The sequence below is a fragment of the Coenobita brevimanus genome, chromosome 55, assembly GCF_032717465.1.
Source record: "Coenobita brevimanus isolate Jiangsu-jjx chromosome 55, ASM3271746v2, whole genome shotgun sequence".
NCBI classification, from domain to species: Eukaryota; Metazoa; Arthropoda; class Malacostraca; order Decapoda; family Coenobitidae; genus Coenobita; species Coenobita brevimanus.
The window spans coordinates 61,413,501-61,557,679 of NC_137008.1; the positions used below are offsets into that span (position 1 = coordinate 61,413,501).

At 42.3% G+C, this 144,179-nt stretch overlaps 2 protein-coding genes across 2 annotated transcripts in view; one reads left to right on the plus strand and one right to left on the minus strand.

Moving 5' to 3' along the window:
• Window positions 1-1,643, minus strand: part of LOC145401346 (uncharacterized) — a 123,494-nt gene extending 121,851 nt beyond the window's left edge. Inside the window, exon 1 of the mRNA XM_080273671.1 lies at window positions 1,624-1,643. Coding sequence (XP_080129797.1) covers window positions 1,624-1,643 — 20 coding nt within the window. The remainder of the gene's footprint in view (window positions 1-1,623) is intronic.
• Window positions 1,644-31,147: 29,504 nt separating this feature from the next.
• On the plus strand, window positions 31,148-103,685 carry LOC145401416 (uncharacterized). Its single transcript, XM_080273755.1, has 3 exons — window positions 31,148-31,595; window positions 75,475-76,852; window positions 102,699-103,685. Exons 1-3 carry the CDS (start codon window positions 31,148-31,150, stop codon window positions 102,979-102,981), a joined length of 2,109 nt encoding a protein of 702 aa, XP_080129881.1. The 3' UTR covers window positions 102,982-103,685.
• The last annotated feature ends 40,494 nt before the right edge of the window (window positions 103,686-144,179 follow it).

Sequence of the window (144,179 nt, forward strand, 5' to 3'; positions counted from 1 at the left end):
GCAGGGCTCTTATCTTTGCGTAACCAGAGATAAGCGAAGCCAGAGATAAGCACTATGTTCTCGTTTCCCTACGCTTACTATAGTCCTTTTACCCTAACCTGGCTCAGATTTTCGTCTTTTTGTTACTTACTCCACGTACCTTAGTGAAAAAAAACAAAATCAGTGGTACAAAAGAGCCTGTATTATCGACATAAAAGGCTGTCTATACTCTGTTCACTTTATCGTGGCCTAAAATTGCCATCTCTCCGTCGTGAATACTGAGATGTAGCAAAGATTAACACTAGAATACGCTGGTGGTCCCTAAGCAGTGCAACGGGAATGATGTATAGCCGTAGCACTTTCTTCTTCTGCCACTGAAGCCGCATGAAATAAGCTGCAAAATATCGAAAATCTGGACGAAATGCGTGAATGCGTGTTTATGTGTGTGTGTGGGGGGCATGTGGGTGCGTGTGTGGATGGGTATGTGGGTGTATGGGTTTGTGTGTGGGTGGTAACAATTTCACACGGGAAAATTTTACTCTTTGCTTTCTTTTTTTATTTTCTTCCCCCTCCCCATCCTATCCACGCCATTTTTACTGGGAGTGATGATGATGATGATGATGATGATGATTAATAGTTTGTCGTTTGCTGTTTTATTTAGTATGATTATTAACTAGTTTTACATGCCATACCCTTCTCCTGCCTACATGGAAATAATGTGATATTTGTTTTATTTTCCTGGTGTAGGGCGTTTTTAGGTGTAATGTTGCAGTGGAAAAATCAGCCAGCCTGTTTATTTAAGTATTCATTTTCACAGTTTATTTTGTGTTTATTTATTTATTTACAGATATATGGGGAACAGTCCAGTGTTGTCCAGCTGACTATCAGGTAAGTCCTTTGTTTATTTTCCTCTGATTTTTTTTTACAGTATGATGAGCACCATTATTCGTAAAAGATATTAGAAGAAATTTCCTTTTAAGTATACCAAGAAATAATGCTTTATCTCCAACGGTAGAACAGAAAGGTAAGTAATGCGAGTGATTATTTTTTTCTGTTCTTACATAGCGATCTGGCACTGTATCTATGAATCATTCTAACTTTTTTTTTTTCCATTAATAACAGGTCTTCATGACAGTTACCTAAAATCACACATCGTTTAGCGTTTCATACTTTTGTCATCGTAATATTCATTCTGATTCGGTTAAGAAGGGTTTGGTAGTCGCGTGAGTGAAGGTAATGCAATGATCAAGTGAAGTTATGCAGAACTTAAGCCTAGGAGACTTTATGAATGCAAGTCCTGCTCCATAATGATACCTAGTGTAAATACTTCCTTGCGTAATAAAAGCAGGGAGCGAGCGGACAGACAAGTGGCCAATTACTGACAGTCATTAGCTAAACCCACGATCGAGCAAGAGGTGATTGGCTTCTCTGCCCGGCTGCTAAATATCCCCCATAATTTGGCATGCAGGTTAATGATTCACACCTGATCAATAAATAGCCCTCAGCAATTGGTATATCATTTTTTTTAAGTGCACGCTCAAGGGTTTAAATAGACGTCCATTAAAAGATCGTGTAGGGAACTCATTCACCACAGGGGCGAAGTTAGGATTGCTTATGGAGGAGGGTAGTGGGGAGTGATCTAACCTGATGTAGGAGTATCCCATTACTTCTGTTAAGTTTGGCCGGTGGGGGATAAGAGTGAGGGGGAGAGGGGGACGGAGGGAGGGGGAGTGACTGAACGCTGAAGATAAGAGCATGGCGATAAGGCAGGGAGTCTGACTATAAAGAAGTGCAGTATGAGTTTCACCAAATGGGTAAGAGATGGTTTCCTGGGCACAGAATTCTCATCAATATTTCAGATCGTGTTTAAAAGAGCTTTAGCATAATTTAAGTCACCTCTTTTGCAAGCAAACCCTGTTAACGTGTAAAATATGATACTGTTTTAACACTACTTTGGGCCAGATTTTTGTCCTTTTGCAGCTTATTTTATGTAGCTTAGTGGCAAAATATGTAAATACTATGACCTCACGTACCTTTCATAGCACTTCGTAACTGACATCATATTCTAGTGTTGACTTCTTGTAACAACTCAGTAATCAAGGTGAAAAAATTCCAGTTTTAGGCCAGGTTAGAGGAAAAGGGGTATACGAAAAAAAAAATGGCCTCCATGATATCAGTGATTAATGGGGGAAAATGATGGTATGAGGCTGAGGTGTGATATAAGTAGCCTTTATGAAACTAATAGGAAAATAATGCACAGATCTGATTATCTTTTTGGTTCGAGGCGGTCTTGGCCCCACAACAGTCCTCCCACAGCCCCTCTCCCCCTCCGCTTCCTTTCCTCCTTGGGCCTCGGCTACGCCCATGATCCACCTTCAGGAGTCAATATCAGAGCCAGAAGCCGGGAATCCAATGAACATAAAAGCTATCCATAACATAAAGCCACACTTTGTATTCACCTTTAACAGAAAACGCGCAATGTTGCTGAATATTTTAAGGACGACTAAAAGAAGCTTCTGGGTTTAAAACAGTCCATTCGATACAAACTGTTTTCTTTTAAGTTTCAGATTAGCCAGTGAATGGATACCTACCGCATACTGAGAGTCTTTCATATTACTATACAGGCCCGTAGCCAGACTTGAGGGCGGGGGGTCTTTTCTGCTGAATCTAGACCTGCATAGCAGCCGGCTGGTCAAAGTCTCTGCTGCATGCTTCGATAGGGGTCTGGGTGTATGCTTAAGCGACGTTGAGATGCAGCACAAAACTCCTGAACTATGGAGAGTGACTTTTTCCACTGATATTAAAGAGACAGACCGTGAGAAATCGAACCTTTAGGTAGGTGAGGGGGCCGTCCCTGCCTCTCAATCTCCCCTGGCAACGGGCCTACTATACTGTATAAGGTAGTTGCTTATGGTCTAACTTATGGCTTGATAAGATAAAATGTGACGTCTAGGCTAGAAAAAGCATTATGAGTATTAATTTGACGCGTATATACCGTACAGAAGATATTATTATAACGGATATATCGCTGATGTCGATTCAGATGATAAGAAATGCGTCGCTTGTAAATTACTGGCGACGTTAACCTCAGACATCCTTTTCCTCACAACTTAGCACTACTTCTGCGTCTCCAGCATCCCTAATATCTGGCAACATACTGTGCACATTAATGCAGTGGGAAAAGATGAACAGAACGAAGAATAGGCCTACTTTTTCACACCACTGGCATCAAGTTCCGTCTTATTATACTCTACTGTCAATACACAAGACAGTACGTTCATCTGTATTACCGACTGGAGCGGCAGAGGTCACTAAAGCCACAGGAATATATAAAAAATCCAATATTAAGTTATGACTCCTATTAACGTTATTTAATTGACACTGACGGACAAATTAGAAAAATTAATGGGTCTTTGTTGTTTTTCTCTTTGGGATTTCACTCGATTGATGTTCTTTGACATTATCCAGAAATAGATACCAAAAGTTTCTGTATTAACGAAAAGGTTAGTGGATGACAAAGATAACGTTACCCAAAACAGTTTAATTATCTGTTTCATAGTTCCGTTTTTTCCTTGTCTTTCTATCTGTCTGTATCTATTTGTCTATCTGTCTGTCTGTCTGCCTGCCTTCCTACCTGCCTACCTATCTGTCTGTCTATCTCTCTTAATCTGTCTCTTGCACTTGCCTTCCTGTCTACTTATATATCTATCTGTTTTCGGGAGTGTTGTCACTGTTTATGTCTCAGAGTTTATGCCAGTTCGAGTAAAAAGCCATATGTGCTTCAGAATAAGCTCCCTTGATCGTAATTTAAGTACTGCAGATATTACGTTCTTAGCATGTACTACTGTGCTACTTTACCTCACATACCACAACGACGACCCTCACCACCATTATGCCTACTGCTTCCACAATTCCACCCTCCACCTCAACCATCACACCTCCACCGCTCATTACCTCCACCGCAACCTTCCACCCAGCCACCCTCCCTGGCCGGCCACTGTGGGTGACTCATTATGTACTGAGAGGGACCTCCACTGTGGGTTCCATGATAGGGCGAAATTCCTCGTTGCCCCCGCTTGAGATGTGTGTGTGTGTGTGTGTGTGTGTGTGTGTGTGTGTGTGTATCTGTGTGTGTGTGTTTTATCCTCACAATTTTTTTCTGTCAGTAAATCAAGGTGTCTCGGAGTTGTCAATTCATTTATGTTTCGTTCCCTTTAACTTGAAGATTTTTTTTCTTTTGTGGCTTATTTCCCGTAGAGCAAAACTACGGCTACACATCCCTTCCGTAGCACTTCTTCGTTACTAGCGCAGTGTTCTCGTGTTAAATTCTTGCTACAGCTCAGCATGTAAGGCGGAGGCGCGGCCATTTTAGACCAGTTTGAAGTTAACAGAGTATAGCAGTTACTTATATCGATAACTGATGGCCGGATTGAGAAGCCATTATGTCGCTTTTACTTTAACTTGGTCTAAAATTGCCATCTCCATCTAGAGTGCTAAGCTATAACACTAGATGAATACTAGAATGTGATGCTAGTTATGAAGGAGTGATATGGAAAGAATGTAGAGCTATAGCGCTGTCTTTTTCTGCCAATGAACCATGTGAAATATGCCAAAAAAAGGACAAAAATCTGAGCCAAGTTAATGTAAACGACCTATAGTAACATGAAAGAAACCGAAGGACATGATACCTGAGATTGTGAAGGGATGGCAGACCCCTCCATTTTTTAGACCATTATTTAAAGTTCTTTATGGAAAATACCTCCTGTCTGATTGCGTACTTTAAAACAGAAGGGAATCTTACAATCTCTTATCCCGGCAGTTGTTTCAGATTTTATTAGTGTTTTACGAGCTTGTTTACAGCGCGTGCCCAGTTTTTATATATATTGGCCTCAGTTTTGATCGCATACTTAAACTTCAGGATTGTTGTTCTTCCAGACGGCATAGAACCTTTTGATATTCAGTTCTGACCTAGCGTGGTGCAGGACACGGGGTTGAATTGTAAGTAGCTTTGGAGTTCTCGTAATGCCTCTTTCTTGGCGATTTATAATGCTCATTCCACTTCAGTATCATTTTGCGTGTTATCGATGCAAACCATGTCGATAGTAAACAGGTATAATTAACATGATTAGCAGGTGAGAGAAGGTGTGGTACGCAGAATAAATCGCAGAGGAAGAGGTGCTACGGAATCTTCAATGCCACTCAGAATACGAACCACACACACACACACACAGACACACACACTCTCCAATGCCACTTAGAATACGAACCACACACACACACACACACACACACACACACACACACACACACACACACACACACACACACACACACACACACACACACAGCATTGTAAAATTAGATCGTCCTTCTCCGAGCCTCCCCTTTTTTTCTTTCTTTTTTCTTTTTTTTTTCCTATTATTTTTTTTTTGTGTGAGGGTGTGTGGCCAAGCATGTTTCTTAACCTTTGACTTTCTGTTGCCTTATTTTTATTTTATTTTATTTTTGCAGTGCTGGCTTTCTTGAACAAAAACAACTTCAACTTTTTGCATCAGGTAAAATTTAGCATATATATAAAAAACCAAGATTATCCAAGAAGAATTTCCGGAGAAAATAACAAAAATGAAAGGAAATACTTGAGGTGTTTGGAACTGGTAGCTAGACTCTACCTCTGTTATCAGGAACATTGTGATTTCGAACACAAATAAGAGAGTTACAAGTTTGAAGAAGGAAAATGCTCTTCGTAATGTCTTTTCATGCCTGCCTACCTAGCTTCCTGTGTGTGTGTGTGTGTGTGTGTGTGTGTGTGTGTGTGTGTGTGTGTGTTTTAGTGTCTCCATATATTACTTACTTCTCTCTGTCCTACAGCGGCATTATCTTTACTCTGGCAATATTGGCAAAATAAATTCAAGGTTAGAAAGTGTTTGGTGTTTGGCTTTGTTATATAAGCTTCAGTGTTTTGCCTCCATTGTTTCTCAAGATGATATGCTAATAGGTTTCATTTTTCCAGCTAATAATGTAACCACCTCACCGACATTGTTTATAAATCTGTTGGCATTCACGCTTTCACTATTTATTTTCTTATCATCTGTGTATGTTTACTTCACCTGTGTGGTAGAGGGCAGTGGGGTTGGAAGGTATGAGAGTGAATTAGCGTCAAATTGAATAGGTGGGAAATGGTTTTAGGATATCATCTTGTCATACACCATCACTATCACCACCATCATAATCATTAGTCATCATCATCATCATCATCATCATTAGACCGTATTCCCCACCATCTTTGAGTGGGTAAGCTTCTGATCTTATTTCCCACGTAATATATCCTAATTCCAATTCTCACTAATACGTCCCAACTTTATTCTAGCAGAGAATTGATGGAAAATAAGGTTAGGATCTGACAGTGAGAAATAGGGCTTGGATGCATCAATATTAGAGAATCCAGTCCTGTAGAAGATAATACAGTGATGATGATGATGATGGTGATGATGATGATGGTGCATGTTCTCCGCCTACTGTGTGCACGCAGGGTGGGTTGGGGTGGATAAGAGGGTATGGGGGGTAGAGGGGGGCCTGGGGTAGGGGGTGGTGGACGGAGGTAGTGAAAGTGTTGGGTTGAAGGTCGTGCCAATGGGGTTTCACGGCCAGGAAGCGACTCTCACACAATTATGGCAAATGTGGTAATGTGGATGGTGGGTGGTGTTGAGACGCATCCTTTGTGGGTTTTCCTCTCTCTCTCTCTCTCTCTCTCTCTCTCTATCTATCTATCTATCTCAAAAGCAGAAATCTTGCATCATTCCTTCCTCCCGATGAACTTCAGACAAAAGAGAGCCAACATCAACACTTGCTTCCATTTCCTTCATCTTCCCGGTGGCCCTCTTCACATCCTCCTATTAATTTCGCTTCAGTACACTCGCTTTGTTTACCTTCAGTCTAAATATGCTCCTTGCCTAACCCACCTCAGTAAATAGCCTGCCTCTTATCTACACATATCTACCCACAGTTCTCTTTCACTGAATCATCGTAGTTAGCTTCTTTCCACTGCGGCTTTCCCACTGCCTATGACCTCCAGTCTTTTAAACGCAGTGTGTCCAGTCACCTCAAATTGAACGGATCATGAATCTGACCTTCTTTTTGTTCAACTTTCTTAAGAAGGGACAGATTTTGCGGGGCTTAACCTTGTGTTCTTTCTTTCTTGCATTAAAGAAGTCTTGCCTTACCTTTTAGTAATGTCTGCGTCTTACTCCCATAAGTTAACATTGGCGTCAAAATAATGCCATGCAGGAATATTTTCTCATGTTTTCAGTCCTTCTATAGTTGATATTCCTTTCACCCGAGGGAACTGGACCAATACCACGTCTTTGCTAATAAGCTGTAGTTGCATGAAATTTGATGAGCCGAAGCTGTAAGGTAATAATGAGTCTCCATTAGGTCAGATAGGCTGTCCAATAAACCAAGCTGAATGGGTTTATGGATCTTCGTCAGGTTACAAAATACAGGCTATAGTATTTTACAGTTCTACTTCCCGTCATTCTCTCAGTGCACCTGCCACGTCTATTCCCAGCGCAGCCCAACTTCCTCATCCATTCTGACATCACAGCTAGGCTCTTCAGTACGATAATCTCTGTCTGTCTGTCTATCTGTCTAGGCGATTTCTATTTAGCTTCGGATAAACCTTACCAAGTGGAGGGGTTTAAATATAGGTTCATTAATCCCTCTCCTAAACTGAAGAAGGTAGTCTGGGTAGAACAAAATTAAGAAAATAATCCTAGGAATAAATGGCTTAAAAACACTTCCTAGATTTTCAGAACAGCTTACTCACTCCATCACCTGATAATAACTCTAACGTGCAGGTCTTCAGTGCCGGTGCCTCTATCAAATACCATGACTTATATTTCTCCCCAGCTTCAGTGTATGGTTCGTTGCACACACACACACACACACACACACACACACACACACACACACACACACACACACACACACACACACACACACACACACACACACACACACACACACACACACACACACACAATTTCACTAACGAATCATTGCACTTTCGTTCCCACATTTACCAGCAGGAAGGCATCAGTCTGTGCAAAGGAAAGTAATCACATCCTATTTTCCTCCCTCCAGGTAATCCTCCTCACCTGCCCATTTCAACTCTCCTGTTACTATTTTCGGAAAGTAATGGTTATAAAGTGTAGACTGAAATTTGACCTTCTTTTAATCTTATCAGTTCCGGAAATCTTTAAATCGTCGACTCCGGGATCGTGTACAATTACTTTAATAACCCCAATCGTTTCTTATTTTTATTTTTTATCGATTTAGTTATTATTTTTTTTTTTTTAGAAATATTCACGGACTTGGGGATCTTGGTTAATGATTTGTTGAATTTTTAGAACACTGTCTTTCGTCTTGCATTTAATTCCTCCTGTTATCTCCTTGAATCAGTTTTTTTTTTTTTTAGGTTTGTTTTGCTGTATTGATTTTTGTAAGTTTCTGAGAGACTTTTTGAACTGGAGGGGTCGGATGTAGCCTTAATTAATCCCTTCATTATGAGAGGGTTTCCTTAAGGCGAAAGAAATCGTCTGGATATAGCTAGAATCACTAATTGTCTGCTATAAAAAGGCGTTATCGAGCTGAAGAGACCAACCATTCATTTCCCAACGGCTTTACACTAAAACACCAGACGACAATTCACAAAGTACTTCGATGCGTAACTGTGGCTCGGTCAGTCTTGTAGTAACAGCAGCAATTGTTCGCATTCTCTTTCGAGACATAACCCCTGGCTGGCTGTCTTCACACGAATCCACCCTTCCTTCACACTAACACACCCCTCCCTCAATCTAACCTATCCTTTTTTCACACAGAGGTATCTCTCTTTGTTATCCTTCACACACACACACACACACACACACACACACACACACACACACACACACACACACACACACACACACACACACACACACACACACACACACACACACACACACACACAAAGGACAAGTTCATGGCACACTGCTTTTTATTACTTTCCCTGTACTTGCCCCAGTAGTACTGAAACCAAACTTCATCATTAACCCACTATATCTCTCCCTCTCAGTATCCCATCCCACCCTCACAGTACCCATTCCTCTCACACCAGCCCTATTCTTCCTTACAATAGCCATCCATCCATCACACTGACCCATCCCATTTCAACGGTACTCCATCCTACCTTCGCACCAACCCATCCCTCTCTCATACTACCCGGCCCGTCCACACACTGACCCATCTCTCCCTTACAGTACACCCTCATACTACCTATCCTGCCCTCATCATACCCATTCCTCCCACACACGAACACATCCCCACATCCTTACACTAACAACAGACGAGTTCGTGGCTAACCATTTTATATTACTTTCCCTACACTCACTCCAGTCTTTACGCCACCCCACCTCGGCCGTGTGTGCGAGTCATGGCGTGAAAGGACTCCCACCTAACGCGTGTGGGGGTGATGGGAGAGAGGCTGACGTAAGGAAAGAGCTTTGTACTTTAGCTGCAGGGGGCGTCCTAGAAACCTATTGTGCCTGACGCAAGCTACGAGGCGTCGAAACTGTGAGCGTGTGTGTGGGTGTGTGCTTGGTACTGGTAACTGCATAAAGGGACTGGCGTCTTCGTTGATGTTGATGCAGTTAGAGTTTTTTAAATTGATGACTCCAGGAACGTGTGTGTGTGTGTGTGTGTGTGTGTGTGTGTGTGTGTGTGTGTGTGTGTGTGTGTGTGTGTGTGAGCACTCGGCATTATGGTGGGCTTGATACTGGTGCATCGGGACAAAAAATAATCAACCTCTTTTTTTTGCTAACGGTTGGTGATATTATTCAGGTGAAAGAAAAAGCAGTCAGAGGGTAAGAAAACTAGCAGATATGATTGCATTGTGGTAACCTCTGTACTGGTGCATTTGTATAAAGAATTGTCCACGTTCATTGCATTGTGATAACCTCTGTACTGGTGCATTTGTATAAAGAATTGTCCACGTTCATTGCAGAAGGAAATGATCAAGAGCCTCCCAAGCCCACAAGAATTAAACTCCTGGACAAGCGTCATTAAAACGGAGACCTTGTAATTAATGTTGAAGGCAAAGTACCCGTGACAGGAGCGCTCACCCACAAACAGCCACTGCCGCAGGAATGTGACAAAATTAGAGGTTAGACTTTGGCGCTTCTCATAATGCACTGCAACAAACACCGCCCATTAGCATACTAGTGTGGTGGACGGGCGGGTTGGGGTGGGGGAAGTCCTTGCCATAAAACACACCGCCTACCAACACCCCCACCACCACCCTCTTCTCCTCTTCCTCCTCTCCTTCCAGTCCCTTGCAGCCGCCTCAGGTTATACGGATGTATTGTTAAACACGACATTGTAAAGTGGAAATGCAAACCCTTATATTTTGACTTTCTGACATCATTACTGAATCACTTGATGAAAAATAAATGACGTTTAATTTCTCCGCCTCGTTGTTGTCTGCGTTCTGTGAAGTGAAATGCAGTCTAACCATTTTCTATTCACGTAGATGTTTTAAAATTGATTGTCATAGATTCGGGGTCTGCCTGCAACTCAGGTTTAATTATTTGGCCGATACTTTCGTTGGCATAGGGCTCCGTAATTGCCTCTTCCTTTGTGGCTTATTCTGCAGTCCACATGGTTCACTTGTAGCTGACCACAATAGTAACAACATGCACGAGTACTTTTTTTCTTATGATTTTTGGTGGTAACTTTGATTATAACTTTCACACTTCCTATACCAGCCGACCCACAATACCCTGTTCCCATGGTGTAACACTCCCTCACCTCACTCTGCCCAGACACGCATCATCCCATCCCTTCCTGCTTACTCCTGTCTTTCTCAGCTCATCCTTTTCTCATCTCTCCCTCCCATCCCACTAAGCTCACTTGTGAAGACTTCAACGAGGCCACTAGAAGCGATTACATTGTTATTATTATTGCTATTATTATTGTTCTTATTTTGCTTTTCTTTTCACCAAATTTTGCACATAGTTTCATAGGCCTGTTTTTATAATTCTTGATCATAAAACCTGTGAAGGCAACTGGCAATAACATTAATTTTTAGCCGTTATCATATACTTGTCTCAAAACTGAAAGACAAAAAAAGTTACATCCAGCTAAAGAAATAACAATAGTCTAAAAAACATGGTGATATCAACACCGAGTACACGAAGGAGATGTCCTATGATGGAGAAAATCGCAAGGAGAAGGCCAGGATAAAAAATAAAGTTCTCAGGCTGTAATATTTAGTTAGAGTCGTACTTTACTTTATTGCGGTGTTATTGAAGTGTGCTGTACTGGCGAGGGAGTGGGTGGACGCGGCACCAATTTACTGCGATGAAGGAGCGATGGTGAAGCAAGAGAGGGGGTGAAAGTGTGCGAGGGGTTAATGTGGGAGCCGCAGTGAAATAGCCTGTGGAGGTGTCATAGCAGTGCCTGGAGAGAGAGAAGGCTGGACACATGTACTCACAACACACACACACACACACACACACACACACACACACACACACACACACACACAACCCCCCCTTCCTCTCCCACATGCCTGAAATGAGGACAGGTTTCACAAATTGGCTGTGTGGAAAGAGATGCAATGCCGACACAGAGACAACAATTCTGTTTATTTCGTCTCTTCGGCTTTGTATACCTGGCTAACACCCTTCTCCCGGAGGACAATTTTTAGCCTAGAGTCAGACACATAAAAAAATAAATCTAAAAATAAGACTACAAGGATACATAAATCCGTAATAAGGAATCAGTCAAGGCCTTTTATTACGTATTATTTCGTCATTTCAGTTTTGATAATCTGGGCCCTCCCTCTCCTGTTGCTGTAGTACATTTATTCTAACCTGACAAAAGATCCTTAATCTCCTTCAGCTCGGTTGATGGCCAGGTGTAGTTTTAGACTGGAGAATCGATTTGACAAGTAACCAAGGAGACTCATTCCTACCTCACAAGTAAAGCTCATCACATTTCATGCAACCACGTCTCAGTAATAAAGTTGTAGGGATTGTCCAGTTCCGTCAGGCGAAAATAGATGAACGAAAGTGTCAAGAGTCTGTGTTCTATACCCTTGCTGTGTCAGGCGGTTTGTTGATTACGAAGAGTGTATCATAGACCTAATATTTACAGTGTGACCTTTAAGACTTGCAGTTTTTGTCCTAATTTTGTCTTCACCAGTTTTCTCTGTTTTTCATTCTTCCTCTTCCGTTTTTTTTCCCCTATTTTGTCTTTCTCTTCCTCTTTCTGGCTTACCACCTCATTTTTATAATAGTGGGAACAGGTCTGAAATTGCTATAATGAGCAGACTATTTTGCTTGTCCATGATTTGCTTTGCAGGTAAAGTTTTGGTTTAGTCCGTCTGCTAAGGTGTTCACTCCTGCTTTTTCCAATCAAAGGTGCATCCCATTTATTTTATTTTATTTTATTGAAGCAGAGTTATATTAAAGTTAAAATTGCCATTATTTTTTGGTACCTTTTATTTGTGTTAGCTGGCTTGCAATTCCTCTTTACTCACGGTACATCTGCGCTGGCCATAACAGGAAATCTGCAATCTTAGAGAAAACGTATGATTGCAGTTCACGTGAAAAGCAAGGGAATTTAACAACCAGCATGTGTGAAGCCCCAGCTGCACGATGATGGGCTGGGGTGCGGGGGGACAGCTGGATAACAGGAAAGGGCTTCTTAACTCGTGTCCAGATTCAAGTGGTCAAAATAACAGTGTGTGTGTGTGGAAGATAATTATGTGAAAGTTAAATTCACAGAAAAGCGTGTTATTCTGACATTTCCAGTGTTTTCCCTCCTCTCTCTCTCTCTCTCTCTCTCTCTCTCTCTCTCTCTCAAGAGGGTGAGGGAGAAGGCCTAAGAACTAATCACTGGGAAAACTCAGTCGCTTCTTTCCTGAGTCCACCATAAATCATAGGGAACAAGGAGAGTGCAGCCCCTCACCATAGGCAAGGCGAGGATGCGTTGCTGTAATCCTGCTGTATTGTTTTAGTAAGGGGCTAAGACGTGCTGTAATCTCTCTATATATTTAAATACAGCGTTGAGAGGCGTTGACTAATAATTCCGGCTGCTTTGGAATCTTTGTAATTGTTTGTATATCGATCTAAAGGTCGTGGAGAACAGTGCTTATCTTCCTGTCATCGTACTGAGGGAGTTGAGGTGAAATAAAATACCTGACAGTGAAGTCGACGTTATGATATTCCCAGAGAGAGAGAGAGAGAGAGAGAGAGAGAGAGAGAGAGAGAGAGGGAGGGAGGGAGGGAGGGAGGAACATTAAGAACACATTCACTCGTCATCAGCCAGTAGAGATAAACGCAGCTTGATTCCCCCGCAAACATTTCCTGTGACCCTCTCTCTAACATTCACCAGTTTCCCTGAACTCCTATTTTTTTTATTTATTTATTTTTTTAAATCTCGTCTTCCCTTTCTCTTTTTGTCCCCACATTTCAGCATTTCTTTTATTTTCCCTGTTGGCTGTTCTCATCTCATATGATTTTTTTGTGTTTGCCTTTTTTCTGTGTGTGTGTGTGTGTGTGTGTGTGTGTGTGTGTGTGTGTGTGTGTGTTTTTCAGGAGTTTTGTATTTACATCTGGCTTCCTCAGTCTTCAGGTTGTTCTTTTTCCCCCTCACTTTCCCTACTCTACCCTACGCAACTATACAGTACTCTGCTCTACTCGTCTCTCTCTCTCTCTCTCTCTCTCTCTCTCTCTCTCTCTCTCTCTCTCAGTTCCACATCAGTTCCCCCGGCCGCCTTCTCGCCCCACCACCCCACGAAGGTTATTCCTAATCAACATAATCTGTTCACTTTCACAGGGTCTTCTTGTGTGGTGAGTCGGCCCTGTAATTTGTGAGTCCCTGCCCTCGAGTCACTGAGTACTGACCGGAGGGGAGGCTTGGATAGGCTTGAACTGAGGTTAGGGAGATGATGATGATGATGGAGGTTAATCAAATGGCGGGTGTTAATTATATTTTTGTGTTTATCATCTGTTTTCAGTTCTGTATGACCGACTATTTAAATGAGGATCTATCTGTTTATTTACCCATCTGTCTGTCTGTCTGTTTATTTCTGTATTTAATTATATATCCACATAACTTTATATATACTGTACCTGTATTTTTCTTGTTTCGTAATCAACTCACAGCTAACAATACATTACTACATTTCCCTTTCGTTATTCTCTTGTTTTCCTTGCTCCGGGACCAACTCAAAATTGACCATACAGTTCCTAGCCTCCATTCCATTATTCTCTTCTTTTCCTCACCCAAATTCCTCTCTCCCCCAATCATCTTTCATTAATGCTCGGTATTTGCCCTCGCTTCCGACATTCTCACATTTTCCTGGTTATGTTTTTCCCCATTAGCCCGGTTGAAATTAAGGATATTTTTCAACATCCATTCCGGCATTGCTGTCCTTTTGTCATATTAATTTTCTCTTTTTATGTAATTGACTGTAAATCACATTCTCTTTACTTCCTTCATTCAAGGAATCTCACACTTGCTAAATTCATCTCTCGTGTACAGGCTGTTTTTAATCACATAATCTACCTATCCTTTATTCTAAATTCTCCTTTTTCTTGCTATATTTTTCTCCCCTGCAACCAGGTCACAGTCACATACACTTCCTAATTATTCCAGCATGTTTTCTTTCCCCTTGCTCAGTTCCTATCCTTTAACAAACTCTAAATCATATAACCAGTCCAACCTCCTTTCTAGTGTTCTCTGCTTTTCCCTGTTAAACTCCTCTGCGCCGTAACCTACTCAGCATTAATTTCCTTGTCTTTCCTGCATTCCTTCTCTGCCGCCTTGAAAATAGGCTCTGGGGTGCCATCTTAAGCTGCCGCCTCATCACCACAATTTGCCCCTCAACTACCGCAAGGAAATGATGATCTCCAGGGCTAATGAATCTACTTGGACCTCGACGGGGGAGGAGAGGAGGAAGGGAGAGAGGGAGGGAGGAGGGAGTGGAGGGTTAGATGGGAGCAGAGGAAATAAGGGAGAGAGGGAAGAAGGAAGTAATGGCGGTTGCGTAGGGAGATTGGAAGGAAGGAAGAGAAGAAAAGAAGAAAGGAAGGGAATAAGGGAGGGGGAGAGGAAAGAGAGGAAGGATGGGAGCAAGGAATGGAAGGAAGGGAGGGAAGAGAGGAGGAAAAAGGGAAGAAAGGAAGGAGCTGAGTGAAGGGAGGATGGAGAGAAGGGTAAGAGTGAGGATGGAAGGAGTGGACGGACTGGAGAGAGGGAAATAACAGTGCAAAGAGAGAAGAAATAAGACGAGAAGAGAGAACAGAGAGGGCAGGTAAGGAAGAGGGGAGGAAAGAAGGACAGAGGCAGAAACTGAAGGAGGATGAGATGTAGGAAGAAAAGAAGGGAATGAGGAAGAAAGGAAAGACAGATAGGGAGGAATGAAAAGACAGGTAAACACGAAACTAGGTAAACAGGAAGGACGACACTTAGAAAAAGAAACAGCGAGAAAGGAAAGTAGGAAGAGAGGCAAGGAAGGCGAAATGCGGTGTGGGAGTCTGTCACGTAGCCTAATGCTGTTGTTCGTCAGGCGTGTAATTATGCTGCAGGAGGGAGGACACAGATTCGCCGCGGCTGTGTTGGCATGTTGTTCTCGGCCCTGCATTCTCGTCAGTCCGTTATTTCCAGCACCTCTTATTAGCGACTTATTAGGCACTTTACACCTTGTTATTCCATCGTATGTTAACCCTCTCATAGTCGGAACACCTCTAGTATTCTGTTCCAGTTGACACATGATTTTTCTCAGCTGAGGGTAAGTCATAGGAGTTTGAACGCGAATACTTATGGCCATAATAACTCTACTATTCTATTAAACCTGAAGCCAGACGATTTTGTTCAAGTAAGAGTGAGTTACGGGTGCCTGAGAGTGTTCCTTGTAGCATTTATTTTTCTAAGATCAACACAGACTGGAAATATAACATGGAAAGGAATATCAAAACGCCAAATACAGGAAAATACTGGCAAGGACGAGGTGTGAAAAAGCCTACCTCAAAAACCCACGAAAAACGGCTCTTTATATATCTCCGGGTCATGCCGCCTAAATCCTCGGTCAAACACAGACACAGACACAGGCACACAGAGTTACGCAAAACCCTCGAGCACTCAGATGCAAAACCATGGCCATTCAAGCATCTCACAGCCACATTTAAGCAACACATTATTTTTTTACGCTAGTCTATCCCAACACTGACACCAAAAATATCCTTCCTTCGCTTTACCTCTCTCTATGCCAGATCTTTCAGCCAAACAAAACCGTTTAGTGATAGGAAGCATAAATACATAAGAAACTGTAATGCTGAAAAAATTGATACTATAGCCAGTTTCCTTTCATCTGATGGGACTGGGTCATTCTCACAGCTTGAATAATGAGTCGTGGTTGTGTGATATTAAATGAGCCATTGTTGTGAGGTAGGAATGAGTCTTCTTGGTTACTAGACAAATTTATCCACCAGTCTGACTCTACTTGGCCACCAATTGAGCTGAAAGAGAGTTTGGGATCTTCGTCATTTCATACAAACTGACTGTAGGCTGTCCAACACACACACACACACACACACACACACACACACACACACACACACACACACACACACACACACACACACACACACACACACACACACACACATCCATACATCGAGTCACACTACACTAGATACAGCCCAGTAATCCGTTGTACCAGAACCACAAACACCACATCCAAGGGTCATAGTGTTAGGCATCTCCACAGTACTGAAGTTTGGAGGGACCCTAGTTACAGAAAAGAATAGTAGGACGCTCCAGTATTCCCTATCAGTATAACGTGTGTGTGTGTGTGTGTGTGTGTGTGTGTGTGTGTGTGTGTGTTTTACCTAAGGGGATGCCTCTCGCGGTGAAAAGGTTAACCAAAACATAATTCTTTATTACGTATATTAAAAGCCTCCATGCGTGACTAATTGATAACTTACACCTCAGTTATAATTCACCTCCTGTTTCCATCACATACCCAGATAACCAGATCCCAGACACAACACACTATATTCTCATTTATCAGTTCATTTCTCTGTCTGCTACGTTAAAGTTATTAATATTAAATCCCTCACATTTTCATCCAGACAGAAGCACCAGTTTTTTAGCTGCAAGTGACCTCTATTTTTCACCAGTCTTAACCACAGTCACCAACACAGTCAATCTCAGTCTGCCACAGTCATAATAAACTATTCATTCTTATACATTCATCACCATCATCCTTAACCACAACTACCACCAGCCTCAGGGGGAGTATACAGCATGCTCAGTCACAGTTCTATACAGTCACCGCCCCTTTTAACCACAGTCTTCATCAGTCTCAACTACAGTCAGTCAGTCAGCAGGGGTACGGTGGTGCCGAAGTACAACAATCAGACACTAAGCCACCTCCATCCATCCTAGAGATTTGTCTTTGATGTAAGCTTAGAACACACCCACACACACACACACATCCACCCACACCCACTCACTCACCCACACCAAAACCGACACCCACACACCCACAGCCATCCAGCGGCGGGAGACCAAGAGTGACGGTCAACTGTGGAGGGATGGAAAGGGGAGGGGGGCAGGAAGGTCGAGCAAGCCTCGCTATTCTTCTGGCGCTGGAAGTAAAGAGAAGGTGAACTAATATTGACCCAGACTCGTCCGGCCTCACGCAGCCAGAATACTTAATCTCCCTTTTTGTATTTTCCTCAGGGAGTCCTTGGTGGGGGTAGGGGGTGGGGAAAATTGCCGGGGGGAGGGGGGAAGGAAGGGGGTTACCTGAACTGGAGAGCTTCCTGTCTAGAGAAGAATGGAGTGGACAGGAAAGCAAGATGGCTGGCTAATCCCTTTACCCTGATAATGTCTTTTTTTTTTTTTTCTGCCTTTAGATGATTTATATAAACTTAGGAGAGGCCTCTAGTATAACACGGGTTGTTGAAAGCTGTATTTAACCCATCCATTTCGAGAAACTTTATGTGATGGATGGTCGTTAAGTGAATGACTGTGCTGAAAAGGAAACTACGAAATGATAAGGTCGCTACCGGTGCCGCTTGCAGTGATTTTAACCATTTCCTATTTTGCTGCGTGTATTTCCCATCAAACATTCTTCCGGATCCAAGGCTACATTTTGCAGGAAGAACAAGGGCATGGGAGTATTCAGTAGTATTCTTTCCCTCTCCTTCCTGCATTAAAAAAATCTTGGTTATGACAGAGAGCTGTTTGTTGTTCGTGAATCGTGGTTCAGGCATGTAATTTAAGTTGTTCATTAGGGTTACGTTTAATTATTTTTATTTTTTTCTAATGGGTGCCTGTTAATCGCCAAAATATTATACTTCGTTTGTGGGAGATCCTAGTACATAATTGGTCAGGTATACTCTCCATTAACCCCTTCAGTACGATCACATCTTTTCAACCTGTTCACTACGATGCTTTATTTTGCGTTACCATTGCTACCGACACCGTATTTTGCCCGTTTTCTCGCGGATGAAGGAAGCTCCCTAACACCTGTTTCGAAGCGATTTATTTTGCTTATCATACCTTGCAATCCTCTTCTGTATTACTTAAACCATTCTAATATCACCATACTCTTCATGAATAACCTACAAAGCGATATTAGCCAGTCATATCCAAAAAATAAATCGCTAAGGAAGAGGTGTTAGGGAGCTTCCGTAAGCCACGAGAAAACAGGCCTGGGACACGCATCTCAGTAAAATCGTCTGGTAGCAACAAGAACACAGCATAAACTACGTCCTCGGGCTGAAGGGGTAAAGATTATTTCTTTCCCCCCCCCCAGGTGATGATAGTGTGCCCAAACGAGGTCATGCATAGTGAGCAGGTTAAGTATATACCAGGAGCCTGTTATGGTGGGTGATTGTGTGTGTGTAAGAGAGAGAGAGAGAGAGAGAGAGAGAGATCCTGAACAAGAGAGATTGAGAGTGAGAGGTCGAGTGAGAGAGACTGCCTTAGACTGAGAGGGAGAGTGATAATGAGAGTGAGAGCGCTTACGTAACGCTGATCTAAGCTCTCCCTGCCATCACACGCTCCACCAAGCTTCTCGCGTGTTTGCTGTCTGATTTTACTTTACTTTGACTTTATATTTTCTTAGTTATATCTCAGGTTTGTCAGGTCATGATTTTGCCTTATGATCTGACAGAGGTAAAAATGTAACACCTTTTCACTCCGATGACTCTTTCTGTCTCTGTCTCTGTCTGTCTCTCTCTCTCTCTCTCTCTCTCTCTCTCTCTCACACACACACACACACACACACACACACACACACACACACACACACACACACACACACACACACACACACACACACACACACACACACACACACACACACACACACACACACACACACACACACACACACACATCGAGGCCGCAGTCAACCAACACACTTGACCCCTGACCTCAGCTCTCTCATTCTCGTCAGGTCCCATCCAGTGATATATTTTGCTTGTTGCACCATGATGTCCTCTGGTATCATATCTCTCTCTCTCTCTCTGCAACCACAGGGGCGGCCAAATCCAGTGTCTATCCCTAACTGTGCCACTCACCCACTCACTCACTCATTCACTTACCCATTGAATCTTTATAAAGGATGTGGGTCCAAGTCTTACAGGGTGTGTGTTGAGGGGTGTAGGGTGCAGGTGGGATGTATGGTGTACTGGGTGGTTGTATTGCCTTTTCATGTGTGTGTGTTGAGGAGTGTACCTGGGCGAAGAGGCACCTGGGCACTAATTTAACATGATGGTGGACGTTGCTGGGATGGGTTCGGTTATCAAGGGCGTCCCTCGTCTTGCCAGTGTCGATATATATTGCACCGATAAAGTAAAATCAAAATATTAACGTAGCACGAACAAAAGCGTACGAGAAAACTTGCCATATTTCTGCCATCCTTAATACAGATTTTTGTCTTTTGGCTGCTTGTTTCACGTAGCTCAGTGGCAGAAAAAGACAATACTACCAAGCTGCATCGTTTCCAGAGCACTTCTTCGTGACTACTGCCGTATTCTAGTTTAAGTTTCTTATTAGAACTTAGTGTTCAAAGTGAAGAGATGGCAATTTTAGGCCAAGTTAAAGTGAAAAGAGTATAGAACACGGCTCCATGTGTCTCGATTGTGTGGAAAGTCGCTTAACCTCCCTCCTGTCTACGCCTTGCTCTCTTTTTCGTTTTCAGGGTTGCGTGTCTTGGAAAATCAGGTGACCGATAAAAATGTACGAATGGGGGCGCATTCTCTGGCGACATGACGGTGCAAGGGTGAAGGTGGGGAAGGAGGCAGCAGGGAAAGGGTGTGGTATGTAGGAGGACTGCTGGGCCTGAGGGAACGGACTGTCTTGCCTATTCCCACAGCCAGAGACATAAAATGAAAGAACAGCTGATGGATACTGCAGGATGTCTGTTTTATATATGATTTCCGTTATAGCCAGAAGATATATATTTTTTTTTTTAGCTTTGGACAGGCTTTTCGGAAGGGAGGAGTTTAGATTAGAGTCCCCATTAACCCCTTCTATACCAGGTGACCCTCTTAAGCTGAATAAAATCGTCTGAGAGCAGCTAAAAGAAACTACAAAGAAGATTTCATTGTATGGACGGTGTAGTGTGACTAGGTTGGAACTCATAAAATAACTCGAGGTAATGCTCTTCTTGTACGTGGAGTTTGTTTTTGTGGCAAGAAAATGAGACAGAGGAAGATTCTTCACACCAGTCTTGTTGTTCATTCGGCGTAAATATTGTATCTTAGTTACGACCTAGAATTGATCGTAAGTTTGTTTAAGAATCGATCGACGTCTATCCTGGTTCATGATGACAGGAATATGAACTGGAGGGAGAGGATCCTATACTCCTGCCCTGTGATTTTTCTTACTCGTAAATGGTGTAGTTGTGGAAATTTTCAAAGAAGGGAAAGATCAGGATGGTGAGTGATGGATGATGGTAAAGATACGGACTTTGGTGGTGGTGGTGCTTGTGGTGATTTGGGGGAGAGTAATGGTGGTGGTGGTGGTGGTGCTGACGGTGGTTTTGAGGGAGGCTGGTGGTGGTGGTGATTATGGTAGTGGTGTTATGTGTGGTTGTGGTAGTGGTTTGGGTGGAAGTCTTACAGGGTATTATGGGGAAAGTGACTGTGGTGGAGGTGGTGTGGGGGAGAGTGGTTGTGGTGGTGGTGGCTGTGATGATGGTTTTAGTAGTAGTAGGGTAGTAGTAATAGATGGTTTAGTAGATGGTTTTAGTAGTAGATGGTTTTTATCGTAAAAGTCACGGCAACGAGAAGGGCGTACTCCCAGTCACAACACAGGGCGTACTCCCAACCACAACACTACAAAACGATATGAATTACTTCCTTCCTTTCTATAATTCTCATGTGACCACGCCTGCTGCACAGATTTTTCTCTTGTTTACACACTCCTGAACCTTCATCCACATTCAAGTTTTCCTTCTGTTTGTATTGCCTGTACTCTTGAGGCGTAGTACTTAACCTCCAGGGTAGCGAAGGTGGCGTTGATGGTGGTGGTGAAGGTGACACTGATGATGATGGTGATGGTGGCATTGGTGGTGTTGGTGCACGTATGGCGTCAAGAGGCAGGGCGAAGGACTTTGAAGAGTGTCGTTTGTATCCTCTTTAAGATAAGGACGCATTTATTTATTTTTGCTTTTTTCCTGCGACCTAATTCAGTTTAGAACCCTCTAGTATCCCTCTAGTATAGAAAGAGTTACTGAAGGCTACATTTAATCCATCCAGCTTTGAAATATTGTAAGTCGAATTAAACAGTCTGAAGATAGCGAGAATATAGCAGAAACAAAAAAAAAGTCATCGTTGTGTAGGGCTTAAGATTATAAATAGCTTTTTCAAGCGAAATCACATTCTTTAAGACCTCTTAGCACGAGTTTCGGCAAGGTATTATTCTGTTTAAGCTTGTAATCTGTGTATGTACTGGCTAAGTAGTATCCGCGCTTTATAATTTACTTAAAATTGGAAAGTTATATACCGTATCTGTTCTCAGACTATAGGGAGACCCAGTACATCTCTCTTTTGTTGAATGTATGCAATAATTCGTCAGTTTTTCTTTTTACATTATTTAATAGCCTCCTTACCTGCCTGTTTACAGCACAGGTGTTGGACAATCATCACATCTCTAGGCCAGTACGAGGAAAAGTTACAGCAGTTTCCAGCCATCTCGAAAAGACAGTATCTTGGTTTTGGCTCTCCTGTGTTCACGTTCGTTCTAGAGATAGCAGCTTTTTGGTAAGATTCCATGGTTTGTTTCTCTCTCATTATATAAAAAAAGGTGCCTACCACCCCTGTTGCCATAATAGGAACGAAACCCACCCTCACCTGCTTAAGGAGTCCAGGTAATGGCCGTGTTGAAGGAGCTTTTGTTTTCCCCCAACCATGCGTGGCCGGCCTCACCTTCAAGGGTCCCACCGTCTCTTCAGTTCGATACATTTTTTTCTTGACTCAGTCTCTTAAAAAATGATGCAGGAAAAAAAAAATGTAAGAGGAACTGGACTAAAACGAGGAGAGGATTTTTTTTTTCCTTTTTTTTCTTCTTTTTTTTTTTTTACTTCACTTTTACGTACATACTTTTCAGTGTTGTCATAATATTTGGTTGCATTATTATCTCTCTCACTCTGATAGCGATGATGTATAATTCACTCTAATCACCCTACCACCGGATGCTTTATTAGACGTAGAGGGGTGTTTCTAAGTAGTAATGGGATTAATCAAGGCTAGCTGTGTTAACCTCCTCTAGTTCAAAAAAATCTCTCTTGGGTGGATTTTGAGCGTCTGGAGAGAACAAGAATTAAATCAGAAATACGTCCAGGGGTTAAAGAAGTTGATCTGTCGTTTTTTTTTTTTTTTCCCAAGAGATGGAGGAAAAAAATCTTGGTGGAAAGGGGGAGCTGTGTTTTGGAGTCGAACGTGTGTAGTCGTGAGGGTTGTGGTTCTGTCATTAATAGCCATTTTCCTGTCACACACACACACACACACACACACACACACACACACACACACACACACACACACACACACACACACACACACACACACACACACACACACACACACACACACACTCAAAAATAGAAATATACCTTAAATCCCATGTTTCATCTAACCACACATATTAAAAAAGAATCATGTAATCTCCCTTCATCTAGCCACCAATAAATCCTACGTCTGTGGATGTTAAAATAAATACGTGGAGGATTATTTACAAGGTCCATTCCAGTCATACCAAAGCAAGACCCTGAGTATTGACAAGCCAACCACCAGATGCTCCTCGTCCTTGCCTATATTTGAAGGGTAAACAGCATGGCATTTCGATACACACAGACAGGCAGAGGGTGAAAGGGGGACGCTGTGTGTGTGTGTGTGTGTGTGTGTGTGTGTGTGTGTGTGTGTGTGTGTGTGTGTAAGGTAAAGGTTGAAATTTATTTATGTATTTATTTTTGCCTCTACAGACCGCCCAGCCCAGGAGAAAACCCGATTTCATTTTTGTTTTAGCCCTTTCAGATAGAAGTTTTATTTATTTATTTATTTACTTATTTATTGATGTATTTTTGTTTTGTTCAGGTCACGTAACGCCCTTCGAAGCGTAAGGGTGAAATCTACGAAAGTCTTCCAAGAAATGCGCGAGTCTGAAGGGAGGTGAATGGTTCTGTCGTTAGCTAGACATTTTCTTTTTTTCTTTTTAGGTATTCTGTTTTAGTCAGGTCAAGTTAGGTTAAGTTAGGTTAGATTAGGTTAAGGTGGGTTAGGTTGTATGAAATTAGGTTTGGAAAAGTTAGATTAGGTTTTAAGTTACGTTAGGTCAGCTTAGAATTGGTTAAGTTGGGTTAGGTTATATTAGGTTAAGTTAGGATAGGTGAAAATGGGGTTAGGTTTATTTAGGCAAGTTAGGTTAAGTTATATTATGTTAGGTTTCACTATTACTCAGACATTTCGACGGCTTTTTTCCGGTGTTTTGTTTTGGGTCGTGGCGCAATACACTCGTGCGATTTATTCCGGTGGCTGATGATAAGTTTTTCGCTCCAGGTATCACATTTCAAATTGTTGCCATTGTTGCAGAGGCGGAAATCCTTGTTCTAGGCGAATAAATAATAACAGTAATCTCTTGCAACCAAAATCCGAGCAAAATATGAGCAACGCGATGATTTAGAATGAAGGTGAAACGAGAAAATAACTCCCATGTATTTCTGTAGCCTCTTCTTTACGATGATGTTTTGATATTATTATTATTATTATTATTATTATTATTCGTCCTCGTTCTCGTCTTCCTCCTCCTCTTCTTCTTTTTCATCTTTTTAATCTTTTCCTTCCTCATTTTCTTCGTTTTTTCTTCCTCTTCTTTGGCTTTTTCCAAACTATATAATTCTACTCGGAAAATACCTCTCGCATTGTCTCGTAAGCAAGACAAATCGGTCTGGAGGTAGCAAGAATACACACACACACACACACACACACACACACACACACACACACACACACACACACACACACACACACACACACACAAATAAATCTTAGGAGTGAATTGACCAACATCTTCGCTACCAGGGATCTCTTAGGAGCTGAATAAAATCGTCTGGCGGTAATAGGAACAAGCTGGATTGACGTGCTGTTAACAAAGGGGTTGATGAAGACAGTTCCTATCCATTTACTACAAAAATCTTTCTTTGACGGTGCAAATAAAATAAAATATAAAGAAGCTCGAGCAAGTAAGTGGTCAATAAAGACTACAAAAACAGTCTCCAGCTAAATAAAGTCGTCTATATCTGTCTATTGCCAGACGCCTTAAGGGGTGGCCACAAACAAATCGCCTCCATGTCGCCCTGCCCCCCGCCATTACGCTGCAGTATCAGTAACCCAAATAAGTCGACTCGGTAATGGAGTTCTTATCGCAAAAGGTGAAATAAGTAAAATAATAATGTAATACTTCCAAATAAGTCCCTCAATTTCTCAGACAAAGGATCTTAAATTCATCAGCAGGCGTGATATTTCTTACATTAAGATTTTCGATGTCAACCTGTTCATCCTTGAGACACCTTTTCGCGTCTTCGTTTTTATCTAAGGAAGCGGGGAACACCTGTCATAGTGAAGGGGTTAATTATATCGTTTATTTTTATAGTTGTAACGCCTATCATCATCATCATCATCATCATCATTCCGACCCCCATCCCCTTCAGTTCTCCCGAAGAATTTTTCACCTCTACGCTATGTACGGTATAATATGCTAGTTGTATATCTATCCTTCTATGTATGTATGTATGTATCTATCTATCTGTCTATCTATCTGTCCCTACCGACGTACTGTGATAGATGGCCTTGATATGAGGATCCCCACGCATCCCTATTCAGAAACATCCGCTCCCTCCATATCACGCCACCCTCCCTCATGGACCCATTATCTCTCCATATTCTTCTTCCTCTTCCTCTGCTTCCCTTTCCAATCACACCAGACTTCCTGTTATTGGCATCATTCAGAATAGGGGGGGGGAATTTTAACACAACCACATCTCCTATTTCCTTATGTAACTGTTCGATAGCTTAATCTCTTCACTCCCAGGTTGTATTTCTTCTTTAACTCTATCTGGTGAATGGATGGCTATACCGTACGCAACTTAGGAAACACCTGTAGTACTGAAGGGGTTAATGAAGGCTATATATAACCCCTTCACGTCGAATAATCTCCCTTAAGATGAATAAAATCGTCAGTAGTCAGAATAATATTAAACTCTTGTACTCGGTCAGAAGGGGTTAGTGATGAATGGATGGATTTACGGTCCATTTCGGTGGCATACCTGATATTTTGTTTTCTGTACCTTTGTGTGTGTGTGTGTGTGTGTGTGTGTGTGTGTGTGTGTGTGTGTGTGTGTGTGTGTGTGTGTGTGTGTGTGTGTGTGTGTGTGTGTGTGTGTGTGTGTGTGTGTGTGTGTGTGTGTGTGTGTGTGTGTGTGTGTGTGTGTGTCCTCTTCCTGTTTCCGGGTCCTGCCTACCTAGGTGAGATAAACTTGACAGTCGAAAGATGTAAGTTGTTTGTATAACCTTTGTCATTTGTTTAATTATTTGTTATTTACCTTCGATTCTTCTGCTTCACCTTCACCGTTGCCCTCCCCCCCTCTCTCTCTCTCTCTCTCTCTCTCTCTCAAAAAGGTAATCCCGTGTGACATTTAACTGTTACCTTGGCCGCCCCCTGACGTGCCGAGCTGAGGACAACTTCAGGTGAGCATGGAGGCAGGTGAGATAGAGGCAGGTGTGGCAATGGGGTCAAGGTGGAAGGTAATTTAGGCCAGGTGTGCAGACAATGCATTCAGGGTTTCAAAAGCATTTCTTGTTTATATTGCAGGCATTGTGAGCTGGTGATTTGGATATTTATGTATTATGAAGTTATATGATGCGGTAATATTAACGCGCGTACACACACACACACACACACACACACACACACACACACACACACACACACACACACACACACACACACACACACACACACACACACACACACACACACACACACACACACATTAAACTTTGCCCTTACCCGCGCAAATAGTTATATGATGGTGTGTGTGTGTGTGTGTGTGTGTGTGTGTGTGTGTGTGTGTGTGCATATAACCTCTCATCTTTGCTTGGTAGGCGCTAAGATTCCTGGAAGCCTCATTATAACTTCAACATAACTACCGAGTGTGTGATGATTTGCAAAGAACTTCCTAATGGCAGTGACTAGCCAGAAAATTGCTCTTACTTAAAAAAAAAGAAAAATACTCCTCTATTAATTTTCGCTAACCTCTTCAGTCCACCATCACAGTTTTATTTTATTCTGTTTTTTTTTTTCACACTATTTAATTTCACCTTAGGATCTTCTTCATGAACTAGGGAGGTTAAATATAGCCTTTAAAAACATTACTAGTACAAGCCGTCCTTCCAATGATGAGCGAAATCGTCTGGAGGTAGCGAGAAGTAATTATAAAAGACGTCCTCGAACTGAAGAGATTAATTGAGCTGATCCTGCGTATTGGCCACCACGGTTATTGAATCTTTTTGGAATATCATCACAAATAAGTGAACCTTGGCATATTATTCACCTCTCTTTTTTCTTTTTTCTTTTTTTTTTTCCGGAGATCATACTTCCGACTAGGTGTTTCTTACTTGCTCCAATTTTACGCATGGATTTCGACATACATTTAACGTACGGTCCATGTCGCTTGAATTTTAGGCATATTTTTGACATGGCCACACTTGCTTCCTTCTCTTTGCCTTCGCCCCGTTAACCACTGCTGTTTATAGAGCCCACTGTCAGCTCTATAAGGGAGAAGAGGTACAGTGGAGCCTTGATCTTTTTCTCTTACTGTATCTTGTTGCACCATAGAGGAGTGTGTGTGTGTGTGTGTGTGTGTGTGTGTGTGTGGCAAACATGCATGGCGCTGAGGTGGCGAAAATGCATATAGGGGGTGAAGAGAAAAACTGTTTGCCTAATTTAAGTCACAGTGAAGGTCGGCCATTTGTGTCACATATTTACCTTCTCACGGTCGAAACATTTTTTTTTTCTTTTTAATTCCATTCCTGATAACGCCAGACGATTTTCCTTTAGCTGAGAGGAAGTTATAGGAACATGAGCATAGAGACTAATCTTTTTTTTACTCTACCATGCAAATGCTGGGAAGAATGTCTTGGGATGATGGGGCAAAAAACTTTCACCCGAATTCTTGTGTTGAAGTGACTGTACAAATTTCAGAAATATGTGAGAATGTTGATGCCTGCTTTATATTTCATGAGGATTAGTAGTCTTTTGCACTGTACTGTATTCTGTCTAATTTACTCTGATTTAAAACTAATAACTGACCGTTTTGATTTCTGAGATGTAACTAGAGACTATTAACTTCATGGTAGTCACAAAGAAGCGCAATGGAAACGACGTGGAGTCAAAGTATGATCTATCCTGCCACTGGACAACAGGATATAAGCTGAAACATTATGAAAAATTACGCCTAGTTTTGGTAGACGAACTAAAGCACTGAGAATTGCCTGCATTTTTGGCGTACAAGATATACCACGATACTTACCTAGATTTAGAACTCTGTGGGTAATTTTGGGGACTATTTTTTTTTTTTACCTGTTCGTATATCCTCATTACGCCAAGGCTACACCTGTGCGACTCATCTTCCTTTATTACTATTGTTGGCGAAGGTTGGAGCAGCGGGGAGATTATGTTTGCCAGAGCCGGCATTGTGGTCAGCCTCGTGGGAAAGCTTTATTGTTTTGTGTTAGTGTAGGCTGCAGGAGGGGAGGGGGAGGGTAATGAGGAAGCGGTAGGGTGATGGGGAGGAGGAAGGGTGATGGGGAACGGGTAGGGTGGTGGGGAAAGGATAAAGCGATGGGGAGGGGGAGGGGTGATGAGAAGGGGGAGGGGACGATGGAAAGGTGAGTTGGGTGAAGAAACGGGGATAGGGTGATGGAAGTGGGAGTTGGGTGAGGGATAGGGCGTGAATGAAGTGGGTGGAGTGAAGGAAGGGGTGAAGGAAGAGGGTGAAGTGAAGGATGGGAACGAATGAAGGGAAATGGAGTGAAGGAAGAGGAGTGAATGAAGGAGGGAGGAATGAAGGAAGAGGGGTGAATGAAGGAGGGAGGAGTGAAGGATGGGGGTAGAGTGAAGGAAGGGACGTGAATGAAAGTAGAAGAGATGAGAGTGCAGGAAGGGGTATGAATGAAAGGATTAGAGATGAAGGAAGAAGATGGTAAGTAATGAAAGCCGGAGGAAGGTGGGGGTCCTGGCTGTCACTGAGTCTGTGGGAGGAGGGATGTCCACAAGGTAACGTGTCCGCAATAATCAAATAACTAAAGCTACACCATATCACTGCCTTCTACTACCACTACAGCAATACTACTACTGTTACTACTACTACTATCTTCCATTTCCCCGTCTGTGTCTCATGTTTATCCTTCCCTCTCCTAACTCACCTGTGACTTTATCCTATCAAAAATAGATTTAATTCCCGGTTGAGTAACGGTAAACATCCCAGCACCCGAGAGGTTCCGGTTTCGATCCCCGGACCGGCTACGGAACCTGTAGGCAAGGTCCCTTCATCCCAACCTGTCTGCACCTAGAACCCCCACCCTCCCCCACAAAAAAAAGGAACCGGTAATATCAATTAGACGGTTGCATGTTGTTGTCTAGGGGGGAATATCTGGGTGTTCTCCAAGTAACTCGCTAGGAAATCCCCAGTCTATTCCAGCAACATCAGATACTTGAAGATAATGTAAATCGTCTCCCTAAATGTTACAGGTTATTGCGTTAGTTATCACCATTTTAAGCTGTCCATATTGAGGCCAGAAATTTTAAGATCTAAGTGATATCAGGGCCTTGCTAGCACCTCATCCTAAGCGATTTATTTTCCATACTACACCAGAACCTTCTCCTGTATGCTGTTCATATCGTTTTAATATTGACAATTTGCATTCATAACATACAAAAAATACTGAGCTGTAATCTGCAGAATAAATCGCAACGAATAATTTGTTGCGATATCTCCAAAACTGAGAACGCAGAGGTGTGAACAAGCCCTCCTCCCCTCCACTATTTTTTTTACGATAATTTCTGAAGCATGCGATGATGGAAAATACGTCTGACCTTTTTGTATCGTTGCTGATTGCGCTCTATAATTTGGTATGCAGGCTAATTACACCATATAATTACAGGTATTTACAGGTATTCCATAGGTGAATTGCTTACACCTTGGCACACTGTTTTAATTAATACGGCCATGAATCTTTAGGCATATTCAGGACGCTATCACTTTCTCTTCACACTATCGTTCTTCCACGCAACTTTTCATGCTACCAGCTACCATTCGCTCTGACGCCACCATTCTTCCATTCTACCATCCACTCAGCTATTCCCACATACTACAGTCCAATATCCACAGTAATATTCACCAAACCATTCTTCCATACTAGCCATTAACAATACCCCTAACTTTAATACTGCCAATATTATACAATTCTTCCATACTGCCTCCAGTTATTCATCCATACTACTAAGCCATTCTTTCATACTACCATTCAGACTCCCCGCAACCATTCATCTATGCTACCATTTAGGCTCCACATAACCATTCACTCTCCACACTGTCATACACATCACCAGCTACTTTAGACAACCATTCACGGTCCACACACTGTAACTCGTTTCTCACCATTCTTATTCTTCCCCTCCAGTCACTCACTCTCCCCCATCACCCTACTAACACACAGACACGGTGACAGTAGCTAGTCCTCCTTAACGCGGCGCCAAGGAAACTCCACCGCGGTACGACAACTGCGAGCGGGACTAGTGTGTGTGCGTATGTGTGTGTGTAGCGCTGTGTGTCTGTCAGAGCACACACACACATGGCCGGGTTAGTCGGCTGGAGGTGGCTGGAGGAGGCCGGGAGTTGAGGCGGGAGGTGGAGTAGTAAACACGCCTCAGACGACTCCTTCATTCACGTGGATCTGCTGAAGCCTGAGAGTTGTGCTGATGGTGGAAACAGACTTGTGGATTGAGCGGTGGTGGGTGTGTGCTTCTCGCGTTACTCCTTGAAGGACAGAGGTGCCTAAGCGGTGATTTAGAAAATGTCAGATAGGCGCACCAGAGAATGAACTCTGAAATTTTGAATGACTATGCAGTAGTTGTGAGGATATAAGAAGCCGAACGCGAACGTACGATGACAACTGACTTGAAGGTTCTCATATGCCATTTCGTAGCGAATTTATTTTTTTGAATAATGAGCAAGAGATTGTGGGAATTGGAATGTTACTGATTGGCCTGGACGCCCCAAAGAGTGTGAACCAGAGGTGAGCAGTGAAACATAACAGCATTTTATGACCACCAGTGACAATGCACAGTGACTGAGCCAGGATTTATGTTCTCGTGGCTGCAGTAAAGACCGACAAAGTCTGTGGCTTTTTTAGCTTAAGGAAGTGATCAAATGCAAGCAAATTGAATTACGTATCCGTGACAGCAGCACTGGTAGTGAAGACTATAGGAAATTAATGACTCCTTGAGCCTAAGGAGATGATACAAGTGCAAGTGAACTGAGATCATGTCTGCCACCCCTCCCGCCCGTCGCCGTGTGAACCCTGCGGTCACTGTCCGTCGAGCCCAGAGTGAGCGTCGTCAGCCGAATCCCTGGCATCTGCCGTGGCCACTGGGCCCTCCAGGACACATACCGGGTACCGAGCCTGCTTGGACTGGGGTAGTAGACCACCACCACACCCCCCGCACAGCCCTCATCCCCCCAGCCGTCCCGCGCATGGTTGGACATTCGCAAACTGTGCTGCGCGGTGGAGAGAGTCCAACAGGATCAGTGAGACACCTGCCTCTGGCGCCGGTGTCAGGTCTGCAGCTGCCTCCCATGGCGCTCGGCACACCCCCCATGTTGCTGCTGCCCCCACAGACCCTCGAGGACAGGCTGGCGCAGGACAGACTCTCGGCCTTCCTAGTTGGAGAGTCTCTACCCCATCAGCCTCGATCCATCTTGTCCTGCCCCGGTGAGTCAACCATTGTTCCCTCTTGCCTCACCGCCTCATTGTGTGGTAATGTATGTACGTCAGTCACCCCGAGAAAGCTAAGGCTGACCCTAGAGGCCCACACAGGCAGGCTGACAAACAGGTGAAAATACTTAAGTTCGTATTGTGCGAAGGTGAGGCATCGGAGAGTTTCATTGCAAAATCAGTGTGGTCAAGGGAGACTAGTGGATGTGGTGTGCATTTACCTTCGTGGGCTGCTAGAGTATGTAATTATGTGTCACAGAGTTCAGTGGTATTTGATGAACTTTGTAGCCTCAGTTAATAGCGTTATCAAATTTGTGTGTAGATGGTCAGGACTGAGATGGAGACAGGATTCCGAGATTTGAAAGATGTGTGAATGTTTGTCACACTCGTTTCACTTGACGCACTCTTATAATCCTGCCATTTTTATGCATCCTCTTTTCTTGTTTCTGGATACTACCTCACTCAATGCTTTGGTATGAGAAAAAAGTCATGATGGCGAGGATGACCGTCCTTATATCTTAGCTCTTCACGACGATATAGTTTTGTATTTTATTCTTGTTATCTGTAGACAGTGCTATTCGGCTTATACTTTTCTAACATGAAGGGTTAGACGTAGCCTTCATTCACCCATTCAGTACTAGGGGTCTCTCCTAAAATGAATAAAGTCGCAGGAGATATCAAGAATAAAACCAAAATTACGTCCTCGGGCTGATGGTAAAAATTATCATCATCATCAATCATCATCATCATCATCATCGTCGTCGTCGTCATCATCATCATCATCATCATCATCATCATCATCATCCTGACCTTTTTTCCCACCCAATGTTGGGATGAAGTTGGTGGTATTCATCGTGCTGATCTGGCTGATTATAACATTCTTTTTTCCCTCCTCCATCTTTCTTCCCCTCTCCATCTTTCTTGTCTTCTCCATCTCTCTTCATTTTTTTCTCTCTCTCTTCTTCATCTCTAATTTCCACTTTCCTCCCTTCTTCTTTGTCCATTCCTCCTCTTCATCTTTTTACTTCTTTCCCTTTTTCCTTTGCCATCCTTCCTCCTTCCCCCTTTGTCATCCTTCCTCCCTTCTTGTCCCTCTTTGTTCCTTCCTTCTGCACTCTTCCTCCCTCTCTTCTTCATTCTCCCCTATCATCCCTCCTCCCTTCTCTCCTCCACATCGATTTCCTTCATTTATTATTTCTCGGTTCCTTCTTCTTTATTCTTATTTCTTCTCAATCCTCCCTTCTTCACCCTTCCACCCTCTCTTCTCCATACGTCCTTCCTCCTTCTTCACATCGCTTGCTTTCCCTTACCCTTTATCACTTTCATCTTATCTTTTTCACTCTTTCATCTTCTGCATCCTCCCGTCTTCACATTTCCTCCGTCTCTCCTCCAGTCTTTATCATTTCTCCATTTTCTCTCCACTTCTCATCCTCCACATCCACCTCTTTGTACGAAATTGCATCGGGTCTCGAGTTGCACATCATCTCACGTAGCAGATCTGACCACGTTGCTCTAATATTAACTATCATCATGCATCTTTATAGACTCAGCCACGTACTTTCTTCTTTTTTTTCATTCTAGTATATATTGCATTTTTTTTTTTTTGCCTGACAGAACTAGGCCACAACCATGACGAGAATAATAAGTCGTAGGTGTTCAAAATTCGTCGTGCCCTAGTTATGAGGCAGGCATGAGTCTCCTTGGTTACTAGTCAGATCAACCCACCAGTCTGACTACATCTGGCCAACTGGGATGGAGGGGGTTAGGGATCTTCGTCAGGCTAAAACAAACGTTCTGTAGAAGTGTAGAAAGATTTGGCTAACCCTTTCAGGACGAGGATTAATTTTATATATTCCATTCTTGCTACTGTCAGATGATGTAATTCAACCTGAGTAGGATCTCCAGTCAAGCAAGTCTCTCCTAAGCTGAGTGAAATTGCTTAGAGGAGACAGAAATCTAGTAATGGGTGCAGTGAGGCTTTCTGGTAGATACTCCCTTCAGTACGTGGACGTCTCATGTTACTGGATTCTTGTTACCACCGTACAATTTTTTGCAGCTTAGGGAAGACGTTAGATACAGGCTTCATCATCCCCTTCAGTATTTTAACCTCTTTTTATATCTGTTTTATTATCTCCAAACATTCTCAGAACTAAAAAAAAAAAGGAAAAAAAAAAAAGAGAGAAAAAAAGACCCCACGCAATGAAGAGAGCATAATAAAATCCACTCTTTCGTCATCTTGTGAGACCTGGAATGTCAATTTTTCACTCTCTGGTGAGTATTGCATGAGCTTCTTGCGTTGGATCAGCTAATAAGAGCCGTGGGTGGGAAGGAACACTCACTCAGGCGTCAGACGTAGCCATCGCGGTGAATGCAGAGGAGGAAGAACTTGGTGTTGCATTTATGAAAGATTCTAAACCAGTCTCAGCGATAAAGAGGACCCCATAATAGTTAACTTTTATGTATCTATATTCAGACACCTTAATTCCGAAAGGGCTGACCCGACTCACAACCCTCTCTCTATCTCGTATACTGTCCCACCCAGTCTCCCCCATCCCATCCTTCCTCTCCTTCTTCCCCTCTCCCCTTCCTCACTCACATGTACCCTTCTAGTCACTCTCTCACTCTTGATGCTATCCACATGGACAATTTTTTTTTTTTTCACTCTTTTTTCATATTTTCTTACTGTAATATTATTGACTTCAGTTTCGTCGTAGGAGTGTCTGGTAGCTGTACGAGTGACTGAAAACGTATAGACATGCATCTTAAATTCAGTTGAAGGTTAAGAGAGTTTATGAAAAGGGTCCCTGCCCCATATTTTAGCCTTCCACTAACACGAGAGCTTCAAATAGTTCACACTGCATGCACATAGGCGCAATCGAGGAACGTAAAAATTGCCAATCTCATTTATTATTTCGAAGCATAGGGGTCCAAGGCTAACCTAGTGTAATTAAGGTGTAGATGACCAGCTTACTTCCCTTGATGGCATTATGTGATAGGAAAAAAATTACTAACTCCATATTACCATCTTTGAGGCGTAGGGTCCGTGGCTAGGTTACCGTAATCCAGAGTACTTAAGGGCAGGTTTCGAACTACCCCCCTGCTCGCTACACTATTACCGTTATTAAACAGCACTACATTAATCCTCACAACACTACTACCATTACTTTACGTGATCGAAAAGCCTCCAGTCACCTCTTGGAAACTGAGACTTTGCACATGACTAGACCGAAACTCCGACTGGGCAATAGAACCACTGGACCAACAGGAGCATCCGAACCGTACTATGTGAAAGATTGCGATTTGTGCAAGTTCACGGCATTACCTGTGGCCGGAGTGCACGTCACCTGCCTGCTGATGGGGTGTGCATGAGAAACAGAAAGGGGGAGGGGTGGCGTGAGAGCAAAAATGAAAGCGAAGATGGTGAGGAAAGTGAGTTGTCTCCTCAACTTAATTACGTGCGATGTGTGAGTCATTCGTAGGCTTCCTGTATAACTTTCCTGTATCTTCACCCTCCTCCGAGCTGTAAATGAGGAATAGAGATAAGAGGGAGGGAGTGAGAGTGAATGGAAGTGAAGATAATGATGATAGTTGTCTCATCCAGTCTCTCCTTGTCACCATTATCTTCATGTCACCCGTGGTCCTTCCATTTCTTTGTATTTCTTTTCCACCCTCCACCAAGGTGTAAATGGGATATGGAGGAAGGATGGGAGAGCGTGCGAAAACGAACTTGATGTGGGTTCTCTCGTGTCCCTGCGTCATCCGTGGGCTTCCTTGTTATTTCTGCTAATTTTTCGCTTCGTTCTCCTGTAAATGGTAGATGGAAAATAGAGGGACGGGGGGCGTGAGAGGGGGGTTTGAAGGCAGATATTGTGATGTGAGTTTCATCTTGTCCACCCACCCACCCATTCCTCGTTTCCCCTATCCTTGCGTCATCGTGTAGTCTTCGTGTATTACCACTAGTGATTTCGCTTCGCCTTTCTGCACACCGTGACAGTTAAAATAGAGAGAGGCGTGGGAGCGAACGAAAGCGATGATGGTGATGCAGGTGGATTGACTCTTTCACTTTCTCATCTTCCTGTTGTACCTCTCGTAATTTTTTTTTTCTCAGCACCCCTACTTACTATAGATGATACTGGAGACGGATGCCTTTATGTAGCGGTACTGATATAACTGGGTTGATCCACACACTTTATGTAAGCATCCCTCAGTTACTTCCCCGTCTCCTGAACGATGGATGGTGGATTGCAGGAGAAGGGCAGTTTAAGCCTGCAGCTTATCGGGTTCACGTGGAAATCAGTGTGAGGTTTCAAGTGTTCCTGGTCTTATTCGTTATATGTGAAAACTAGATAGTTGGGGAGGCTGTACGAGAGAGAATATGAGAGCCAAGGTAGTGATGAGGATGCATTGCTTCGTCCGCTCACCTTTTCACCTCTGCTGTCCTTGTATCAAATCATCTGTAACGTTTCTGTGCTCCTTCTACTGATTTTTTTTTTCATAAGTGCTGTAAATGGGAAATATAAAGGAAGATGGGGGTCGGGGCGAGAGAGTGTGAAAGCAAGAATTGTTATTAAAGTGGGCTGTTTCATCCACTCAATAGTCTGCGATGTCCTTGCGTCATCTGTAGGTTTCCTGTATTTGCTTAGGCTGTTTATTTTTTCTTTGCCCCTGTGCACACTAATAATGATGGGTTCCTGTGTGCTACTGACTGTCAAAGAGTCTGGGCCATAATCGAAGTGAGGAATGTAGCAGAAATTGAAGACCTGTATGCATTTCTTAACACAATCGAAGAAGCCGTCTAGAGAGGGGGGGGGGAAAAAAAGCCACCCATCACATTCTTCTTCTCTAGTCCCACCTGCCCTCCCTCATGTACTCTTCCACTTCATCCTTCATTACATTATATTTTTTTCATGTCCATATTCTCCAGTCGACTTGCTGTTATACATTTTTCTTGGTTTCCTTTTGTTTTCCACTGTCTCCCTGTTTTTCTGCTCAAAATTACTTGCTAGTCGAGATACATCCACATAAGCTCAAAAGTTGCATCAATTAACACTCTTAGGTTACTCCGACTCACCTTCAGCTGAACTAGAACTGTCTTGTATTGGCTGGATTATAACACTAGAGTTGTCTCGACCATGAGAAAGTCAATATAATATAAGCTCTTGCGTCAATATTTAGCCTCTTAAGGCAGGCTACAAAAAGTGGGCGTCTTTATATCGCACCTCATGCTCCCATCATCTTTGCTTCGGTAAAATTACCCGTCCCCGCCCCGGAGGAGCTCGGAGACGAGTATTGTTTTCACTCGGTTTGTCTGTCTGTTTGTTTGTCTGTCTGTCTGTCTGTCTGTTAACAACTTTACGCGAAGACTGCTGGTGCGATTTTGACTAAAATAACAAGGATGATGGGCTGTGACCTTCTGATCACCTGATTAAGTTTTGGGCCAATTTGGGCCAAGACCCAGGCTGTAGGCGCTCCAAAAATGTTTTTTTTTTTTTTAATCGTTTTTCCGGCATAACTCCTTGCAATTTCGTCATATTGAGATGAAACCAAAACCTAAATGTGCATCTTTCAAATTTGCTTCCTGTAAGTTGCCTGGTTACATCAGGGGGGTCACCCCCCAGTTAGCGGTGGGGGGGTCACTGCCAGGTGAGTCGGGCCTAAAATTTCAAATGGGCATAAATTCGTAAATTTTCACCTGATATACTCCATATTTGATATGCGATATCTTTGTCTAGATATCCTGTTGTGCTTATACGTCAGCACTAAAGTGACTGCCGGGGACGGGTTTGCTGTGCCTTGGCACCGCTTCTTGTTTCTTTAAGCTTTCAATTGTCATTTGTTATCATATTTTGCTGAATGATATGTAGCTCCTTCATTACGATTACGTCCTTTTGAGTTTATTCTTATTACTACCAGACGGTTTTATCCAGCTTGGGAAAGCCCGCTAGTGCTGAAGGGTTTAAGGAAGGCTGTAATTATCTCCTTCAGTGTGGAAAACCACTCATTAAAAAAAAAATCCACAGAGATCAGTGGAATTATTAAAAAAAAAAAAAGCATCATCGTAGTGAAGAGGTGAAATTTGGATGAAAAAGTTGCTAGAAACACTCTGAAGTACCGTTCTGTCTGTCTGGTTTCTTCGTCAGTATTTTCCTGTGCACAAAAAGTGGTCACCAGCACACCCAGGGAATCTGTGTTTGCTTACAGTTTTGTGCGCTCGCCTTAACGGACGTATACATTAAGAAATTAGAGCCGCTCATTTATTTTCTTGATTAGGTTCTTAATTAGGGCTGAGGGGTTGGTGGCCGGGGTGATTAGCGAGGATGGTGCTGGTGCCGGAAGGATGAATATTTGCATGGTCATGGGTAATTAATGAAACCCTACAAGACCCCACACCGCACACTTAGATAATAATGATGATGATGATGATGATGGGGAGGGAAGAGTGTTGCCTGTGACGATGCTGAAGCTCCTTGACTCACTGCCACGACGGATATGAATGGTCTTCATTTAGGGGCCGTGTTTTGTTAGTCTTAGTAGGGCATTAGGCAGTTTCTCACCAGTTAATTTTCTGCACCTGACGCGTTGTTATTTCTTTAGATACTGCATATGTAGATTACGTTTGCTCTACTAGACGACGCTCATCTGTAAATTTAAAAACACAATAGGAGATATATAGAAAATTTGCCGTTGGTGCTTAATTATATGTTTCGTGGCCAAAATAGGTAATTGTTAACTTCATGTACAGTAAATAGAATCTGGAATTGTTGCTTCCTTGTTCGGGTTAGCCAGGTTATGGGTATTTTCTAGGGGGTAGGGGTCGGGGACATTGCCTCTGACCCCACCTTTCACGCTCCGTTCCTATGTTGCCCATGATTTATTTGAACCTGTATCTTTACACGTACAAAATTTCCTTCCTCTGTCTTGAAAATCGTGGATATTGTCTTTCGAGATTGAGGATGGAGGTTGCATTTTACCTTCCCCCCTAACCCCATGTGCAGTTCTTCGTTGCTTTCCAAATATATGATCTTGTAAGTGTGCCGTACAAAATCCAATTCCTTGATCTTGAAACTGTAGGTGCTTTCTTGCTGACTTGGAAATAGGAACCTGAGGCTGTATCCCTTTACCCAAAGAAAACAAGTAATAAACAAGTAATGATGGTGAAGGATCGATAATCAAGGATCCCGGATTGATTACACAGTGAGCGACAGTCAGCCTTCCGTTGCCTCCCATAGTTTGTCATGTTCAGGTGGCGTGTGTGGCAGGACTCAAGGACAGGAGGCACCATACACCCGCCCTAATGCAGGAAATTGATAATGGCCGCCGATATATCACTCCTCGTCAAGGACCACCACAAAATCAGCGGTTAAACGAAGGGGGATTGTGTTGGGATCATTTGTGATTTAGAGCGAGGAAGATTGATATTGTTAAGGGAGAATAAGGCGCTGTTCATAATTTGTAACCCTCTGGAGTCTGTTTTTCGTATTATGTTGTTTTACCCCTTCAGTATCAGGAGTGGTGATGGAAAGGGACGCCTTCTCGCGGTGGGACAGATAAAACTGGTTGACTCTTCTTCTCGGATATACAAACGTCCCTGAACTCCATTCCTATCCCCCCAAAGGAGGATGGAGGACTGCAGGAGGAGGACAGTCTACCGGGTTCACGTTTCAGATGAATCTAGTCTAGTATAATGAGTCTCGTAAAGACAATGTGCAAGTAAACCCCCAGTGAATAAGATTTATTGTGTCGTATTTTCTTCGGCTTGATTGGCTTTGTAGCGCCTCTTCCTTATCAGATATTCACTTTTATGTTGTCTGTGCAAACTATAACATTATTTGAATGATCCTATAATGCACAAGAGACTATTAAGCTCTAACATGTAAAATATCTCGCTTTGCACCGAGCACTGTATTAATAAACTTCTCTGAGCCAAGGCTGTGTAAAAAAAAAAAAAAAAAAAAAAACAGGAAAGAAGGAAAGAAAGAGATAAGCAAAGCTATTGTTAAGAAGGTTAAGTAACTCAAGAGAGGCAAACAGAAAATGCATTTGTTCAGACACTAGACTTTTTTCGTAATAACATTAATGATTTATAGCCTCGTAAAGTGAAGGGCTTTGCGAACTTCTGTCAAGCCACCTTCCCTGAGTGTTTGTGGCTCTTGCAGCAGTGTGAGTAGAGGCGGCAGTGCGAAGTAGTGGGGAATGGTAGGGGGCAGCCTGAGATGGCGATAGGGGCAGTGTGAGGTGATGTTGATGCAGTGAAAAATGTGACAGTGTGAGGTGGTAATGCGGTGTAAGATGGTTGCAGGACAGTGTGGGGTAGCCAGACACTGATCCTTCCCCCCAGCGCGGCCGGATCCAGACATTCCCACGATTATTGCCTCCTGATGTGTTTACGTCCACCCGCTGCCTTTCACACTTACACCACCATCAATCACCGCCAAACAAGCTAAACTCCGCGATTTACCGTCTTTAAGGGGGAAATAGTTTCACATACCGCGTGATTTATTTACTGTGGGTGCGATAGTCGAATGAATGAGATACTATATACACGAGAAGCATTGGTTTGCTGAGGACTAAAAAACTATATTCGTAACAAAATTACTATGTTTAGATTTTTTTTTACTTCAAAAGATCACCGAGATGAATTATTTAGCTAAGAAAAAAAAGTACATTCGTAATAAAGTTATTGTTAAGTATCTGGAGGCCAAGCGATTACTTAGCTAAGGATCAAACTAAAATTGTTAGAGAATTATTGTGGCTAAATTTCTGGAGCTCAGAGATAACCTGATGAGATATTTTATGTGCTAGTGTTATACATGTAACATATTAAGACACCTGAAGGCAACTTAAGCAACAGATCCCATACCTGTCTACCTCAGTGAAAACAACTACCTTCGGTGCACTAAAACTTACAAATTACAGGTAGGCAGTGTGAATCAAGTTTATTTTCCCAGCGTTGGCCAGCTTAAGTAATGGTTTCCCTTCGTCCGAGGCCGCAGCTCCTCTCCCCCTCCTGCTGTTCCACTCAAGGTCATTCTCAGGACTCAAGGTTGGTTTGGGGGGCTTTGGTGTGTTGAAGGAACCCCTCTGTTCTAACACCACGCTTGTCACAGCTCAACCAGGGGACGTATTCTCGTAAATTTAGGAGGTTTTCCGTGCAGCTCTTCCTCACCACATTACTCCTGCATTTAGTGTGTTTACAGTCCCATTTACGCTACTCATGGAATCTATATGCTTGGTAGATATAGATATAAATACCATGTGACAAAATAGCAAGGTGTAATATGGACAAAAATATCGCTTCGGAAGAATTGCGGGAAAACCTGCTAACTCAGAGGCAATATAGGCTCAGGGGACGTACCTATAAACTTTCCTAAGCTCAAGTGGTGTGTATAAGATTGTCTGTGTGTGCATTGGCGTCCCCTCATACAGCTACCACACACTTCAAAACCAAAGAAGTGTAAATACTGAAGCGAAATAGTACGAGCAAAGAAAATGGCTCCCGATAACAATGAACTGCAGCGGAGACTTGTTTATGGTAAAATATTGCTTAGTATCCTTTATAAATACTTCTCTTGCCTTGTCCACTGGTGTGTGTCGTGATGAATTTGGTGTCACTTTACCTCGTGTGAGAGATCATGCCATGGGACTCAGCAGGTGTGTGTCCAGGTGAATAATTGTATAGGTTGGAAAGCGGCGTCAGCATTATTCAGAGTTGGTGTTACCTTTACTTAGACTCCTAATTAGAACAAAATGATTCAGGTGTGTTCATACCTGAATATGCACTGTTTTTTTGTTTAAGGGAAATTTTAGACAGCATCATGATTTTCTTTAAGTAATTTAAATCTCTTGTTAAAACGCAATTTCTCTCTCTCTCTCTCTCTCTCTCTCTCATTCAAGAATCTTGCAGGGATGTCGTAAGTTAAGAAATAACTAGACTCCCCAAAACCTCAATAATTCTTCCAAGAAATCAAAGGCGAAAGCAGTTTAAAAATTACGTAAATCTCTCGGTGAAATTTCTCAAGGAATATTTTTTCCTGTCCGAGCATAGTGCAGGGGATGTATTAAAAAAAATATATATATCCCCAAGAACTCGTAATATTCTTGCACGTAATCAGAGTCATGAAAATATGCGTCTGACTGAAATCTGCTTCTCAGTGAGGAAATGCGAGTGAAAGGTTGGGACGATCAGTTAGTGACGTGTCTGTTGCGTGGAGACAGCGTGGGAGAAAAAAGGAGGAAGATTAAGATGTTGTAATTGTGAGGATGATGATGACGGAGATCAAGATGAAGATGAAGCAGTCGTGAGGAGGAAGGACATAAAGATTAAGATTAAGATTAAGTAATTGCGAATTGGAGGAGGAGGAGGAGGAAGAGAAGGACGAGGAAGTGTAGGAGGAGGAAGAGGAGGAGGATTAATTTGATGTGTGGAGAGGAGGAGAAGGTGGATGCAGAGGAGGAATAGGAGGGATAGAAGAAAGGTTAGCGGGAGGAGAAGGGCCACAGGGAGGAAGGTTTAGAGGGAGTAATGATGACGGAGGACGACTGAAGGGAAGAGAGATATATTTTACTCTCACGACGTCAGGCTCATTAAGACAACACCTCATCTCTGTCTGTGTGTGGGAAGGGCTTTGTGTGGCACTGTTTTGGTCGCGTCATTCTGTTACCTAGATAAATCAGAATGCAGGAAAGTGAGACTGTTTTTTTTTTCTCTCTCTTTCTTTCTCTCTGCCTTGTGTCTCTGGGAAATATTACTTGAGCTTCCTGTCTCCACACGTGCCGCTCTCACATATCTGCGGTCATGCGACAAAGGAGAAAAATGAACCAAATAACTGGAATATCGGAAACCCCATTAGCCATAATTATGATTCCTTTGTCCACTCCATGGCTGTGCATTTGAGAAACCGGTTATTTTCATTCGTTTATTGTAGTGAAGAAAGAGCTAACATTGTTCAAGAGAGCTATAGACGATTTTCTCAAGAGGCTGAAAGTGGTGAGGCCAGACATAGATTACTCCGTGAATAAGGCAAAGTATATACACATCTTGTCTGTTAGCTGTTGGTGTTGCAGAATAAACTGTCAGGAAAAAAAAAAACATTACTAGTTCGAAATATCATTAGCTCTCGGTTGTGGCTGGACTTACGTGAGAATTATGGCTTTTTCACGCACGCCTACTCAGACATCTGCTCATTTGGTTAACCCCTGATGTACACTGGCTTTTTTTTTTTTGTTTGTTTGTTTCTTGCCTTTGCTACACCAGACTATATTTTAAAGCTGAGGATAGATACATCAGACTGAAGAGATTAAACAGTTTTAGTTAGACCGTAAAGCACGAAGCATGACGTCTATTTCCTCTGGCTTGCTCCAATCTATACTCATATCCTCTCCGAAACATGCCGAGGTCTTCGTACTTAAACCCTTTTATACGACAGCATCTTGTTCATTTGATTCTTGCAAACGCTTGAAGAGATTATTCGGCTTAGGAGAGACGACTAAGACTGAAGATACTTGGATGGTGTGAGGATTATTGAGAATTAAGATAAAGTTACTGCATCTTAATTCACGCGCGTGCAAGCAAGACACGTAATAATTTGTGCTTAGCTTTCCCACACTTAGATTTACCTCTCCCAAGCTCACTGGTGACTGAGCCCGTCTCCCACGTCTCCCTCCTTTCACTGGCACGAGACTCCCTTAGCTTATTAGGCTCCGTGGTCACTTTCAGCTGTTAGGGAGAGAGCGAGTCGTAAATCTTGTCTTCCTGTTTAACTCCTCCTCCTCCTCCTCAATGAATGTTATTGCTCGTCATGCTGCTGGGTAATTACGGTTTAGTGAAATGCTTTGCCAATTCGTCATGGGTCTCTTCCGTAATTTTCACCTTCGCCCTTAACCACTTCAACCCGAGGACATATTATGACCATTTTTCCAGACGATTTTGCCCACCAACTTATCGTGATGAAAATCGAAAAATAATGTTGTGGAAAGAAACTTATCACACTGAAGAAAGGAGTCGATTCTTCCATTGTTTTGTAAATCATGGAACCTCTGCCGTCTGGAAGCAATGGATTTTTACTTTTTGGGAGAGAGAGAGAGAGAGAGAGGGAACGGCAATATTGGTGTCATGGTGGGCTTACGTCAGATTTCAATGCTTAACCTTTCAGTCCGAGAACGTAATTTAGATTTTCACTCCAACTATCTCTAGACGATTTTATTGATCTTGGAAGGAACTTTTCGAACTGGGGGGGGGGTTGGATACAGCCTTCATTAACCCCTTCAGTACGTTGCCTCTTCTCGTAGTCGAATAAATCAGTTTGAAATAAGCAAGAATAATACGGAATAAGTTGCTATCGTAGAGTAATGGCTGTAAAAATACCAAGGAGCCTCTGCCCGGGTGAGTGCGATGGGTGTTTTATGAGGGGGAATTGTAATGTTTGTGTCACGGTGTTTGGGGTGTGGGACAAGGCGGTATGTCGGATCTCAGCCCCCAACACCAATGCTCCAGATGCTCAGTGGATCAGAGGAGAGACACGCCTTCTCAATACAACACCTGAAACGCACACAATAGATGTCTGTCTTAACACACTTATGCACCTGTGACTCACCCTCGGCCAAACAAAACAATCTTGCATTAGTTGGAACGGAATGAAAGAGTTGTCCCGCCCATGAGAGGGTTACTATACTCCTTTTACTCTAACCCGGCCTAAAATTCCCATCCCTCCATCTTCACTTGTAACAAAAAATTAATACTAGAATATGATGCTAGTCACGAGGTTCTGTTATGGAAGGGATGTAGAGCCAGTTGTAAATACTTGATGTCAGGAGGAGAACCACTTAGTTTAACTTTTTGTTTTGACTAGACACTGTTTGTACCAGTATAAACACACACACACACACACACACACACACACACACACACACACACACACACACACACACACACACACACACACACACCAAACATAAGGCTGCGGCTCCGTATTAGCACTTTTCGGTAATTTTCCTGATCGCAGTCTTGGTCGTGCATTTCCAGTTGTGTTGTGATTGCCATAGTGATTGCAGGAGGCGGGGCAGGCGGATTGGAGCGGGGCGGGGCGGATCAGAGGTCAGGGTGTCGAGGTCGCCGGTCAGGGTCACGCTTGCTTACTGGTTTGCTTTTAGGCCCAGCTATTAGAAAACCACATTCTAAAGTCTTACTGGCATCTTTTAATATTCTGAGATAGTGTGAGGAGTGTTCGTAAATCAAATGTAATTTTTCATTTACGAAAATTTGCGGGCATATTTTCATCTTCATCTTCATATTCTTCGGCAGGAGAAAGGTAGCATTTTGCACTTACAGTAGAGGCTCTCAGGTATACTGTATATATATATATATATATATATATATATATATATATATATATATATATATATATATATATATATATATATATAATATGTACAGCCACGCTTTCACACCCATTGCACATACTGCAACAGCCTTCACACAGTGGTTAATGCACTCTTCACTCATATGGATGCACGTTCACACCGTTTCCCATACACGTAATCATTTGCACACACACACACACACACACACACACACACACACACACACACACACACACACACACACACACACACACACACTCTCTCTCTCTCTCTCTCTCTCTCTCTCTCTCTCATATATATATATATATGAACTGTCTCCAGTGAGTGAAAGCTGCCTTGCAACTTTTATCGCAATCAGTCACGGTACCCGTATAATTATTTCTGTCACATGAAATTACACCCAACAATAGACGCGACTGTGTTTCCCGTGTACTTCCCTTCGAACAGCAGACCACTCCTCTAACCACCTGACCACCACCACCTCCCCCACCTGCACCACAAAACGTACAAATCTGCTACTTTATGGGCAGGTGGTGGACGTTTGTGGCAGCGGCAGGTAGAGTGGAAAGATCGGTGTTGGGTGGTGCACTGTGTTTTGTTGTGTGTGTGTGTGTGTGTGTGTGTGTGTGTGTGTGTGTGTGTGTGTGTGTGTGTGTGTGTTCGTGTGGAGATAGTCAAGATGAACGTGAAATTTCAGATCTTGCAAAAATGTAACTTTGGTTAGGTTACGTATGGTACAGATTAAGAATTGCCAAATTACTCATGATTGGATTTGGTAAAGAAAGACAAGTTTGAAGTAAGTTGAATCTATGTATCTATTTATCAATCTCAAGATTTTTAATGTTGAATACCAGTGTATTGTGCATAATGAAGTAGTTAAAAACAACGGAAATGAGATGATGAAAATAACAGAATAATTTTATGTACACGTAAAATGTTCATTTACGATACAGCATAGCAAATTACATGGATATTAATAGACTAAAAAATATACATGAGAGAAATAATAATGGTACAGTGTAATATGCATTTAAATGGATAAGAAATGGGTGTCAGAAAAGCTTCGAACTCCACAAGACTACGACCCTAATTTACGAAACTCATCGTGATCGGGGAAAAAAAAAAAACTACCTTGAAGCTCTTTTGCCACCGTACTCATCTACCCTCCTTTTTAGATCGCACTTCAGTTTCACATGTGCTTCCCTACCTCATTTTTTTCATTTCTATCTCTTCTTCATCACCTCATTCTCCCAGCAACTTCCCTCCAATTAACTTCCTTTGGACGATTAATCTTTAGTTTTCCTTCGTTTCATTTATCCAGACCAACTCCGGGCATTCCTTCAAATTCTTCACTACTACGATATTGTTCAGTTTAATCACGCTGTTACCAGACGATTTTATTCTGGGGGCATCCCTTGTGCGGAAGAAATTAATGAAGACTATAAATCCCACAACCCTTCCCTCTCAGATAGCAAAGTCTTCCCTGTCCTGGAGAATATCGTATGTTAACTGAAGGAATAAGATAAAAAAACAAACAAACATCAGAATTGCCTGTTAAAAGCAAGAATACGATTAAAAGAACGTCGTCGAATTGAAGTGGATGAATTATTACACCAAATCATCCACCCGCACTCCACTTTCCCTGTACAGTTATTTGTCCACCTATCTCTCCTAAATTACGTCTGCTTTCAAAATTCTGACTTCTGAAGCCATCTCGTCTGTGTCCACATTCCAAGGCTTAATCACTGCTTTCAATGCACCTGTCACTGTTCTACTCCGTTGCGCCCTTTCTTCGTCACTGAACCATTCATCCTTACACAACACCTACTCTATTATCAGTGCAGTTCTCAAGTACTATAATTTTGTTCTTCCCAACCTTCACTCTATAATTTGGTCCCTAATATGTGTCCAAATTCTTTAACCAAACTCGATAACCATTCTACCTCATTTCCAAGTTGTACATCATTGTTGGTCTACCTCTCAGTTCTACCTTCTGGCATCAATATGTAATGGCCCGATAGTGTTTATTTATCCCTGGTTTCACGTGTATGATCTGTGCAAAATACATATTGATTTAGGACGTTACTTCAGTTCGTTAGTTTAGGATGGTATGCGTTTGGTTTGGAAAGTAAAGGTTATGTTAGTTGAGGTGAAGCTAGACAAAGTTATTTTAATACATGCAGCGTAATACTAGCTGGGTTGAACATGAGCGAGGAAGGAAAAAGTTACGCCAAAGTATGTTCTGCTGTGTTTTATATCATACTTGACAAACGACACACACACTGATATGAAAGGACTTTTTTTCAGGGCAGCTTTCCCTTTCACTAAGACAAAAGAATAAAAGATACACATCATAAACATAGCAACTGTAAGACACAAAAAGTATTATTTAAAGCGTGACAGACTATTTTTTTTTTTTATTCATCACTTATTTCTTGGGATATTAGAGAAAAAGGAAAGATTTCATTATCTCAAGGAATATATCAAGGTCCAAAGGATCTTGGAATATATAACCACGTATTTCCTGCGTGTCGTAGGAAGATTTTGAAACCCTAGATAGATGAAGAGCAGACTGAAAAATCCTCTTAACAGATGTTATAGAAATCGAAGATTTTTTAGCCGAGTAAAAAGACAAGATGATGATGAGAAATAGGATCTGGAAATTTTCTTTATTATGGAACGCTACCCAACCAGAACAGAAAGAGCAAGCCTGAAATAACCTATAATAAAGAACCATTTACGTCCGTCTTTGTGTTACGCTCCTCACTTTAACACTTCACGCCCTTGATAATGCTTGAGCGTCCTTGTCGCTCTTGTGGCTGAGTGTGGTTTGAAGTTTGCTTGATCCTAAACACTCCTCCTCCTTGCGTGGAATTGAACACACTCCCTCCCACCTTCCTTGCGTACAACTGAACCCTCCCCCTTCCTTTTCCCTTATTCCCTCTCTCGGTATCGCTTCTCCCTTCTCCTGTTTTCCCTTCTCTCCACTCCTCATTTCCACTCTTGTTCCTCTAGATTCCTCTCTCATTTTTTTATTATCCTCCTTTCTTTCACTTCCCTTTCTATAACCCAGCCTCCCCGAGCCTCAGCTTTCTCCTCCTCTCTTCTCTTAACCCCCTCCCTATCCCATTTTTTCCATCCTCCCTTTCAACTTTCCTATTTAGTATCCTGTCCTTTCTGTTCCAATCCTCATCTCCCCTTCCTTTTAGCTACTTTTTGTATAGCTATAAATAAAAGCAGCTAAGGTTTATTCAAGAAGGTATAGTGAGTGAAACAAACTAAAAATTACTTGATGTTTTAATGCTTTTTTTTTTTATATATATATAACTTGTTTATCCCCGTCATACTTGTGTGTGTGTGTGTGTGTGTGTGTGTGTGTGTGTGTGTGTGTGTGTGTGTGTGTGTGTGTGTGCATATTCGTCTTTGAGTTAGGGAAAACTATCAGCTAAACTAAAAATTATGACTTCTCTCATTCCCTTATCCTCCTCTACCCCCCACCCGTACACCAGGGGGGGAGGGGGAGACAGGTGGACAATTTTACCTGCCAGTGCCTCGTGAAGGTCAGGCTGGCGTCACGTCCTGCCAGTAGCCGCGACGAATCACACCTTAACGCCCCCTCCTCCCTCAGTAGTCCCGTCACCCTCCCCTCCTTTCTCGGTAGCCTCGTTACCTCCTCACTGCAGTAGCCCACGACAAATCACCCCTCCTTTATCTCTCTCAGTAACCCGTATCACCTCCTTTCTCAGCATTGTCACCTTCCTCAGTAGCTTCGTCACCCCCTTCCGTATTACCGTAGCCCTTTTTCACAGTAGCCTGCCAGTAGCCGTCACGATTCACACCCCCTTCCTCAATTGTCTTGTCACGTTCTCCCTGCAGTAGGCCCCATCCCCTCTTCATTATATTTATGGCAGCCACACTCCCCTCTGCACGGGACTTTGATGTAGCCCGTGTGGCAATGATTTTAGAGAACCTATTATGGATTTTTATATATCAGTCCCTGTACCTAGACGTCTAAGCTCGGTTCAGAATACAATTACCGAATATTGAACAAAAGGGATTCCAGTATCTAATAAACTATCTCTAATAACACAAACTCTACTGTGTGCTTTCTTTGCCCATTCCAGGATTCAGGGAAGGATTACATGGGATTGAAAACAAGTACTCATTAATCCCATCTCTACTGTATAATCCTTTGACCACAGTCCTAGAAATCTATCCTGACTCTCTGCCACGATTCACGAGTGGATTTCAGAGGACTTAAGAAGGACAGATAAATCCCGTCCTTACTGTATACCCTCTGACCAATCGTAGTAATCTCTCCCAGCCCCTTCACCTCCAGGATTCAGTAGAGGATTACATGGGGCTGAAAAGAATAATATACAGTACGTAAATCCCGCCATTACTGTACCCTTTGACCATGGAAGCTATAGGTGGCTTGTCCCGTAATGCCAAGGACAAAACCACTGCACCGGAGAATAAAGGGGAGCTGATGAAGGCTACAAGTAATCCCTCTAGCTCAAAAAATCGTCCTGAGATACTGAAGAAAACAGTAATTAAGCAGAGTATGGCGATATGACAATGATATATGTAACGCGACGAAGGAAAGGTGTAATAAGTCGCTCAAGAAAAGGTGTCAGGGAGCTTTCTTAACCGACGGGAATGTGGACTCAAGGCGCAACAAAGCTATAGGTAGCCTGTCCTCTAATGCCAAGGCCACTACCACGGGATGAGGGTAAAAATAATAAAAAAATTAGTGAGTCACCGCTGCAGGGATGGGAAGTTTTTCATGGGGGACTCTGATTTACGTGCTCACGGTTGTTGCAACCTTGGTGTGTGTGTGTGTGTGTGTGTGTGTGTGTGTGTGTGAGAGAGAGAGAGAGAGAGAGAGAGAGAGAGGGAGAGAGGCAGGGAAAAGTTATATATGCCGCTAAAATAGTAAATATTTCCATATTATTACAGAAAAATAATTGAGAAACACACACAAAAAAGCACCATTATACACCATGACATCACAAAGGGGAAATCAAGAGGTAAGTGAGCTCAACACTTCTCCTCTTGATTTTAAGAGGATAATAACACAGTTGGTCGCCTCGTCATGCATTGCCAGTGACATTCGCGTGTTGCATAAATCATTGCATTGTCACCTATTCCCCCCCCCCACCCCTCTCTCTGTCTGTCTGTCTCTCTCTCTCAGGAAATTTGCTATAATCTGCAGCACGCATGCTCATGAGAGACTGCAGTCATCTACTTACTTGAAGCTGTCATTAATTCACGCCAGCCTCTCTCTCTCTCTCTCTCTCTCTCTCTCTCTCTCACTTACGGCAAGACTGAACACTTTCCCCACCCCTAAATATTGTTCCCACGGAGGATTGGGTGTTGCGAGTCTAAGAAGGGGAACTTAACAATTAGGAGACACTATAATATTTTCTGAGGCGAATCTGAGTAATGCATATTGTGTGATTTTTTTTTTTTTCCTCTGCGTGATATAATTTTCTTTTTTCTCATTCTTCTTTTTTTTTTTTCTGTGTCTGAGCAGCATATTTTCTTTCTTTTGTCTGCATATCTGGCGTGTATTCTTTTTATTTATATATTTATTTATTTTTGCTGTGGAGTGTGAGAAAGCAGATCTGATTTGCTGATATATATATATACTGCTAATCTCTCGACTGTGGGAATTTGATATACATTTAAGCTGCAGATTAAGGGTTGACGCTAATCCATTTCGGCACCGGGATTTATTTAAGCTGAATTAATCCTCTTTTTTTTCCGCGAGGGAGGGGGTTGAGCGAATCTGGGTAAAATATAGTGCATAGTTTTTTGCTTATCTCTGTACCGTGAGAAAGTAATTTACACTTCGCTCTAAACTGTGGGTACATACTGAACCGTCAACTAGCAAGGACTTATTTAGAGCTGTAATATATTCTAGAGTGTTGTTTCATATATACATTATTTATTTATTCATCCATCTGTCTATCAATCTATCTGTCTATCTATGTATTTATCTATCTGTCTATCTGTCTGTCTATCTATTTTTAAATTATTCCACTTTGTTTACTTTTTACTGAAGCATATTCATCATTTACAGCCTCATATCAAAGAGCTTCTTACGTGGCCAGAGAAACATACTAAGCCTCTCTCAACTTAGAAATATTCGCCAGCAGATGAAACCGACAAGTAAATTTTGTGAAATACTGTGTGAACTTTTGTCCCTGACTGTACTGTACGTATTTTTTTTCTTTTCTTTTTTTTTTTTTTCCTGGACTGTGAGAGATTAATACACACCCAGCGGTAAATCGTGGGTGTATACTTAACCCCGTGACTTTTGGGATTTCACTCAACTGGTGAAAAGCGTCCGGCATATTTTTGCTTATTTTGTGAACTGAGTAATGCTGTGCAGTATAGTTTTCTTTCCCTGTGGATTGTGAGAAAGTAATACATAATAAAATATAAATTGTGGGTTTAGACGTACCTCTCGCTGCAATATTTTATTATTTTTTTTAAGTATGCAATCTTCTGGCTAAATTTATTCAGCTTAGGAAAGCTTTCTTGTATTAAAGGAACTCATGAAGGCCACAACTAATCTTTCCTTTTAGAAATCTACATCCTGAGCTGAACAATATTGGCTGCAGTCATGAATAATAATGACTAAGATAATAAGAGCAGGTTTTTACAGAAGCCATCATCTCACCCCTAAGTTTAACCCACAAACAAAAGAGATCAGAGCTGACTAAAAAGGAAAAATAGTCTGGAGGAAACAACAGTGAGATAGTAAAAATTTCATCGTCATCAGATAGTTAATACATCAGAGGCGATAGGAAGTTGATTTTTTCCCCAGAAATTTTGTGTCAAGAGAAGACGTGTGTTTGGAAAGGAAACTACTTTATAGATTTTTGCTGCGTGGACCTTTCAGAACGAGCTACATCAAAATACACTTTAACAGTCATAAAATGCATAGTGTACAGTATATATAAGATCTGACCATTTTTTTTATTCACCTAAAGCAAAAGGATATACCTGGCCCCTCAAATATTCTTCCTTAGAGAGTCTGATATATGATAGTCTATGTGTATTTTCCCTTTATCCATATTGTTTTTTTTTTTTTTTGTTTTTTTTATAGAAGGGTAGCAGTTCGAGCTTGTGCAATCACTGTCACGTAAATCACAGAGCACGACAAGCTTAAGAATGCTCATTAATATCAAGGCAATCACGCGGTTTTCTTGCCTCGGGGAAGCTTGATAAATGACTCCTTGAATAGTCGCTGCAATAAAATGTATGAAATATTCGTGACAACAATAAATCCCATGCCGGCTGTCGGGGCTCAGGTGTCTGTCTCATTCATCATCTGATTTTCCCACGTTATTCACCTGGGATGATGATAATAGGTGGTAGGCTGACCGCAGTGTTGGCTGACGGCCTGCCATCGATGGAAAGTAAGGCGTCATTAATCATTTTTATTCCCGTTCCTTATTTTCCGTTTCTCTCCTCTGTGATACCGGACTTTTCTTTTTCTGTTTTTAGCACGCCGGTATTTGCTTCAACTCTGTCACCGCCGCTATAGCCGAGTTTCTCAGCAGTGCAGCGGCCATGGTCTTTCCTGATATCGTACTTATGGGAGGTATTTTTGTCCCTCATCTACCTAAGGCTCAGTGTGGATAGAACTGCCACTGCACCCAGCTCCCCAGCACCTCAATTCGTAGGCCTCGTCAGCTTGGTGAAAGTTCCAAGGCTGGCTTATAATAATAGTCAGGCGTATTATTATTTTATCGCATAATGACAGAGGTGTTGGCTTCTGTCTATAGTATCTTCTCCTTGACATGTCAGTTACAAAGTTGCTTCAGTCAAATAATAACTTTTGTTGAGGAGCTGCATAGTTTCCCCAGGATTACCTCTTAATCTTGGTGGCCCAAGGACGTCTTTTTTTAATATGTTATTGCTACGACTGGACGATTTTAACTAGCTTCTGGGAGGCTTCGAATTTGAGCTAGATGCAGTCCCATTTATTCGACCTTCAGTACTACAGGTGAATAATAGGGTTTCATAAAACAGTCTGATGATAGTGTAATTTATTCTTCCAACCTGAGAATTTATTGCTCTGAAAATTTATTTATGCCGTATTCATGCTTAGGTAGATATTTCGAAATGGAGGGGTTAGGTGTAGTTTCCATTAATCTTGACATTACAAAGGCACTCTTAAGATGAGTCATAGGCGCTAAATCCGGTGACATATGATAAGAGGAGGACAGATTGGGATGCTTAGTGCGTCTGATGACCGCAGTGTGTCAGTGTGCCTATGACCGGGTGTGACCGCAAGCTTACCACCACCGCTCTGGCAATCCACGATTCTTTCCACCTCGGCTGTTCCATCTTCTTCGGATGAGGGAGCCGGTGGTGCAGTGGTAGCATATCCAGTTCGCAAATGGTAGACCTCAAGTTAGAGTCTCAGTCCGGTCAGACCGTTGGACAAAGTCTGTGTCCGCCTCTCGTCCCTGTTTACCCAGAAGTAGAATGAGGGACCTGAATATAACGTCGGTTGTTGTGTATTGTATTCTGAGGGAGGATTGGGACTTTGAATATCTGCCTTAATGACCCCCTTGCAGACGATAGGCGTTAATCTTAAGCCTCATTCCTTTTCATTATTATTATTATTATTATTACATTATTTTACTCCCGTTATTGATATCAGCTTATTCCCGGGTTCGCGTGTTCGTAATGGGACGAAAAGAGTTTTATGGTAAATAAATTTGAGCAAACAACAGTGAACCCAAAACTGAGACCTTGCTAAATCCCTCCCCCCAAAAAAAATAATCGTTGATATAAAAGGATAGCAAAATTCAAATTCCATTCAGATTAATGCCTTCACTACAATGATAACTTAATCGGTTTTTGTTGTATTCAGATCACTTTTTTAAATATTTGATAACGACTTTTCTTGCACAGCTGCTTTATTACTTTTTTTTTTTTTTTTATATCAAAACATTTTTGCTTTAAACTTCCGCACACGAGTCCACCATAACTCACCTGTGTCATCATACATTGCAAAATTCTTATTCATAAAGATCACTAAATTCTTTTTGAAATATTACTAAAATCTGAGCATCGAAAATCTCAATAACATGACTGAGCAAAATCTAAAATACTTGTAAAATAAAGACATAAATCTAGCATAAAGCCACGTGCAGCTTCATAGTCCACAGCCAACTTGTACTGACATCCTTACCTTTGGCGATGGCTTCTTTTTCTTTTTTTTTTTCACAATTGTTCGCGCGAATATTACGTATATTGTTTCATGTATAATGGAGTTAAATGCAGGATTAATAACTGAATCATTCATTGGATAGATATGAAAACGATCATTCAGGTGCCACATTATTTTATTCATCTTTCACAAGTCTGGAGAAACGCTGTGTTCTAGAAAACGAGCAAGGTGGAGAAAGAACTCTCAGGAGCCCCACCTTGCACTAGATGTATTTAAATGACAGCTGAAGAATTTAAACAGAGTTACCAGCTAATATTAGTGTTTTTTTTTTTTTTATCAAGAGCAATAATGAAACTTGTATAAGAAAACTGTAATTTACACAGTGTTATGGTCACGTTCATGAATTGTGTACAACATTTAGAGCAGGCCATAGAAAGTGTACATGATCTCTTCCCGTTTGACATTTTGAGCTGAGATAGCGGGTGTGCGATGGCCTACGTCTAATGGTAATGTCGTACTTGTCACTCTGAGTCTAAATAGGCACACAGAATCCTTTTCTTAGCATATTACTGTTGTGAATATAAGCAATAAACGTTTTGGATTAGATGAATTTTTATTAGCACTTGCTACTAATGCCGTGTAATTTAAATGTCCTAAAACCTTTTATTGAAGTAGCTTGGCATGTAGTGTGACAGGATAATGAGAATTTTATGGAGCAAGGCCTAAACATTGGTCGACGGAGATTATCGGGCCTCCGAAAAGTGAATAGTTGGCAGTGGAACTAAGTCTGAACCTGACTATTGAAAACGTTGCGTAGCCTTGTTCGCGCGATACACCATCTTACACACAAGACTGCCAGCCGTTACTAAGCGGATACACAGACTATGATTTCACGCTCCAGGCAAAGTATACAAAAATAATAATAGTATTCAAGCATATACAGCGAACTGGAAACTTTATGCCGTGATACAAAGGCATAAATCTGACATCGTATTTCTGAAAATTGGAAAGGCAGAATAGTAAAAAAGGATTAGGTGAAATTTGGTTTTAAAAAATAGGATGAAGTGACTGTAGCAGCTGCGTGGCCTAGATGTCAGAGTACACACCTGGTAATCACTAGTTCTGGTGTCAGTTTCTCCAGGTAACCCAGTTTAGAGACGCAGGTATTCTCTCGTAAACGTCAGCTTCTTGCCAGCCCGTCGTTAACCCGCGTACTGAGGCATTGCTTGTAACTTCCTAGTGGAGAGATCCGGCCCTGTGGCTATGAAGTGATCCTGACTGACTGAATGTATGATAGGGCTGTCTCATTTTGGGCTGATGTGATGGTATTAACTGGGGTGATTTATGGTGGGGTGGTATTAACTGGGGTGACTTTATGGTGTGCTGGAATTAGCTGGAGTGATTTTATGGTATTAGTTGCGATGATTTGTGGTGTGATGGTATTAGTTGGGGTGATTTTCTAACATGATAGTGGTTGTTGTAAAAGATCAGTTACTGCTGCTTTACAGTGATCAAATCCACATACTGTTCCCTGCCAGCGCCTCGAGTCGGTCTCGCGTCCTTCTGACAACGATCCCGTGCTCTATCCACTCCACCACCGCCTCCCCCGCCACGACACAGGCCGCGTTTATGACGTAGGTGCGAATGAGCAAGCAAGACGTGCCGAGGTGGGTGTGAGGTAATGGAAGGTCATAACCCTGAGGTGAGGCAGATGGAGCTGAGGTGCTGGCTACCGCAGGAGGGGTGACGGAGGGAAGGCCTGTTCCGTTTAGCATAGCCTCTGCCCTCTGCTGTCCAGGCGTCCGAAGCAGGGAGGGGAGAGAGGGAAGGGGAAGGGAGCCTGAGGAAGAGGATAGGGAGGAAAAAGGGAAGGGAGGCTGGAGGGGAAGGCGAGGGGACAAGGAGGCAAGGAGAAGGAAAGCTGGGGGAAAGTAGATAGGGGGATAGGAAGGCAGGGGGAAAGGAGGCGGGGGTAAAGGGAGACAGGGGTAGGAAGAATGAGAAGTAGTGGGATAGGGAAGGGAAGAAAAGGGGGACGGGAAGTTGGGGTCGGGATGGGGGAGTCACACATCGCTGGGCTAAGTGACGGGCTACTTCCCTTCTTCCTCTCAGCTTGTTTGTTTGCTTGCTTGCTTGAGTACGTTTGGTAAATACAAAGCCTTAAACACTGGCAGAAGTGAAAAAAAAAAAAAAATGGCGTATTAGGGACAGAACTTAACGCTATAATGTTAACCACGAAAAAAATCTTCGGTATAATAACTAAGGATTTGAGTTCTTGAATGAGTGTAGCGAAGTGACAATTATTTCTAAATTAAGTAACAATTCATAAGGTGAGCGTTGTTTATAAGCCTGTTTGTATGTCTACTTGTTTATGTCCTTACTTTATTGCTTATTCTCCCTGTCTCTGTGTTTCTGTCCATACTCATTACTTCCGTCTGACTGCTCATCTCCCTGTCTGTTTGTCTATCCTTGTCTTTAATTCCTCCTTACCTAATCGCTTACCTTGGTGTGTGTGTGTGTGTGTGTGTGTGTGTGTGTGTGTGTGTGTGTGTGTCCTTGTCTGTGTATGGGTTCATGTTTGCTTGTTAATTATAACTAACAGCATCCCCCCCTCTGTCTGTCTGTCTGTCTGTCTGTCTCTCTCTCTCTCTCTCTCTCTCTCTCTCTCTCTCTCTCTCTCTCTCTCTCTCTCTCTCTCGCAACCTCTACCTCTGCTGATATTGAACTGCATTTCTGTATTTGCCTTCTTGTGACTTTCTTCCTTTATCTGCCTTCTTCTTAGTCGTGCCTGCCTTTCCATGCCTTCCTTCTTGCCTGTCTGTCAGCTTTTCTCTCCCTGTCACTGGAGGGAGGGGGTGAGTGCTGGTGGTATTAATGGAACAATCGCTGGTTCGATTTTTGTGAATCCATGAGATCTTTGTGCCAAGTCTTTTATACCCTTGCACCTTTGTACCTAGAACTGAAATAGGGACGTGGATTGTGAATTTGACGGTTGCATGTTGTGGTATAGGCAAGGACTGAGGGGAAGCAAAAACCGGAGGGCTGTCTGGTTCCCCATGTGGTCGATAAGCAATAATATAAACCTACTTGTTCTGTCAGCGGCTGCCTTGAGTCCCGCCTCTTGTTGTCCTCCTATCTCTCGGTTAGTTCCAGTCTAACGGCATCTTATTTTCCTTTCCTCTCGAGGTGGTGGTTCATATTTCATTCATACTCTCTCCGGAAGATTTTATTGCGGTTTCGTTAGATTTTTCGAACTGGAAGGGTTAAATACAGGCTTCCATAACCCTTCCATTACTACGGACCTCTCACAAGCTGAATAAAATCTGGTCGTGGCAACAAGATTTAATTGTACAAGACGGACTCAAACTTATAAAGGATTAATCCGTGGAATATGAAACAAAAGACAATCTCCCTTTCTTTCATTATTAAAACACATGAAAGGAGAATAAAGGAAGCTTGGCCTGTCTGCCTTGTACTTAAATGCGTTAGGCACCAAGAAATGCTGTTTAACCATTGCCTGTCCTTTGTAGTGTTTAAAAATTGACATTCGTAATTAGTGGCTGCCTCTTACGTACTCAGTTTTACTAATACGGCAGTAAGGGTATGACTACATGACGACAATAACACAAGGACAGCATATATGGTCTCTATCTCTTCGTACCTCATCTGGCTTTCTGTCTGTCCTTGTATGGTGTTATCCGTTTCTGTTTCTTCGTGTTTCTTTTTCTTTCTTTTTCTCTCTCATTCTTTCTTTCTTTATATGTCCGTGTCGAATGGAAGAGTGAATGGTTCTGGACCCAGACTTGACAGATCCTTTCATGAGGTTCAGCAGTCCTTACACTTGCCACAGACTCTCACATGTCATCACTTCAGCGCTGATACCCACCGTCCACAATGAATAAAAGCCAGGACTATCTCATTCAGGACTGTCGTGGCATGTTGTTGGATCTTGTGCAATATCAGTGATTTTTGTTTGGTTGAATATCTAATCAGACTATTCTTAGCCCCAGCCTGGGACTGAACTCGCGTCTTTTTGTACAGCAGACCAATTACCTAACCACTTGATCACCATCCTGAGTGCTTGACATTATTCTGTGTGTGTCTAGCTGCTACTAACACTCACGCTGTCTATGCCTGTTTCTGTCTTACTTCCTGTCTATGTCTAACTGATCCTTCATGTCTCTTACAGCCTCGTAGTCTATTTTTCTTTGCCTCATTGCCTACTCTGCCTGGTTCCTGCCTGACTGCCTACCTCTTCTGGCTCCTTGCTTACCTCTGCATGTTTCATCTTGACTCTTTGCTTATGTCTGTTAGTTTCTTCTTACCTCCTTGCTTACCTCTCTTTGACTCTTTTTGTTGCCTTGCCTACCTCTGCCTGCTTATCAGCCCTCTCTGCTTGACTGATTCTTCCTCTTTCCTTGCCTGCCTCTACATATCTCTGTATATACCTAACCTCCTTCTTTCAGACTCTATTTCAATTTTATCTGGTTCACTGCCTGCACTGCCTACCTCAACCCTTCGCCCTATCTGCCTTCCTGCCAACCTCTACTTGCCTCTACCTACCTTCCTGCCAACACCTATCTGCCTCTCTACCTATTGGCGTATCTTTACCTGCCTTCCTGCCTACTTCTACCTGCTTCTACCTACCTGCCATCCTACCTGAACCTACCTTCCAGCCAACCTCTACCTGCCTCCCTACCTGCCTACCCCTCCTGCCTCTCCTTCAACCGTTCCTGCTTCCTTCCCTTCAGGCACAGTAGTGGAGGCACACAAAGGACAAGTAAACAAACCCCAGCGACCTCCCCAGCGAAGGACAGATTCCGTGGAGATTCAACTCCCTTGTTTACAGTTTATTTTACCAGTCACACCACGTCATTCTCGCGAGGATAATGGCGTGTACAGATGTGTTTTCCCAGGTAAATATATGTGATGGAAGAGAAACGTATGTAATGAAGGAAAAAATTTGTGTGATGAAGGGAAAAAATGTATGGAATGAAGGGGAACATGTATGGAATGAAAGGAAAATGTATGGAATGAAGGAATGTCTGAGAGTATGAACAAACTCAGCTCCTCTGCATTATCAGTGATTTTCACATCATTTGCGTGATGATGATATGCTTGGCGAAAAATATGCGTCTATAATGAAGGGAAAATCTACAGTACATTCCCTGCGTTACATAAATTTTCCATACAGATTCAGCTCTTTTGTTTACATTGTATTACCAGTCATTTTCACTCTGTTTGCAGATTATTTGCGTGTATAAATATGCTTGGCTAGAAAAATATATGTACCGTACAGGGAAAACTTCTATAATCACACTATATGTTGTCTGAGAGTATGGTAACCTTGCAGACTGAATTCTTCTCTTTACAGTGCTTTACTAGATATTTTTACGTAATTTTGGCGAAGGTGATGGTGTATATAGATATGCTTGTCGTGGAGAATGTATGTTATGAAGGACAATTTTCTAATTACATGGCAAGTCTGAGAGAACAGTTGACGCACATATTCAATTCCTATGTTTATATTTTACCAATTTTTTTCACGCTGTTTTGGCTAAGATAATGCCACCTATGGATGTGTCTGGCTCGACTAATGTACGTAATAAGGAGCAAATTTCTAGTTACGGCACGTGTTTGAGGGAGAGAATGTCTGTCCGTGTGTAAGGGGGTGATTGCACTAGCCACAGTGAATCGCATGGGGGATGAGAAAATTGGTGAGGATTTTAATGCTTGTTCTTAACGATAAATTGTTATATTAAATCTGTTTTCTGTTTCTAGAGCGTACCCGACATATAACTTACTGGAGATATGGTTGTGGTGAATGGTGGTGATAAATGCTAGTGATGATAATGATGTTAGTAATGATTGTAATGATGATAATAGTGTTCGTAATGATTGTAATGATGATAATAATGATTGTTATGATGATAATAATGGTTCTTTATTCTTGGTTCAAAACAGTCATGTGTGATAGTGGGATAAGAATTAGGATGATAAATATGATGAGTGTGTGAGTGATGAGAGGAATGATGATGATGGTGGCGATGATGACGCTAATGATGATGATTCAGCTCAGAAAAATTGCTGATTAATGCCTGAAATATGCATGACTTCCGGTTTGGGATCTACAGAACTGGTCATTTATGTGTTCTGTTTAAAATTTGTAGTCCATTATATAAACAATTTCAAGTAGGTAGGAACGCTAGAAAAATAAGTAGACAATAATATGTTTTTCATCATACAGGCGTCTAAAATGTTAAAGAATAAATAAATAAATCATCCAAAGTAAATAAATCACTGGGCAGGTACTTTATTTATAGTTCAAGATCATTATCATTTGTATTTCTAGAACATTATTCACGAGGAAAAAATTGCTGCCAACAGAAGGAAGTGCATACCAATTAACTTGCTGATAAACTAAAAGGTCAAAGGTGTTAGCTCCCGTTTCTAGCACATACATTAATATATAAATATATAAATATATTCGTTTCTCTCTCTCTCTCTCTCTCTCTCTCTTTCCTTATATATATATATATATATATATATATATATATTCGACATAGATTTAGTAAACAGCCAAAATTCTCAGCTTAATGTTCAGCACAGTCACTTCATCAGAGGTCACCCTGTATAATTCCTGGCCACACTTGTTCTGGCACATAATCGTCGTCCATGGTACCGCTATCTTCATTTGCATTTACATTGTCGCAAAGCATCCATGGACCCAGCCATTGTATTGCCACCACGTAACTTACCACTGCACTGCCTCGGCATAACTTACGACGCTGAAGTTACGTTCGCTTAACTCGGTGAATGGATAGTTTTACCTCGTTCATTTCGTAGTTAATTCATTTTGTCCGTTCCTTCTTTACTGAGTTAAGGAAATCTATATTAACTGATAGAACTATATGAACTTAGTAGCTTGATGTCGCTAATGCAAAGTTTTTGCTGCAGCACGTAGCTGTTACCGTACCATGTATATTGTGTGTTACTACTACTACTACTACTACTACTACTAATTTTATTATTATTATTATTGTTGTTGCTGTTATTATTATTATTATTATTATCTGATTGTTCTTTTTCTTCATGTTCCTGTTTTTGCCGTCCTAGATCGCCTATTGAACTGCACTGCTTTCGGCGACTATTCAGGCAGTATTAGTCTGCAGTAATGTGTAATTTCTTCAGCCTTACTGTTTTCAGAATACTATTAAACACACACCTTATCACCAGTCATTTACCAAAACTCCTTGAAACGATAACCAAGCCATAGAAAACCCAGGGATTCGGTGTTACGAAAGTGTTCGAAGAAACACAACATGCGAAAATTGCCCTCAAGGAAGATATTATGACGAAAATTATTTGTAGTAACCACAGATAAATTCCTTCTGTTTCGTGCGGATGTTTCATAGTCAAGTGTCACTGATGTTTCGTTGGCCAGCTCTGTAGACAAGCTTCGCAGGCAAAATTCGTAAAGTTTCCTAGATGTGATTTGTAGACAAGAGAGAGAGAGAGAGAGAGAGAGAGAGAGAGAGAGAGAGAGAGAGTTTTAGAGGTAGTTGCTCAAGTGATGGAGATAAACAGAGGAAATAAAAGTGAATTATGAACGAAGTAAACGGTAAGGGAGAAAAAACGAACTGTGAAGAGCAAGGGAAAAAATAACACGGCGAAAAGGAACAAGAGAACACAGGCATTAGTACAGAAGAACGAGTGAAATACAAGAGATTGAAAAAACGCATGAAGAATAAAAAAAAGGGGAGGGGGATGAAAAGGGATATATGACGAGAAGAAAAGAAGGAAAAGAAAATGGAAGATGCGGGAATTAACAAGAAAGGAAAAGGAGAGCAAGTTACGGAGAGGAAAGGAGGGAAGGAGGGAGACAACCGCAGTAGAAGGAGCTGCAGTAAGTGGTATGTACATGCCCTGTTGACTACAAAGAAGAGAGGCAAGAGAAAAGGATGAAGAGAGAAGGAGAGAGGAAAAGAGAGCGAACGGAAGAAGGGAGAGGGAGGAAAGGAGGGACAAGCGGTAGAGGGAGGAAAAAGAGTGACAGGGAGCTAGAAAGAGGGAGGGAGAGGGAGATAACGAGGCAAGTTAGGTGCAATAAACAGTATACCGGTGCTGAACACAAGGCCACACGGGACAACATCCGGCCGTATCAACAACACGCGTCGCTTCGTTGACTCTACACCCACCCTAAAAAAAAAAAAAAAAAAAAAAGAGAGAGAGAGACAGGAAAAAGTTACCTGAGTTGCTACGAATATAAAATTGGGAGTTGGCCACGTGCTTTGTAGAAGAATGGATTGTTTTTTACCTTCGAATAATCTCTCTCTCTCTCTCTCTCTCTCTCTCTCTCTTTCTCTCGTCGTCGGTCATCACTCAGCCATCATCCTAACTTTTTCCCACTTGAGAATTGGGTAAGGCTGGGTTCAGAACTCAAGGACGGAGGCAACTTGATAGGAGAAAATTTGTGCATAAATAATAATGGTTACTGCAGAAATAAAGTACTCATTTTGTAGCAGAAATTGATTAAAATAGAATATAAACCATTCCCCATTAAAAATAAGATTCAACATATATATTTTTCATAGTTTTGGTTGTACTTTACCGTAGCAGTTGATTATGATTTTTTTCTTCTCATTCTTTTTGCTCACTTTTTGTCCTCGCTTCTCCGACACGGCTGTAAGGGAGGGTAATGGGCCGTTGCATCCTGTGTACCGCAGCCTCCTCTGAATAGCAGTGCCATGTATACTGCCGTCATCGTGTACTTTTGTGATTGTACCATGAAGGCTTAGTGTACCGTAGTGTCATGTGCTGTGTAGTTACATGCGCAGTGTAGTCTTATGCGCAGTGTGGTGTCTTGTGTTGTGCAGTGTCAAGTGCAGTGTAGTCATGTGTACTGTATTGCCAGATGTGCTGTTGTTCACACACACACACACACACACACACACACACACACACACACACACACAATGATGAACACAATAGGTGGGATGGTAGGGGGGGGGGAAACTTCACTGTCTCTTCCCTCAACTCTTTACCCTACACCTCGTCTGTCTCTTGAAGTCCACCTCTTTGTATTTCCACTAGTCTTTCTTGTGTGTGTGTGTGTGTGTGTGTGTGTGTGTGTGTGTGTGTGTGTGTGTGTGTGTGTTTTTGGCTGTCTCTTTTTCAATTGATCTTTTTTTTTTTTCTGAGTCTGTGTTTATGTCTGTCTTTGTCTCCTGTCTGTGTCTGTTTGGGCCTGTGTATTTGTTTGGGTGCCTGTTTTGGTGTATCTGCTTGTGTCTGTTTGTTTTTAAGCCTGCTGGTTTGTCTGTGTCTGTTTGTGTGTGTCTTTCTGTGTGTACGTTTCTACCTGTATGTATTCTCTCTCTCTCTCTCTCTCTCTCTCTCTCTTTTCTCTTTCACACACACCCACAGCTCTCTCACGTATATCACCATCCGGCCAATTATCTTGTAAGGAGCACCCACAAAAACAGGTTCCTTGTTCCTTAAGAAGCCTTGACTCCGGTGTTCTGAATGGGTGTGTTTATGTTTCCGTGCTCCAGCCTCGAGTAAACATTTCCCACCACAAAAGGCTTCGAGATTTACAAGCCTTATTGTTAACCCTTAGACGACGGGGAACTTAAACTGGATAATATTTTTTTTGGCGGTAAGAAGGTCGGTTAGACTACAATATTGCTGCCCGTGTATGGTGGGCGATCGTGTGTTACCCTTCGCTCCCTGTTTGTTATATTAGCTATACTCCATTTTCTCATACTTGGCTTAACATTACCATCTCCCCATCTTGATTACTGAGTGGCAGCGTGATATTGACACTAGAAAATAATGTTAGTCATGAAGAAGTGCTAGGGAGAGTATGCAGAGCTAGATTATTGTCTTATTCTGTTAATGAGCGAAGCGAAATAAGCTGCAAGAGGACGAAAATTTGGGCCAGGATATGGTAAAACGACTGTAGCAATTATTTAACTGTAGATGTTCTGTGGAGAATATTATAACTCTTTTGTTGATATGGTAAGAGAGGTAATTTTTTAATCATTCATGTTCTGTGAAAAATACAGTTGGCCTTGTCTCTCTAGCTTCAGTGACGTTCGTGATTACTTCCGTTTACTCTTTTTTATGATAATGTCGAACGATCTTTAAGTAATTTGAAGAGCACTCTATTAATACAGGCGCTAATGAGGGATATTTTTAACCCCACCGTTGGTAAAGTTTCTAAAGCTGAATAAAATCGTAATGGAGGTAGGAAGAACAAAATATAATAGACGTTATCAGCATTCTTCGTTAGACACAATTATCTGGGGCATTGGTTTCTTCAGCTTTCTAATTCAGTATAATTCCCTTCACTAACATCAAGCTATAATGCAAGTCACTGCTAATTGCTAATAATATAATCGTGATTAGTGATTCATAATTACGTCCGTAGAAAGTTGAGGGGAATTATGTAGGAATGATGATTAGCGAAAGTGGATCATAATACACTGTCTAAACCAGATCCTGAGACCTGTCTTTAACCACCTACAAATCCTGTGTAGTGTAGTGTAGTGTCATGTGTACTGTATTTTCATATTTACTGTCGTGATTTTGGGCTGCTGTGTATCTGTACCGTAGTAACTTGTGTACCGTAATGTTCTGTGTACTGTAGTCTCATTTCGAGGCTTCATCTCATAGGCCAAGTGAGCCACATAAAGCAGTGGTTCAATCCTTGTCATGTGCATCCACACACACACACACACACACACACACACACACACACACACACACACACACACACACACACACACACACACACACACACACACACACACACACACACACACACACACTGTCGGAAGAAAAATTCACCGACTCTATTCAGCGTTAACGGGAAGGAGTGTGCGAGCGTTGCGTGTACTGTATGCGATGTAAACAATGAATCGACGCTTTTGTGGCAGGCTGGGTGACTATACTCTTTTTACAGCAACTTGGCCTAAAATTCCCGTCTTCCCATCTTGAATACTGAGCTGTAAGAAGAGACTGACACTAAATTATGATGCTTGTCACAAAGAAGTGCAATGGGAAGTATGTAGTGGGGTAGCATTGTCTCTTTCTACCGCGGAGCTACGTGAAAGAAGCTGCAAAAGGGCGAAAATCTTGGCCAAGTTAGAGTAAAAACAGTATCGATTGACCTTCATGGCGTTCCTTTGGGGTTGATAAAAGGAAGGGTGAGGAGCAAAATTTCGCTTTCAGATTAGCAGGTAGAGTTCTAAGCTATGGTGAGGCTGAATTAAGTAATATAGTTAGATCCACATTTGTATTAGGTTAAAAGGCTTTCTAGCTGGTGTTCTTTACCTATTTATTTATTTATTTATTTATTTATTCATACATATATTCATTCACTTATTTGTTTATGTACCTACCATTCCACCTACCTACCTACCTTCCCACCTACCTATCGACCTTCCTACCTACCTGCCTGCCTGCCCACATACCTACCCTCCCGCCTATCTGTATATCTGTTTACCTACCTGTCTATCTATCTATTTATTAATCTATTTATTTGTTTCTGACCCTGGGCATAGGCTTGGCAACCCTTTCCCTGAAGCCCTACAGTCCTTATACCTGCCACACACCTTCACGTCACCTTAACATTTACGTATGTGATATGTCATTTAATTATCGACGTACAAGATTGCTCATTAACCTAAAACTATTAACTGACCTCATACCGTGTCTCAATATGCCATGAAATTTTTGTCTGCGAACTACGTGCTTTGTATGTTATTCCTGGTTAACGTCAGAGATTCTTTTTTGAAGGGAAGCTTACTAAAAACTAATCTGTCTTCATGTCCTTTGTGACCAAGAATTATCTACGTTTATTTATTATTCCAAAAGACGCCAGATGACCTCATTCAGTATATGTTAATGTGCAATCAGATATAAATGCCTCAATACCAGACCTCAGGATACAGGTAGACAGAAGTACAACCTCTAATCATTAATGCAGTACCTTCACTCTGATGGGTCTCTTCTTAGCTAAATAAAGTAGTCTGTGGGTAAGAATGAAAATATAAATGGTATAGTTGGGGTTAAGTAAATACGCTGTTGAGGGAACTGGATAGTCACGAAACGGCATTAAAAAAAAAAAAAGAAAAAAAAAAGAAAAGGGCTGAAATGAAGTAGCTGTATACCGTGGGAAAATGAAAAAAAAAAAATACAAAAATAAAACAAATAATAAATGTAAGCCTAAAAAATGCGTTACAGAATTATACTCACTTTTCCTGCAATTCAGAGATAAGTTACGAGGAATATAACGATATAGGATTCTAATGAAGATCGTACACTTGGCTTATATTATCCTCCTCACTACAACAACGAGCTTTATGTAGATGATCCATTGCGACAAGTGGAAGTGTTAGGTGGGAGAGAGACAGGTTAGAGCTTGAACCCTTTATTTTCTCTGTAATTTTGGGCTACACAGAACCCAAACTCTTTGATGGTGGGTTCTGTGTCGCCCGAAAAGTTACGGATAATAAAGAATTCAGTCTCCAACCTGTGCCTCTCTCCCACCCAGCATCGTCTTTTAGGTTCCGTCTCGCCATCGACTGAGGATTTTAGTCAGCTTTTTGGGCGAGAATTTTGGGCAGTGGAGGGGTTAATGAAGGCTATATCAACCCCTCCACCTTAGATCTAAAGCCTGTCCTGGGTGAATTAAATCGTCTGAAATTAGCAAAAATGAGAGAAAATACGTCATTGGATTGAAGTGGTTAAGACTGGCAGCTGAGGAGAACCCTTTGTTGTCTGAAGTCGTGATTCCTCGTTATTAACTGGAAGAAAAACTAACCCCTTCACGGTCGGGGCAGTTCTGGTATTCTATTCCAATTGACACCAGACGATCTTATTCAGGTGAGGTTAAGCATAAGAGTCCGAGAGTGTTAATACAATCCGCATTAGCCCTTTCATGATCGAGGATACTCTGCTGTTCTATTCCAGGTAACGCCAGAAGGTTTATTTACATGAGAGTGAGTCATAGGAGCCTGAGACTGCAAGCACATAGGTTTCGAAAAATAAGAAAATATTTTGGATGAAGTGCGAAAATGTAGAAATGAAAATAAAAAGAATGCGAGACAATGTAAGGAATAAAAATCAAGAGTGCTAACAAATGGAAAGGATAAAAAAAGAATTGGAGAGACTAGAAAAACTGATGTGTGGGGTGACGAGAATAGAGCGGTGGTGAGCAGGACTGAGTTGGTTGTTGGATGTCAAAAACAAAGAGAAAAGAAAAGAAAAAGAGAAAATGTGGTGCCTGGGAATATCACGGAGGAAGAAATGGGGAAATCTGAGAAAAATGATGGAGAACTGGAAGGCTGCAGGTGTGGATCGTTTTTAAGTCAAATAAAAGTCTTCTGGCAATAACTTGATTAATAAAAAAATAGACGTCATCGTTGAGAAGGGGGTTATCTGATGAAACTGAAGCTCCAGTTGTTGAATCTTCCGCGACTGAGGTTTGCTGTGTCATGTACCGGTCAGACTGGAGGACACAATTCGTTTACTCTTGTCCCTGTACAGATGAGGACCTGATTGTTAGACTAATGCAGGTTGTTTTCTAAGGGAAGATTGGTACTTTTAAAAATTAATTGTCTGGTTTAATGACCCCGTGTTGTCGATAGGAGTAAATTTATGTCTTCCTTTTCTGGGTGACAAAGCGACTTGGAGGCGTTTTGTCTGCGGCCACCCTTTACGGGATTAGGGCGTTGGGCTATAGACAGATAGATAGACTTTTCTTTTTCGTGCCATTCCAGAGGCGCATCTCGACGTGCAGCCATCGCAGGAAGGCAGATGACATTCCTTCCTTGAAATTTATGTGTTGGAAATAAGATGAAGTTTTTGCACACGCACACACGGACTGGCGCACACACACACACACACACACACACACACACACACACACACACACACACACACACACACACACACACACACACACACACACACACATACCACGTCCATTCCAGCTTTATCACACCCTTTCTCTTTCTGTCTCAGTCTGTATAAAACACAAATACCTATTCACTCGTAGTTTCATTCACACACTTTTTCTGCCTTTCCCTCTCCATACATCAGCCTAGAATATTCGCTTCTGCATGTCTTAACTCCGGAACAGTGACGGAAGATATCGCTGGCTGGCAAGTACGTGACCTGGCGGCAAATGCAGATAAACACAGGATCGCGTGAGTTATGTATATGGTTGGATGGAAGCATGTCTCTTCGTCTCTGCACTTTCGAGGGTCCATCATCCCATGTGTCTCTCTTTTTTGTGATTGATGGTTTCATATTCACTCGATCACATGGCTGACTTACGTACGCTATGTTAATTGAAGTTATGAGCTTATATTAGGATTTCTGAGGAGTACGTTCAGCTTAGACCACCTAAATGATATGCTCAGTTTAGAATTATTGAGTTGTTAGTCCAGCTCAAAGCATCGAAATAGTAAGCTGATCTGAGAGAGAGTAATTATTGATCTCAAATTACAGCATTCTAAACTTACAGTGCTTATTTTTTCAGAAACCTGAGTTGCTAAGTAGTTTACATAATCCTGTGGCTTTAGCCGGAATAGCATATCTCAGTGTGACGGATCAGTGAGAGAGTTGGTATTATGATTTTCTTTGAGTGAATCAGGAAACTGATAAATTTACTGAGGTGCGAGTAAGTAGTGCCATAAGTACTACAGCTTTTCAGTAGTAATTCAGACCAACCAAGAATAATTTATAAATCATCCAATGTGTTTTGCCCAACAGTCAAAGCACAGCCGCCCAACTACATGTGATTGGGCCTCTAAAAACCATGAGGCAAGAAGTAAAAGCACAGCCAACTTAGAGCAGGTGATCGTGCTCTGTAAACCAAGCAGAAGTTCTCTCTGGCTCTGTTACTTTGTCTTGGCCGAAAGTAAAAGCACAGTCATTCAACTAGAGACAGGTGCGTGCCCCTCTCTAAACTAATCAAGAGTGCTTTACACCTGAGTGGTTTATATCTGCATCAGTGTATCTCGGTCAGAGGTAAAAGCACAAGTATTTAATTACAGGTGATCGTGCTTAAGTAAACGAATACTGAGTGCTTGATATATCTGTTAGTGTACATTTGCCCAAAGTAAAAACGCAGCCATTCAACTGGAGGCAGGTGACGATGACTCTACTCTCGATTTCTGCGGCGTGTGTGTGTGTGTGTGTGTGTGTGTGTGTGTGTGTGTGTGTGTGTGTGTGTGTGTGTGTGTGTGTGTGTGTGTGGACACGGTTGAGTGGGTGACTGATGAGTAGGGTGTGTGGGTGGTGGGCAAACGCGCCGGTTCAGCTGACCACACATACACACACACGCGCGGGAAGGGAGGGAGCCTGCCGGGGTATTGACTTCGAGGAGTTTACTTTCATCACTGTTATTAGTGATGCGAGATCGTCTGAGTGCGTAAGGTGTTTCTCGGCTTAATAAAATAGTCAGGAGGTAAACGGTAAACGAGAAAAGAGACAGCCAGTTCCTCTCCTCCCTTTCCCTTCCCCAACCACACATACAGGGAGGGAGGGAGGGAGAGAGGGCAGCATGTTGAGGTATTGTCTGTCCGGATCTGTCTTTCATTGTGCCATACTTAATCTACTTAATGTGTGTGTGATCTTGACTTGATTTTACCACTGTTGTTAAAGCTGATTTTCTTTTTTTTTTAGCACGGTAATTTTTTTTGGTACTGTGATTTTTCCAAGATTCAGTGTGATTATTGAGGTTTGAATTCTCCCACTTATTTTGTCTGGATCCTCCCCACCACTTAATTTATCACGGTACAGTCCACTTCCTTCACTTATGATTCTTTCCTTCATCTTATCTCCCCTCACCTCTCCACCCCCGCGTCCCCACTCATGTAATCTCCTCCATTCTCTCCACCTCATCATTAGCCTAATCTCCTCTTTCATCAGTTTCAGCTGTATCTCCACTTTCTCTTTTTATCCATTCTCTCTCTCTCTCTCTCTCTCTCTCTCTCTCTCTCTCTCTCAACCTCACCACCAATCGCCCCTCCTCACATCCCTCACACACCCTTCCAACATCCCTCACCTCTCTCTCTGCATCACCCAATCCCTTTACATCCCGCCCTTAGCAGTATAGCACCCCCACACCCCTTGACACATACACCCCAGTCACCCCACATCACCCCACACCCCTCGACACAACGCCCCCAGCCACCCCACACCCCACCCAGCATAAGAAGCCCCATTGTTCCTCTTTCCTGCCGTTGTGGGCGTTTCTCTTTAGTGAACCTCCCGTCTTGCCTCACACACACGTAATAGATACCGACGTTGCTTTGTTTCCCTCAATAATTACGTGTAAGTGGTTGGAATTCCTGCCTGTTTGGTATGCGGATTCTTGAGGTGTTTGGAAGGAGGAATGTGCTTTTGTTTCAGCTCCTGTCACTACGGGTCTCAAGGGATTATGAGAGTGTTTGTGTGTGTGCTTGTATCTGAATTGGTTGGGTGTTTTGTTTTTGCCTGCGTCGTAAGTGCCGGGTATCTGAGAGCAATGCGTGCTTAATCTTGTTGGAAAAAGCTTTGAAGTAACCTAGCATTATACTCAGGCCATTAATATTATACCTCCCTTTTTCACAGGGTTGACTCTCCTTCCCCCTCCCATCCTCTCAAAACAGTCCCATCCCATCCCACCCATTCCTTTGTCCCCACGCCCATTTCTTTACCCTCCCCCCGACAGTTTCGTTTGGAGGATAATTTTTAATGAACCTTCACTGCACTTAAAGTTTATAGAGGGAGAAGTGAGTGAGAGAATAGGACTTTCCCTGTTGATTGTGTCTCCTTCCCATCTTCTGTGGAAAACTAAAATGTAGACGGGCATAACATGTTCAAGAAGTGGACTGAGGGACTCCGTTTGGTGTGGGCGGCGGGAACAACTCTAGTATTGTATTCCTGCTAACGCCAGACGATCGTTGCCAGCTAACTGTGAAGTGCAGGAGCCTTAGAATTTCAAGACTTTCAGTGTTTTGCTTCTTTTAATCAGGACATCTCTTACACTCAAGTCCAGGTAACTTCAGGGTGTTCTGTTCATCTGAGTGTTTCTCGTAGGAACCTGAGAGTTTTAATTAATGGAGTGCAATACACAAAGGTTAATTGTTTATATAGGAGAGGGGCGTGAATGTGCAGTGCGTGATGTTACTCTGTTGACAGGAGGCAGAGGTTGGCACATGCACAAGATATATTGACAGAGCATCACTGTATCAGTTAGTCCATACAAATGACTGCAAAATTGGTGGCAGAAGGGTCTTTAATTTCCTGCATCCTCTCACATGAAGCACAGACGAAAACAACAGTTGGTTTCCCCCTCCTTAAAGAAAGAAAGATAGATGTGTTAGAGACATCGATCATCTTCCACTGACATCCCCATCATCTCACTGTGGACTCAGCCTCACTCTCGCCCTCTTTTGAAGTTTGGTTCACGTTAGAGACACTGGACCATTTACTTAACCATGATTTATTTTGTTGAGAGGGATACCAATTATTGCTTTCGAGTGTACATAATGTTACAGTATATATTTCTAATTGCACCTGTGAAACCAAATAAAAATATGGGTAAGGAGCATATAAAAATGGTGGAGTATTAGAATCAGAGTAACGTTTCTATACTCTGTCCACTTTACCTTGGCCTAAAATTGCCATTGATCCATCTTGAATCTTTAGCTGCAACAAGAAGGCAGTTTGATGCCGGAAAAAATGAAGAACGTAAAGTCGTATTATTATCTTATTCTACTATTAAGCTGCGGGAAATAGTTACAAAAGGGCGAAAATCACAGCCAAACTGAAATGGACACTGTTTTTATGATTACAGCTGTAATACCTATAGTAGTATACAGGTGAATGAGGTGTAAGGTGGCCCAGGGGTTACATGCTGTGTGTAAGGTTACATGATGTGTAGAGATTATGTAATTTGTGTGAGATTACATAATTTGTGCGAAACACCCTTTTTCGGCTCAGCTTTACGTGTTTTGTGCATAGTTACACGCTGGAGTGAAAAGGCAATTTATTTTAATAGTCCTGCGTAGAAATCTGTAATAATAGAGAAGAATAATGGCCAAAAACTTACACCACCTTTCCGAGGCACTAACGTACGGAATAAACAAGAGTTAGTGATGGGAGATGCGAAAATTATGGCGATATGATAGTAATTTCATAACGATGGCGTCTTATTTCAGTACATCCTTGCTGCGTCCAAGATAATAATTTCTTTAGCTTGTAGTGAAGGGATTACTTAACCAAATATTTAACCCTTTAGTTCGAGGATTCTCACTTGAACAGTATAAAACCGTCTGAAGGTATGAAGAATAAAACAAGAAACAGGTTAACCGTCTCAAGACCGAAACAACTCCTTTATTTGTTCCTACTGACGATAGATGCCCTTATTCAGGCAAGAGTGAGTCAGTGGAGTGAGGTAAAAAGCCTTGCCCAGCTCCCTCAGACTGCCGGCTGGGGGGACAGGAAGGCTCCAAGGCTACTCAAGTTTTTTCCGACATGACAACAAACGCTCCCTCAATTTTCGTGCTTAATCGGTTTGCATACACACCATTCCTTGCATCCAGCCAAAGAGAAAGAAACTATACTCATTTTACTCTAACCTGGCGTAAAATTGCTCTCTCTATCTTCAATGCTGAGTTAGAACAATAGATGAAAACTTGAATATGATGTTAGTCGCGAAAAGTGCTATAGGAAGGATGTAGAGCCATGGCACTGTCTTTTTTCTACCAGTGAGCTGCGTGAAATGAGCTGCAAACGGATGAAAATCTAGGCCAAGTTAGAGTGAAATGAGTATAGTTATTAATGTTTTCCTGACGTTTTAGCTATTTTATCAGAAGTTTACCTAGCTTTCCCGCCAAATTGATGGGCATCCTATCTCCATAAGCAGTAATTTGCAGTTCGTTATGTGACTCTTATTATTTTATTTTTATGTTTGCAAAGAGATTTATAGAAAGTAGCCTGCATTCATAACTTTTAATTTCTGTCTTTGTATAAACGGGTCATCAGCTCTCTCGGAAAAAAATTATATACAGGTGGGACACAAAGGAATTATGTCAAGAGAATCTAGTCACTTTTTGTTCACAGGATTGGTCTCTGTCTGCTCTGTCTCTGTCTGTCTGTCTGTCTGTCTGTCTGTCTGTCTCTCTCTCTCTCTCTCTCTCTCTCTCTCTCTCTCACACACACACACACACACACACACACACACACACACACACACACACACACACACACACACACACACACACACACACACACACACACACACACACACACACACACACACACCAAGCATACAGTAATACTGTACTTTGATTTTTAGAGATTACCGCCCAATTAATTCCGGCAAAGATATACGCAGGTGCAGCCGTGGATCTCGGGCGATTCCCACGGTAATGTAAGGACGCGTGTGTATGTGTGTGTGTGTGTGTGTGTGTGTGTGTGTGTGTGTGTGTGTGTGTGTGTGCTTTAATGCAAGGATGAAGGAACAAAACTCCAGAAGCCCGCAATATGCTCATGTCAAAAAATAATAAATAAAAACAAAACAATACTGGATACGAGTACGAAGGTTACATGATGAGGAGAGGAAGACCAAGAATGAGGAGGCGGGATTAACCCCTTCAGCGTGAGCACTCCTTTTTGTAGTTAATCCCCGCTAACTCCAGACGATTTTATTCAGCTTAGGAGGAGCTGTGCTAATGAGTGGGTTTAGATACAGTTTCCTTATCGAATCACGCTTTCATTCCCCCACCCCCCCCTTCACTGCTTCGGGGGATCTAACCAAAATAGCCTAGTGAAAGCAACATTAAAAAGGCGTCACTGGGCTGGAGAGATTAGGAGGGAGAGAACATGAGGGAGGATGGCTTGGGGTGGAGTAGAGAGAGAGAGAGAGAGGGGGGGGGCGATGAATTGTGATATAGAGGCTTGGAGACATTTTCCTCTGGGCAGCCTTTAATTTTTGGATTAGGGCACTCATTTTTTTTTTTCCTTGGAGCAAAATCGTCTGGAGGGGATTAGAGTGAAATAAAATACACTGGATTTTAAAATGGATATGACCACACAGATTACTCGTCAGGTAATGGTGAGGTTATATATAGAGAAGGCGTCACTGGCGGGGAAAGAGGTTAAGGCCACTAATATGATATGTGTTTAATGCCTCACGTTGGATCTGCGGCTGGGGGAAGAGGAGAAGGAGGAGGGAAAAGAGGAGGAAGAGGAGGGCATAATAAGAGAAGGTGGAAGAGGAGGAACAAGAGCAAGAGGAGTTGGAGGAGGAGGCAGAAACCGGAGGAGTAGAAGGAGGAGGAGGGAATAAGAAGAGGAGGAGGAGGAGGAGGAGGAGGAGGAGGAAGCAGTGAAGGGCAGCGGATGGAGGGAGGAGGTGATCGCTAAGGGAGGGGGAGGAGAACGAAGGAGGGAGGGGGTGAGGGTGTAGGGGGATGAGGGGGAGGGGAAGTGTGTGGGGGGTCACCGGTAGTCTGTGTTTTTCTGCTTCCATTGTACCTTCCATTATATTTGTTTTCACCCTTTTTGCCCTCCTTTGTGTCTTTTTTTTTCTCTTTTTTTTTTTCCTCATCTTTTATGCTTAATATTCTAAGTTGTTTTTCTTTGCTTTCCCTTTTTTTCGTGTTCCTTTATGCTTTTTTTTCTTTTTCTTATTTTTGCGTTTGGTGTCCTCAGTTTGCTTTTGTTTGTTTTCGTCTTTTCGTCTTCCTTTATTGCTAATAGAGTCGCCTTTTCAACATATAACAGTCCTGGAGGCTTACTGTAAATATAGAAGAAATGATCGATAGTTAATCCTAAAGTACTATAGTTATGTTCCTTCCTATTTATCATACACTAAGATTTTTTGTCAGAGTAACAGCTAATTACTTCACTATGAGGACGTCTTGTTTGGGTTATTCTGTCCACCAGCAGACTCCAGTGTTTAATATACCATTCGCCAACTCATGCACTTCTTCCTGACTAGTAAAACTGTCGAGTGGTAGCCTGAAAAATTTTGGTGTAGGGGTTAAAAGGTGATATGTGATGTTGGTAAATTCCCGGATGTACTATACACTACCTCTCCTCTTCTTGTAACTCCGTCGTAGGTGGTTAGAAATGGTCAGGTTGATGATGATGATGAACATTAACTATCTCTTTGTTATTCTCTTACAACTCTTCCTAGCCTTATAAGCAGAAAAAAGTAGGATACTGATGATGAGTATGTTCTAACTTCTCCTTTTCCAGTGACCTCAGAATTGCTCTTGATCGACACTAACTCTCCCTATCTTATTCCTACAGAGGAGCCCTTGTATGAATCTTTGCTCTCCATCTTCGAGTCGGAAGATGCCATGACCACCACAGAGACGGAGCACGAATATCAACAGATCCAGGTTAGCAGGGGCAGTGCTAAGGAGGACAAGGGTGCAGGGGAGGCGCTGGAGGAGGAGCAGCAGAAGGGCGGTGGAAGAAAGTCTGGCAGCCCTGTGGAGGATAACCAGCAAGGACAACCTCAGAAGATCAAAGTCAGGAAGCTCAACACCCTGGACGTGAAGCCAGAGTGTCACAAAACTGGTCCTGAAAACAAGTGCAACTGTCTCTCCAGCAGCACGGTAGATGAGCTGTGGGAGAGTGTGGATTCCTCGCCTGTGCAATCGGCTAAAAGCTCATCACATTCTGCGTCATCACAGGACAGCCACAAGAGTGCCATTTTGGTTGCCAACAAGGCAACAGAGAGCGAATCTGAGGTCACTGATTCTGACATTTACGAGGATGCTAGTCTGGCGCCGACTGTCATTCATATTACCCCCTCGGACAGAAGCTCAGATCGCAAAATATCGAAGTCATCTGAGAGCATAAACTGCAAGAAACCCAGCATCCAGCACAATCTAGACTATTCCACCAGTGAGACCGAATACCTTGTAACGCAGGGTAATAATAGCTCCAGTTCCACCTCCACTAAGTCGAACGTGAAAACAAGCTACTCCATCAGATCCAACAGCGATGAACCAGCCATCAGGGTTCAGGTGGCGGCCAGAACCAAGCCTCCGGATCCAGTGTACCCGCCGCTCACCATCGAACTGCCAGAGTCCAAACCCTCCCCAAGGAAACCCGAGCCAGCACGCACCACCAAGAACAAGTCCACGCAGGCCTCGCTGGACTCAACCCCGCGCATCATAACAACGCTGGACCATCCTCTCAAGGGCAAGTCGAAAGCAAACAAGCCCCACAGTCAATACAATGGACACACAGACCCAAGGGACAAAGTAAACAAATCCCACAGTCAGATTAACGGACAGTCAGATCTGAAGGACAAAGCACACAAAGCCTACAGCCAGACCAGCGGACAGACAGACCTGAGGGACAAAACAAGCAAGTCCCACAGTCCACAGAAAGGACAGCCAGACAGCGTTCCTCCCCTGGTAGTGAACTTCGACTCTGAGAACTCCGAAAGTGAGGATGGGCTTGTATCTGACTGCGATTCCTGCTCCAGTACCCTCGCCGGCAGCACGACCATCTACTTGACGGAGGACGAAGGGGACACCAGCTCCATCTACTCCTCAGTGGCGGAGGTCTATTCGGTATTAACTACTGACTCCGAATCTCTGGTCTACGTGTACCGGCCGCCACCACGTCGCCCTCGCCGTCGCTACTCCACGCTCAGTTATCGGTTCCCCACGTGAGTACTGATATCCTTAACTTTTTCACTTTGTTGATAGATTTTTAAGCTTATTACTGCTACTTCCTTGTTGATTAATTAACTAAGGGGAGACTTTTCGAACATGAGGGGTTAGATATACCCCAGATTAACTCCATTACTACTATAGATGTTTTTTAATGAAAGTATGTAAAAAAATGGGATTCAAACTGCTAACCCCCTTTTTTCTATTTTGCTGTAGCTAGTGCCTGACCATTTTATTCATATTTGCAGACCCCTCCACCCTTTCTAATCCTTAATCAGACTACCGCCAGTCGATTTTATATAACTTAGCAAGAACCCCTACTAGTGAAAGGAAATGGTGAAGGCCATCTAGTTCAGTGATTCTCCCATAAATTAGTGACATCTAGAATAAAGAAAAAAATAAATCCTCTAGTCGAAAGGATCAATAAACCTATGTATAAATCCTCCATTTAAAAATTCTCAAAAATCTTGATTAAATTGTCTGATGGTAGCAGTAATTTAAATGACGTGTCCAAGGTGAAGGGATTGAACTGCCTTTGTGCACCTCGAGAAATGTCATGATGCACGTAACATTCTTTTGTTGGAGTTTCAGATCTCATTCGTGACATTCCTAGTTAATGCTGTTTCTTATGCGATATAATGTCATCTAGTTAATTAATTGCTGTAAATGGCGGGTCACTCTACTGTCCCGTTAAATCAGGGATAATTTTGTCTCTGTACACAAACTATTCATTAGCTGCAGGAATGTCATGGTTGGAAAAGAAAAATAAAGTAGTTGATATTACCATTACTAATAAGCAATTCTTTTTTTCTTGTCCAGTTCCTGTCCACAAAGAAATAATAGAATTTTACTTTGAATTCCACCTCCCCCCACCCCCCCGCATATGAACATGAGAAAGTGGGTTAGGATGATGAATGAGCGAATATTTTACAAGTGGCTTCAACAGATAGCGTCCACTGAGACCTGTATTTGGCCACCATCAGACGTCGTGGACAATGAAATTAATGTTCTCTTTGTGCCAGTGGTTTGTGGAAGCGTAACACTATAAGCCATATATTTTCTTTAACTGGGAGCAAAGACTATAATTTCTATATAATGGTCGTATATGGCCATTACCGATGTCACCGTGATATATGTGAGAAGAGTTGAATGAAGATAAACACCATTTTCTCTATAGCTTGGGTCCCCGATAACCGGAACGGCGAAATATCACACAAAAAGTAAAGAGAAATTCATTAGGGTTTTAGACGTAGCTACTGCATGACGATAGATCAGTAAATATTCGTAGTGTCTGAACTTGAACAATGCTTAGTGGGTGTGCAAGAATTATCACTGTTGGTCACGTGATCCTGCAACACACAGTCAGCTAACCTGCAATATGACGTTCGAAGTTATGCTGTACCACATTTAATTAAACTTTTTTCAGCATCTGTTTTGTCTCTGCGTTTAGCGGTTTATTATCCTCCTCATCAAAGAACTTTCACTGGAAAAATTATGTGCATATATTATTCCGTCTTATTCAACCAAGCAGCCCATTAACCCTGTGGGGACATCCTTTTCACCTCACCTATTTGCCCGACAGTTATATCAAGCGCTCCCCCCCCTCAAAAAAAAAAAAAAAAACAGTTTATTAATCGCCATCTGGGAGCGTGTAATAATGCTTCCTTCTCTGACTCATTGCGTGCGGTACCTTCCTTCCATCATCACTGAGCCTTTCTACCCGAGGACGAATTTTTCATCCTTCTTGTGACCTTCAGACGGTTTCATTCAGCTTAGGTTAGATTTTTAGAACTAGAGAGATTAGATATAGCGTTTACTCAACTTTTGCCACCATAAACTGTTCTGAAGCTGAGCAAAATCGTCTGTGAAATAGTATAGACAAAAAGCACGAGATCTCTGGATGAAGGGTACATCGTTCTAACCACTCTGCAGTACAGGACGATTTCCTTTGCTCATTAAAATCGTCTGGAGAGCATATGAATAAACTATAAAAGACGTGGCCGTGCTGAAGGGGTGAAGACCAGCCTTGGGGGAAGCCTAAACGCCTGACGTGCCCAGAAGCGAAGAGGCTGATGCAAATAGCTGATGCAACTGTGACTGGCAGGCGAGGTCGAGAGTCCAAGTAATCAAACATAATTATACCGCGGCTGTTTATTAACCTTCTCATGGTCGGTACAACTCAAGTATTCTATTCCAGCTAACCCCAAGCAATATCATTCAGCTAAGAGTGAGTCATAGGAGCCTGATAGCGTTATGATGCAAACAAACTGATGCAACTCTGACTGCAAGGAAAGGTTTAGATTCAGAGCAATCATAATTTTTTCTGTTGATGTTCCCTTTATTTCCTGTATAATTAGCCACTGTGATGCAGCTCAGATTTCCAGTTTTTCCCCCGAACGTCTTCAGGTAATTCCTTCTTGAATGTGGCGCTTTAATTTCCCCGGAGTGGCATTGTTTCCTTGTACCAATACTGTTAGAGAGGAAAATAAATGTTCAGTCAAGTCCCTGTACTCCATTGGCCACAACGTCGTATTTTTGACGACTTGCCAGCAGGGAGTGTTAAGTTTTCATTACCTCTTTCATTTTCTCCTTAGTCTTTATATCGGTTCCTTCTTTCCTGGCACCAATAATATTAACAGGGAAGAATATGCGAGAAGTACGAGTAAATATGAAACTCAGTCACCACCAACAGGCAGAGTCGCGTGTCAGAGCGGCCTCATTTTTCCATAGCCAGTTAATCTCCATCCCTTCTCTCCTCGCACAGTAGAAATAAGAGAGGAAAATTAACGGAAATCTAAAATAAAGTTCAATAAAGCCCCCATCCTCCACTTGTCATAACGTTGAGTGTAGCAGCCGCAGCAGGTCGCGTTATGTTTTCAATACTTCTGAGTCCCTTTTTCCCTCGTACCAGTAGAAGTATGAGAAGAAAATTGAAGGAAAATGAATCTTAAGGTCAATTGAATTCCCGTCTTCCATCTGGCAGCGTTGTGTGTCAGAGGGGTGTGGTTCTCTCGTAGCCAGTTTCACCTCGATCCCTTCTTTTCTCACACCATTAAAGATATTAGGGAAAAAAATACGTAAGACCATTAAACGCCAGTCAGATCCCCGTCACCCACCTGTCTCAGCGTCGCGTGTCGAAGCCTCCCGCCAGCAGGTAGTGTTTACCCCCCCCCCCACCTGGCTGCCCACCACCACCATTATCGGGGTAACTGTTTTTGGGTTTGGTGGTGGCGGACCCTCGGGGGGCGAACACTGGGTAAAAACATCAGAGCTCCAATATCATTCCGTTACTTATCCCCTGCGGTTTGATGACGTCCTGTCGTATTTCGTATTTTTGACTTTATTTAGCTCTCCAGGTGATTCTAGTCAGCTTGAGGAAGGGGATGTAATTGGATTAGTGAATGCTAGATGTAATCCTTCCATTTCGAAAACGACTCTCCCAAGCTGAGTAAAATCGTCTGGTGGTAGCTTGAATAAAGGCAAATAGGCGTCATTGTAGTGAAAGTTACTGCGTTTTTTTTTTTTTTTTTTTTTTTTTTTTTTTTTTACTGGGGATGGTGGCGGACCCTCGGGGGTTGACTGGTGGGTAACAGCGTCAGCCGTCGTTTATTATAATATCCGTTATTAATGCCCACCCGCTGTTTACCGCTAACCAAATTACACTGTTGGTCCTTGATTTAGTACCGTACTACCTTGATGTTTACAATAATATCTCTAGTGCTCGAGTAATACACAAAAATATTATTGTGGTGAAGTTGTCAATGCATATAGAGGAAACTTGACACCAGAAACCTTTGAAAATTGTGCGCGAACCAAAGATGTCGAGCAAACGAAAGCCAAAATCAAGATACATCCATTTCGAGATGCCTGGGCAATTTAGGATAATAATGCGTCCTGTTGCGGCTGCTGTTTTTGCCCCAAGCTCACCTGAACGTAAAAATCTGTGGACCGCAGACTGAAGTTCTCCTCCCGCAATCCACCTTCCTCCTTTCAAGGTAGGAAGAGGGAACTGAGGGACGTTCGTACAACTGGATAGATTTATATTTGTGCCACCGGGCGAAGGCGTTCATCTCCAGCACCACTGCTCGGTAAATACACAGTATGAATAACGGCAACATTTCTCTCGATAACCTCACGTAACTTCTTGCAAGCATACGGTGTGTCCATTTGCATAATATATACATTAGTGTGATAGTGCACGTACCGCAGTGTTTCCCACCCCAGGTCGTTACGGAACCTGTTTGAGCTTATTGGCATGATTAATCGTGCCTGACGGAATTGCTTTCTGACCTTGTTAATTAAACCCTCCAGCGTCTGTTCATTCATAACTGTTATTCCGTTGACAACATTCATTAGTTCAGTGCATGGTTAGGTATGAACAGCGAGCATCAAAAATCCTGTCGCTTCTCAAGCTTTTCTTTCCTTGGTGAAGCTGCAGCATCCGAGACTGATGACACTGATCTGTGGCCAAAAGTCACCGGTGGCAGTTGCTGTAGATTAACCAGACTGATTTTTGAAGTCCGTAGATACAGCAGTGGCGACAGGACTTTTGATACCAACTGTACACACCTAAAAAAAGTGTGATGCCTCATTCAGTACTTAGCATTCTGGCACATGGACGAGGCACTGCGGTATTTGGGCCACCTTGTGATGGAATTGCAAATAATTTTTATCTTGGTAAGTGGGTCGCATACCATCCATTCATTCAATGTGCTGCAGCCATCAGGTGATAGTACACTGAATGGCAAGTCAGATAATTTCCTGTAACTTAGGAAGCCATTTATTATGTTGCGTGATAACCACATAACCAACAAGTAGATGCCTGGTGGTCTAGTGCATCAAGACCCTTCAACCGGAGGTACTTGGAGTTTATCGCTCCCATAATACCACTAAGGGGGCGACTGTTTAATTCCTGCCTTAAACATCTGCATTTAGTAACCAAGCCCGGTCCCCTAGACTGAATAAGACGTAGAACCATAAAAAATTAGTACTCCAAACCACACAGTACGGTACGATATAGGATGTTGTACAGTCTGAGGTGCCAGCTTAATCTCTTCACCCGGATGATATATTTTCACTCTGTTCTTGCTAAATCCAGGCGGGTATTCATCTTGAGACAGACTTTTTGAACTGGAAGATTTAGATGTTTCCTCTCATAACGCAGTCACTACGAGATGCCTTTCTTAAAAAATCGTGTGAAGGTAACCAGAAGAAGGATTAATCAGTCCATCTGTGTCTGAGGGACTTGTACAGTTTCATATCCGTCAAACACAGGGGACACGATACGTTTTTTGCTGCGTGTGTTCCGTTATGGGGAAGGAAAGGGAAGCACATTTTTTGTTGGTTGCAGTCCGTTATCGAAAGAGAAAAAAATCCTATACTGTAATGTTCAAGGACAGACTCAGATGCAGCGGCCGCCTTGTTTGCATATTTGTAGCGAGGCTGTTTTGCATATTCGAAAGGTGATTGACCCCTTGATATTTGCTGGCGTTATTTATTTTCCATTCTTGAGTCGCCAGATAATTTTTACTCATTTTTGGAGAGCATTTTCGAAGCTGTTCCCTTTATTTATCCTTTCAGCGCGAGATGGCCGAGCTGGATGAAGTCGTTTAGATGCATCAGGAATTGGAAAGAGGAAAAAATCACTTCGGACTTAACATTAATCCTCTCCTGTGTGAAATAAATATAACATTGCACTCCAGCAGACGCCAGACGATTTTATTCAGCTGAGCGTGAGTCATGGGAGCCTGAGAGAGTTGAGGAGAATACCCGACTACGGTGATAGATCTGCTGGCACCCTGTTGTCATCTTCCTTTCTCTTCGCATCTTTTTTTTGCTTTCCTCGGTCCCTCGAAACTCCACTATTGAATATATAACAAGCCTGAATCATGGAGCAGCTTTGCGAATATCTTGCGACGAATATTTGATCTGAGCACATTGAATCAGACGCTATATTCTTCGTTTTATATATGCCACTACTAAACGGTTTTTGTTTTCAATTCGACAAAGGATGGCTGATAGTGGAAGGGTTTATTTCATACCATACCTGTCTCGTACAAGTCGAAAATTCTACCTGAGCCCGATTTAAGATTCTCAGGAAATAATGTAGAAAAATAAAATGAGAGACGTCCCCGGATTTAAGGAGTTAGGAGAAAATAGGAGCTCCGAAGAAAGTCACTGGGCATCTTACTAATATCTTATGGGGAATATTCTGTCTTAGGCGATTATAAGACGTACGAGGGAAGTCATTAAACATCTTACGAATGTCTTAAACAAGGATTACTGATCATAAAGAGAATATATGAGATTCGAGACATATCACTGGTCAGCTTGCGAATATCTTACGAGGAATATTATACCTTAAGACAATATATGAGATACGTGGCAAGTCTGTAGCATCTTACGAATATCTTCCAAGGAATATTCAAGCCCAAGAGAAAGTCTGAACTAGGAGGCAGACCAAACACAAATCCTATGACATTTCTAGTGGCACAGATTTCACCTCAACCTTATCATTACTATAATAATTTTTTTATTCTTTTTTTCTCTTCTTAATCAGAGTCTGCTTCATTAACGCATTCAATTCTGCGTCTTTGATTTTTATTTTTATTTTTTTGCTTTTATTTTGTAATCTCCAGGCGATTTTGTTAAGCTTAGGGGAGATTTCTAAGTTGGAGGGATTAGATGTAGCCTTCATTAATCCCTTCACTACCAAGAGGCCTTCTTAATAAAGTGGATTAACAGCAGGATAATAAAGAATAAAGTGTAAGTAAATAAAGGATAAATTGTAAAAAAGACTCACTCGTCACACGACATCTCAGGTGATTCAGCTTTTGCCTCAACTCCATCATTACGTTTAATTGTATACTTTTTTCCTATGCTCGACAGACATATATATTAATCTTTTCAGGTCGATGATAAAATTTTTAGTTTAGCATTTGCAATCTTCTGGGAATTATATTAAAATTGGAGGAGACTTTTTGATGCTTAGAGGTTAGTTATAGTCTTCATGTACCCCTTCAGTACGAGAACCCCTTCCGAGGTTAAATAGGGTCATCTGGAAACCTCAAGAGGCTAAAAACGATATCGTCGGATCCACATGGTTAAGAGAAAATTATGCGATATTTCTAGTGACCCTTTTTTTACGTTTTCTGTTTTCTGTTTTTTTTTTTTTTTTTTCGTATCTCCAGACTCATTTATTCAACCTAGGAGAAATTCTGAAAGCTAGAGGAGGTCGAAAAAGCCTTCATTAACCCATTCAGTGCTGAGGGGCTCCTACACATCCAAAAAAAATCTTTCCAACAGCAGCACCAGCAGTAGTTGTAGTATATAGTAGTAGTAGTGGTAGTAGTAGTAATATTAATAGTAGTAGTAATAATAATAATAATAATAATAATAATAATAATAATAATAATAAAAGAACATTACGCATCACATAACATTGTACACATTCCAGCCTTCACCTTAACTCCCTTATTACGTTAACATTTTTTTTCTCCAACTGCATCTAACCTCCCCCAGAGTAAAAGTTTAAGTCACTAATGAGAATGAAATAAGGGACATTAAAGCCGGAAGAAAATCGAACCACACCAGTAAGATTGAAATGAGAGACTTAAGCTTGCATTCTCGTCGGTTAAGGAAGCTCCCTAACACTTCATCCGTAGCGATTTATTTTTTGGATATGGGTGGTTAGTATCGTTTTGTACGTTATTTATGCAGAGTATGGTGATATTTGAAGGATTTTCGTAACACAGAATAGGACAGTAAGGTGTAATAAGCAAAACAAATCGCGTAGGAACCTCTCCTAAGGAAGGGGTAATGAAGGGGCAATTGATCTCACTCATTTACGGGCAATTGGGATAATTTTAATGTTCCAGATTTAGCTTTTAACCCGAGGACTATTTTCACAATTTACGCTACTTTTTTTCTTTTTCTTTTTTTTGGCCTTGGGAAATCCTATCACATTGGATGGGTATAGTGGAGTCTCTTTCTAATCTATTCACTGTGAGACGCCTTCCCCCCCCCACAAAAAAAAAGGTCTTGAGATAGTAAAAATAGATATTATAGAAAAGGAAGACGTCTATTCCATCTGTCTATTGCCAGACGCCTTAATCCCGTACGGGGTGGCCACAATCAAATGGCCTCCACGTCGCCCTGTCCCCCTCCGTTTCACTGCCCTACTCCCAACTCACACCCCCCTTTGTCATATACCTCTCCACTCCATCCCTTCACGTAAAAAGAGGGGCCATATATTTCATTTACGAGCGGTTGTGATAATTTTGTGTTACCCTCTTAACTGTGGGAAAATACTATAGTCTCCCCCTCTAACTCCACCACATAAATCTCCCACGCCTCTTACGTCATTGTTTCCATCTTTCTCTCTCACGCGTCCTCGATTTTCCCCTCCGTAACGATTATGCTACTGTTGTCATTGGTAGATCAAGCTCCCTAACACATCTTCCTTGTTAACTTATTCTTGCAGATGGCTCGTTTATATTTCCTTACTCTCGGGAATAGCACTTCTTCGTTACTAGCTTGTCTTTGTATATACTCACAGATGACATTCTAATTCTCTCTCTCTCTCTCTCTCTCTCCCTCTCTCTCTCTCTCTCTCTCTCTCTCTCTCTCTCTCTCTCGCAATCTTTTCTTTTCTCATTCATTTTTCAGTGAAGGACTAATACTAGACGTAACTTTTACTAACCCTTTTAGCCCCTCACGTCTTCCCTCACCTGAAGAAAATCGTCTTAACGTGGCAGGAACAAAATAAAGACGTTCCCGTATTAAATGGGTACTTAATCACGAGGGAGGAGACACACCTGCAATTTTCTCACCGTCCCCAGGTATCTTTCATCTTTCTTTATCTTTTTTATGGCATTCTTGATACTGTCACGGCTTATTATCACCTCGTAACTCACTCTCTCTCTCTCTCTCTCTCATGATGGCTATTACGGCCTTCCTGATACCGTCACTTCTAATTATCACCTCATTATCTCTCTCTCTCTCTCTCTCTCTCTCTCTCTCTCTCTCTCTCTCTCTAATTATCTCCCCATCTCGCACCCCACAATCAAACCCCGAAGGACACTTAGACAACAACGCCCACCATTCTCTCGGCCTTCGTCAAAAAAACTTGTCGGGTTATGCCCCCACTGAGGAAATTACTGGGGAGGGGGAAAGCGGGAAGGGTTGGGGAGGAAAGGGGGGGTGAGGGAGGGTCAGGAGGAAGGGGGAGAACAGGGAGAGGAGGTGGAGGAAAGGAGGGAGAGGGAGGGGTATGAGGAAGAGGAAGAACAGGGAGAGGAGGTTAATGGGAACGAGGAAGGGATAGAAGGAAGAAGGGGAACAGGGAGAGGAGGTGGGGGAAAAAGGGGAGAGGGAGGGGTAGGAGGAGGAAGAGGAACAGGGGGAGATAGTGGAGGAAACGCTGTGGAAGAATCGTAACGGGGCGAAAAGAGGACGAGAAGAGAGGAGGCAGGGCAGGAAGCGTGGGAGAGGAGGAGGGGAGAAAGGAAGGATGGAGCAGGAAGGTAAAGAGGAAGAGAGAGATTGGAGATAGAAAGAAGAGGAAGGAGAGGCGTGGGATGGAGGGAAGGTAGGAAAAATTCGTCAGGTTATACCCCCACTGAAGGGTTAAAGAGGGGGAGGGAGGAGTAAGAAGAGGAAGAAAGGGTATGGAGAGAGGAGAAAGAAAAAGAGTAGGTAGGGGAGTAGTGGAGAAGAGGGAAGGGCATGAGAATGAGGAAGGAGAACATACAAAATAAAAAGGAGGAACAGGAGGAGGAGAAAGGAGTAGAAGGAGGAAGAGGAAGAGACTGAAGGAGAGACAGTAGGAGGGTAAGGGTAGGGAGGGGAAATAATCATGTGAAATATGGAAGGAAGGACGGTGAAAGCGGAAGGTATGTAGCGGAGGTGATGGATGGTACGGTATAGATGGTGAAAAAGTAGGTGATATATAGAGAGGAGGAAGGTTAGAGGGTACGGCCGAGAAATGACAGGGGTGTTGAGATGGAGGTGAGATGGCGGAAATATACATTATATATACAGGAAAGAAAAGTAGAGGGGTGAACAGGAAGTAGGGGGCAACAATGGGACGGAAGAGAAGGAAACGTGAAGTAAGAGGGGAAGTCTGGTTGAAAAGTGGATGGGAATATGAAGAAGGAGAGAGCAGTGGGCAGGAAAGAACATGAGGGAAAGGAAGGGGAGGACGAAGGGAAGGTGGGAGTGTGTACAGGGAATGGAGTAGAAGGAAAGGGGAAGGGAGATGAAATATGAAGGGAATGTTGCCTGAGAAGCAGGGGGTAACAAGAGGCAGGGGAGTGTGAGGAGAAAGGGAAGAAGGGAGGAATGGTTTGTGCGAGGGTGTACAAAGAATAGGGAGAAGAAGGAGGAAAAGGAGGAGGAGAAGCACGAGACACATGGAAGGGAAAGACGGCTGAGACATGGGATGGAGAGATCTAAAAGAGGAGGGCGATGGGGGGGGCAGGTGATCAAGTGAGAGGAAGGGGGCCGTGGAGTGTGAGGTAGTAAATATTGTGACATCACTTAAACTCCCCTTCCTCCCTCCTTCCCAATACCTCAGCCCGGCCCCTTACGTCAGGCCGGGTGTTTAAAATCTCTATAATCGATGCTGATGATCGCGTGGGAAGCTGTTAACCTCTTCACAAGGATGACATCACTTATTCTTGCTACCTCTAAACGATTTCATGATACTTTGGAGAAATCTTTTGCAGTGGAGGCTTAAAAACAGTCTTCATTAATCTCCTCCAGTATGAAATATCTCCCAGACTTAATAAAACCGTCAGATGATAGCAAGAATCTAGCAGAAACGTCCCCGGTCTGAAGAGGCTGAGTGAGGTGGTCCCGGCAGTGGAGTGCGTGCTACTGATGACCTTAGGGTGGGTGCGCGTGCGATATAATGCTTGCCTATTGCCTATTTTTCTTCTACTGTGTTTTATATGCTGTAGGCGATTAGTTTATTGTATCCTACGTAACTCTGTCTCGTCAGCAAACGCAACGTCCATCGTGACCCAAAAGCTTAGCGCGAAAAGTATTGCTATGGTTGTTACGAAGAACTGTATGTCGAAATGTCTGAGATATAATCGTCAGTGACAGATGGGTTTCTCTGCAACAAAAAAACAGGAGGTGTGGCAGTGTGAGTGACATGTTATTGTGAGTGTGGCAGTACATGATGTGGTAGTGTGATTAAAGGGTTTGCGTGATGTTTGGTAGTGGGCGGTGTGAGGTCTGATTGAGAGGTGTGTGTTTATGTTGGTGTGTCAGTGTGTGGTGTTGTAGTGCGTAGTGTGGCAATGTGTGGTGAAGCTTAGTGTGATGTGGCAGGGAGAAGTGTGACTGTGTGGTGTTGTGGACTGTAGTGTGTGGCAGTATGAGGTGTGGTAGAGTGTGGTGTAGTAGTGTAAGGTATGGCCGAGTACGATGTGGAAGTATTAGGCGGCTTAATATCTTCCATGCAGATTTAGTGAGCGCCTTGAAGTATAGTACATCTATAATTGGGTTCACTGTGCAGAGCCAGTATCTCATCGTTGTATTATAGATTATCACTGCAGCTGCTGATAGTAATACTGTTCCAGTTTTAGTCACGTATGGAAATCTTGCATTGTATTCTGAAAAAGTTTAATGGGTTCTGAATATCGTCTCGCAGAAATTCAAAAGTCGTCTGTCACTATCTATACCCTTTTTACTTTAACTTGGCCTAAAATTGCCATCTCTTCATTTGGAATACTGAGCTGAAACAATTGATTAGCACTAAAATATATTGCCTGATATAAAAAGTGCCATGTAAAGGATTTAGAGCCGTAGTACAGTTTTATTCTGCCATTGAGTTACTGGAAATAAGCTGCAAAGGGGAAAAAATCAGCCAGTTTAAGGTAAAAGGACTATAGTTATTTATCGGGAAGAACTGGATCAAGATTTATGTCCGCCAGTGCACATAAATGATCGCCCTCTGTTGCAAACCTGGTCATGACGTGTACACCTGCAATTGCACGTTATGCAGGTAATTGCAAGAAGATAGGAAGCTTAAATGGTATGACATCAGCACTTCCTGTCTGTTAGTGCTTTGAGTATTTTTTGTTTTCTTTTTTTGTGCTGTGAAAAAAATGATAAACCGCCGAAATTTGCCTCTTTTTTTTTTTAATGTAATTGCAGATTCATGACGTTTGAGATTGCTATAAAATGATTGTGACAAGAGAGAGAGAGAGAGAGAGAGAGAGAGAGCACGGGTTACAGCGACAGAGAGAGAGACAGGGCGACGAGGAAGAGATAAATAATATGGTGTACCGTAGACTGTACCGTACCTCAACCGATCATCCGTGTGGGTCACCTTGGATGCTGTCAGTGTACGAGGTTGGCGTGATGCTGCTGCTGCTGCTGCTGCTGCTGATGATGATGATGATGATGATGTTGATGACGAGGGGCTGTGTGACGAGACGCGACCTTTCTCCTTCGATGAACCTCTGCTCAGTTACTTGACATTTGCCACCCAGCCCAGCGGCACAAGGACGCATGCGGCTGATTAGGTGTGCTTTTTGCCCCCGGTCTGACCTCAGCACGTCCGCAAGGTGATGAGAGGGCCAATTTGGATGAGACAGGGTGCTTGCGTTGGGAGACTGGCGGGGCGTGAGACGGGAGGGAGTGGGAATATGCCTGGTAGCTATGTTGGTGGTTAAGACAATGAGTGGTAAAGACTGAGCTGCAGTGTGTGTGTGTGTGTGTGTGTGTGTGTGTGTGTGCTCGCGCGTGTGGGTGTGTGTAGGCCATACAGGGGTGAATAGCGTCCCACTAGAGACAACTCAGTGGTGGCATCTTACGTGGGTGTGGCAGTGGGAGGAGAGAATGTATATAGATTCAGGCTAGACACTGATAACGCTGACCAAGCCGTTCCTGCAGCACACGAGAAGACGCTTGGTGATGCGGACGAGGAGTGTTATGTATGGACCACCCTATATATCATCGGCATAAAGTGACAGGGTGTGAAGAAATCATGTGCTAGGTTAGAAAAGGAGTTACTGTATTGTTTTTCCTTTACCCTGGCCCAGATTTTCATTCTTTTGCAGCTTACTTCATGCAGAGAGAGACAATACTATGGCTCTACCTCCTTTCCATAGCACTTCTTCGTGACTGGTATGTTCTAGTGTCAGTCTATTGCTACAACTCAGCATTAAAGGAGAGCTGGCAGTTTTAGACCAGATTAGAGTAAAAAAGAGTATACAGTCACCCACGTTAGGCTAAAATGCTCTCAGTATTGATCAGCCACACCACTCGAGGCCTGTACGGAAAAGTGAGCCACACCTCTAGCATAGTATGTAGTATTGAAAATCTCATGTAAATTTTACAAGGATTAATGGAAGATACACTATACATCATCATCATTACCGTCATCATCATCATCATCATCATCATCATCATCATCATCATCATCATCATCATCATCATCATCATCATCATCATCATAGCCTTTTGGCCACCGAAGGATGGGGTGAGGTAGGGTAAAACAAAAACAGGAAAAAACCAGCACATAATTATACCGAGAGCAGTCCATAGTAAACTAATAAAATGGGCCCAAAAAATCATTCACATTTAAGGCATTGGAATCCTGGCTCTACCTCATAGGCATAACCACCTTCACACACACACACACACACACACACACACACACAGATATATAGATAGATAAGTAGATAAATAGATAAATATACATGCGAGTCACATTTTCTATCAGAGAGTCAAGTACACCCTACACCCTACTAATAACAGAGCAACGATAATTGAATAACGCGTTGCAGTGTGGTGGTTGGGTCCAAGGGTGGGAGAGTACATGAGGGGAGGTGGTACGTGGTGACAGGAAGGATCGTTAATTAGTAGGGAAAGAAAAACCTGAACGCCGTATAGTCGAGGTCACCTTTAACAGGATATGGCGTCAGGGAACAGATAAATGGACAGCCGTAAGAAATAATAAAAGTTCCTCTCACTATCGTCTGTGGCTCGTGTAGGAAATACGTTGATTCTTTCTTTTTCATTTTCTTTTTTCGTGGTATATCCTGCTGCTCGTTGGAGGACCGGCCAAACTTACTTTTAAGACGGCTGAAGAGTCACACTATCGTGACAATGAAATAGGATACAAAAACCCACACTGGCAGACGAAAAAAGATGTATTCCAAACAGTTTCGGCGACAGCTGTCGCCCTCTTCAGTGGATCTACAGACCAAGAGTGGTACATACAAATGTATAAATTAGATCCAGTGATGAGAGGATTAGTGGCAAGGTCCTTGCCGCCCCTTGTAATCCCTCACTCAGGTCGTGGACAGAGTAGAGGGAGAGTCAGGTGAGGTCACATCAGGTGTGGTTGGGAATACGTGTCCTCACCCTGCATATAAGCAGCTTCTCGGCATTTGTATGTACCACTCTTGGTCTGTAGATCCACTGAAGAGGGCGACAGCTGTCGCCGAAACTGTTTGGAATACATCTTTTTTCGTCTGCCAGTGTGGGTTTTTGTATCCTATTACTTTTAAGAAAAATTTTGCATGTCCTGTCGGGGTAAATCTAATAATCAAAATTTCATATCTTCAGAATTTGCATGTAATCAAGTTTGGCCTCTCAAGATACCCTAGGGCGTTCATAACCCCTTGGAGACAATTTTGTGGACTCAGTTATGGGTTGTTTCTTCTCGTATTAAAGAATAACCCATTTTACAAACACTGAATGACATTATCTGGTGGCAGCAAGAACAGAAGAACTAAATACCGTGGCACTGAAGGAATAGAGAAAATATTAACTATATATACCTTTTTTACACTAACTTGGCCTAATGTTGCCATCTCTCCATCTTGAATGCTGAGTTCTAACAATGGCTGAACACTAGAATATGATGCTAGTTATGAAGTGCTGCGGAAAGGTTGTAGAGCCATAGTATTGTCTTGTTCTGCCGCTGAACTTCGTGAAATAAGCTGGAAAAGGACAGAAGTCTGGGCCAAGTTAAGGTAAAAGCACTATATTCCCTTCATGCAGATCTTCTCTAAGCTCAAGAATATGTCTAACGGTAATAATAATACAGGAAAAGCGGCGACATCTCACTAAAGGTGTTGGCCTAAATTAAATAGCACATTCCTCCGAGTAATTTATTCTTAAAGATGAAGCAAGATGTGTCGTGTGCAAATACCCATTATAAGGTAAAAACGTTGCAGTCTTCGGTTTCAGGTTGGCGCTGCAGAAGTTCAGAGGTGAGTTCCCACGATCATTGGCTGGTTTTTGAGTAGACCGGGAGGCGCTTCACGTCCTTTGTGTCTTACTGTATTTTGAAAGTTATCCATGGTTATGTTTTCAGGCCATTTTTCAGTATCAGCATCATCATCATTGTCATCATCGTCATTATCATCGTCTTCTACATCTTCATCCCCATCTTCATCCTGAACTTCTTCATTTTCATCATCATTATTATTACTGTCATCGTCATTATCATCATCATTATCACCATCTTGACCTTTTTTCCCCCAGCTCAGGATAGGGTGGGTCTGGTACATCCCACAAGACTTTACTGTTTGGGAGCCCGAAAATTTCTGACATTCACAGTTTTCTTATGATCCTCTGGGGTCTTCTTGGCCGTGTTTGCTGTCTGTTTTTCATGTGTCTATCAATGCAATGGATATTCTTATTAGTTTATCCCCACAAAGGATTTTCCATTACATTTTTTTAAATCTAAACCTGCTTCTCATACCTATTATATGATTTCGTGTGTCCCTCTTCGTCATCTTTTCTTGCCCTTCGTGTCTTGGTTTCAAATTTGGCCGTCGGGTGTGCAAATGAAGGAGATATACACACATTCTGATACTTATAATTATTATTATTATTAAGATGCAACCGTTTTGACCCAACTTAGATCCTTTTCGTTAACTGGACAGGTATAAAGGGAGACCAAGTTAGCTTTACGCTACGTTTTGCCCTCATAAAAAATACAACATAATGATATACCGGGTACCTGGCTATGTTTTTATATATATATTTTTTTTTTTTTTTCGTCGCATAATTATTCGTTCATTGTTACCTCCACTTTTAGTCGCCATTTCTACCTCCTGCCCTCGAAAGCTCTTTTGTTTTGCGTTTTGCCTATATTTTCACTTACGTTTTTGTTTATTTTTCATCCATTATCAAAAGATTTTTTAATGAACAGAGGACACCTATAATCTGTTTTATGGATTTTAAAAAACTGAAATTTGTTTTTCCTCCTCTGTTCATCTTGTAAAAAAAAAAAAAGAAAAAAAGAAAAAAGATGCACCATGTGAACGACATAGGAGGAAAGAAGTATTGACAAAGAACATCATCATCATCATCATCATCATCACCACTATTAGCATCATTGTCATCAACTGAGTCATTGTCATCATCACCATCGTCATTATTAAGATCTGTGTCATCATCAATCTAACCTTCTTTCCCACCAATACATGGGATGGAAGGATCAACATACGGGGACAGGAGAGTACAACAAAAAAAAAAAAAAATCACCAGACATTCTTCTTGATAATATTCCAACTTTTTATATGAACCTGCTCCTGTTTCTGGATCCGCCCAGTCCCGTATAGAAGGATGATGATGATGATGATGATGATGGTGATGATGATGATGATGATGATGATGATGATGAGGAGGAGGAGGAGGAGGATAATGATAGTGATAATGATGATGATGATGATCTGCATTAACGCCGTCAGAATTAATACATTTTTATTTTCATTGTAGCTCCTGTTACAAAAATTTCTTTATCAGAGGAGAGACCCCTTTGGAACGAATTAACTCCTTTAACCCTTACAGTACGATGACGCCTTGCTGCCCTCATACTACTTTCTTCAGCCTGAGGCCTTTCGCACATGTTACAAGACACAGATACTAAACAGCAACAGAAAATGCGATAAACACCACCACTCCCCGTTATGGAACTTCTCTCTCTCTCTCTCTCTCGCTAAATGACCAATTAAAACGGCCACTATAATTAAGACCCTCATTATGCCTTCCCTCACGGTGCAATTAGAGTACAAAAAAACTGCGCTAAAGACAATGAAGCAGTTAAGGTAATGTGGTAATAAGACAGACCCCCCTGACGGTAGCCCGCATTCCCAGATTTACTGTCGCACAATGTTGTCATGAGTTCACAGCCTATTATTTCATTTTTTTTCCCCCCCGAGATATTTACTGTACTCATTTACGGCCTGTGTAAAGTCGCGAACATAATTTTAGCTCGCCCTCTGATCCCACCTCGACTGGAGAGAAGTCTAGATAAAGAGTTACGCCGGAGAGACACCTGTTGTTCAGTGTTAAGGTAAAGTTAAAGGTAGGGGCAGGCCCAGTGAGACGCTTAGCTGCCGTTCTCATCTCCGTACCTTGAACACTTGAGTCTGTAGTGGGTTATTCACCTATTTTCTGGGGTGAAAGGCCATTGCATCATCCAGCTTACCACAGTTACCTCCCCTCGGCGTTAATTTAGGTACTCATTTCACCTGCCCACCTGGCCCTTGGTAATTTCGGGTCGGCACCTTCACAGCTACCAGTGTTTACTACTTGGCCACCGCGGCGAATAGAGTGGTAGTTAGAAGCCTTGTTATACTACTAGTGAAACAGTTATCATGACACTGCAGCTGCTCACGTAAGATCGACAGACAATAAATACATAATAAAGGGTGCATTATAGACATGAACAGAAACACACACACACACACACACACACACACACACACACACACACACACACACACACACACACACACACACACACACACACACACACACACACAATACCCAATACAAGAAGATAAAGGTGAAATAAATCGACACTAACTCAACAAACATACGAACCAACAACATTTGATCCAAAAAATAATACAAAAATTGAACCAAACTACAACTGGGATGAGGGAAAAGACGTAGAGGGAAAACTTTTGTCGATCGAGTAACGAGAGAAGACACAAGAGATTTAACGAGTATATATATTTGATGATCGTGTAATGGGAGGCGAGAGGGAGAAGAAAAAAAGCTTAAATTAATGCCTATCGACCACGCGAGAGTCACGGAGAGACGGAGGAAGTGCGGGGAGGGGATGGGGGTATATTTGGCGATCGAGTAATCAGAGAAGAGGCGAGATTTAAAGATCAAACAGGGTCAAGGGGAACGGGTTGTGTGTGCGTGTGCTGTGACCTCCATCGGCTAGTATTCACGGCTGCATTCTTGGTGTGTGTGTGTGTGTGTGTGTGTGTTTGTGTGTGAGTTATTTTATCATTAAAGGGGTAGATTGCTGACCATAAGATCGCGGGCCTTTTCCCAACCGTGGCAAGAAATTTATTGAAGATATGAAAATTTCCCAGTTAGTGTGTTATGTACTATAGCAACCACTCTGCAAACACACACACACACACAGATACCTGACATTATTCACCGTTTTTTTTTTTTTTCCATAAAGCTAACCAACATGCAGTGAAAGAAAGTCCTACTCAAACAAATAACACCAGTCTTAATGAGATAACCCTAAGTTATCTAATTTTAGACAGTTCGGCATCAGTGCCCAAGTCATGACAGGCGAGGGTGTGGCTTGTGGGTGGGTTGGTGGGTCTGAGGAAATAGTCATCCTCATCAATATTGAGTCAAAAATTTTAAACAATTTAAAATACTTGTGACTGAACATGTGTGTGTGTGTGTGTGTGTGTGTGTGTGTGTGTGTGTGTGTGTGTGTGTGTGTGTGTGTGATTTGTGTTTACATATTAAGTGCCTGTGTGTGCTTCCTTCGGTGATTTTTTTTTTTTTTTTTTTTGTGTACTGCTATTGGTGTGGGAGATTTCGTAGTGCCGTTTCCTGTGCTATTTTTTTTTTTTTTATACCATTAACATAAAGGATATATATGGTATACTTTGCAAAACGTATCACTTAGGGAAAGGTGTTGCGAAATCTTCAAAGCCAACGAGAACTTGCGTGTGGAAGTACATTTGCGCCCTCTGTGTGCGCGTGCACTTTGATGTGGGGAGTAGTGTACTTGGGTCTTGGGGCTTGTACGTAGTTGTACGGCTGTAAGTGCCTGTAAATTAATGTGTCTCTGCCCTCTAGGGGAGTAACTTAAATTAATAAAAAAGATTAACGTTAACCACAGTATAATACCTAAGTGGGCCTGCAGCTGTGAAAGTGGTAAAACTATTTACATCTGCTTCATTTATGCACATACCACAAATGCTCAATTAGCAACAAAAAAATCGCAACACTTACAGTACAACCTCTCAGGATCCTGTGACTGACCTTCAACTGAATGCAATTAGTCTGGTGTTGGCAAGACTTTTATGTTACCATTGAGTTTGTATGCATGTATAAGTATGCATCTATGAATGTATATCTGTATGTAAAAAAAAAAAAATCTGAACTGTGACAAACGTTGACATTCAGAGTATGTTCTTGACTATGACCCTGGCAGGGCAAGCACCAGCATGTGCAACGACTGAAAGCGTTTATAGAATACTAGAACTGTTCGACCTCAAGAGAGTTAGTGGCGAAAGTGTTACCATTGCAAAGTTTTTGTGACTTACTCTTGACTTAGTAAAAACGATTGGCATTTACAGATATATAATACTAGAGAAGACGCGACCATGAAAGCATTAAGATGTGAGGTATCTAGGCCGCCTTGTGATATGAGAGCGAAAAATTGCACTTGTTAAATTTTACTACTCAGCATAATATTAAAGTGCACGAGCTCTGATATTATATTTTGAGGTACAGCTTAATAAATCCAAATCTGTCTGGGGATTTCTCTCATTTTCATATCATTTGCATATCCCGTTCAGTAATTCCTGTATATTTGGGGGTTCTGAGCGAATGATACCAGATTCCAATACTTTTATTTTATTATAATAGATTTAGCAAGATCTGTTAATGCGGTGGGAGGAATAACACAAGTAGTTTAACCCCTATACGCCAAAGGACTTAAATATCACCTGGCTCTGGAAGAAAAAAAAAAAAAAAACTAGGGCCGATTGGGTTAATGGAGATTGTTCCTAACCCCTTCATCTTAATGTGATCTTCCTTAACCTGGATAAAATTGTCTGGCTGTATCAAGTTTAGAAAAAAAATCCCAGTGTTGTTTCATCTTCTCTCCCATGTTTTTCATCCCACCAATTTTATTCACTTGTCACTTTATACCAGTAAGAAGATCATTAGGCCCTGACACGAATACCTGACGGTGTAATCGAACTAGTTAACTGCAGATGAGTATAATTTTCCTGCTTCATTAGTACGCATACCATAACGTATAATCTGGGACAAGAGTTCGCCAGATATTTCGCGTTTTCTTCTCGCTTTCCTCAACTGGCTAATATTTCATAGCTGAGTGAGGCATGGGATGTTTCTCTGTCCATTGATGATGCTTTGTGATAGGATGCGTCATGGAGGAAAGTAATGGAAATGGCTAAGCGTGAAGCAGACGTGGTGAATAATAGTATGCGAATTGTAGCCCTTGGTTGTCTGGTGAATATAAACAATATACTTTTCTCTGTCTTTTCGCAAGAAACAAGGGACAAAATATTGAAGTATTATCTAGCAACATGCTATTTATAGCGTATGCTTGCTGTCTCTATTAATATATCATCAAGTGGAACTGTGTACAATACAGGTCTTAAACTGTACATACAAAAATATATTTTTTGCAAAAATACAGGGAAGAGCAACAACGCTCATTGTGAAATCATCGATCACCTTGGTAAGGGTGCCCCATTTTTTTTTTTTTTTTTTTTTTTTTCAAGGAATTGCACATGCTTATCTTGCTTCACCAGTGCTCATATGAAAACTTATGTAGTTTACCTCATCTGTGCACATACCACAAGGTACACAATATGTTTACGTCGTCAGTGAACCTAGCACAACGTACATCGGGTATTTCATTAGTGCACATGCCACATCTTACATAACTTGCTTGCTTCATCAGTCCACATACCACAACGTACGTAATTTGTCTCATCAGATCGCTTACTACAGTGCACACAACATTTATTTTTGGATATACTACAAAGTATACATTAATTTTACTTAATTGGTGCACACGATAATCTTGCTTCATCATAGCACACAACATAACGTGCATAAGGTACCAAAATACATATATAAAAGTTTACAAGGTGTTCCCTTCATCAGTTTACATACTAGTTTCATCAGAGCACATATACAAAAAGCACATAATCTGCTTGCTTCCTGATTGCACGCTCCTGCCATATAAACAATTGCCTTCAGGCTCACGAGCAAAAGTGGTGTGAGTCAAAAGGTCGGACGGGGCAGGAGTCCAAGACCACTGGCACAGAAAGCCACTCCCTGATCTAGCTCGGTTTAGTCCAGTTTGGTTTAGCTTCATTCTGTTTAGTTCTGTTTAGCGTATTTTAGTTTTACCTCAGCTCAGCAAAAAGGCGTAGGAGTCCCATTTTCCTGTCCCACGAAGTCACTCCTTGACCTAATTCATTTGAGATCAGTTTAGTCTAATTCATTCCTGTTGTCTGTTTACTTTTTGCTTACTTAATCGCAGCTATGTTCGGTTTACTTAGTTTAGTTTACCCTAGTTTAGTAAAAGGTCTGGTGGCGTAGGAATCCCCGGCTACTGTCACATAATGGCACTCCTTGATCTAGTTCAGTTAAGTTACTTTAGTTCAGATTTGTTTAGTTTATTTAGTTTTAGCATACTTTACTTAAGTTCTGATCAGTTTAATGTATTTTAGTTTACTTTAGCCCAGTAAAAGGTTGGGTGGTGCATATCATCAAGCCGCTGTCACCTAAAACCACTCCCTGATCTAGTTCAGTTTCTCCTCCACCACCGAGGTTACACACCAGTTCCCGTCCACCCCCACCCATATTCTCAAGAGTGCTCGTTCGCGCGCGCGCGCACACACACACACGCGCGCACACGGGCACACACACTCATATATATATATATATATATATATATATATATTATTTATTCATTTATGTGTGACAAACATACATAAATATGCACACATACATAAATCTGCACATGCACCAAATGCATGCACATTCTTAAGCAAATCTACACATAAACAAAATATACTCACCTTCACGTGCAGGTACATGAAGCATTAACATACAAAACTGTATTTCCACACCCACCTATCCTTTGAAAAAAAATAACCTTTTCCTAGACGTGAAAAACTATATTGTTGCGCCTTTTTTTTTTTGGTTAAGCAGGCGCCAGCAATAATACAATTTACTGTACTTTCTCTGGGAAGCCACGGCAAAGCAGTTTCCAATTTTTACACCACCTTTGCACAATATTTAAGTAGCCACCGGTCCAAGCATTCACCAGTGTAAGTGACAGCATGTATTGTTCTGAAATGCACTCACACTAAATGGTTATGAAACACTGCTTTTACTTTTGGAAACCAGTCACGTCCGTCATAAATTACTGTCACCTAATTAACACCAGTCACACTTGGCAGTCACGAATGCGGCCGTCAGTTCTCCACTCCGTCCTGTCTATTGTTTGCACCCCGACACCCATCTCGGTCTGGCATTGTCAACCCAGCACAGCGACAACCAGTGTTTCCCCTTTTGTGCTGTGTTCTGTTGTGTTCTGTGCTGTTGTGTTGTGCTGTCATTGTTATCTATTGGCTGTACATTGGTTTTCCCCTCTCTCTCTCTCTCTCTCTCACACACACACACACACACACACACACACACACACACACACACACACACACACACACACACACACACACACACACACACACACACACACACACACACACACACACACACACACACACACACACACACACACACACACACAGCCAATAATTACCACAGACACCAAAGGAGTGAACGTAATGAGCCAATATTTCACTTGCATAACACCGTCATTCATTGTTCATTACTTTGCAACGATACATTAATCCCTTCAGCCCGAGGATGTCATTTTCTCTTATTCTTGCTGCTGCCAGACGATTATATTCAGGTCAGGGGAGGGGAGGTTAAGGTAGGCCAGGTAAGGTCAGATTATGTTAGGTAGAAGAGATTGGTTTAGGTTGGGTTGGGTTTAATTGAGTTAGGTTAGGTTAGGTTAATTTAGGTTGGTTTGGGTTAGTTTAGGTTGTTGGCTTAGACTAGATTAGGGTAGGTTACGTATTGAAATTATCCCCAGTAATGAAGAGGCTGTTGAAGGGTGTATCTAACCCCCTTCAGTTTGAAAAAATCTCTCCAAAATTTAATATCATCCAGAGATTTCAATAACAATATTAATATGACGGTTCGGGGTGTAGGGGTTAGATTATATGTTCTCCCACACCTGCAATTAATAGATCCTTTACACCTTGCCAACACGAAATGAATTCTTGTAAAACTGATCAGCATTAATCGTACATCTTGAAATCCCGTTACTTGACTTAGAGCCCTTTAAGTGCTTGGGATTTATTGTGCCCGCAAAATTACACACTGGATATTAAAGTTAGGTTGAGCAGTATAGTCTGCAGGATGAAATAGAATGTGAAAAAGAAACTAATTAACGTTATTATAATTATGAGGAAAGGAGGCCGACCTTGATAGCCGGTGGGAATTTTACTACTGTGTAATTATAATGTTGCGTGAGGAGACGTGATTGAACGAACTTGGCGTGAAGCGTGAAGCAAGAGAGAGCGAGAGTAAGGAAGGGAGAAATGAAGACAGTGAAAGAGGAGGAAGGAAAGAAAGGATATATATAGAGACAGGCATACAGATAGACAGACAGAAGGAAGAGAATGCAAGTATAGAGTACCGGGAATATAAAAATAAATGTTAGCCATCAAAACAACACGATCCCCACACAAACAACATATAAATTACAACCTACACCTTTTTCCCTTCGCTCCTAATTGTTTCACCATTTCTTCGTCCATGAGTAACCCCGTTTTTCTTGCACCAGCCACCCTTTACACAAAAAAAAGAAAAAAGGAACTGAAAGACAAAGAGGAGAGAGAAGAGTGTGGAAAGGGAAGAGATGTGACTGATAGAGAGGAGGAAAAAAGGCGGAAGAGAACTGTCAGGGGATAGAGAATGAGAGAGAGAGGCGGAAGAAATGTTACTGAGATTGAGGCAGAGATAAGGGAAGGAGAAAAAGAAGAAGAAGAAAGAGGAAGACGGCTCAAAATTAATGCCTTTCGACTCTACGGTGGTCATTATTAAGGCTGAGAATTAGTTTTTACGTAGTTTAGAAGAGAGAGAGAGAGAGAGGGGGGGGGATAAAGAGTGAGTGAAAAGAGAAAAGCGGTGAGAAAGAGGATAAAGTAGAAGAGGGGAAGAAATATGAGAGGGAAAAAAGGGCGAGGGAGAAGGCGAGTTAGAGAGAGAGGGAAAATGAGAGAGAACTGAGGGAGGGGGAAAGAATAGGGTTGCTGGGTGAGACCAAAGAGAAGCGAATGAAAAGAGGAGGGGAGAGGGAGAGGAGGAGGAAGAGGGGGAGGAAGAAGGGGGGAAGGAATGGGAAGGGGAGGCTAGTGTGTGAAAGCAGTTCACCTCCCCTCACTGAGTTTCCTCATATTTGGTGTTCTGCTCACTAACTTGTGGCCCTTTCATGCTCGCCTTACACGATTTTCCCACCAACGCATCAATTTGCTCATGTTTCTGTGCATGTGAGCCTGATTCAACTATTGGAAAGTGAATGGACTAAAAATAACTCATTGAGTGGTACGCTGTCATTTCCGTATGGCTTCATCTTTATTGATATTTCTCTATTTTTCCCTGTAATCACGGTGATGTTCAGGCATCATAATCATCATCATGACGATTTAATTTCGTGTTTTCATTGGTGCATCATCATAGCCGTGATCATGAATATGGTTCTCATTGTCATCCTCATAACAACCCAGTTCCTCATTTCCACTATTACATCATCATCATCATCATTATCATCATCATTCTGTTCCCACCATTATAGTACAAATATAGCAGGTATTAAGTTGTTGTAGCCAATTCTGTCCACATCACACTCCAGATTTTTATTTCCATGATTGACTGCATCCGCTTATTAATTCAGCAAGCACATTAGTTACTCCCCGGGACTCCCTTCCGTTGCTTTGGCTGTTATTCATGATCACGGAGATGCATCCTGTTTGTGCTGGAATACATTTAATCATATCTTTCTTAAAAGTAATCGATTATGAAACATATGTACTCGTATTTAATCTTATGTGTCGAGATGAAATGTGTCACTGGTACTAGCAAGTGAACTATTAGCCTTAGTCTTTCTTGACCTCTTCTACTCTAGGACTATTTTTTGCTCCTCATGCTGCCTCCAGACAATTCTAATCAGCCTTGGAGAGACTTTGCTGGCTGGAGGAGTTACAATAGAATACTTCAGTAGCTTCTTCAGAACAAGGGGTCGTTAGCTGAATTAAATCGTGTCAGTAGCAAGAATATAAAAAGGAAGATTTCGTATTGAAGGGGATAATTAACCATGGCCGTCACAAATTCACCTTCTTAATAGCAGTGGCGTAGCCGGGTCTTGACAGATGGAAGGGGTGGGGAGGTGAGACGAAGCCCTATGCTGGAGGGGGGGGGGGAAGGGCAGTGATGCAGATTGTGAACACAGTAAAATAATAACCTGATATTTCAGATGGAAGGGGCCAGGATCTGACGCTAGGGATGAGGGGGGTGAAGGGTCTGAAGGGACGGGGAGGGGATGGACCCGCCCAGGCCCCCCGTACCCCCCTTAGCTACGCCATTGCTTACAAGTTCACCTTTTCATACCATGACCTTTTTACTCCATGATCTTGACTTCATTCTGACCTCGTTCGCCACTGCCTTGTAATTCTATGACCCTGACCTCGTTCACAGGGGTGGCAGCAGCGGGGGCAGCAGCGGATCTGGCTCGTCATCGCGGGAGGACACCGTCACCTTTGTCGAGCCTTCTTACCGCCCCTCCAACCTCTCCGTCGGGTCCAGGGGCCACCTTAAGATCGACTACTCGTGGTCCTGGAACCGCCTGGACGACTTTGTGAGGACGACCAGTCCGCGGGAGGCAGGCTTGGACGACAACCCTTACTCCGTGCCTCTCCACAACCTTCTGGGCTTCCACCTCATGCCGTGGGAGAGGCCCTTGGATCTTGTGGCTGGATGATACTTAGCAATGTTTACTCTGTTTGTGTCGTTATCGCTATACTCCGTGTATTTTAACTTGGCAAAAATGGTCACGCCCCCAGTACTCAGTGCCTCTCCACGGGATCTTGACCTTCCACCTACTGCTGTGTGGGAGACCTTGGATCTTGTGGTAGGATTACATAACCATTAAAAACACCGTATATACTCGGTTACTTTTCTTGTTAAATGTAGATTCCATCCCCAACTCCTTGCCCCTATGTAATGTGACGGCCTACAGTACATCTAATACATTATGAGAAATCCTTGGAACATGTGACAGGATTATGTCAGTTTGTAAAAAATGCAGACTTCATGCAATTTGACGTAACGAAAGTAAGCCACACCTCCAATTTAAATGCTGAATTGTGCGTGGATGTGCCTTGAGAAACCACTGGTGCTGAAGTTTAAATTGCGTTATTTTCAGTTCTGCTTTTTCAACACAGAGACTTTAAATCATTCACTGGGCTTTCGGTTTTATTCTGGATGGTTGAGACTGACAGCGACACGGTGCTAAACATGCTGAAATGCAGATAACTTAGGGAACTACTGCTGCTTTACTTTTCCCGCGGTTATATCAGCCAGTCGTCTGTGAGGGGATAATCACCGTCATGAAATTTGAAACGCGCTATAGTTGTGCATCTCGGCCAATATTCTTCAGTGTTTGTGTTGTATTTTGATATGCATACAGGTAACCAAATTTGATATACAGTACCTACAGATTATAATTCCTGCTTGTCACATACCAAAACTAGTATTATCAAATGATATCCATTATGTAAAATCGTCTCTTATATGATAGCTACCGAATAAATTAATTGATGCAGTCTAGGTGAGACCTTCTGCAGTGAATGGGTTAATGAAGACTTACAGTATCTCACCCCTCATTTCGAAAATGTCTTCCCTAAGCTAAAAAAAAAAAAAAAACTCGCCAGGCTGTTGGCAATAGTAAAATAAAAGACGTCCTCTTAAGGAGTTACTTCCTTACACGGATGCAGAGATTTATTCTCTCAATTGGCGCTGACGAGGAGCTTTCACGTGGTGGCGCTGTGCACCCTAGGTGGAGCAATTGCGGCAGCCACCCGCGAGCCAAATCCCCACATATTTCCTCGCACCTTGCTGTGGGAAAGACCCTGGTTCCACCCGGGTGAGGCAGTGTCTACCATAAATGGGTGCCAGATCCCTACGTGGGCATATCCGTACCTGTATGGCGGCCCCATAGAAGCATTTGTTTACCTGTGGTCAGTGGGTCTGCTCGGCCGGACAGACCGGAGTTAAGCAACAACTATTACCCTCAAATTCTTCTTGCAAGACATCAGCAAGAAACTGACTGATTTTAACTCCTTCAGTCGCGTAACGTAGTCTTTTATTCTTGCCATCAAGAGGCGAAATTATTCAGCAAAGGACACACTATTCGAAATGGTCGGGTTAGACACAGCCTGCATTACATCTTCACCACAAAAGATCCCAAGTTGAAATCCTACTATTTATAGACGACTTTCTTGCTGTAGGATTAATTTTTATAACTGGGGGGTTAGAAATAGCCTTCATTAACCCCATCACTGCAACTCGTCCATATTAAGCTGAGTAAAATCGTTTAGACTTAGTATGAGTAAACCATGCAAGGCGTTACCAGATACAGGAGTTTATGATGCATACATTCTAGAATGTGTTCCATTATCAATAACATTTAATATTCCCAGCCATTTCAGGCCGAGGATTTTCTTTATCTTTTCTTTTTCTCTTTCTTTTCTTTTCTTTTTTTTCTTTTTTTGCTCTAGGTTAACGTCTGGCACATAAAATCATATTAGAATAACCTCCTTCCTTCTTGCAGAGAATGGGTTAATAATGGCTAACTTATGCGCATTCCGAAAAATTTGCTCTGAGCTAAATAATTACAGCTCCTTACTCAACAACAGAGTAAATGTTTTTCAGAATATGTAAAAAGCTAATATGGGTTTTGATAGTGTAGAAAATTGAGCTGAAGATAATTCCAAAGGTGAAATGAGTGTTTACTTCCATCGGCTCAAAGACGTTTTTAATAATGGCTTGCAATCTCCAGATGATTTTTTTATTTTTTTTTTTTTTACTGGAGGGGTTAGATATTGCCTTCCCTCCATTGTAATACGAAATACACTTTTAAAAAATCATCTGGAGGCAGCGACAATAAACGTAATTACTGCGTCATTGTACTGAAGGATAGAGACGACAGTTTGAGCCAAAACTTTTACACACACACACACACACACACACACACACACACACACACACACACACACTGAAAATACACAAAAATTTTTGCTATATCTTCATGTATATATAAGAGCATTATAAAGCTTAAAGAAATAGCTATACAGCATACATTCTTATTCCATATAAATTCAGTACAGTTCGACCTTTGTGTATCAGTGCCATGCTGTTGTAACCTTCATATATATAGATATTTGTATGAGATTTTCTGTATCATACCTCAAATACATTCTGAATGGGAAGTGTTTTTCTGTCCTATGGCCTTTTCTGATCTGCGTATTTATCTGGTGGTAGGTGGGGGCGCCCATCATCCACTCACTTGATGTAGTGCTGCCTACTTTCCCTTTATATCTATCATTTTTATTTCATCTGTATCTATTCTGCTTCCTATTTTCCCATCCTTCCTGTCACTATTTATTATTATTCTTTCCATTTCAAGTAGCTCTACACTGAGTGACAAGCCAAATGGTTTCCTGTAACCCAGGAAACAATTTACAACGCTGGGTGGTAACAGCAAAGCAAAGAACTGGAGCCTACTACGGTGTGTCACCCAGGAACCATGCCTCACTGTATCGAGGGACTGTCAGCTACATGGGAACATCGATTCACTGCAGGGAAAGGCTTGCAGGGTCGGTTGCTTGCCTGCAGTCGATGATTCTGCTCAATCATGCAAACTGGGGTAGCACAACAACAACTTATTTACCTACCAGTTTAGTTTCCCACCTACCTACCTACCTACACACACACACACACACATCGCACCCTTTGTTACGGATCACACCCTGGTGAAGAATTTCTGTTTTTACGAATCGCCCCCTTGGTTACTAATCATTCCCTTGGTTGATCACAAATTGCCCCCTTGGCTGAAAATCCTCCCCATGGTTACAAGTCAGCCTCTTGAATAAAAGTTGGACCCTTGGTAACGAATCGGTCTCTTGGTTATGAGTCAGGCCAGTGGTCAGCCCCTTCGTTGCGGATAGCTCCCTTGGTTACAAATAGTCCCATTGGTAACGAATCGGCCTCTTGGTTACGAATTGGCCCTTTGGTTACGAATCCGTGGCCTTGAATGATTCTTTTGGCTGGGCATGCTGTAGAAAGTTTGCCCAGCTCATACTTTTTTCTTTCCTTGTTTTCTGGATCATGTCTCACCCTTCCTTTGGTGAAGGAAAAAACAAGAAAAAGAAAAAGGATGGCGATATCGTATTTTGTGCTGAAATATTTACTTAATATTTGGATGCCTGGTGGTCAAGTGAGTTAGGTGTTCCAATTACACGTGACCCATAAATGTCTAAATCTGAGGGTAGTTTGTGGTTATTCATGTAATGTCGAAAACAGATGAGCAACTGGGCTCTCTGACCTTAACTTTGAATGTGATTGGTATGGTAAGATGGCCACCAATGACTTCACGGGTTAATTATTATTCATCATAGAAACTGTTATATGGTTACTTGATTCTTTTTATTATGTTGGATGTGGATAAAATGATTTGTCTCTCAGCTGGTTTTTAGTCAGCACATACTGAAGCTTTATTTTGGTATATAAGCCTTTTAACTTCAGTGCACTTTAATCAGGACACACTTACTCTCGCAAAACTCATAGCTAATAATTATATATCCTGTTAGTTGTAGCAGCATCACGTTTTCTGTCATCCACTAAAGGAGTACGTGTGAAATAATGACGTCAGAACCAATGTGGATATTATGGTCACGCTGGTTGTTGATAAACACGTCGGGGAAGTGCGGGGAAGTCCGAACTCCGAAGTCGGGCCAAGTGACCTCGTCTGTGGCCAGTCGAGTGGGGTCAAGGGTGAACTCGATAAAGAAGGTCGCTTCGTGGATGCACACCGTGTTTTAGGGAACGCAGAAAATGGACGTCCATTCTGTTCTGCACACAGCGCACAGTGTCCGTGACAGCGCCTGGTGAGGTTGTATAAGTGATGTCTTCAAAATTACGCATTTCCGCAACTTCTCAGTGGTATCATAATGGTAATTACATAATAGTTTATTGAAGAACTATTTGAATGGGATGTTGGGAGCTCGCTTGCGGTTTCAATGAAAAGGTCAATAATGGTGTAGTTCATTATTTCCCCCCATGAACTGTAATCTTCATAATTATGATAGCACAAATGGAAGATGGATCTACTTCATGCAATATTTTGACTGGTGACCATATTATTTCGTCGTGGATTATTTAAGCAGGTAAGGAAATTATTTGATTTACTGTTGGAGCTTTAATAATGCAGCCAGAAGTTGGGAGTACCTGAATGGAAATATATTCCCTAAACCCACTTGTTCTCTACCCCTTCTTCCAGTAAATCCCTCTGTATATGTAGTACAAGTACAGTATAAGGTATTACTTATCAAATTCGTCCTCAACAATCTTTTTACAGCAATCAGTAGCTCTTCATCCACATCATACCGGTAAGTAAAATCTTGCATAATCTGACCTTGTTTACCTTGTATGCTTTTTCCAGAACTATATACACATATTTTATGCTACAAATACTGTACCTTGCAATCCTGCTTAGAGCCATTTTCCATTATCTGGCATACAAATAATATTTGATCCACACATTCCCAACAACTCCTAAGACGACCCTGTCCATCATTCATCAGGCATGCTGATGTACTATGTTCCGAACTTTGTCGATGGTATGATTATATTTCTTATAGGCCTAACTTCCCTACAATAAATTTTTTTTGCACTCACTTCACAAACCTTTCCTTTGATACTAGAGCACAGTCACAGCCTCCTTCCTCTACACTGGTACAATTCCATTCATCCAAGCTTTCTTACTTATTTCCATCAGACACTTCATTCTGCTCTTTCCACTACATTTAAACATTTCTACATGCACCTCATAAACACCTGATGCCTTCCCTGTCTTCAACTTTTTCACAGGATTCCCTCTTCTCTCAGTCTTATATTGTATGGCACCATATTCCGTCTCTGTACACCAGCATTGCCAATTTTGTATACTACTGCACTGTTTTTATCATTCCCATTCTTCAGTCTTCCAAATTATCTTTTCCATCTCCCTCTTCCGTTGCTTTCATTCACCAGTCCTTCAAAATAGTCATTACATCTCCTTACATCACTTTTGTTTATCAGCATTTCAAAACATTTTTTGGGATAAGGTACGGGTATATAATATATTCTTTTCTATTAGTTTTAATTCCTCCATTCTCTTACTGTACTCTTTAACACCCCTTTTTTCATTTATATCTGCATTTTTGCAACTCTTTCCAAAATACTTGCATATGTTCTTAGTGCAGTAGTTTACATTAATTTTATTTTATTACTGTATTTTTTTTTTTTTTTCAGTTTACTGGTCTCACTTTTGTATTCAGTATAGTAACTACAGTACATAGGCCTATAGCCAGATGCACTAATTTCTGAGAGGATAGCCATGAACAAATCACTTTCATGTCACCCAGTCCACTACGAGGTTGTCCACCCTCCAACTTACACCACCTTCATTCATATACGGTACAATAAATCTCCATCCCATCTCTCCATCTCCTCATCGGCCTTGCTTTCCATTTCATTCATATACACCCTCATAGTCTCTCTTATTCTTCATGTAGCCTAGTCAAACCATAAAAGGGTACTTCTCAAAACGCTATCCAGCATACCCAAATCAACACTAAAACACTCTTTAACATCCTTATTTATCTGTCTGTGTCTGTACACTCATAAGCTCATTTCAACTTTCCATTTCTCAGTTCTGACTTGTGTCCTTCCTACTAAAACTAAACTTCACTCCCATATTAGTGAGTATCAGTTTTGTCATGCAATACATTTTACATTTCCATGCTTACTTCCTTATTTCATATCACTGCCCTCAATAAGTCAACAATCTTCCTTCCTTATTGTACTCTTTTTACACTTAATCCTCTCAACATCCATCGTTACTCATCACACTAGCTATATATTTGAGGGCATTGTCACTCACCTTTCTTGAGAATTCAGCCTCACTGTGCATTTCATGACTGTGTTTGTGTCAGAGACCATACCTGTACATTTTGCCACAAGAAGTTTTATAATTCATTTTTTATATAGTCTTTCAAACTCATGCACCAAATCTTGCAACTCCCACTCCTCTTCTCTTAACAGAACAATAGCATCAGCAACCAGCAGTTTAGGCAATTTCCGAACCCAGTCCTCTCTAAGAACACTCCAACATCCACTGCTCTATCTTGCTTTTCTGTTATAACACCATCCACATATATTTCCTACCGGTATATTGATATCAACTTTGGTTTGTTTTTTATGTGAACTACCATCTTTACACCCTTGGGCATACTGTACTCTGAACTGTATATAACATTTCCTCATCTCCTCCATATTATCAGCAACTGCATTCCTTGTCTGTTTAAGTGAATATCTTTTCTACACACCCTCTTCCCTTCTTAAAAACTCCTTGCTACTCAATAACTAATTCCTTGGTTTTATCCTGAACCCAGTTGGCAAGTACCCAATGGTATATTTTTCCAACTATAGCTAGAAAACATACCCCTATGGCTGCCAGACATTTCTGTTTTTCCTGTATAGGGGAACTGTTTATACCTTACTAGCAGTCCTCAGCCAATCACTCCTCCCAGGCCAAGGGCATAGGCCTAGCCTCGCATCCCAGTACTCCAATGGAATTGGCTGTTACTATCATCTATTGTCCCTTCCGAACACAAATGTACACCAGGGCATTCCCATTCCCAGCTACTTCAGTAGGTACACCTCACTGTCCAGACACCCCATCTCATCTTGCTTTCCCCACATTACCATTTATATCATCAGTCAGATGCTTACTTATTACAGTATTCTCAGACTTCAAGCATGCATCTGCATTCTCTCAGAACTCCCAGTATACTTTATTCCTACAGTACTTTCTTACCCATCCATAAAATCTGTAAACCAACTACTGTAATCTATACTCCCTCATACACTGCTTCCATCTCTTGGCTAAAGCAGTGTATGAACCCTCCTACACCCTCTCATTCTCATCCACACACAATCCACAGTCACATTCTCTCACACATTCACTCTTCCGTTTAAAGTAAATTATTCACCATGCATACACTTTTGCATTCGCAAGCCCCCACATAGCCTAATCTCCCTTTCTTTCCCTTCTCCTCACAAGTCGAGAATAAAAAAAGAAAAATTTTTAAATAGGACGTCTTCACTCTGGAGATATGAAAGTAAAGGCATCATAGAGGAAGTTGACAGCATTGCCTCACAAACTTCCTCCAGTAAACTGTGCACAATGGACCATGAGGTATTCTTTGCACCATCAATGTCCATTTTTTTTTTTTTTTTTTTTTTTAGTAATGGTATCAAATAGGTTATTTATTTATTTTTTTCTGAATTAATAAATGTTCACTGGCTATGCAGTTTGTGTGGCAATGTTGTATTACTATTCTCATATATTTTTGTATGAAATTAAGAGTAGGCTTTTGTATGGTTGTGCTGTATTCTAAATACAGCTCAGTCTGCTGGTGTGGACTTGGGTGTGACAGTGGGAGTAGGAATTAATAAATGATGCAGGTAAACACTGATATTGCTGACTGGGCCATCCCAGAACAAAGCACTAGATGGAATGGAAGAGGAGCATTAGCCTAGAACAGACCAGCTTCTGTATGCCTAGGTGATGGTGTAAGTGGCTTGATGCCTCCTCATAAGGGTGCCTCCAAATTTACTCACTATAATTAAAAAACTGATTTTTGACTGCAGACTTTGTTACTTGTACAATATATATAATACACACACACACACACACACACACACACACCACGTCTCATGAAGTTTAATACTTTATTATTTTTTGCTCCCCAGGCCCTGTTGCTCGTGATGGATAAACAGATTTGGAATATGGATAAACAGATTTGGAATAACTACCAGCAGTGCCACCTAGTCAGCTATGACCACAGGAATCCTTTGCCACCCAAACAAGTAAGGAATTCATTTGACTGATTGTTGACATTTGGCACTGTTGAGAAACCTTCACATGGTGGTGCTTTGCACCCTGGGTGAAGCAGCTTTGATGTCCACCCAGGACCAGGAGCCATCGCCCTCATATTTCCCTGCACCTTACCGTGGGAAGGAGCTTGGAATGACCCCTGTGAGGCACCATCTACCACAAGGGAGCCGCAAATCCCTATTCATTGTACAGTGTATATTGTGCCTACCTGTAGGATCACCCCACAGAAGCAGTTACCAGTACATACCTGTGGTCATTAGATCTGCTTGGCCATATTGATTGGGGTTAACCACCACCACAGACACCTACTGAAATTTACACAACTCAGTGTTTTCAATCCAATTGCATGTTTCAGTGATTTGCTATCCCCAGACAGTTTTATTCAGAGTAATACCCATTAGCGCAGTTGCCATATTGATCCTGACAATTGACAAGCATGTTATGCACTGCTATAATCTTAGCCTATTATGATACATAGCAAGTCAGTTTATACAGTATGGTATTCATTTTTATGAAGTAGGTTACTCTGAGTACTTGAATACTAAGTTGTGGTTGCTTGAAATTTGATGAGCCTTAATAATCAATTAGGGATGAGTCTCCTTGGTAACTAGGCAAATTAAGCCTCAGTTTGCCTACATTTGGCCACCAACTGTGCTGAGTGGGGTAATCTTGTCAGGTGAAAACAAAGTGACTAGTGAAGTAATTATGGAAGGGTATAAGTAACCCTTTCAGTTTGAAAATTCAGTCCTCAGTCCATAAAATTCACAGGGGATAGGCAAGAATAAAATGGAATCTATATACAGTACCACTAGAATGAATAGATTAATCACTGTATACTAAAGCAGCCTCAGCTCTGGAATATATACTGTACAGTATATGAAAATTTTCTGTAAACCCCCTTTTTCCCTAACCTTGTTTATCTCTAAGCATGTGAAATTCAGTACTTTGAGGCAGTTTGAAGTACCTACCCTTCATTTGAGTGAGATCTTTGATATTATGATCTTCCTGCTACTGTACCCATTTTACTCTTAACTTGGCCTGAACGTACAGTCTCACCGTCCTAAATACTGAGTTGAAACGATTAATTAACACAGAACTATATTGCTAGACAAAAAGGAGTGCTGTGGAAATAGAGTCGTTGCATAGTCATATTCCGCCATTGAGCAACGTGAAACATGCAACAATATTAAGAAAATTTTGGGCCAGGTTAAGTTAAAGGTCAATAGATGATTTTATTCAGCTAAGATAGAGTCCATAAATAGGCCAACACAATAGAACATTTATTTTGGAAAGGGGAGGGAAGTCGTTGTTTGCGCTGAAAGTTTCCGTCTTCTATGGTTGCTACACTCAAAGAAAACGATATCATGGTCTGACTGGAGAGGAAACTCAAGTATTCCCATTGACTTTTGCTTCGTGTCTCCTTCCTGTGTTTGTAATTGTATTTACAATGATGACTTCTGTTCCACGTATGCATCAATGTATCCCTTTGCTTTCATGTACCCTTCCTGCGTAGCCTTCATTGACGACGTTATCCAAAATATGATTTGACACTCTAAACCTTATTTCCGGGTGCATATAATTATGTCAAGCTTTCTCTACCGGACTTTGATTCATTTTGATTTCCCGAGGGGAAAGAAAAAGAAAAATGTTCAATTTATTGTGAAAGTTCAAGGTGATGCTAAAAGATTTCGGTCAAAGGCAATGTAAGAAGAGTTTGAGGATAGTGTGAGGAGGCACTGTGAAGGTAGAGTGATGGTGACACTGTGAGGATAGGGTGATGGAACAGTATGAAAAGTGTGTCAGTGCGATGGTGGTGGCAGTGGTGGTGGTGTCAGTATCAGGGTGGTGCCAGTGGTGGTGCTGTCAGTATGAGCGTGGTGTCAGTGTGAAATGGTGTTAATATGAGGGTGATGTCAGTGGTGGTAATGATGGTGGTGATATCAGCATGAAGGTGGTGTCAGTGTTAATGCGTTAATATGAGGGTGGTGTTAGTGTGAAGGTGCCAGCATGAGGATAGTGTTAGTATGAAGGTGGTGTCATGTGGTGGTCCTGGCACGAGGGTATTGTCAGTGGTGGTAGTGTCAATATGAGGATGGTGTCAGTGTGATAAGGGCAATATTAGGGTGGTGTCAGTGAGATAATGGCAGTAATAGGGTGGTGTCAGTGAGATAATGGCAGTAATAGGGTGGTGTCAGTGAGATAATGGCAGTATGAGGATGATGTCAGTTTGATAATGACAGTATGAGGGCGGTGTCAGTGTGATAATGGCAGTATGAGGGTGAGGTCAGTGTGATAGGGCAGTATGAGGGTGGTATCAGCATGAAACAGTAGGCCAAATTACACACACACACACACACACACACACACACACACACACACACACACGGTAATATTCTGGTGAGAGTATAAGAGCTTGAGTATTGTCACCATTAACCTTCACATAGCTCTGTATTTTATCCCAGCTGACTGCAGATGGCAATATTCTGGAGAGAGAGAGAGAGAGAGAGTATATGAGTCTGAAAGTCATATATTATCACTATTATCTTTCTCAAAATTTGGTGCTTCATGCCAGCTAATGCATGTGATATTTAGCTGAGATGGAGTCACAGGAACTTAACAATATGAAGCTATTCCCAAATCCGCTTAGTATTACCCTGTTCTCTATGGCTTCTTTACCCACGTCCCACGTATTACAAGATATGAAGTTATTATGCCAGAAATGTATAACCTGATATCTACTGCGCAGTGTTTTTACTTAAGTTCAAATATCAGCCTGAAGAGGATAGTGCTTGTTATATTATTACCCATTATCGACCACGTCCCACCTCACGTCCAAATATTAGTCTGAAGAATATATTAAAGTATTCTCCATACCTGAATTGTATTACCTTTTATATGTCACGTCCCTCACCACGTCCAGTGTTTTGTTTGAATATATTACAACTTCTCCTATACCAGAATCGTGTTATGTAGCTCGACTCTCCGCATGTCCAGGTATCAGTCTGAGGAAGCTATCAATTTACTTTTCCATACCAGAATCATTTTACCTACCTCCCCCACGTCCACATATGTCTAAAGAAGATTCCAAGTTCGTCTCATTCCCAAATCATATTACCTGTCACATACTGTCCCCACTTCCGTAATGTCCCCGCCAACTTGATTACACCAGGAAGCGAGCCCCACTTTCCAGGTACTGTCTCTGTCTAAAGTTGCTCGCCTCTCGTGGATAATTAGGTTAAGTTTCAGTGCAGTATGCGTGATTGAGGTGGAGAGGGAGGCATGTTGAGGGGAGAAGTGGGTGAATTAGAGGAAGACAGGAAGCGGGAAATGAGAAGAGGAAGTGGGAAGAAGAAACAAGGAAGCGAAGTGGAAGGGATGCTGATGGAATGAGTGGATGAAGGGTAGGAAGAGAGGAAAGAGGAAGTGGAATGTGAAAGACGAAGAGGGGGGGTGAGAGAATGGGAAGAAGAGATGAAGTGTCAAGAGGAGATGTGAACTGAGGCAGCAAGAGGAAGTGGGGAATGAGATAAGAATATGAGGCGAGGATGAAGGCATGGGAAGTGAGGGAGGAAGAGGAATTGCGAGAATGAAAGGGGCGGAAGAAGGAGGAATTGAGATGAGAAAGGAAGAGATGGAAAGTGAAGAAGGAAGAGGAAGTTTGAGGATGGGAAGAGGAAAGAATGAGGAAGTTTGAGAATGAGAAGAGAAAAGAAAGGAGGAGGAAGTGGGAGATAAGGGAGGGAGGAGAGATACAAGATGAAGTGGGAAAATAGAAGAGAAGGAAAGAGAGATGAGTAATGGTGATGGGAGAGTAGGGGGTGATATTTTAGAGGAAATGGGGAGGGAGAGGGGAGATGGAAGAGAAATAGAAACGGACTGAGAAGAAGGAAAGAGAGACGAAATAGAGAAGAGGCACGGAGGGGAAAGAGGGAGAGGAGAAACGGAAAGAGAAAGGGAAAGAGACGGTAAGGGGAGAGGCAAGAGGTAGGAGGCAGAGAGGGAAGAGAAAAAGAGAAGGAAAAGGCAAAGAGGAGAGTGGAAAGAGGAGGAAGGAAGTAAAAATTCGCTGGAAAAAAAAGAGATTGACAGAAAAGGCAGTATGCAATAAATCACTCTCATTTAAATCAAACGAGTAAATAAAAAAAGAAACAGAGAAAAGAGAAAACGTTGTTCGGCATTTTTATTAACATCGCTGAACTATTAATCCATTTTTCAGGTTTCTCAATTTTTCGTATCCTGTCACCGTTTTTCTCTCGTTAACTCCTGTTTCGCATCCACTGACGTAGCATTTTTTCGGACGCTCGTTCCCATTAACCTCAGTCATTCTCTTGTTTTACTTGTATTTATTATTATTATTATTATTATTATTATTATTATTATTATTTTGTACATATTAACGACAGATTGAAAAACGTCGTAGCAACAAGCAACGAGATAGAAGGATGGATAGAGAGAGAGAGAGAGAGAGAGAGTGTCCCCAAAGGCAGGTTGAATCAGTGTGTTTACCTCAGAGCAGTGGACCCAGCACAGGCTAGGACAATAGCTTGAGAGTTAGTTGGCAGGTGACCTCTTCTTGTTGGGTATTATTCACTGTATGTGTGTGTGTGTGTGTGTGTGTGTGTGTGTGTGTGTGTGTGTGTGTGTGCATCTAAATGTTTGATTTCGACTGTGAATGAAATTGTTTGTTAGTTGAGTGACACATCTAACAAGTAAAGGTAAAGTTTAAAACACTGATAAGGGAGTATTTTTTTTTTTCTGTAGTCAGTGGAAATACGTACAGTTTTTCTTCCCTAAAGTTGCTGCTCCATACACAAAAATCACACGAAGAATTATATATGCTATATTACTGAACCTATTATTTTTTTTTTTTTCCGAAATAAACGCAACCAGTGCAATGATATGAGCCACTTTTGGCAAAGAACTGCTCTCTCTCTCTCTCTCTCTCTCTCTCTCTCTCTCCTCACAAGCACAAATACACATCGACGATATACCCACCCTCCCCCCCACCTTCCTACCTACCTACCTATCTATCTGTTTATCTATCTGTCTGTCTGTCTGTCCCCTCGTATCTTTCAATTATATTTCCAGACGAAATTATAAAGCTCAGGGGAAACTTTTCGAAATGGCGGGGCTTTACGTAACCTAAGTTAATTCTTTCACAACTACATCTCAGCAAAATCGTTCAATAAAATATTTCCATGGCAGCTTGACCGAAAACAAAAGATACATCCTTGGGCTAAGTTTAATTATACGTCATCTGCAGAACTTTCATTTAATACGAAGAAAAATTAGGCTTGGCACATGCACGAGAATGAGGAGTATTGTGGAGATGCAGCACAATCTCGCTGACAGTGTTGGCATATGTTCTTGACGAGAGAACACGAGAGGGCTAATCTGGCAAAGGTAATCCCAGTGGCTCGCTTCCATTGTCATGATACTTTGTGTGTGTGGAGGGATGGGGTGCTTGTTTGTGTGTGGGGGGGGGAGGATGCTTGTTCTGTGTCTGTTGGCGAGGGGGGGGGGATGTTGTGGGTGTGGGGTGTCTGTGCTGTGTGTGGGGGGGGGGGGATGGCGGATAGTTGTCCAATATCCGAGCTGAAGAACTTTCATCAAATACAATAAGCACTCTGACAATACCTGAATCACATTTATACATCTGGAAAATGAGATACAAGACCGTATGTTTAACCACTCGAATGAAGAAAAGGATAATGGAGGCTATATCTAATCCCTCCAGTTCTAAAAGTGTCTCCTGCGTTGAGTGCATTCGTTTGGAGAGAGCAAAAATAATGTCAAAATTACCTCCACGTATTGACCAGGTTAATATTTACTCTGCGAAGGGCATGTTTTTCAGATATAGGTAAGGAGCAGAGAATATTTCATGGTCATTTTTTTTTTCACACCTTCTGGAGTATATTAATAAAAAGTGCCATACAGGACACATTTATTATCAAACAAAGCATGGCCTCTCTTTTTCTCCCTGTTCTTTTTATATCGGTTGCATCGCTCCGTCTGTTTTTGTTTTGTTTTTTTGTCTCATAAAGGTACACATACGGTAGGCGACATATCCGATGGGCTAATGCACTCTCCCTTAACACACACACACACACACACACACACACACACACACACACACACACACACACACACGACCCCCAACCCACGCACCCTTTCTCGCTCCACATGCCAGCTTCAGTACCTGTAACCTGTTGACGTCAGCACACAAACACATATACAAGATATTCATACGCCGTCAGAGGCCTTGCGAACGGATGTCACATACTCACCCTTGTCCACTCTAGCTGGTTCATTTTATTCATCCTAATTCACTCTCCTGTCAACCTACGCACAGCTCTTCACTCTCTCTGGCTCACGTATTCATCCAGTTACTCTCATCATGCTCCTTACTTTCCCGATTAATTTCTCTCTGCCTCAATCACACACCATGTTCATTCACTTTGCCTAGTTTCTCTCTCTCTCTCTCTCCTCCAAACTCTGTAATCGCTCTGCTTTCACCTGAGGGAACTGGGCCACTCTCATAACCTGAGTACGGTACTAAATCGTGGTTGCTTGAACTTCCTTGAACCCTTTTATGAAGTAGGAACGAGTCTCCTTGGTTACTAGTAAAATCAACTTTACAAACTGGCCATATATTATGTTACCTGTAATTTTTCCCTCTGTCTAAACACGTATACACAGAAAGGAACGAGAAATTCATATATTATTTTCGTTCACATTTTCCGCTAGATACATAAACAAAAAGAAAAACACAAAACTTTCTATTTTATGATTGTTTATTTGTTTATTTTCATTCTGAGTCGGCCATAGAGCCAAAAAAACTCATGGGCCGGATTTGGCACGCGGGCCGCCAGTTGAGAAGCCCTGACGTACACGATACCTCTGTCACTTCACCATCCATCTGAGAGCAAACTTTTCAAGGCAGATCAGCGCTAGGAGGCTTGCGAATCATGAAAACTTCCTTCCTTTTAAATCTGTCTGTTTTGCTCCCGTGGCGTGAGTCGTAATGCTTTCAGGCAAGCAATTTCACAAGTCAGTGGCGCTGTGGACAAGGGAGGCTGTGGGATGCCCGGCCCAGGACTCTACACTCACCATGTTCCTGTCGCCTCTCTCAGCTTTACCATAATATAAATAAATAAATATTGTACCTGCTTCCCCTCTCCCACCTGTCTGTTCCCCTCATATTCCACCTCCCCCCTTCTCTCTCTCTCTCTCTCTCTCTCCCCGGTTCCTTTCGTCCTCTCTCCCGCCACCACCACACTCGTCCTTTAAGATGTATGGCTTTGAGTCTCCTTTTATCCCTACTCACTTTTCTATCTACAGTCTCTTTAATCTACTCCCCTCACTCACTTCCCCTCTACAGTCTCTCTAATCTACCCTCCCCATCTTCCCCACCCCAAATCCTCTTCCTTCAGCTGTTATCCTCCTCCTTTCCTTGACCCTAATCTTCCTTTCTGCCCTCTTTGCCACGAGATATCTCCTGAAAACCGGACAAAATCGTGTGAAGGAAAAAAATTACTATAATCACAGCTCCACTCTTCCACTTTTCCCTCTCCGCTCTTCTTCCACCACCTCTACATCCTTTCTCCTCCCCCTGACAACTCTTTTGCATCTCATTCTAGCTTCATTCTGTTAACTTCGCCCTAACTCCACTCTTCCACCAAATCCACTCTTACAGCATCTTTCCATCCCTTCCTCCACCTTTACCTGACATCATTTTTTTAACCTCTCTCCCAATTCAGCTCCTCCAATTTCTTCCCTCTCGTCTCTTCATCCTGTTACATCCAACATGTTCTGTGTCCACATCATGTCAACCTCGCTAACCCCACACACTTCCTTTCTTCCACCTTTCCATCACTGCAGTCCCTGACCACTCACTTTCCACCTCACTTCAACCCCACTCACGCTCTCCATATTTTCACATCTTTCTCTTCTCTCACCTTCCCAAGCCCCACTCTCCACCTTCACCTCTCTTCTCTCCGTCCCTCCACTTCTTTGATCCGCCATTCAGTGTAGCTCCTGTAACTGGACCTTTCACAGTGTAGTCATATCCGCTTTTTAATGGGCAGGGGTCAGACGCGGTCTCTCACGTCCACACAGTCCCACAGTTCATGAATATTGGCCGAAAGAATCATTCTGTTTCAGCGATATCTCTGTTGCCACGTGTGAAAGTTATGTGTAGTAGTCGGGATAGGAATTCGCGTAGCATTTCACCTGACGATCTTTGACTTCCTCCCTCAGGTTAATATTTCTAAGCGTCATGTAATTCTCACTTCCTTCTTCTGGCCAGTGTCAGAGCAGAGAGAGGCTTTGTATACTTCTTTCTCATCCCCTTGCACTTAATTCTCAGTCGTGGGCAAAGGATCGCTTACATATCTCTCCTTCATTGTTTCTCGCTTTCTTCTTCAGGTTAATATTCCTAAACCTCTTGTAATTCTCACTTTCTTCGTCTGACTTATATTCCTAAACTGAGACACCTGGTATATTTCTCTGCTTATACCCCTGTAGATGAATCTCCCTTGTATGGTGAGTCAGGAAGGACAGTAACAGAAATGCTCTAAATGTGAAGTAGACAAGTGGGCGAACTTTTGTCCAGAATTACCGTTTAATGCACTTAATAAGGTGAGCAGTGTGGTGGGTGAGGGTAGAAGATTGATGAGGGAGTGCGAGTTTAGGGGGAAGGGGACATAATCTGATTGAAGGGGCTTAGGTTTGTGTGCAGTACGACGCTGGTATGTTTATATGGAGGACGTAAACAGAGAGAGCATATAATACAGTTAATAAGGAGAATAGTGGGAGGGATGAAGGTAGAAGATGGATGAAGAGGTGTGAATGGAGGAGGAAAGGGAAGCAAGATGAACGACCTGCCTTGCTCCCACGTCTGACGGGTCTCCTTGGCCCACGGAAGCCATGTGAGGGCACCTGACTTATTCCCCTCTCACTGGGGTTGGGTGAGGCTGAGGAGGGGCAGGGGACGTGTGTTGGAGAAGTGGAAAGGGAGAGGAGAGGTGTGCTGAAGAGGTGGAGAATGAGAAGAGGTGTGTTGGAGAGGTGAAGGACAGAAGAGATGTGTTAGAATGAGAGAGAGGAGAGGTGTGTTGGGGAGGAGGAGAAGAAGTGTGTTGGGGGGGTGTAGAAGGAGAGAAGAGGTGTGATGGAGAGATGGAGTGAGAAAGAAGAGGGTGTGTTTGGGAAGTGGAGAGGGGGAGTAGGTGTGATGGAGAGGTGAAGACGGATGGGGAGAAAGGGGTTTGCTGAGGAGACTGTGTGTGTGTGTGTGTGTGTGTGTGTGTGTGTGTGTGTGTGTGTGTGTGTGTGATTACTATTTATCGTGGCAGGGGGGCGGCTTCTTATTCCATCGAGAACTGTACTTTCCTTTCCACATATTTTTCCAATAGTATTTTGTCACTTAAAATGTCTTGTCATCCAGAAATATAGTAATGTCCAACGGCCTGATATTGTAAGTGCATCACAATTATTAAAAACATCTTAACATCTGAGGGCTAATCTGTCCCACGAAATCAGTCATACCAGTACTGGCAAAACGTACTCTCTCAGACTTCCATAACTCACTCTCAGCTGAGGAAAACCGTCTGGAGTTATCTGCAAGAGTTGTTTTGAGGGTTAATGGTGCCGGTATTAACACTCTTAGGTCGCAGTATGCAAACACAGCTGAATTAAACCATCAGGCGTTAACTAAATAGTAATATGCGAGAGATGACACGCCAATGAGAGGATTACAGGGCAGGGAAACCATGCAAATCGAACTCGAGTTAACCGCGACAAACCGATCGATGACATATTTCCCACTGCCACCACCAGGCGATTTTATTCAGCTTGTACTGAAGGGGGTCAAAGAAGGCGACATTCCCTCCAGCTGGACAAGCCTTCCAAAAGGTAACTACAATTCCGAAAAGTACCCGTATTAAAAAAAGAAAAAAAAATCATCACCGAATTACAGAGTCTCAGAAGGAACGAACTAGTCCTTCGCTCGTTCCCTGTCAGTATAACATTTAGTCAGAGAAGTTTGGTTGAAATAGTGTACACAGTTCTAAAGGTGCCGTGTTCTCAGGGCATCTGTAATATAAGGAGGGTTCGGATTCTGTGGAGGTAAAGGACGCCAATGTGAACTTGAGACACGATGGGATGCAGGGCCGTAGACTTCTTTCTGTTACTCACTCCCATTTTATGTCGAACTCTGATGGACAGCCGAACCCATTTCTTCACAATTACGTCCGGCGAACCCAGGTTAGGAAGAGAATAACAGATTACAATTGCAGGTTCTGTGTACCAGAGTCACGTTGGCAAAGACTAACCACAGGTGTATGGAGAAAGTTCAAACAGATTCACACATGCATGCACGTACGCTTGTACACACACACACACACACACACACACACACACACACACACACACACACACACACACACACACACACACACACACACACACACTATTAACTGTCAGCGGAAGAACTGAAATTGGGCATGAAACACCTCGCCGCCGTGAAAATGGCTCCGACCTTAAGACACCTCGCCGCCGTGAAAATGGCTCCGACCTTAAGAAACGAATATTTTTCTGCCGATTCTAGCCAGAGTTTGTAGAAGGGGTCGAGGGGGAGCTTGTAACAAAACCTTTTAGATTTCAGACCAAGAGGTCAAAGGTCAAGGTTCAAAGTTGATCTTGTCCTATGACCCCAAATGACCCCAACCCTTAACCTATTGTTCTGTAAAATAGTTGGTCTCGTTATAAGCAGTCTTTAAATAACGTAAAAAGCTGTTCGTAATCTCAAGGCAGGAACTGTTCTTCCGGCCACCGTGAGACTTGTTGCATCCTTGAAAGAGCGATTTCATTTTCCCTGTTCTTAAATAAAATCATGAGAAGGGTTGTGCGGCAGCTCATGAAAAAAAAAACTTGCTAGGATTCACAGCATTAGGTCAGAGGTGAAGGATACAAGGCAGAGACAATATTGATCTTGACACATGACCTTGTTCTTTAGCCTATTGGTCTGATAAATATTAAGTTTCGTCACGGGCTAACCCCAGTACCTCCACCAAATTTTGTTACGATCGGGGAGAAAAAAAAAATCGTATTTATTACCGGAACTAATCTCACGGGTGCTGCGAGAAAACAAATAAACTTTTTTTTTTTCTTCCGACTGTATGCTTTTGTCTTCACTCACACAGCTACCATACACTTCAACACGACTAGACCAGTTATAACTATGTCCAGTTATAACTGCAATACAGCGATGTTTGTAATTATATAGATAGAATGATACATAGACAGATAGGTAGATAGATTTTATAGATAATACTTGCGTGGCAGCGCAGAATTACACAAATGTTTGATTTTGATGTGTCAGTACGTAACTCGAGCTGTGTACACATACTGCCAGCTGCTGTGAATAACAACCTCAAAATACATGAAAGCATAAATTTTACACGTACCAGGAAGAGCAGACGAGTGCAAACAGGCTGTGCTCCATTAGATTAAAAGCCCACGTGTGTGTGTGTGTGTGTGTGTGTGTGTGTGTGTGTGTGTGTGTGTGTGTGTGTATGTGTGTGTGTGTGTGTGTGTGTGTTTGTGTGTGTGTGTGTGTGTGTGTGTGTGGGTGTGATCATAGTGTGACAGACTGAGTTAGAGTGAGAGTGAGTGAGAGGGAGGTAAAGGGTGAGCGACCTAGTAAGAGGTTGATGAAAATAAGTGAGTTGAGATAATGAGCGAGTGAATTAGGGTGAGTGAGAGAGAAGACTAAGTGAATGAGTTTGAGTAATTTAAGCCCTGACTGACGCATGTACAGGGTCCCTACTCATCCCCTCTACCTGTGGAAAGTGAGTAATTAGCCTACACTTCAATTTCTCCACGTAGTCGTAATCACCTTTCGTGCTTCGTCATTAACCTGCAGGAAATCTCTCTCTCTCTCTCTCTCTCTCTCTCTCTCTCTCTCTCTCTCACACACACACACACACACACACACACACACACACACACACACACACACACACACACACACACACACACACACACACACACACACACACACACACACACACACACACACACACACACACACACACACCTCCCCTCAACCTTTCCCTCGATCCTCAGACTTACTTGTTTTCTTTGGATTTGCTCCTATATTTTCTTAATGTTATGGTCCTCTCCTCCCGGGACTCCCAGTATAAACATTCCTGCTCTTTAAGTTGTGTTTAAAATTTACTGTATATATGCGTGTTCCCATTTATTTAGCAACCAAAACATTTCAGAACCAAACTAGAACGAGTATTAACAAAACACGCAAAGCAAAACGACCTGGGATAATGCGTAAGTTACGGAGATCGTGGAAATTGGTTAGTATCTTTTAAAACGGTGATCCAAAGTTCTCGTCTCCGAAATCCTTCCATTGTTCACCCAGCAGAACTTCCCCCATCTCCTTCAGAATGAATTAGGCTTTATGAATATTCCAATAGGATTTTTTTTTTCTCTCTTTTGCTTTGTTGTCTTTAGCTTCAGGCAACAAACACTCACCAACTTTGTCTGGATACAGTTTGACCCGACCCGGCCTAGGTTTCCAGTCTCACTAGGCCTAATTCTAATGAGCCCCTTCACCCCGAGGACGTCGGTATTATACACTTTCTGGTTCCATATGGCCGTGGGACTCCTGGACTGATTAGCCTGCTTTCCACTTTATAGCGTGCTGTCAGTAACGAAATAGTGGCCAGAAGCTTCCTGCCCTTTTCACGTTGTCTGTCTGTCTATCTGTCTATTCACCTCCCTGTCTGTATCTATCTATCTACCTTTCTACAGCCAAAGGGGAGGCCACAGACAATTACCTCCGTGCCATTCTGTCCTCCGCCATCATGTTGTCTTTTCTCTAACACACACACACACACACACACACACACACACACACACACAACCTTAATCATTTACCTCTCCACCCCATCCCTCTGTCTCATCCTCGCCCTCCCCCTTCCACCTCAGTTAAATCCACCCTCCTAGTCAGTCTCTGCATTCTATTCACACACTTCAGAACTTACTGTAAAAGGCTGCAGGCTTCCCTTCCCTTTCACAGTTCAAGTCTTATGCATTCGGCTGTGATTTTCAAAGCCCATGGAAAGGAAAGCAATAGAGGAGCCACGGTTTTTGCTCCAGATTGTACTTCTGGTTCATGCAATTATTTTTTCACGTTATATACTCGGCTCGGCTCCAATAGTCCGACGCGAAAATATGCTTAACAATACTGGTTAAAATTCATGAGTAATCCGATGTAATTCCGAGATATGGACTTTGCTGAATTAAATATAGTCACTGCTGATAATTGCCATGCCAGGGATTATTATTTTTAGGAAGCGTAAATTATTGATAGGAATACGTATTGTTCTGGTTTGCATCATTACGCGCATGTTCTCTTTAATTTTCGTCATGTACTATTGCGGACTCTAATATCGTTCCACTTCCCTACGATAAGTAAAGGGAGAGTGAACAGTAATTTTTGATATGTACTAATGAGCTCCTCGGAACCCAGCAAACTTTTCAGGATTATGTGTAAGAGTTTCATAATGGTTCGTGTTAAAAGTGGAGCGATATTCCTGACTGCAACTGTACAGTCCTAACCTGTGATATATTTAAGCTAGAGAAAATTCAGTCGTTAGTGGAATAAACATAGAGAATACTAGACCATGAGAGGATTAAACGACCTGGTACTATTATTATTGAAGTTCCTGTGTTCATTCTCAGCTGTATATTATCCGTCATTAGCGAAGAATAGTATGCGAGAGAAAAATAGACGGTGGCAGCGTTAATTAATATATATTGTTGCTGTAATCTTGCGGTGCTTTTCAGGTAACCAATTAGCTGTGTTTTAAGATCATTTGCGCATCTTTATCACACACTGGCCTGTTTGCTTCCTGATTATTCCAGGTCTCTGTTTTCACCACCACCACCACCATCAGAGCCCATTTCTTGCCTAAGCATGTTCTCACATAAGGATGTTTATTACGGTACTTTATGTAATCAGCCAGATATTATTTTCATTCTGTTTTCATTACATTTTTCCTGTTACCGGAGGATTCTTTTTTGTTTTTCTTTTTTTTTTAGTCTACGAGAATTTTCATCTTTTTTCAGCAAAGGCGTTAATGAAGGATACATCTAACCTCATAAGTTCGAAAAATATCTTGAACTCCATAAAACCGTCTGAGATTAGCCGGAGTAAATTGAAAATGAAGGGATAATATTGCCAGGGTAATATTGTGTACCATTTTAATATTATACTGCTCTAGCAACTGACAGGAGTATAATGTAGATTACGGGAATATTATGTATCAGGTTAAAAGGGGAATATCATGTATCAGTCAATATCGTACTGCATTAGCGAGCGTGCCACACCAGCCAGCGAGACTTCCACCGACACAGCTCTTTTACTGCTGGCTGTTTCTCTGTGTAGATTATTTTTACGCTGTTAGGTTGAATTCGTGATGGGGAGATTTCTGATTCGGCAGTGTGAGGTCAGACGGCATTTGCAAGTCTTACAAAGGTCGCGGTTTACCTCCATGCACGTCTCTGTCAGTGTGGGCTTTGTCGTTAGGTAATTATTATTATTATTATTTTCAATTTTAAGTGTCCCTGAGTCTGACATCTCCCCATCTTGAATGCAGAGTTGTAACAATATATTAACACTTAGAATATGGCGCTAATCACATAGTTCCATGATATGGATGTAGAGCCGTAGTATTGTCTGTTGCTGCCATTGAAGTACGTGAAGTCTGGTGCAAATGGAAAAACTGGGTCAGGTTAAAGTGAAAAGGGTATAGTATAGGAAGGGCTGGTTGAAGTCCGCTATTTTTCATTTGTTAGTTTTCTGTGGTTCATATTCCACGTATTTATTTATGTAAAGAGCTGTTATTAAAGAAAAGCTCAGATTTGTGTCATTCTTAGTTCCCACAGTCTGTCTTGGCCAAATAACTACTGTTTATTTATCGATAAGTAACCTAAAATTCCACACCAGGAAAGTCTTCGGTAAGGGTAACTGTGGGAGTCGGGGAATTATCGCAGTGGGTTCACATTATGCAACTAATAATGGAATTTTATGCATCAGGTGATTAATATTGTATTTAATGTCATGAAACGTGTTGGTACGGTACTGTTATTTGTCAGGGGAATATTATGTATCGACTTAGTATTATACTGCATTAATATCTATGAATATTATGTATCGGGTCAATATACTGTAATATGTATCAAGTTAATATACTGCGGGGGAATATTATGTATTGGGATAATATACTGCAGTTGACAGGGGGGCAGTGTGTATCAGCAGGTAGGACTGGGGGTAATTAAGGTGGAAATTTAATACTGTGTTCATAATTTCAAATCCGTTCATTCTGTTACTAGACTCGTACCATTTTTTTTTTCAGGCCCAGTTCATAAACCTGGGGTACCGCCTGAGACAAAAGTTCGTCTCCTGTTCCACTGCATCTGCTTCACACGTACGGCATGTCAGTCACTTTCCTCGCTAAAACATTATATGAAAGAATCGGCTATGTGCACAGGAATATACCAGCACAACTCTCTCACCCTTGAAGTATTACCCAGCAGAGGTAAGTGAGTAGCAGAAGTGGTAAACAAAAAGTTAGGCGAACTTTTTACCCTACTGTACATATTCAGCAAATTAACCTAATCATTTCAATCCCGCTGCAGAGCTTTTTCGGCAGAGTGGAAAATTGCGTTTCTTTTTTTCTCTCTCTTTTTTTTCTTTTAGCTCCACGCTCTCCCCATACACCCACATGTGCAGCAAATTCCACATAATGAAGCTTAGGTCTCCCTGGTGGTGGCTGGAAAAATTAAACTGGGGTTGCCTTAATACAGTCTGGCCTTCATGATTTTCTTCTTTTAATCCGGGAGTGCATAGGAAGGTTAGCCCTGCTCGTATACCTGATTCCAAGGAGCATAGGGAACTGTAAAAGGTAGTGCTTCATTCTTTCCCTGCCCTCTCTCCCTGTTTTCCTCTTTCCCCAGCCCATTTATATACCCTTTTTTCCTTCCCCTTCTCTCTCCTCCCTAACCATTTTCCTCATTTTCTTTCTATCCATTCCTTTCCATCTTGTCTCTTCCCCTTTCTGTCTCGAAACTTGCCCCGTCTCTTCCTTTTCCTTCCTGTCCCTCTGCCATTCCTTTCAGTCTCTTTCCTTTCCTTCTTCCTTTCCCTTCTTTCTCCATCCCTTCCTCGTTTTCTCCTTCTCTCCCCCTTGCCCCGATGTACTCCCTCCCCTTCCTTTTCTTTTCCCTCCACTCTTACTGCCCATTCCTTCCTTCTCTCCTCTTCTACCCTCCCACTGCCACCTACAGCCCTTCCATCCCTTTCCTTCCCCTCTTCTCTACACATCCCCTTCCCTCTACACCCTTCCCTTCCCTCCCCCTCCTCCCTGACCCTTCCATCATTCCCCTCCCTCCCATTCCCCTCACTCCACTTCCCAGGGCCTAAATAATGACATGCTTAGCCTCAGGTTTTTTTTTTTTTTTTTTTTTTTTTAGGCGGCAAGGGAAAAGGCTGGTGTTTCTTAGGGGTACACAGGTGAGTTGCATTGGGGAACTTCACCTACAAAAAGTGCCTCTTTTAACACATTCACCCTGATTGCGTTTTTAAAGCTGGCTTGCTGGTTTTTTTTTAACTTCCATATGAGGGATGTATGTATCTGGATAAAAAGGAAAATCGTCTTGCATTGCGCATTATCATTATCGTCCTCAATTCTTCCACTAATTACGTTTTTAAGTTTTTTTTTTTTTTGTACGGCAGCTTCATTGTCATCTAACCTCGGCCTACAATCATATACCTTTTATTAAGATGTTCCTCTGATTTTCGAGAGCTTCGTTTTAAGGTTCCCTGTTTCCTGTTTTTAATAACTACATAATCAACTTCGTAGATGGCTTGAGAATGTTGTAATGTATATCTAAGATTTTTTCTCCTAGTTCAGTTGCAACTAGAAAATGTCATGCCACTATTTTGTATTTTACAGTCAAAACTTATGACAGTCTTGCGTGGTAGATCGTCCTTTTAAGTAACTGGTGTGTATAAAATCTAGTAATACAGAGGCGTCATTTGTTCCTAAGAGTTTAATATTTCTGAAAACCCCCTTGTTTCCCCCACCACTGTTGCTCGGTATCACTCGCTTGAAGAGGTATTAGCCCCCTTTGTCCGCAGTCGCATTACTTTCCCTTTCCCAGTAATGTTTAATGAATAGGTTCGGTGAAGCCTCTTGTTAAGGAATAAATCAGGATGGGACGCATGTTTCTCTCACTGCCCTGTAATATTGGACGTGTGATGCCAGTTTGTCCGAACATACTAATTAATCTGAGAGTCTTTCTGTTTGATAAGCTTGGAGATTTGTGATTGTCATGTTCAGATTCTGTGCCCCTATTAAGTTAACCTTTTCATGACCGGAACAATTCTATCTGCTCTACTTTGCTTCAGATAAAGCCAGACTGTTTTCCTCACCCAACAATGCGTATAGGGGCCTGAAAGTGTTAATGCAGTCACCACCAACCTTATCACGGTCAGGACAGTTCTGGTATTTTATTAATTCTATTCCTGCTATCGCCAGACGACCATATTAAGCTGAAAATCACAGCACAGTCTTATATGACAGCCAATTTAGTGACCTTGACCTTGACCCCGAGTGCCCATTTTCGAACTCGTCCAAGATTTTGGCCATATCGTGCTACCCTGAAAGTTTCATGTTGATAGCCCAAGCCGATCATGAGATATCTTTTTTTACCCACACACAAACAAAGCCATCCAGCCAGCCTTACAACTAAAAACAATACCACTCCGCTCGCATCGCAACGCGGGTGGTAAAAATCTACTACCCCCGTCACGCTCGTCGAGAATCTGGCACGCTCAGTAAATGGCCGAAACACTCCAAGGATCATACCGGATCATACCATCAGAGAGCATCGCATATCCGTTTCATCACCCTGTTTCGCAGCATCCTTTACCTACCACCCATCTAAGTCAACGATGCGAAAACCGTGCTGAGAATACCAAAAGCAGTGGCTGGTATAGGAATACATTAAAAGTGGGTTGGGGGGCGAGGGAGGCGAGATTGAACAAGATTGTGCATGCAGGAGGGGGAGGGATGCTGATGGGGAAGTCTCACTGCAGAGTGGAGATCTCCTCTTTCGTTTGTTGATCTACGTTATTTATTCTTCCTATCTCCAGAAAATACTTTAGGCTTAGGAAGAAAATACTGAAGTTGTCTTGGATGTGAGAGGGTTAGTTCACTTTTTTTTACATATATAATTACATCAAGAGGAGGGTTGGACGGCAATCAATATCAACACTCCCAGGCTCCTAAACACACAGCCATTTTTGCCTATTCAATTCTCTCAGGCATCCGGAAAAGTCCATTCTCAGAAAATACCTCCAGCCAGCCTTGCCCGCAGTCCAAAAAGGCGCGGACAGTAAACTCGTTAGCGCCGCGGTGTTGGGCTCGCACGACGGAGGAGCGGCAGGGGGTTAAGTTGCAGGGAAGGGCTTGGCAGGGGAAAAAACGAGCTAACGAGGATTTAGTTACAGGGGGAGGAGGAAGGTGGCTGCTGACCCGAGCTGGAGGGAAGAAGTGCGTGGGGCTGGAAGGGAGGAGAGACGCAGTAGGTAAACAATTCTCTCTCTCTCTCTCTCTCTCTCTCTCTCTCTGGTCTGATGCACAAAATCGCAATCGGTACCTTCTTTGCAAGTAGGATTTTCTTATTTCCCTTTGTAATAAGAAAAATTGGGCATACTTGGTTTGTTTCTCGTGTCATGTTTGGTTTTGGCTTTCTGGACCCAACTTACTTCATCCTAGAGTGGAACAAGAGGTATGGACGACGTTGACCAACGACTCTGACTCTGATTCTGACTCTGACACTGATATTGACTGACTCTGCTGGCTGTTTGAAAAACTGGACAGAGAGGCGCAGAACGCAAATTTATAACTTTAGTGTTCGATTTACAAAATATATATATATATATATATATATATATATATATATATATATATATATATATATATATATATATGATCAACTATCAATCGTACTTAGAGTAGGAGGGGGTGCCCATCATCCACTCACTTGATGTAGTATTACCCCACAAGTCGGTATATAACGCCTCGCAGTCTAGCAAGTCTTATTAATACCATCTGTGTTTAGATTTACAGCACATCCTTGAAAACTTCGTCCAAGGAAACCCTTCACCATACATTTTTGAACTGCAAATCATTTTCTGTAAATAACGTATATTATTGATGAATATTAGAATACTGTAGTTTAGCATTTCCACAAATCATTGTCCTTTCTTATGCATATTTGGCCAACATAATCATCCCTTCTCGTATACACACATCTACCCTTCCCTCTTCCCATCAAACATAACTTATTTTGCTGCCACATATACACACACACGTCGGTTTCCATCACATACACGGATTCACACACACACGCACGTACACGCCCACGTCTCTTCCCGCCCACATATCCACACACACCTCACCTACCTCCTCCTGCTGCTGTTACCTCTTCCATCTGTCTCCCTCTTCACTTCCTCTCCTTTCCATACAAACCGTGTCCTATCGTCTTCTCCCCTCCCTCATAACTCTGTCGCTCCCCATCCTCCTCCTTCCATCAACCCCCTTTTCCTCCACTCTTCCCACTCACTCTCTCTCTCGTTTTCTTAGGGCGTTCGTTCGTTTGCTCCTTCCTTCCTTCCTTTCCTTCCTTCCTGCCTTCCTGCCTTCCTTCCTTCTATCCCCCCTCTTTCCGCCCTACCTTTCTTCGTCCTTCCTTCCTTCCTTCCTTCCCCCCTCTTTCCGTCCTTCCTTTCTTCGTCCGTCTTTCCTTCCTTCTTTCCTTCTTTTATTCGTTCTTTCTATTCTTCCTTCTTCCCTTCCTCCCTTCTCTCATTCTATCCTTCATTCTTTCACTCTTTCCTTCTTTCCCCTCCTCCATGCTTTCTTTCTTCCTTCCTTCACTGTCATTCATTTCACTCATATTCTTGTCCTTTCCATCTTGTATTTCCTTCCATTTCTCTCTTTTCTTTCTTTATTATTGTCCTTAAATTCAACTTATAGAATTATATACAAAGTCTTTTCTGAAACAGTATTCTCAGAAGGCTCGAAAGGATCATTAGGTTTGTTATTTGCCTTCCTTTGTACTTCTTTGTATCCCTCCTTCCATCTTCCTTTTCATCTATCCCTTCCTTCCTCTTCTTCCATCCCTTACCTCTCCTTTCCTTCCTCTTCTTCCATCCCTTACCTCTCCTTCCCTTTCTCGTCCTTCCTTTCCTTCTTTCCATTATTTCCCTTTTCTTCTTCTTGTTCTTCCTTTACCTTCCTTTCATTTCTTTCCTTATCCTTCCTTCCTTCCTTCATCCCTCCTTCCCTTGTTCCCTTTTCTCCTTCTTTTCCTTCTCCTCCTCCTTCCTTCTCTTGCTCCCTTCCCCATCTTCTTTCCACATCTTCTCTTTTTCCATTCCCCTTCTCCTTTCTTTCATCCGCCTTCCCTTCTTCTTTTATCTCCCTTCACCTCCTACCTTTCCTGCCTCTCCTCACTTGCCATCCACTCCTTCCTTCCCATCTTCTCATTCCATCCCCTTCCTCTATTATTCTTCTCCATCCTTCTCTGTTTCTCTTCGTGTTCTTCTTCCCCTTCTTCCCTCTACTTCCTTCCGTCTTCTTCCCCTTCTCCTTCCGTCTGCTTCCTTCCACCTTCTTCCTTCCCTTCCCCTTCCTTCCTCTTCCTTCTTCCTCCTCTCCTTCCTTCACTCCTGCGTCTCAGACCCTCTCCTTTTCAAGTTACACAGAGGGTGAGGCGGAAGGGCGAGGGAGAGACGAATTATAGGAACAAAGGAGGGAGGAATTAGAGAGACGAGGGAGGGGTCACCTTAAAACACAAGGGAGCGACGAATTAAACAGGCCAGGTGAGATAGATTACAGGTGCGTGGGGGAGAAAATAAGGTTAAATCCGGAAGAAATGAGTCAAGATGAAAATAAGATAGTGGAGAAATTCGTGGAGGCGAAATGCATAGACAAAAATAAGGTGAGAGAAGAAACGGGATGAGAAGCGTGAAATAAGTAGAGGAGATGTAAGAACAGAAGGAAAATAAGTATTGACGAAAAGAGTAAAGGAAAATTAGTAGTAGAAGAGCAGCGAAAAGAGAGAGAAGGGGTAAGCAGGGAATAGATAAACAGAGAAGAAGGAAACAGATAAAACATAAGCAGAAGAGACATAAAGATAGGAGAAAACGAGCAGAGAAGAAGTGGGGAAGGAAAGGAAGGATGAGCAAAGAAGCAGCCAAGAAACCAAAAGGAGGAGGACGTTAGCAAGGTCTTTAATCACCCTTCCCTCAAGCTTATTACGGAAGACGGTTTTGTGAAGGTATCCATGGATGCTTTGTCTAACCCCTCCAGTTGGAAAAATCTGCCTGAAGCTGGCTAAAATCGTCTGGAGATGGCAGCAATAAACCATAATATACAAGACTGAAAAAAAACAAGAAGTGGAATCGTGACAGTAAATTTCCCCACCCACAGAAAGTTCTCAAAGATTTAATTTAGACATGATGTATACTAATTTTTCTAGTCCAGACCCTCCTTCCTACCCAGCTGCATAGGGTATCTGGTGTAAAACTTTGATTCAGATGCTCTTATAAAAAGCTGATCGTATTCTCAGCTTAGAAAGATGTCGTGAAGCTTGAGAAATTAAGATATATATCGTGATCTTCTGTGTTTAGTGATGCTGACTTTTTCTTTCCACCTGCTGTTCACTCAGGGCATCAGCTTATATGTCTGTTTGCCTGTCTATCATCCTCTCTGTCTGTCTGTCTGTCTCACACACACACACACACACACACACACACACACACACACACACACACACACACACACACACACACACACACACATCCCTACCATCCATCATCATTCCACCTTTCCTTACCTCGCTCCACAATCACCCACACTGCAATTGTGCTGTCTGCTGCAACTCACCGTCTTGCAATTATTCAGATGACGGCATCATCTGGAGTGCCAATCGCCATGTGGAGGAGGAGTGCCAAAGGTGATGAGAGTGCCAGTATGAGGTGGTCCTTGAGTGCCAATATAAGGTGTTGCTTGGGGGCTGAGACAACGCGCACTTGAGGATGAGGTGATGGTTAGGGGATGTTGAGGTATGACGGAATGAGGGAGTGGGAGGGAGGGAGGGAGGGAAAGACAGATAGATAGATAGATAAACAGGTAGAGCGAGAGACGGAGAGGAAGAGGGAGAGGAAGAGATGGAGACAGATCATGTGATACCCGTATTTTTTTTTTTTTTATTCCCGAAGGAAGTGACTGAAGAAGAAGAATATGAAGGCTTAGATTATTCGTATAGACTGCACGAAGGGAATTAGAGCAAACACTCTATTTTTGCTAATGCTCAAACTTCCCCAAGAACACGACTCACATTAGTCTGTTTACATCCAGGCTTCCAGTGGCGTTACCGAGTGAACAAGGACAAGAGGGAAACGAAATGAGTCCACCTGTATGACCGACGCAAAAAGACCTCGAGTTCCACCACTTGCGTGTTGGATGAGCTAACCAGTGCAAGAGGACTCGAACAATCCGGGGCCCGTGATAGTCGAATAATTACCACTTTGGGTATGTTTCCCTAGTCTTCAGTAATCTTCAGACGCAGTTGGTAACACATTTTCCCCTAACCACACTCAGAATTCATTAACTATAATTATACAGTTTCCACTCAACCACCATAACCATAATCAAGAAATAATTAAGCTTTTCAATCGGCAGGAGAATTTGTGCAGCTTATTTTTCATACCCCCAGACAAATTTATTCAGCTTAGGTAAAAATCTATAATAATCTAATGTACTGATGGATTTAGTTTAGGCTGCATCTAACCCATCGTGTTCGAAAAGCCTCTTCTAAGCTAAATAAAATGTCTAAAGGTAGCAAGAAAAACTAAAGACTACATTATCGAGGTGAAATGAGAGTAAATGGGAACACTGAATAGGGCCGACGTCACCTGTCTTTTGGGCGCGTGGAGAGAGACCTATTACCTGAAGCTAATTGGTATCGACAGCCATATTGTGTACCTGAATAATCGAGTTGAAGTCAGCGTGAAGGACAATGATTGGACCAACAGCCATTTCAATTATGGGGGTTTATCTGAAGCGATTGTCTGTCTTTTTCGGCCGGTAAAAAAAAGGAAAAAAAGACAAGAGGTTCAAGCACTGGAAATGTTGTTTAATGCCTGGACACGGGTTTGGTCACGAGACGCATTTGTGTTGTTTGAAATTAGTGCTTGCGATTAACTGTTTATCAATTTATTTACTCTGATTTATTTATTTATTCATTTGCTTATTTTATCTTTACATGCCGGTATATATAACCATCATTTTCTTTATGTTCCAAGGAGATATAGATGAAGTATGTATATTCCCGTTAATTGCTGACTTTTTTTTTTTTTTTTTTTTTTTTTTTTTCAATAACGTACACAGTGAACTACAAGAGCACTTTTTATTATAGTGCCAGTGTTACTTTTAAGATAATTTCCCCCAGTTCACAGTACCAGTTGTTAAAATAAGTTACATTTAGAAACACTTGCCAGAAATATGACAAGGGCTTACTATCGACATTACCTATCTCTGCCAATAATGAGTATATGATAGTCAAAGACCCTTATTCTCCTCCGTTAAGGAAGCTCCCAAACACCTCTTCGCGAGCGATTTATTTTGCTGTTCATACCTTACAATCCTCTTTTGTGGTAATTCTCCTATCGCCATATCCTTCACAAGTAATGTACAAAATTATTTTAACCAGCCGAATCCAAAAATAAATCGCTAAGGATGAGGTGCTACGGGGAAGGAAATTCATATGAAGGGGAAACCTTGAAAAAATGATATAAAGCCCAATGCAAAAGAGTGTTCACCTCTCTTCCCTCTCTTGCTTCCATGGATTTACAAAAGCTTGACTCTGACGTACTGGACTGAGGTGTATGTTATCATTCACCTGCGGGTAAATATGCACCTGTGTTCGCTGCGTCTCTGCAACTCTGAATCCAGCAGTGAGGGGAAGAGGCAGGGGAGGCGAAACTGACTTGTGTGTATTTGACTGTATTACGTCGACCCTCGCATGGTAGGGATAAGTCTAGTGTTTAATTTCTAAAACTTCAGATGATTTGCTTTCCCTGAGGGAATCAGAGGGGACTGGGGGGATTAATTGTCACCTTTAACCTTCTCATAGTCAGATCAACTCTAGTAATCTTATCCCGCTAGCGCCAGACGATTTTTTCTTTTCATTTGAGAGTGAGTCATAAGAGCCAGAGAGTGTTAATAGCAGTAGGGGAGACGATTTATGATGGCGATGAAGAGAGGGGTGCTGTAGGAATGCAGTATGAAGGAAATAAATATGAGGGGAATAAGTGTGAAGAGGAAGACTGCTGATATAAGTAACATTTTTCTCCTATGGTCGCTTTAGGTGTAGGAAAACTAGCTATAAAACGTATATATATTGATGTTAACGTTATCTATCCGACGAGAGAGAGAGAGAGAGAGAGAGAGATGCATGCTGATGTCTAATGGAGAGCGTTGTGGTAATGAAATGGTGATGAAGGTGGTTTGGTGATGAGCGAGAGAGCAAGATTGGTAGTGGCAGTAATGAGCGTGGTGGCTGGGGGTGATAATGGGTAGCCGAGGTATGATGGAGAAGGAGGTGGTGAAAGTGGTGGAAGATGATGATAATGGTGATGGTGGCGAGGGAGATGATGGTAGTGATGATGAAAGTGATGATCGTTGTAGATGGTGGTGGTGATGATAGTGGTGGACGTTGTGATTGTGGTGGGAAGGTGCATGTTGGTGGTGGTGATAGTTGTAGATGGTGGTGGTGATGATAGTGGTGGACGTGGTGATTGTGGTGGAAGGTGGAGATTGGTGGTTGGTGAGGAAATGTTCGTGGTGGAAGTGGGGGAAATGTTACATGGTGATAATGACCCAAAGCATGTTAGTGTTGATGGTGTTTGGTGAAGTGGGGATGATAGTGGCGGTGGTGAAAATAGTGAAAGTGGTGATAATGGTGTTAGTGGTGACAGTGGTGACAGTGGTGGCAGTAGTGATGAAACTGGGTAAGTGTCTACTCGGTCAAAAAGTAAAAAAAAAAAAAAAAAAAAACGATGCAGATAATAGATTAACATATTTTGGTTACTAATGTGGTGATAAAGGGTGAGTGCATGGGTGGTGGTGGTGAGAGCGTTGGCAGGGGTGTTAGCAGTGGCAGTGGTGATGATGGTGTCGATGGTGATAGTTTGTGGGTTAATGGCCAGTCAGTCAAAATGGTAATAACCTCACTTGATGCAGACAATAGGCTTACGAATTTGGGCCGTTTCATGTGGTGATAATTGGTGAATGCATGGTGGTGGTGGTGATAGTGATGGTGGTGGTAATGATGATAGTGGTGGTGGTAGTGGTGACAGTTGGTTAGTGTAGAGTCAGTTTAAAAATAAAAATGTTACTATGCACGTAATAAGTTAACGAAGGTGGTTGAGTGCATGGTGGTGACAATGGTTGTGGCATGGATGGGAGTGGTAGCAGGGGTGAGAATGGTAGCAGGGGTGATAGTGGTAGCAGGGGTGATAGTAGTGGTGGTGGTGGTGGCGGTGGCTTAAAGGTAATGTGTTAGAGGCGCGCCCCAAGGGAGAGCCGCCCCCCCTCCCTGCCTCCCCGCAACCTACTCTCCGGGAAACTGAATTTACCTCCTTTTATAGGGCGAAGGGCGCTTGGGGAGGCGGTGGTGGGGGAGTGACGGTAATGGAGAAAGATGGATTTTTTTTTTTTGGTCAAATATGGGCGGAAGAAGGGCCAAAGGAGCCACTGATTCAAGAGCACAAGAGGAAGTATGATATAAACTGAGTGACAAAGATGTGTTTTATTTTTCTGTGTGTGGTAAAAGAAGAATCTAACTAGCAAGTGATTTACACAGTGAAAGAATAGAGTATAAACAAGGTCCAGAGACGGTGATTTAGGAAGACAGATCCTTTTGTTTTTATGTGGAAAAAATGAAAGCCAAACAGGTCATCGATTAGAGACAAACAGATTCACTCTAGCCTAAATAAGCATCAGCGACGGTGATGGAGATGAATGGCATTTTTTTTTTAAGTGGAAGGAAAGAAAATGAAAACTAACCATAGATTATATAAAATTCTACGAACAGAAGTATAAAGAAAATATGATAGTCAAAGTGATGGAGATAGATTTTTTTTTGTGCATGGAAAAAAATAGAGAGAGAAAAAAAAACTACTGATTGCAAATTTGAAACGTAAACATAAAAAATGACGATGATGAAGAGAGATGTTTTTTTTGTTTGTTATACGGGATTGCCAAAGTACCCACGGATGAAATAATGTAAGAATACCAATAGTGTTAGTAAAGGAGTGTGGGAGTAAAGGAGAAACAGGGGGGCTTTTAAAATGTTATGTGGCAGGGAGGAAAGCCAAAACAGCCATGGATCAGGGAGATTAAAGGCAGCAGTAATGTAAACAACACCCAGTGACGCTGATGGAGAAAGATGGGGCTTTTAATGGAAAGAATTAAACCCACACTAGCCACTGAGTACAAACAAACACGCAGATAAACAAACAAACAAGCAAGCAAACAAGTGAGAATTTATTTAGAAAAGCCAGGGAATCCACGTAAAAAAACTAGCCACCCCCACCCCCCCCAAAAAAGCCAGATTGACCATTGATGGATAGATAAAACAAGTCATTCAATAGATAAACCAAACCGGACCAGAACCTGATAAAAGCAGAGAGAGAGAGAAAGAGAGAGAGAGTGTGTGCATAAGAGCCCTTGCGGTATAAATGAATACATGAAAATATCCTTGAGGTGGAAAATTCTAAGCACAGCATTTTCTTAAGTAGAGTAATCTTTTTGTTCTTTCTTCGGGAAATTTCTTACAGGCTACAGCGTTGGGTATTAGATAGTAGATAGATAGATAGATAGATAGACATGCAGATAGATTAGTAAGTTAGGTAATTAATGTAGATAGTTAGAGTGACAGATGGAGAAACATATGCAGCCAGACAGGTAAATAATACATTGATAGACAGATAGGCAAATTGATAGATAGGGTGAAGGATGGATAGATGGATAGATAGACCTACAGCTAAACAGACACATAAATAGATAGATAACTAGATAAAAAGACAAACTAACAATTGTAAAGAAATGGTGTTGCGATAAAGAATACAGCGAACTTTCCTTTCCATTCTTAAAAAGTGAATTAAGGAACCGAGAAACCTATCTATCTATCTATATACCTAGGCTGCTTCCCCCAAGGAAAGGGAGGTAGCCGAGACAGGACGACACACTCCCCATTTACTCATCCATTCAAACACATTCATTCACATAAAGAAATTACAGTGCTGAGCAAAATCCGCTAAGAAAAATTACAAGGGAAGGAGGGGAGGAGGCATCATGCAAAAATATGCGCCCTCCTGGTATCAGCCATGCAAATTGAGGAGGAGGAGGAAGAGAGAAAAACAGAAGGAGGAAGATAAAAGCAGGTGAGGCTGTGTGTCAGGAAGTGTCTTACGTCCCTTCTCTGCGATGTTGTCTTTTGTCTTTTATTAATTTTTTTTTTTATTAATTTTTGCAAGTTAGGAGAACCCCTTGAAAATGAAGATATTAATAAAGGGATGTATTTTTCATCACTAAAAAGAAGTCTGTCTAAAGGTTAAGGCCGACGTCATGATATTGTACAAATAAAATGTAAAAATGTTCCGGGGTTGAAGGGGTTAAAATGGCGGTCTTCTGCTATTAGCCTTGCAGAGGAGGACGAGAGAGGAATACAGTATGACCCGAGAGGAAGATTGATCCCGTAAGCTGTGTGTAATCAAGTACTGTATATACCCCTCGAGTATTCTATTCTATTCCAGATTCTGAAGTCAGTGCCTGAGCGTTCTGTTCCACGTAACTTGAATAAGATAAGTCGTGGCTGTGCTAAGGATTGAAGAAAGTGTTTTATTAAGTTCAGCTGGAGGACGTTTTTGCTACATTCTTGCTATCATCGGGCAATTTTTTACCATCATTGTAGAGCCCATTACTAAAGAAGGTAAGCTTAAAACCTCTATCTAACCTTGCCATGAACAGAAGCTTAAAATCTGTATCTCGCCTTACCACGAAAATAAGCTTTAATCCTGTATAAGATCTTGCCACTTCGAAAACAGTATCTTAAGTCCAATAAAACGGAGATACCTAGAATAAAATACAGGTTATGCTCAAGCCAAAAGGGTTAAAATATACACGAATTACTCATAACAAATAGGTAAATTGAACATGAAAAGCAGAGACGATGAGGAAAGCACACCACGAAAGCATATTCGGTATCTCAAAGTACTTAGACAGAGGGGGAGGCTAAAGTTATCTTAAAATCCACGAGGTTCCGATTTCAGTCACGCAAATTGAGGGAGGGGAAACGAGAGGACTATTGGAGGAGTGGAGAGGAGGGTAAACCACGAGTCCTGTGTGTGTTAGAAAGTACTTTAAGATCGCACGCTGATTTCTGAACCACCAGGACTGTAAATTGATGGAAACTACGCTAACTTCTAATATCGGCTGCCCAAGATGAGAAAACGAAGCTGGAGGAAAACAGGCTGAGAGAAAAATGAAGCTGTGTGTGTGGAGTGTAAGTGTGTGTGTGTGTGTGTGAGGGAGAGAGAGAGAGAGAGAGAGATTTAAGGATGAACAGCGGGTCAAAAAATACTTTAATTTCAGGTATAAGCCACGCAAATTGAGAGGGAGAAAACAAAAGGCATGTCGGAGCAGCAGAGGAAGAAAGATCACTTAAGCTGTGTGTCTTAGGATGTACTTAAGGGAGAAATGAGGAGAGTCCGGGAAATTCTGAATGACTGAAATCCCCGCAAGTTACTGAAAAGGGGAAAAAAACACGAGCTTTTGATATCTGACATAAATTTAGCAGTAAGATGCGGTAGGAAAACAGGCGAGTCGGAGAGGAAAATTAACCGCGTAAGTTGTTATGAAGTACTTAAGAAACGAAGTGGGGGCAATTCTGAATGGCTGAGTCCCACAAGTTGCTCTAAAATAAGCGGGTAAATTGGGAAAGAAAAAATCCTTGGGGGAAAACGGAAGACGAGAAGAAATTAAAGCAGCGCGTCTAAGATAGGACAGACGGGGAGACTAAGGAAGTTTTTAGGTCCGTGAAGTACTCTAAGCATGAGCGGGGGTCTTGAAGTGGCCCTAGAATAGAAACTCCTGATTTCAACCTCGGAAATCTGAATAGGAAAACGAGGGAAGATTATCGAGGAAACTGACAGGAAATAAATCACCTGGGAAGCACTTTACAAGGATGGTCATGGTTACGTCACCTGACATCTAATGCTAACTATATGAAACCGCGCAAAATCAGTGAGAGGAAAGCAGAGGAATATCGTAGAATTGGAAGGAAAAGCAGGAAAAGTGGAGAGGAAAATAAACCCGCGTAATCTCTGTGTTATGAAGTACATTGGGAACGGGAGGGGGGAAATTGTGAATGGCTGGATTCTCATGAAGTTGTTTTTGAGTGTCGGAATGAAAGTCGCAGTGGAGAGGCCGGTGGAGGAGCACTCAGAGGGGATAACTGGAGGAGGAAGTGGGTGATGAGGATGACTTGAGGAGGAGAGAGAGAGGAGGGAGTGGGCGAGAGAGCGAAGGGAGGAGAGGGGTGGGAATACGAGAGAGGTGGAGAAAGGAGAGGGGTGGAAGCACGAGAGAGGGGTGACGGAACAGAGAGGAGAGAGGAAGAGGGGAGAGAGGGGAGGAAGGAGAGTTGTGGAAGTACGAGAGAGGGGAGAGAGGAGTGGGGTGAGGGAGCAGAGAGGAGAGAAGAGGAAGGAAAAGAGGAGGGGGAGAGGACGAGAGAGGAGGGAGTGGGTTACAAGGGTGAGGATGGAGAGAGGTGAGGATAAAAGAGGAAAGAGAAATACGGCTACAAGAGTGCAACAGATTGGAGAGGACAACAGAAGGGAGAGAATAACAGAGGGGAAATATGACGGGAGAAAGCTGCAGAGAGGAGAGAGGGCAACAGATGAGAGTAGAGAGTGAGAGGAAGAATACAACAGTAGGAAGAGGACCAACGGAAAAGGAAGGGCAACAGAAGGAAGAGAGTAGCAGAGGGGGAGAGAAGAAAAGAGGGAGCAACAGAGAGGAGAAGGTAACAGAGGAGAGAAGAGGTGTGAGAGAAGCAGACGGGAAAAGACATCAGAGTGAGAGGGGAAACAGAGGGTTGAAGGAAATAAAGGAAAGAAGGCAACAGAATGAGAGAGGAAAAGAGAGAACAGAAAGAGAGCACAGAACTGGAGGGGAATATTAAGGAGGAAAATGGAAAAATAAACAGAAGGGAGAGCACAACAGGAACAGAGCACATGACAGAGGGGAGAGGACAACAGGAAGAGAGCATGGGGGAGGGGAGAGACGAGGGGTAAAAATTGCATAACGTGAGCAGATGAAAAAAGGCGTTGGTGTGTGAAGAATGTGAGCAGGTATGGAAGGAAAAAGAAATTAAAATACGAAGAACTGAAGACAAAAGTGGAAATGAGAGAGAGAGAGAGAGAGAGAGAGAGAGAGAGAGAGAGAGAGAGAATCGAAAGGAAAGCAAAGAAAGGAATAAAGGGTGAAGAGGCATGAGATACTGGCTAACACACATTCTCTCTCTCTCTCTCTCTCTCTCTCTCTCTCTCTCTCTCTCTCTCTCTCTCTCAGTAATTAGAGAATCACAGGGTTCGAGGTAGCCAAGGGACATGTTTGAGGATGAAATATTAAAACACACAACATGCGGTGGGAGACATGACTCAGAAGTGAAGATAGTGGGGAGGGGGGGAGGAAGGTGAGAGATAGACAGGGAGAGGGAGGAAGAGACAGAGGGAGAGGGAGAGACTGATGGGGAGAACAGAGGGAGACAGAACAGGGAGCGGGTGAGAGACAGCGAAGGATAGAGGGAGGAAAGGAGAGACAGGAGGAGGCAGGGAAAAACAGTGAGAAACAGCGAGAGAAAAGAGAAACAAGTGACGGCGAGAGATAGCGAAAGAAGAAAGGACACAGGAAGAGGCAGAGTGGGGAAGAGAAAAGTAGGGCTAGGTAGGGAGAGAGAGAATTGGAGGGGAGACAAGGAGGGAGGCACTGACAGACAGGGAGAAAGGAGGATGGCAGGGTGAGGCAGTGAGAGACAGGGGGAGATAGTGAGAGAAAGGGAGGGACAGGGAGAGACACTGAGAGAAAGAGAAGGGCAGGGTGAAGCAAGAAAAGACAGTGGAAAACAGGGTGTGACAGGAAGATTACTAGTGAAAGACATGACTCAATACTGTAAGACCTGTGAGGGGAAGAGGGTGGAAATGTCAAGAGGTTAGAGATGTGACGGTAGAGGCACGGAGATGAATTTTGTCTCCTCTGTTAGGTTAGGTTAGGTTAGGTTAGAATGGATTAAGACAGGCTAGGATGGGTTGGGCTAGAGTTAGGTTTGGTTAGGTTAGGCTAGGTTAGGTTATGGAAGCCTGTGTTAAGTTAAATTTGGTTTGGTTAAGTTTTGATAGATTAGGTTCAGTATTTGTTTGCTGTGTTAGATTAAAGTAGGTTAGTCATGGATGGTTTAGGTTTCACTAGGTTAGGTTAGGAGGGTTCAGAAGATGGAAATGTCACGAAGGAGGAAGTGTGTCGGTAATGAAGCACTTGTCAGAGAGTAATGGCGTGTCTTCCTTGTGGCACTTTACGACTCTAAAAATCAGGGGGTTTCGAGACGGCAACTTTAACCCCTTCAATCCCACGATGTCATATTTTATTCTTAACACTACAAGACATATATTTTGCACTGGGGAGATTCGTCGTAAGTATTGCAAAGTAGAGTTTATTCCTACCTACAGTTTTGCGGGACTGGGGTTTGAGAGGAAGTTGTTGATTCTTTCCTTGTGTCTCTTGTTTGTAAAAAAAATATATGTAAAGGGGGATATTGACTCTCTCTCTCTCTCTCTCTCTCTCTCTCTCTCTCTCTCTCTCTCTCTCTCTCCATTGTTCCTTTGGCTTCCACTCCAGCCTTTCTTTGCCCTGTGTGTAATGATTTTATTTCTGCCACAGTTCGCTTGCTCAACAGGCCCGAGACAAAGAGCACCCCGAGCATTTGATATTCCATTCACAGGGATATATCACAAAGGTAAGAGAGAGAGAGAGAGAGAGAGAGAGAAATCTGCATCTCTCTGTCTGTCTATCTATCTATATATCCATGTCTGTATTTATCTACCCACCTATCTATATGACACTGATTATGGTGCTCAACATAATTTTTGTAGCCTAAAATATTGTCGATAATCACAGTATTATTAAAGTCTCGGAAGATGAATTAAATTATCTAGAGGAAGCAACGAATGATATTAATAACTTTGTGCTGAAGGAGTATAAATGCAAAACATAATATGAAGTAAGAGGTATTTATAGCAAATTGTTTCGACTGAATTCTGCATATACTTGGCTGCAACAAAGAGCCATCACATCTGAGCAACAAAACTGATGTGAATTCTGAGGATGAAAGACTCTCGTGTAGCACAAAGGGAATCTCGCAGCCGCTCATACGCACGAGTGAAGAGTGGGCTGGAGTCTTTCTGCGTGGTGAGTATCGTTCCATATCATGCCTTCTCCGCTGTTTATTGTGCCTGACAGTGAGGGACAGCCCAGAGGGACGTGCAGGTACAGCGGCGGATATAAATACTGCTACACGTCATTGCGATATACAACGAGACAGTGAGCAATGACGTGTGAAACCCAGGAATGTGGTCTTCGGAACCCAGTAAACCTCTGAGAATATTGTGTAAGAGTTTCATAATTGTTCGACCAAAAGGGTGCCGATATTTTTGTCTGCGACTGTACATAATAGAT

Coding starts and splice junctions, on each gene's coding strand:
- LOC145401416 (XM_080273755.1), top strand. CDS start 31,148: ATGTCTGCCACCCCTCCCGCCCGTCGCCGTGTGAACCCTGCGGTCACT. Junction 31,596..75,474: donor ATCCATCTTGTCCTGCCCCG/GTGAGTCAACCA, acceptor TTATTCCTACAG/AGGAGCCCTTGTATGAATCT. Junction 76,853..102,698: donor CTCAGTTATCGGTTCCCCAC/GTGAGTACTGAT, acceptor CCTCGTTCACAG/GGGTGGCAGCAGCGGGGGCA.